Source organism: Wolffia australiana, chromosome 12, assembly GCF_029677425.1.
Source record: "Wolffia australiana isolate 7733 chromosome 12, ASM2967742v1".
Lineage (NCBI taxonomy): Eukaryota > Viridiplantae > Streptophyta > Magnoliopsida > Alismatales > Araceae > Wolffia > Wolffia australiana.
The window spans coordinates 13,974,967-14,119,145 of NC_135846.1; the positions used below are offsets into that span (position 1 = coordinate 13,974,967).

The 144,179-nt window shown below is 42.3% G+C and overlaps 2 pseudogenes; both read left to right on the plus strand.

Annotated features, from left to right (window-relative positions):
• Positions 1-7,941: 7,941 nt before the first annotated feature.
• On the plus strand, positions 7,942-88,642 carry LOC144710327 (very-long-chain aldehyde decarbonylase GL1-3-like; annotated as a pseudogene).
• A 43,099-nt stretch (positions 88,643-131,741) lies between these two features.
• Positions 131,742-134,908, plus strand: LOC144710366 (very-long-chain aldehyde decarbonylase GL1-1-like; annotated as a pseudogene).
• Positions 134,909-144,179: the final 9,271 nt, after the last annotated feature.

Sequence of the window (144,179 nt, forward strand, 5' to 3'; positions counted from 1 at the left end):
TCTCTCTCTCTCTCGTTTCCTCTCTCTCTCTCTCGTTTCTTCTCTCTCTCTCTCTCTCGTTTCTTCTCGCTCTCTCTCTCTCTCTCGTTTCTTCTCGCTTTCTCTCTCTCTCTCGTTTCTTCTCGCTTTCTCTCTCTCTCTCGTTTCTTCTCTCTCTCTCTCTCTTGTTTCTTCTCTCTCTCTCTCTCTCGTTTCTTCTCTCTCTCTCTCTCTCTTCATTTCTTCTCTCTCTCTCTCTCGTTTCCTCTCTCTCTCTCTCGTTTCTTATCTCTCTCTCTTTTCTTTTCTCTCTCTCTCTCTCTCATTTCTTCTCTCTCTCTCTCTCGCGAGCGTTTCTTATCTCTCTCTCTCTCATTTCTTCTCTCTCTCTCTCTCTCGCGCGCGCGCGTTTCTTCTCTCTCTCTCTTTCTCGTTTCTTCTCTCTCCTTTCTTGTCTCTCTCTCTTTCTCGCTTCTTGTCTCTCTCTTGTTTCTTCTCTCTCTCTCTCTCTCCCACTCTCGCTTTTCTTCTCTCTCTCGCTCGTTTCTTCTCTCTCTCTCTCTCTCATTTCTTGTCTCTTCCTCTCACTCATATCTTGTCTCTTCCTCTCTCGCGTTTCTTCCTCTCTCTCTCTCGCTCTCTCGTTTCTTGTCTCTCCCTCTCGCGTTTCTTCTCTCTCTCTCTCTATCTCTCTCTCGTTTCTTCTCTCTCTCTCTCTCTCGCGTTTATTGTCTCTCTCTCTTTCTCGTTTATTTTCTCTCGTTTATTGTCTCTCTCTCTAGTTTATTATCTCTCGTTTCTCGTGCGAATTTCCACACGAATTCGCACCGCACATCTCACAGAGCCTGTCGTTGCGATCTAACATTAGTACGGGTGGTGCGAAAATTCGCACTGGGTTTTGGGTTTTGGGAACAACTCTCACTTGTTACTTTGATATGTAACACAGTATAAACACAGAAAATGGAATGTAAAGAGCCCCCTTTTTATTTTCAAATTAGGGACCTATATATAGGGACTTATGTTCCGATCTACATAGTGGCCGACATATGAGTATTTAGAAAAGTCAACATTACTAACATATCTTCTCTAATGTTGACTGTTTGAGTCCTAGAGGATCTCTAAATTTCTCAAATCATCCTTGAGCCAACGCCTTGATGAACCCATCTGCAACTTGATCAAGAGATGAACAATGTTGCATAATAATCGCTCTGGCATTGACTTGTTCTCTAATACAATGATGATTGTTCTCAATGTGTTTGGTTCTTCCGTGAAATACTCCATTCGTTGCCATAGCGATTGTAGACATGTTATCACATAACAAAATAAAAGCTTTTTTATTGATCTACACCAAGATCCTTCAAAATCATTGTGAGCCATATTTCATGTTGACTTGAACTTGCTGCAGCTATGTACTCATCTTCTGAAGGGGATAATGCCACTGTCTCTTGCTTATTTGAACTCCATGAAACAGCTCTTGAGCCGATGAAAACATATCCACTTGTGCTCTTTCTTTCATCTCTATCTGCTGCCCAATCACTATCCACATATCCTCTCAACTGAAGATTAGATAATTGATTATAAAATAATGCATACTATTTGGTTCCACATATATATCTCATAATTCTTTTAAATGCTCCAAAATGATAAGTATTAGGATAGCTCAAATATCTTGTCACGAAACTCAGAGATATCATAATATCTGGTCTTCTATTTGTCAAATACATTAACCTCCCCACCATGCTTCTGTAAAATTGCTCATCCACCAACGTCATACCATCATTAAAAGTCCACTTTTATTTGAACTCACGGGAGTGGTACATGGCTTGCATGATATCATATTATATTTTTTATCATTTTTGTCGCATATTTTTCTTGAGAAATAAATATTCCCTTTTCATCTTGAACTATTTGAATACCGAGAAAAATATGAACTAAACTAAGATTTATCATCTCAAATTCAGACATTATTAGGTTCTTGAGTTCTTGAGTAAGAGAACCACATGATTCCATATAAATCATATTATCAACGCAAATACTCACAATCATAACATCACCTTTACCCCTCTTGATGTATAAGGTATGTTCATTTTCACTTCTTAAAAAACCATACTTATCAAAAAGAATGTAACCTTCCATACCATGCTCTTGGTGCTTGTTGTAGACCATATAAAGCTTTCTTCAACTTATAAACTTTATCCTCTTACCTTTAACTACAAATCCTTCAGGTTGCATAACATAAACTTCTTCATTCAAGATAACATTCAAGAAAGCAGATTTAACATTAAACTGATATACCTTCCATGCTTTTTGAGCCTGCAGCATAGAATTGACTTGAACGCGACAACATAACCTCATCTTCTTTTTTCGACAAATCAATATTTGCCTTAAATGATTCTTCAAATGATTTTTCCTTTGACCTGTTCATTGTATATTCATGAGCAATCAAAGAACTCATTAAATCGTCATGATTATATACGCAAAAATGTTTTGATTCTTTAATTGCAATAACAACATGATCAACCTTAACAGGCAATTTTTGTAGGATCTTCTCCACTATTATCCTTTCTAAAATATCTTCTCCTTATATGCTCATTTTATTCACAATTAATAAAACTATAGTAAACTAGTATTCAACAGATTCTTCAACCTTCATAGAAAAATATTCAAACTCTCTTCTCAATGTTTGTAATTTTACCATTGCTACTTTATCACCTCCATGAAAATCTTTCTTCAGAATATACTAAGCATCATGTGCTGTAGTAGCCTCAAAAATCTTTGTAAACGCCTAGTCAGTAACAGATTGTTGTGTGATAAACAAAGCCTTTGCATCTTTTATATTCAAGTCGCTAAATTCAACCTTCTTTGTTTCATCTCGTATAAAACCATTTCCAGTAATATCCCCTAAATCTTGACTTCTAGATAGGGACTTCACCCTGTAACTTCGGATAGAATATTTCTCTCCATTAAAAGGAATTTCAGTAATGATAGACCCTTCCCAGAGTGCTTTCCCCGCCATTTAAAAGGAAAACAACATCGAAGCAAAAAAAACTAAATTCAACTTTAGCTTATTGTTGTAGTAAATTAGTATCCTGAACTCTTGGAGCTTAGCTTTTACTTCTCTTCCACAATCCTTATGGAAACACCAGCTCTGATACCAATCTGCTGGGTCCTGGAAAAAACTCTCACTTCTCCCTTGGATATGCAACACATCTTCAACATAGAAAATGGAATGTAAGAAAGCCCTTTTTATTTTCAAACTAGGTACATGTATATAGGGACTTATGTTCCAACCGAGATAGTAACAAACATATGAGTACTTAGAAAAGTCAACATTACTAAAAGGGTGCACATCCTCATCTGCGCTCTATGTGGCCTTATCCACACCCTATCGTGTTCCTTAGCCAACGTGCTCTTCCCCACGCGCAACATGCACATGGTTATTTTACGAGTAAATGATAATTGCCGACCATATCTAATATTGGGAAAGTGATAGACACCTGAAAATAAGACTAAGGTGAACCTAGATTGTTTGGAAACATTATATAATTGAAGGTTTTTTGTCCTTACCCACAAGTAACAACACATCTGCTTAACTGGAGAATGCTCAACGTGACTCGAGCAGCAACTTGTTTAGATCCCTTTAGTATATCTTCTTAACATGCTATTGGAAAAGACAGAAGCAGTCAGTCCTAAGAAGCATGGAACCTCCTCTCTCCTCCTATCCATGGGAAAACATTGGATTCTACAAGGTGCCTCTCGTGTCTTATGTCTGTAAATCAAATGTTTAAAGCTCTACGTGTCTATCCATCTAAGTCTAATTTTTCCTCCCTCGTTGTATTGTCCTGCTTTGCTTTGGTTTCCTTAGTACGCTCTTTATGAACCACTGTTGGCAAAGGCTCTCGGTACGAGTCCATGGAAGAGTGCGATGCCCAGCTGGTGGGTGCACACCCCCCTCCTATGGCCTCATCCACGCCTCATTCTTTAGCATTATGCTTTTCCTCATGCGCAACCACCGCATCATAACAGATGGGGCTGACTTCAAGCAAATCCACAATGAATGGCACTAGTACAGCTCACTATCTCTTTTCCTATGTTAGTTGGGAAATCTCTGGTTCTATCTCTGTATTTTTTTAACCGATTGATATACCACAAGTCATGCTTGAAAATAAACCTTATTTAAGGGTCTATGAAGTCATATAATGAAATGAAGATGCATTTTTATGTTAAATTCCATTTTCATGCAATTATTAATTCATTGTGTAAAAGGTCATATTTTAAAGGAATTTTTGCATGACTAACAAATATTATGTAACTTGATGATTAAATAGAAGGAAATAATACTAATAATATATAAAAAATAATATTACATAAATAAAAAAAGAGTCGAGCCCCCAATGACCACAGCCAAGGACGTGACTGCAAGCATAGCCCGTAGCCAGGGCTGCAAGCCCAGGCGACACACCACAGCCACTTTCCAAGCCGTGGCCACTTAGAGAGTCCCGAGAAGAGCATAAGCCCGCTCTCAATGTAAGTCCATGCATGTTATTTTAATTCGTATGGGTATCCATTTCAGATTTTATATATCGTTTCTGTTTTCTAAAGAAAGTGATATGGGATTAATAAACACTGCTTTTCAGAGAGGATTGGGTTGGGCCAGGTCAGGCCTTATAAGCCTTCACTGGGTAGGCGGGGTGACGTACACACATATTACCAGTAAAAAAACTCATGGGCTTCGCACGACTCGGGCCTTAGCCCACGTGGTCACGGGCTTTTCTTAAAAACCACGACATAATGTTGACTGCCGATCTTCTTTTTGAAAATTGAAAGGTCAAGATCAGTTTCTAATTTTCTTCTTTTATTTTCTATTCTCTTCAAATGACAGCTCTGCTAGGAACGCAGACGTCAATGAATAACGCGTCGACATGTGGCGGGTCGAGCTGACGAGGATGTTGTTGACGAGAAGACCTTCAAACTTAGAGGGATCAATGACTATGATTTAATCGTAGTCGTTGAATCCTTAACCCTCAGGTCTAATAGTCCAAGGGCATCATCAACATTTTCCTCCTCCTGCAGGAGTCTCCATCAGGGGAGCTGCTATTCAAAGCGATGAGAAGAGGTATTTATGCCAATTCCTTGCCGGAGAGGGCGCGGAATGGTCCCATACTGGTCAGGAAAGTCATTGGACCGTTCTTGACGTAGAAAACTGCTTTAAATTGCCAGAAAAGGCATCTTAACAACCACATTTGAAATTGAACGACTGAAATAAAATTTTGGGGGAAGATCCTCATGTTCTTCCCTTTTTCTCGTGATTCTCTCTGCCAAACAGGTGTGACATGCCCTGGACTGAAGGGAGAAATCAGTGATAGAGTGGGATAAGCATAGAGAAATCAAGAGGAAGGATCAAATGCGTACTGAAAGAAGGCGCCGCCGGATGAGGATCTGAAGCCGTCGGTGATAACTTGCTAATTAACATGATTAATTAATGAATTTTACATTATATTTATTTTTTTTAATGACTATATTTGCATGTTATCACATTAAAATAAAGATAAATCACTTACACTTTCATTTAACTATTATTTCTGATTTTTACATGGAATTTAACCTCATTTCACTGAAGAAATATTTTTTACAAGGTTTTAAATACTTGGCTGAAGGTTGGTAAGGGTTTTTTTAATTTTTCTGGAAATTTTCCATATTTGTATATAATTTTTTGACCATTATATTGCCAAGAAATGATTTGTATATATTTAAATAATACATATTTAATTTATTTGGCATTTTATAATGTATTTATATATATATTAAAGGGCATCCACGTCATTCACCCGAAATTCAGGCGAATGAGTGGATAATTATTATTAAATAATAAGAGAGAGAGTGAAATTTGTTTACGGCCACCAACATGCACGTGCGCAGCGTGCATGCGGCGTCGAGTTGCCACATGCATTAATGTACGCGGCAACCGACATGCACTTGCATTTAAGCAGCGTGCATGCGGCATCGAGTTGCCGCGTGCATTAATGCACGCGTCAATCGACATTCCTTTTTGGAATCGACGGCATAAAATAATAGGAAGTAAATAAAAAAAAATGGTAAGCTCACTGCCCTTTTTTTTATTGTAAGACAGGTCAAACATTAGACAGGACGACGTGGCATTCTCTCAACCATCCAAAAAGGGGCATTATGTGCCAATGATTGTGCGCTGACGACGCGGACAATCATGTGTCAGGATGCGATCCAAGACAGCGAAAAACAAGAAAGAATAATGCCGGCCAATCAGAAAATGCTGATTTTTGAGATATTTTGAAGAGAGAAAAGATCCAACGGTCCAGATTTATCCTCACTAAAACCTTGATATCTTAAGATCTAGATGTCTGATTGGGTTGAAATTTTGAGGGTAGGTTCGTCTTTTCCCCCTCTACAACACAGACGGTTGGATCTTTAGATGGAGGTCTGGAAATAGGCAAAAATTACTTTTGGAGGCTCTCCCCAAGAATTTGGCCAGGAAGGACACAGGAGGGGTTCTTGAAGTCGACAGATCTTGCTTCTGCACTCAAATTTGTAAGTTTGTGATTTGTATTTCAATCATCTTCTTGAACAATTCTAAAACGCCAAGGCATGGGTGAAACGTACATGCCCTAGAAGTTTGTTTTGAATGAAATTAGCACTTCATTTTGACTCTGATTCACGATCTAATTTTTTATTCTTAATTCTACTTCAATTTAGAACATTTCTGCATCATTAGATTTTTAATTTAGGGTCGGATTTCATCTTTTCCCCAAATTCTTCACTCCCTGTTTCTAGGTTAATTTTTCTAGTTTCACTCTCTAGATTTCGATTTTTATTGTTTAGGAATTTAATTCAATATAAAAAAAACTAAAAATAAAATTTGATTCGAAAACTCATCCATCTTGAAGTCCAATTTAAAAATCCCTTTCTTGATTATTTAATTCCCAATTTTAATTCATAAAAAAATGTTTTAAAATTTTATAATAATGGGAAAATCAATAATCTGAATTAATCTGATCTCAGAATTTAAATATTTCTATCTTGAGTTTTCTGACCGAAATATTTTAAATCAAAACTAAGTCTTACTTGATTTTGATTAATTAAAAACATTATTAAGCATAATTAAGATTTATTAATTGCAAAATTAATTCATCTTTGAATTAATTCATTGAAATTGGATAAAAATTCTTATTTGTTGCGTCCCTGTGGTTCGACCCCTTGCTGGCTTTATATTCCATATTTAGTGATTAAGGGAAATTATCAATTTTATTGTTTAAGTCTAAACGCCAAATCAACGACATATTTACGTGCGTTTTTAGGTTTATCAGTCGTGACCCCCAAACGACAAAGAATTCTTGAAAGTGATCAAAATTTCAGTATCTTTATGTGAGATACTATCAAAAATCAAATAAATACTGAGAAATCATCTCCTTAATCCACCTCCTCAAAATGGAATGAACTCGATTTCGAGCAAAAGATAGAGTTCAAAAAACATATCCATTTTGGCATTTCTTCAAACACTTGATGTGTTTGTCTTCTAACTGACTTTTACACAACCATTTTAAATATTTTTGAACCTATTAAAAGTTTATAAGAATATACTGTAAAAGCTAGGAAGTTATACTTTATATCTTGTATAATTCCTATACATAAATAATTAAAAAACCAATTTATTTTCTTTTAAAAATACCCTATAAATCCATTTATTTTCCTAGACATTCTATCAAGCACCTTTCCTTCACAATTTGTCTCTGAAAATTCTCGTATTAATTGACTACTAAAAATTCTGCAGAAATTTTCTAAAACCACTAATGCATATCCACAACCTATCTACAATATCTGATATCTGAATAAAATCCCTAGAAGGAACTTCCATTGTAAAATCACTTATAAATTCTTTCTTTTTTCTATCCTAAAAATTACAACAAACGCCCTCCACCGACTATTTCACACAATTTCCTATTTAGTGGCTATCCCTCCCTCCACCACTTTGTCCCTGTTCCCCAATCTCAAACATGTGAATAATACTCTACTACAATTGTTATTTTGAACCTCTCTTTATCCATTTTATACTTTTGCTAACTTCTTGGTTCTCACTCGCAGTTATGTCTCTCTTCATCTCTCTTTTTAAAGGTGTCCATCCGATGGTGAAGCTATACTGGCAACCCCAATGGAGCATCTGGTGCTAAGCGCAGTCATGGGGATGCCCCTTTTGTGTAGCTTCTTGTTGGGCCATGGCTGCATTGCCCTAGTTTACGGGTACGTCCTGGGTTTCGACTTTCTTAGATCCATGCTTCACAACAATGTGGAGGTCTTCCCCAGCTGGCTCTTTTAGCACTTCCCCTTCCTGAGATACCTTATCGTGACCCCTACATAAGTGTTCTCATTACCTTGCAATAAAGTATTATTGATGATGATGATGATGGTTACTCTAATGTCAATAACACTTGGGTTTAGGTACCACACACTTCATCTCAAGGAGCACAATAGTAACCTTTGCCTTTTCATGCGGATATTCAACTTGTTGGGAAGCCCCCTCAACCCAAAATCCTGGGACGAACATGAGCAGATCTTCAAAGCTACGCGATATTTACTCGAGTATTAATTCGATTATTTTTGGTATGAAACGTATAAAATCTCAAACAATAAAATCCCTGTTGTGACCACGGTAAGGAATGAGAATGCACCCGGATTTGTGTTTATGCTGCACACCGTGGACATGGTTTCGTTGATGCACTGTCTCTTCTACTTCCGGAGCTACACCTCTCATGCCTATGTCATGAACCTGCTATAGCTTCCCCTCTGGCCCGTCACCTTTGCCATCATGATATCTAAGTGGGTCTTTTCCAAGACTTCCCTTTTTCTTCTTCTATAAACTTTGCCGCCAGCTACACCAGCTCTGGGTTGTTCCGCGCTTCGGCTTCCAGGTACAGTCACACATAACCGAGTTCTAGTTTTATCCCATTAGTGATTTAAAATATTTTTTTAACAAAAAGCTTTCTAGATAGATTTCAGAATTATCTCTAATTATTTAGATTTCAGCGTCCATAGTTGAGTAATATTTTTCTCTAGTACTTTGTTCTGTGGGCTAAAGATGGGATAACCTCAAAAATTGAGTGGACTATTTTAAGGGCAGATCGGCTGGGAATAAAGGTCTTAAGCCTTGCTGCATTGAATAAGGTAGATTCCATCTCTCCCTTTTGATATATCGATAATCCAATTTTTTCTATTTACCGTTAAGTGGGATATAAGATGCAAGAGTGGATAAGATACTGACAACTGTGCAGAATGAGTCATTCAATGGTGGAGGGACTTTCTACGTGAAAATGTACCTGGAGCTGAGAGTAAGAGTTGTGCATGGTAACGCGTTTACCGCCGCCATCATCATCAACAAGATACCGATTGATGTTACCAAAGTTTTCCTCACTAGCGGAAAGATTACCAAGGGATAACGATTTAATGAATTTGTTAGAGTTTTTTTTTTAGGAATATCATGGACCGTTCGGTCAAGAATAGTAATTGCAAACCACTCAAAAGAGATAAAGTTATTTTAACTCCGATTGGGCACATGGAGCCACGAGTACTTGTTTGTTTTCTTTGTAACATATATTTGGGCTTATAAAGGCCGGGGAACTGTTTGATTTTATGTGAATGTGAGTAAATCAGAAAGTCTACCTACATTTGTTCATTTTCTTGTTTCTACTTCTTCATATTCTGAATCTCTTCTCTTCGTGACTGATTTTAGCATCTTCCATAGAACTCTAGCTGACTCTTCTTGAAGCCAACAAGTGGTATCAGAGCATTCTGATATCAAAGGCCTGAGAAGATGACAAGAAGAGGAGAGTCAATGGTTGCTCCAAAGAAGCAAGCTGCTATTGAAGCTGACATGCCAAATATCTCATCAGGTAGTTACATGCACTGATTTTGTCTAATACCAATTATAGACAATAGGCTATGAGGATGGAAATGCACCTTGAAGCCTGTGATTTTTGGGAAATTATTAGTGGGGAGGAAGAAATAGAAAGAAAGGTCGCCAAGCTCTTTCCATCATTCTCTCATCTGTTTCAGATGATGCAATGGATCAGTTAGATGCCAAGAAGACAGCTAAAGAGAACTGGGAAATACTTCGAGTAGCTAATCTTGAAGTGGAAAGGGTAATTCAATCCCGAGTACAATGATTGAGGAGAATGTTTGAAAATCTCTCAATCAAGATGGAGGAAAGTGTGCCAGAATTTTCCCTCAGATTTTAAAAGGTTTTAGGAGAATTGAGGAGTCTTGGAGAAAGACTTCCTGAAAGAGATTTTAATTCAATGACCATGGAAGAGGTTATTGGGTCTCTAAAAGTTCATAAGATAAGACTCAATGAACGCGAATAAAGAGAGGATGAGAAAGCTCTTTCGATGCAGGCTAAGGCTAGGACAAAGAAAGGAGACCCTCGGCAATCAACAGGAAGAGGAACAAGAGGCTGCCGATGCTCTAGAAGATGAAGAAGAAGAGGAGCAGGAAGAGGTCAAGGCAGACATTCTTCTGATTCTTTCAATGAAGATGTCAAAAAGCCATTTGATAAGTCAAAGATCAAGTGCTACAATTGTTAGAAATTTGGTCATTTCAAATCGGAGTGCCTTAAAGGCAAGAAGAAGGAATGAAATGAAGAAAAAGATGAATCTAGCAAAAGAAGAGGAATAGGATTCAGTTCTCCTCATGGCCATCTCAGATGAAGCTGAATATGTCCTTGAAGGACTATGTAGCAAACATTCAGCTTCAGATTTATGGTACCTTGATACAAGGGCCACATCTCACATGACAGGTAATAAATTGTTTTTTGCTTACCTTGATTCAAACATAAGTGGCATAGTGAAATTTGGAGATGGTTCAGTAATTGGTTATGAATGAAGGGAAAGAATTAAAGTGGAATGTACAAATGGAGATACACTGAAGTTGGAGAATGTGTTGTATCCTCCGACAATAAAGGTGAATATACTCAATGTTGGTCAGTTTAATGAAAATGGGTGAGAAGTGAGCATGAAGGATGGTACACTACTCATTCACAATGCCTCAGGAATACTGCTTGGTAAGGTAAAAAAATCAGTAGGGAAGCTTTATATGATTAAGTTGAATGTTGTTGAATCATGCTATTTTACTACTGAATCGGACAAGTTATCATGGCTATGGCATATACGCTTTTGTCATCAGAGTTTCATACTCTGAATTTGATGTCTAAAGATAAAATGGTAGATGGATTATCTGTTATCTATATTTCTGAAAAATCTTGCAAAAGTTGCATCATGGGAAAACAGGTCAGAAAATCATTTCCAACCGCACGCAATACCATCACAAGGAAGCCTATGGAGCTCGTCTATGCAGATATATGTGGGCCAATATCTCCAACATCTCTCGGAGGTAACAAGCTTTTTATGCTAATAGTTGATGATTTTTCAAAGCTCATGTGGGTTTCCATGTTGAAAGCCAAATCAGATGTTTTTTATGTTTTCAAGAAATTTCAAGCATTAGTAGAAAATCAGAAAGGTCTGAAGATAAAATGTCTCAGAATAGACAGAGGAGGAGAATTCTTATCACAAGAATTCAAGCATTTTGTGACACATGTGGAATCAAGAGGCCGTTAACTGCTCCATATACTTCTCATCACAATAGAGTAGTAGAAAGGAGAAATCATACGATTATGTCATTGGTGAGAAGCATGATCAGAGAGAAGGATTTGCCTTTGAAGTTATGGGCAGAATCTGTAAGTACGTGTATATGTATTAAACATATCATCTTCTTAAAACTTAGAGAATATGACTCTATACGAAAGGTGGACAGGAAGAATGCCCAATATAGAGCACCTGAGAGTGTTCGGAGCACTTACATATGTGAAGAATGTAAGCGGTCATCTAAGGAAGCTAGATGACAGAAGTCAGCCCATGGTTTTTATAGGTTATGAAATTGGAAGCAAAGCTTACAGATGTTATGATCCGATCACAAGGAAAATAATCATAAGCAGAGATGTGATATTTGAAGAATAAAGTATTTTGAGCTGCAAAAATGAAGAAAGTTTAAGAAGAAGTGATGAGTTATTGCTGCCAAACTCATCAGAGCAGGTTGTCTTTAGAGGTATCATAAGACACCAGAAAATTCTGAAAATTCTGCCAATACAGATGCTGCAGGATGCTTCAGAGGTTATTTGCAACAAACCTGAAAGAATGAGGTCTCTTGAAGAAAGTTATGCTAGAACAACTCATAGATTAGCTCCAGTTAAAGATTGTTTTATGGTCTGCAAAGAACCTACCACTTACAATGAAGCCACAAGAGAAATAGTATCAGTAAATGCTATGAAAGAGGAAATGGCTGCAATTATGAGAAACGGTACATTGGAGTGTGTCTCACTAAAAAATGCAAACCTATTGGTTTGGATTGGGTTTTCAGAGTAAAAAGAAATAGCAGTGAGGTATCATAAGACATAAAACTCGATTGGTGGTAAAAGGTTATTCTCAAAAACCTGGCATTGATTATGATTCACTCCACTTGCTCGACTTGGAACTATCGGATTATTGATTCCTCTAGCTGCTGAAGAAAACTGGGTTATACATCATCTTGATGTAAAATCTGCCTTCTTGAATGAAGAGATTAAGGAGGAGATCTACATAAAGCAACCTGAAGTTTTGTCGCACAAACAAAGGAAGAATATGTTCTGAAGCTAAATAAGGCTATCTATGGACTCAACAGGGACCTCGAGACTAGTATTTCAGGTTAGAAAAATTAGAGCCCACAGTATGTCAAAAGCATGAAGAGAAATTCTATTTACTTGTGGTTGTATATGTGAATGATTTGATCATTATAGGGTCAAGTCAAAATGAGATAAGTTTTTTCAAGCAGCAAATGATGAAATAATTTGAAATGTGTGATTTGGGATTACTGTCATCTTATCTTGGCATTGAAGTGAATCAAGAACACCTGCGGATTACTTTGAAGCAAAGAAGGTATGCTTTAAAAATTCTTGAACTCTTCAATATGCAGGATTGTAATTCCTCAAAGATGCCAGTGGAAGCTCGTTTGACCTTCAAGAATGATCAAGGATCAGAAGAGAATGACACTACATTCAGAAGAATGATTGGAAGTTTGAGGTATTTAACTCACACTCGTCCTGATTTGATGTACAGTGTGGGATATCTTAGCAGATTCATGAAGAAGCCGACTACAAGTCACATGATGGCAATAAAAAGCATCTTTTGGTATGTGAAAGGTACTATGCATTATGAACATGATTATGTTAAAAGACAAAAGTTAGCAAAACTAGTTGGTTATAGTGATACTCATTTTACCGAAGACATGAATGATTGAGAACACACATCAGGACAGATTTTCTTTCTGGGTTTAAAAGCCATTATGGGGCGAAGCAGTAAACAAAAAGTTATAGCATTGTCCTCTTGTGAAGCTTAGTACGTTGTTCTTACTTCAGCTACATGTCAAGGAATATGGCTAAGTAGATTGTTGGGAGAACTCAGAGGAGAATGATCCAAGTTAGTGGATATTTGAGTTGATAATAAATCAGTAATTGAGCTAAGCAAGAATGCCGCTTATCACAATTGCACAAAACATATTGACACAAGATATCACTTTATTCGAGAATGTTTGGAAGAAGGGAGCATAGTACTAAAGCATGTGAGAACTAAGAAACAGATAGCTGACATTTTCACAAATGCTCTTGGAAGACAGAAATTGCTTGAGTTCTTAAAACAGATAGATGGGTCTTAAAAATTTAGATACAAATGTTCGCGATCAATTAAGAGACTGAGGACAATATTGATGCTGATTGCTAGAAGCGGGAAAGATTGCCGAGGAATAACAAACTTAACCAATTTTTTTGTGTTCATTTTTTAGGAATAATGTGGACCGTTCGATCAAGATTAATGGTTGTGAATTTCTCAACAGAGACAGAGTTATTTGAACTTTCACTGGGCCACGTGGAGCTACGTGTACTTAATTGTTTTCTTTGTAACAGATATTTGGGGTTATAAATGCCCGAGAACTGTTTGATTTTATGTGAATGTGAGTAAGTCAATCTCTCTTCAATTTTCAATCTCTCTTCTCTTCCTGAGTGATATTAGCATCTTCCATAGAACTCTCTTTGACTCTTCTTGAAGCCAATATACACAGCATAAATATTACCTACATCCTTTTTGCACCTTCAATCCCTCTTTATCCATGGGCATAACAGGAATGCTTTTTGGACTTTCAGATGGTGACGTCCTCGGCGGAAAGGTTTGAGAGAATCCAGAAGGAAGCAGCGTTGGAGTTGCAACATTATTTTGTGTAAGTCGCCAAGTAACAGGTAGCACAAAACTGCAAGGTAGTTCGACATGCTCTTTAGATCCTTTTAAATAATTGTCTTCTCTATTTATGCAAGAAGACAGCGTAATTCTTGTCTGGTTTGGAACAAACATAAATCTTGGGCAAGTAGCTAAGCTACAAGGACCAACAGTGGGCGCCGACTAGTACCCACTTCCACCAGTTTGTGGTGCCTCCTGTTTTTGAGTTCCGCAAGGATTGCACCTACGGCAAGCTCACTGACGTGAGGCTCCCCGAAGACTTCCAGGGGCAGGTGTGAGGTAATTTTCCAGTCACTAAGATTTGGGAGAACTGACAAATCTTTGGATGGTGAAAAAGTAACAAACTTGTGTACATATTTTGTTGCAGTACAAACTGGATAGAGGTGTCATTCATGCTTGCCATGTCGGAGGTGTGGTCCACTTTCTTGAGGGATGGACACACCGCGAAGTTGATGCCATCGACGTTGACCAGATTGATGTTCTTTGGAAAGCGGTGCTGAGGCATAGACTTCGACCTTCATAGAAATTTAGCATCAAGAACAAGGGAGGAGGCTCGTTAAAATAGCTCACTAGTCTTCGTTGAGAAGAATATTGTTACCATTTATTCAAACCCCAACCAATGTATTTAAATATAGAACATACCAAATTATTCATTAGCTTTTTATTGATCTTGAGCTGCACTTGTATCTGTAGTATTGCATCATTTGCGATTCAATGGATGATATTGTTTTTTCCAACTATTTTGGGACGTGCTTCTTTCTCTTTCAACTCCCCAAACATGTATGGAGAGTGAGACAATTGAAAAGCATAATAAAATTTCCATTGGATGTTGTCTCATCCAAATATCTCAGTACCCACCCCTCTTCCTGTTTATATTGAACTTCTCACAGAAAACTGTGTTCTTGAAGAATGACAATTAGAAATAATATTTAATCCATGTAGTCCCGCTTCCATTTCGTAATGTATACCTGTGAAGCCATTTGCGTGGGAGGGTGCCACATCGACCAACTGCACCAATAGCTCCTTTCACATCTCCTCGGCCATATTGTTAGCTTTTGAAGAGTCAACTAGAGTGTTGGCATGGTTCTGAGACCACCCAAACAGAGAGATAAGTAGTGAGATCAAACAATAAATGAACAAAAGAAAAAATCCCCGGTGAACATTTCAACGTCTTCTCGTACATTTCATTAAAACAGCTAAGTAAATGTATAATCCCAAAAGTTTGTTACAAAGAAAACAAACTTACAGTCATCTTTCCACGTTCTCCGACTAGAGTGAACATAGCTATATCCATCAGCCGGTTCACAAACGTTCACGTTGGTCAAACAATCCATTTTATTCCTGAGAGAACAAACTAAAAAGCAAAGTGATTAAGTTCAGTATTTCCAGTAATCTTTCTGCTGATTCATCTGCCGATCATCAGGATCAACACTGCCTTCAATCTCCTCCTTGAGCCTGATCTTTTGGGTTTAGATTTGTTGGACCCATCTTCTCACAACACTTGATGCTTTTTTGCCTTTCAAGGCTTGTGCAAAAACATCGGCTATCGGTTTACTGTTATCAGATCTTTAAGTATTACGCTGCATTCTTTTAAACAATCTCGAATGGAGTGGTATCTTGTGTCAGTATGTTTTGGGCTGATTGTGGTAGACTGTGTTCTTGCTTAACTCAATTGCTGATTTATTATCAGCACATATATCAACTGGCATGGGAAATTCTCCTCCGAGTTCGCTGTTCAACCTGCTGAGCCGAATTCGTGGACAAGTAGCTGAAGTAAGAGCAATGGATTCAGCCTCACAAAAGGACAATGCTACTACCTTTTGTTATCAACTTCTCCATCTAATAGCCTTTAAACCCATTGTTTTACCGATGACGTTACGATTCTGTTCAAGTCTTCCTCTGCATATTGTTTTAAGTTGTTCGTGTAAGTCAAGCCCCATAGAACTCAAGAATTACGCCATAGGTCATAAAATAGGCCTCTAAGGATACGTGTCAGGCCCCTAACCAGGCACCTGATAACTTGCAAATTATAATGTTAAATTGATGTATATTACATTACATTTATGTGTTTTAATGGTCATACTTGCATGTTATCATATATAAATGGAGACAGATGACGTACACTTTGATTTTCTTATTGTTTCTAATTTTTAGTATTTTTTACATGATATATTACCTCTTTGCATTGAATAAATATTTTTTACAGGGTTTAAAATACTTGGCTGAAGGTTGGTTTGGATTTTACTAATTTTTTTCAAATTTTTACATATTTCATTATAATTTTCTGACCATTATTCAGCTATGAAATAAATTTTATAATTGTAATTTTTTTTAATGATTTATTTAGTATTTAAAATTTTTGTGGCATCGATGTCATTTGGCCAGAAATTTGGGCGAATGATTGGATGCGTCGATCTAGCGCGTTATCGGCTCATTATGGCATCACAGTGCGTGATGCCATAATGAGCAAATCATTTGGCAGAATTGATTACCTGGCACATGCAACGAAGGAAAAGGTATGCATTTTTTTATTGATTCTTTTTGTGCAATAAATGTACGTGGAGAATTTATTAAACTAAAAGATACCTCATGCGCAGTTGGCTAGCAGCGTGCATTGATTGCACGCAGCAACCGACACACTTGCACTTAAAAAGAAAAAAAAACAATTTGTGTTGTATTTATTACACGCGTAATGGATTCGCCGTGTGCATTAAATGCACGTGGCAGTCAAAAAATGTGTGTAATAATTTCTAATGAAAAGGTACTTTCGTCTTTTATATTTTTTTAAAATAAGGCGACGTGGCGTTTTCTTAACCATTCAAACACAACAATCATTTCGCGATGATTGCGACCTTTGAAAGCGCACAAAAATGTGGTAGCGCAAGATCCAAGGGCAGAGAAAACACGGAAAAAGGCCTTGAAGAATTAGAAAATGCCATCTTTATCTTCTTGGAGGAGAGATAAAATTAATCCAACAGCTTGGATTAATCCCCAGTAAAAGGACGATATCTTGAAATCTAGCCATCTGATTGAGCTGAAATTTTGAGGGCATGATTGGCTTTTCCCCCTCCGTCCATACGGTTGTATTTTTAAATAGAGGTCAGGAAGAAGGTGAAGTTAAGTTTTGGAAGCTCTCCCCAAGGATTTGGCCAGGAAGGACACATGAGTTGCTTTGGAAGTCGACAGATCCTGATTCATCATTGAAATTTGTAAGTTTCTAATTTTTATTTTGAACTTCTTCTTGAAAGATTCTAAAAGGCCATGGCATGAGCAAATGTACATGCCCATGAAGTTGGTTTGAAATGAAATTAGCAGTACATTTTTGTTTGATTAAAGATGTGATTTTTAATCTTTAGTTCTACATTGATTTGGATCCATTCTGCATTTTTAGATCTTTAGATTAGGGTCAAATTTCGCTTTTTCCCCAAGTTCTTCTACTTTCTCTCTCTAGGTTAGATCTCCTATTTTAATTCTCTAGATTTCAAAATTGATTGTTTAGAAATTCAATTAAACATCGAAAATAGCTAAATCTATAATTTCATATAAAAAATCGTCCATCTTCAAGTTCAATTTGAAAAATCCCTTTTGTGCTTATTAATTCCTAAATTTTAATGAGTAAAAAGTGTTTTGATAAATCATCTTGATTTGAAGATTGGAAATCAGAATTGATCTAATAAAATAATCAATATTATCCATCCAAAGTGTCTTGGCTGAAAATATTGAAATCAAAAATAAATTTCTACTTAATTTTGATTAATTATAAACATAATTAAACATAACCAAAGTCTATTAAATGCAAAATTAATTTATTCCAGTATTAATTGATTTGAAATTGGATAAAAATTATTGCTTAGTGGCACCTTGCTTTATATATATATATTATTTAGTGATTAAGGGTTATTTTAATTTTATTGCATAAGTCCAAAAGCCCAAACAACAACGTAATTACACATCAGTTTTAGGCTCATTAGTGCCATTCCCTGCCCAGAGGCTTTCGTGATTATTGGGAGGGCGTGTTCGTGAGAGACTCACGATCCGTAACGGCAAAATCCAATTAGTGTTACGATACACTAATGGTGGTGACGTCCAACCTGATCTTTTAGGCCATCACCCCTGTATGTGGTAATACTTTTGCGGACGGTGCGCGTGTCCAATCACGCCTAGGCGGAACAGATCAAGTGAGGTCTGCGCGTGCTAGGCGCGCGGGCTGACAGGCGCGAGCGCACGGGCGAAAATCATCGTGCGCCAGCACCAAGCGCCACGCGCGGGTGCCAATGCTTCACGCAAGCGCCAAGCACTACGTGCGGGCGCCAACGCTTTGTGCGAGGGCCAAGCGATGCATGTGGGTATGGGACGCGCAGGCCGAGCGGCATGGCACTCGTGCAGCGTGCGTAGTTGTGCGGGATGCTGCATAACGGCTGTGTGGGCATCTCGCACATTGCGTGTGCAAGGCCTAGGGCGGGCGACATCCCACTAGGAGACCAAGGCAGTGTTGCACAGTGAGCGCCCAGGCAGCATGGGGGCGTGGGTCATTCCCGCGGTAGTGCTGGGCGCAAAGCGCGCAACTTGAGGCGCCGAATGCGGCGGTGTCGCACAGTGTGTGCGCGATAGGTGTCAGTGCAGGTGTCGGTGGCGTGTGCTCTCGTCAAGGCAGGGGTGGCCTGTGTGATCGCTAGGCCCATGGGCGCGCGACGCCCAGCCCGGGGGCACATGTGTAGCGGCGGGGCTGGTGGGCGCGGGCGTAGAGCGGTGGGCTGAGAGGCGGTGAGGTGACACTACCCTGGCGTGATGCGCCTTGTCTCATTACTATGTATCATCCCTGGTCTTCCCCCATGTAACGTTCATGACTACGATGTAACCTCTTTTGATATTGATGCAATGACCCTATTCCTCGATGGGGCTACATCCCCACGCTCTCCTCGAACCCCTTCTATGCGATCTTAAACAATTCCAAAGATTTCCACTGCAAGAGATCAAGGATGCTCAGTGTTCTGCTCCAAGCACTGAGGCCGGCATGCACCAAATTCGAGCGATTGACATAGCTCCAGATTTGTCTGCATGACGTTTGGTATTAGAGCTAGGTGGGGCTTCATCTGCATGTGTTCCAAAACCAAGTTAGAGGAGAGATGGACCTTACAAATATGTCCAAGCTACAAAGGGGCAAACTCCAATGGCAGAGGCTTTGCTGCACGGAGAAGAACATCCTGGTTTTGAAGGCCCAAGTTGACAATAGGCACGATGAAAATAAAGCAAACTTCAACGATCTGAGGGAAGAAACCTGTAAGAAACATGATTACCTTGAAGAGACAATATGTGAACTTACAGAGATGGTGATAACTTTGAAGCTTCAATTATTTGAATGAGGGGATGAGAGTCCCAAGAGCCGCCCCAACAACGGTGGAGGGGAGGAGATAATGATGCTCACCTCGAGATTCAACGGAGCAACAGATATTTCGTGCAATGAGGCAGAAGTGGCCGACTTCATGTATGACTCCAACAGATATTTTGAAGTCAATGAGTTCACAGAGGAGAAGAAGATCCTTCAGGCCAGCTACTTCCTTAGGGACGATGCCAAACTATGGTGGCGCCAATGATCAAAATGTGGAAATTGGTTGCCGCCCACCTATGAATATTTTGTACGAAAGATAAAGGACAATTTCAATCCCTACAATATGGCATGGATTGCGAGGGGAGAGCTCGACAATCTAAGATGACATGTACTCCCAGGGAATATGTGAGACAATTTGTATCCATAATCCAGAGGATTGCCGACATGTCTGAGGCCGACAAGCTCTATCATTTCACTAAGGGACTCGCCCGCTAACTCAAGACAGACCTGGAGAGACGGTAGTGCAGAGACCTCATGATGGCGAGGACGCCAACATCTCATCGGGAGTCAAGCAAAGTCAACTAGAGTCAACTGAAGTCAACCCACCACGGTCAACTGGAGTCAACCCTAAAGCTGACACGCCACAACCGGTAACTTGCACGTCTCCACCCGCGCACGCCTCTACGCGTGTCATGACACGACGCCAAAGGCAAATCTTCAACTGCCCTTTGGCGTGATGCGGCGCACGTCTTTATTTTCTCCTCTTTACTTTCTCGTCAATTTCTCTTTCCTCCAAGGCCTATATAAAGGCCATTTTTTTCAAGAAACTCTTAGGCAGTGATTGATTCATGAATTGAGTTTTGTTAACTCTTCTTGGAGGACTGCCCGGCCTCCCATATCCTTCTTAACCCTAGCCGTCGTCGCCGCTACCGCCGCAACTACTGCCGCCGCCGCTGCCGCGCCACTGCCGCCGCCGCCGCCGCCGCCACCGCCGCTGTCGCCGCCACCGCCGCCTCATGACGTCGGCCTCACATCTCTATTCTCTCTCTTTCTCTCTCTTGTCTGCCAGCCTTGGCCGCCCAAGCAGCCCTGCCAGGGCTGCTCAGGCAGCCCCGACCAGGCCGCCCAAGTAGCCCCAACCAGGCCGCCAAGGCAGCCCCGACCCGGTCGCGTAGGCAACCCCGACCCGGTCGCGCAGGCAGCCCCGACCTGCTCACGCAGGCAGCCCCGACCAGGCCGCCCAGACCGCCCAGCCAGAGTCACCCAGGCAGCCCCGCCAAGGCCGCCCAGGCAGCCCCGGCCAGGCCGCCCAGCTAGAGCCGCCCAGGCAGCCCCGCCAAGACCGCTCAGGCAGCCCTGACCAGGCCGCGCAGGCAGCCCCGCCCAGGCCGTCCAGGCGGCCCAGCTAGAGCCACCCAGGCAGCCCCGCTAAGGCCGCCCAGGCAGCCCCGCTAAGGCCGCCCAAGCAGCCCCGCCAAGGCCGCCCAGGCAGCCCCGACCAGGCCGCCCAGCCAGAGCCGCCTAGGCAGCCCCGCTAAGGCCGCCCAGGCAGCCCCGACTAGGCCGCCCAGGCAGCCCCGACTAGGCCGCCCAGGCAGCCCCGACCAGGCCGCCCAGGCCGCCCTGACCAGGCCGCTCTAGGCAACCCTCGCTAGGGCTGCCCAAGAGTGCCCAAGACTGCCCAAACCAGGCCGCCCAAGGCCGCGCTCAGGAGACCCCTGTCCGGGCGCCGTCCGCACTTTGAGCCGCGTCAGGTGCGCTCCGCCACACTCTGCGCACTCCGCGTGCGCGCCGGCGCTCCGCGCGCTTCACATGCTCAGCGCCCGCGCGCGCTGCTCCGTGCACTCCTTGTGCTCCGCGCACCCTTCACGCGCTTCGCGCGCGCGGGTGTTTGCCCGCGCTTGACTCTGTGCCCACGACAACTACACTCAACCAGGGCCGTTCAACGCCCGGAACCTCCAGCCTCGTCCTCGTCTAATGGGCCGCTTAACGCCCGGATTCGCCCAGCATTGTCACGATCAGAATTGCCCGCGACCTCTTCACGCACTACAGTGCCAAGGTATTCATAAACGCTTTGGTGTCGACGTGTTCTCCGTTCAGTGTCTTCTCGAGAAGTTTCCACCGCCGTCAGATTTAGATTTGGTTTGGATCTTCTACTCATCCTCCCTCATTCTTGAGAGTTTCCTTGCAACGCGAATTAGGGTATTGATTTCTGTGCTTAGGCATCGTCGCGGTGGGGGAAGACAGTATTCCCGCCCTCGAAAGGGTCGGAGCTGCACCACCAGATTTTCATCGGTTCTAAATCCCAATCCGGCCGTGAATTTCTGTGGATTGTTTTATCCCTCACACATCCATCCTACCCTTAGTCCATTTATCCTATCGTCCTGCACTTCCTCGCCTTCCCCATAGTCGTCCTACGTCACCTCAACTGTGCATATCAAGTGGAGGGGTCAAAGCTCTGCCACAACAAAGTAACAAAGCCAGAGAAGAAGTCTGGACAATGAGGAAAGCTATGCCAGGAGCGTACCAAAGTGTCAGTACCCAGAATGGTCCAGGCCTAAAGAGAAAGTGGAAACGAGGCTATGGCAGGAGCCGGGATAAGGGCAAGAGCCCAAGACTGGTAAAGGCGACTCGAGGTGGTGGGGGCAACAAGCTAACTTGTTTCGTGTGTGGAGGCCCCCACTTCATGAGGGGTTGCCCGAGGGGTAGCAGGACAGCCACCAACGTAAACATAATGGTCGCGCCCCCTCCCCATCTAGATGTTCCCAGGGGGTAGCAGTTCGGTGACCCTAAACCTCCTCCAGTGCTTGGCGGCACTATAGGGGGGTGCCCTAGTCCAGTATCAGGGTTTGAACCTCTTGTACATCCCGGTACTGATCAACGGCAAACCCTCCACAGTCATGGTCAACATGGGGGCGACGCACAAAATGTCCTCGCTGAGAAGGAGGCCAAAAAGCTTGGTTAGAAACTCACCCTAAGTACGGGGAAGATGAAGGCTGTTAACTCGGAAGCGCAAGACATCGTCGGCGTGGCCAAAGGGGTGTTGCTGAAAGTGGGATCATGGGAGGGCCAGACCAACTTCGTGGTGTCCCCCATGGATGACTTTGCAGTTGTCCTGAGTCTCAACCTCTCGATGGAATCACGTGTAGTTGCGTTTCCCCAATACCACGGTGTACTGTTCCCATAGGGATCTCACCCATTTTTGTGAGGGACCAAGGGGTTCAGAAACCACAGAAAACTGCTCTACTATCTGCCATGAAAATCCAGGATGGCTGAGGAAAGGGGAAGAGACCTTCCTCATCACCATGCGAGGGCCGCCACCCCGGAAAAAGTGTGGAAGGCAAAGGTGTGTGCCAGCTTGTTTGGCTACACTCAGTTGGGGTGATGACGATGACAACAACCAAGGTGCAGCCACGGTTGAACTACTAGGACCAATTGCAGACGTGCTGTGGGAGTTTGCTTGGGTGATGTCTGCGCAACTCCCTGCAAATCTGCCACCCAGGAGGGATGTGGACCACGAGATAGAACTACTCTTTGGTACCCATCCTCCTATGCGGGCACCCTACAAGATGCCGCCCGTCTACATAGAGGAACTGAGGAAACAGCTGCAAGAGCTATTGGAGCAAGCTAATTTGGCCGTTTAAGGCTCCCTTCGGTGCCCTAGTCCTCTTCCACCAGAAGGATGGGTTGCTACAACTTTGTGTGGATTAGTAGGCACTGAATAAGGTAACACTGATAAATAAATATCTTGTACCCAACGCTAAAGAATTATTTGACAAGCTCGGGGACGCTCATTACTTCTCGCGGATGGACTAGAAGATCGGGTACCACCAAGTGTAGATCAAGGAGGGGGTGAACCGAAGACTCCGTGCGTAACACGCTATGGATCTTTTGAATTTTGCGTGATGCCTTTTGGGCTCACGAACGCTCTTGCTACTTTTTTTTGTCTTATGAACCACATGAACACTTTTGTTTTGGACTATATCCATGATTTTGTTGTTGTGTACTTGGATGACATTCTCTTATACAACCGGAGCTTGGATGACCAAGTGAGGCACCTGAGGAAGATGATGGCCAAGCTAAAAGAGCATGAGCTCTACCTCAACCCGAAGAAGTCTTGAGTTTGCCTTGTAGGAGATTGAATTTTTCAGGCACCTACTCAGAAGGGAAGTGTGCGCATGGATCCCTCAAAGGTGAAGGCCATCCGAAATTGGACAACGTCAAAGGGAGTGCCATAGTTGAGATCTTTCCTTGGTCTCACAAATTACTACCGGAAGTTTATCAAAGGCTCCTCCTGATTAGCCTACAGACTTGTTGAAGAAAGATGTCAAGTGACAGTGGACAGATCGGTGTCAAAGAGTATTTGACAAGTTAAAGAGTGCAGTCTCTAGTGAACCGGTGCTTCGATTGCCCAAAATCGAGAGCCCATGTGAGGTACACACTGATGCTTTTGAGTTTGCACCTGAAGGTGTCTTGATGTAGGATGGGCATCTTGTGGCTTATGAGAGGTGCAAGTAGAACGACGCAGAGTGAAGATATTCGGTGCACGAGAAGGAGATGACAGTAGTGGTACATTGCATGAGAGTCTAGGGCCACTATATCCTTGGAGGAAAATTTGTGGTCTACATCGACAATATGTCCACTAGTTGATTCGAGTCCTAGAAGAAGCTGACCTTGAAGCAAGCAAGATGGCTGGATTTATTGGCGGAATTTGACTTCATCGTGAAATACAAGCCGGGGTGGGCTAATCAAGTGGATGATGCCTTGAGTCAAAAGGAACCAAAAGTTTTGTGGCTGCGCTTTCAGTAGTATGAGGAAGCATTCTTGATGAAATCAAGTCGGCGCTGAAAGATGATCTAGAAGCCATCACCTTATGAAGCGCATTGCTGTAGATGAGACGAGGAGATTCTAGACCGAGGATGGCATAATCTATGCAAATGGGAACAAGACGTGTGTGCCACGTGCAGGGTGGGTTGCGCTGGAAGCTCTTATATGAAGCACATGACGCACACCACAGCGGACACCTAGGACAAGCACAAACGCTTGCATTTCTGTTCAACAGCTATCACTAGCCAAGAATGGAAGAGATGTGGAGGCTTATGTTCGTTCGTGCCTGGTGTGTCAACAAGACAACATGGAGAAGGCAAAGGTTCCAAGAACGCTGGAACCTCTCCCAAGGGCAAGCCGACCATGGGAGTCCATTTCAATGGATTTTATCACTTGCCTTCTATGCGTGGGTGTGCACGATGCCATCTTGGTGGTCGTAGATTGTTTCTCTAAGTATGTGACATTCATCCCCACCACGCCAAAGGTGCACAAAGATGGTGTGGCTCGTTTGTTCATGTTTAATGTGGAGAAGTACTGAGGGCTTCCACTGGACATCACTATCGACCGCGATACCAGATTTAGTGGTCATTTATGGGAGTCGTTGTTCAAGTACATGGGCTCCAAGCTCAAATTTTCTACGAACTTCCACCCCTAGACACATGGTTAGACAAAACGCGTGAATGCGACGCTTGAAGAGTATGTGTGGCCCTACATTTTGGTCAACCAGAGAATTGGGTGGAGCTGGTGGATGTAGTGCAATTTGCACACAACATTAACCAAAGCTCGGCTACGGGCCATTTGCCGTTTGAGATTGCTACGGGAAGGCAGCCGCTAACTCCTTGGAAAGTAGTAAAGAGAAAGGGGAACATACATTTCCCTGCGGCCTTTCGCTTTGCGAGCGATTATCATGCCTGCATCGAGGAAACCTGCGAGGCACCGGAACGTTCTACTCAGAGGATGAAGAAATATGCCGATCAACACAAAAGGGATGTGCAGTTCCAAGTTGACGACCTGGTCTTGCTGAAGACTAATGCGTAGATGCTGAAGACAGAGCAGACAGAGCAAACAGAGCAACGACACAAGGGTCTAGCACCTCGCTACGATGGGCCTTTTGAGGTGGTAGTTAAGATCAGACGAGTTGCCTATTGGCTCAACATACCCCATTGGCTGGTGGTCCATCCGATCTTTCATGTGTTGGGTCTGAAGAAATATATATCAGACCCCGAAGACGCGATGAGGTTCCCGCCGTAGCGAGCGTTGCCGAATGTGCGGGTGCATTTCAACCGGGAGGGAGGGGCGATCCTAGAGAAGAGGGAAATTGACCGGGGAGGACGTCACGGTTGCTATCACAATATTGAGCATCTCATCAAGTGGAAGAACAGAACTGCTGAATCAGAGTTATGGAAATTTGAGGACCTGCTGCGCATATGGAGTGGAGCAGCTGGCATCGACGAGGGCGTGGACAAGTTCAGGCGATGGGGGTGTGTGAGGCCCCTAACTAGGCGACATTCCCTGGTCAAAGGCTTGCGTGCTTATTGGGAGGGCATGTTTGGAAGAGACTAACGCTCTGTAAAGACTGAGTCCAATTAGTGTTACAATACACTAAGGGTGGTGATGCCCAACCTGATCTTTCAGGCCATCATCCCTGTATGAGCTGATACACTACGGATGGTGCACGTGCCTGTTCGCACCTAGGTGCAACGGATCAGGTGAAGTCCGCGCGTGCTAGGCGCACAGGCAGACAAGCATGAGCACGCGGGCGCTAGGCGCCACGCGCGGGCACAACCGCTTTGCGCGAGCGCCAAGTGCTGCGCGGGAGGGCCAAGCGCCGCATGCGGGCACGGGACGTGCAGGCCTAGCGGCATGGTGCAGGTGCAGCGCACGGAGTTGTTGATAAGCCTAAAAATGCACGTAAAGATGTCGTTGATTTTGGATTTAGACTTATACAAATAAAATATATAATTTCCCTTAATCACTAAATATGGAATATGGAGCAAGTAAGGGGTCGAACCACAGAGAGGCAACAAATGAGAACTTTTATCCAATTTCAATGAATTAATTCAAAGATGAATTAATTTTGCAATTAATAAATCTTAATTATCCTTATAATCTTCTTTAATTAATCAAAATTAAGTAAGACTTAATTTGATTTTTTATATTTCGGTCAGAAAATTCAACATATGAATATTTTAATTTTAAGCTCAGATTAATTCAGATTATTAATTTCCCAATTATTATAAAATTTAAAACAATTTTTATGAATTAAAATTGGGAATTAAATAATAGAGAAAGGGATTTTTAAATTGGACTTCAAGATAGATGAATATTTGAATCAAATTTTATTTTTAGGTTTTTTATATATTGAATTAAATTCCTAAACAATAAAAATCAAAATCTAGATAGAGAAACTAGAAAATTTAACCTAGAGACAGAGAGTGAAGAATTTGGGGAAAAGATGAAATCCGACCCTAAATTAAAAATCTAGTGATGCAGAATTGTTCTGAATTGATTTAGAATTAAGGATAAAAAACCAGATCTTGAATCAAAATCAAAACGAAGTGCTAATTTCATTCAAAACAAACTTCTAGGGCATGTACATTTCACCCATGCCTCGGCGTTTTAGAATCGTTGAAGAAGATGATTGAAATACAAATCAGAAACTTACAATTTTGAGTGCAGAAGGAAGATCTGTCGACTTCAAGAACCCCTCTTGTGTCCTTCCTGGCCAATTGCTTGGGGAGAGCCTCCAAAAGTCATTTTTGCCCATTTCCAGACTCCATTTTAAGATCCAACTGTCTGGATTTTAGAGGGAGAAAAGACGAACATGTCCTCAAAATTTCAGCCCAATCTTACGGTTAGATCTCAAGATATTGCAGTTTTATTGAGGATTAATCCTAGCCGTTGGATTAATTTATCTCTCCTCCAATGAGTTCGGAAATGGCGCTTCGTGATTGGCTGCCATATTTTAACCTCGTTTTCCCCCTTCTTGGATCACGATCTGACACATTGTTGTCCGCGTCGGCCGCTTGCAATGATTGGAGATCGAAGCTCCATTTGAATGGCTGAGAAGACACCACGTTACCTGATATAATAAAAAAAAACAAAAAGGGCAAAAGGTTCCTTTTTTATGTAATAATTTTTTAATTCTTCCCGCCGCAATTTTTGACCGCATCTCTCTAAAAAAAATAATAAAAAAATATGGAGGTAAGCTTACCGGCGCCGAAAAGTTTTTAATAGTCCAATTATTTCTGGTCATCAAGTGAATACATTTAATTTGAAGCGTTGGCGAGGTGACGTTGGCGCAGCAAGACAAGGGAGTGATGTTGTGATGGCGGGACGGTGGTTCGATACAATAGAGGCATGGCCAGGCACGATGTGGCATGTGGATGCTACGGTGGGACGACACAGAGAACAGTAATGTGGCAGATGGCGTAGAGGTGCAGTAGAGGTACTTGGCGAGATGATGTGTTAGCGGTGTGTTAGTGGGGAAGGAGGTTGTGAGCGTGGTCTGCACTAGCTTGCAACCACATGCGGCTGCTATCAGTCTTTGTAGGCTGGCCACTAGCGAAGGCGGCCATTGGTGGCGTTGGCTGGCAACAAGCGCATAGGTGAAAGTGTAGACAGCATTAGTTAGCCAACAGTGGGGTGACTGATGATGGTGGATGACGTTGGCTAGCTGCGAGCAAACCCAACCACTACAATTCTGGCTGGCAGTTGCGGCGGCGCTGGCTGGCACCTATGACGACATGGATGGTAACCACTGGCAGCACGGTAAGCGGTGATAACACCCTAAAATTGTTGTTTAATTCAAGTAATTAGCAGAATTTTTTCAATTTGAAGAGTTTAAAATAAGGTTGTTATCATGTATTTACATGTTAATTACTATTCCAAGTGATTTCTGATTTTAGCCTATTTTTCTGTTAATTTATGAAATTTATGCAATTTAGTTAAGCTTGAAATAACTCTATTGAAATGGAAATGGCAGGGGATGAATTGCTAACTTTTTAGATTTTTCTAGCATTTTATTGAATTTTATGACAATTTATTCAAGGAAGAAAAGATTTTTAAAATATAAAATGGATAGAATTATAAGGAAAATAGCAGTATAAATGAATTTGTCAATTCAGAGGGACTCCATTTAAATTTTGATTACGAAAATATCTTTAAAACAGCTCTCCGTCGCGCATTGCAGGCGCAAATATCCAATAAAAATATTTGTAAGGTCTGATTGAACTTATATGGGTTTTTCTATGGTTGTGAAGGGAAATATGGAGGAGAGAGAAGCGGAGGGGTAATGGGCAATTTGTTTTGCGCAGAATCGGTTAGTGCATCCGAATAAAAGTAGGGACAGTGCCACGTGGACAAATCTGTCCGTAGGAAGGGAATCCGACGGCTTAAATGCGGTTGGTAGAGGCATTTCTTGAGGGCGGTAAGTGCACCGCCCATGGTATGCATACTAAATGCACTCAGGGGATGTGACATGGTGATGTCTCATTGGGTGACGGTGATAAAAGACGTACATGTAAGTACTTTTCGTTATGTAGTCTTATTGTTTTATTCTCTTATTTTCAGTCGGAGTGTACATGGCATGCCAAGGGAAAACGAGCCAAACTGTCTACAAATTTCACCAGCCAGTCAGAAATAGACACGCATTGCAGTTTTTGAAATTTGAATCAAATAAATGAAATATTGATCGAACAGCTAGTATTGGTCAATATTCATTTATTAATTTTTCTTAGTCGTAAAGTCCAATTGAGCTCTAGAAGGCCCATATTTGGGATCCACTTCCCCAAGTCTTGACATACGGCATGGGCCTGAATAGGGAGGCCTGAAAGACTAATTATTGATCGAACACAACTGAATCATGAGCAAAATCTAACTGTGATTGGAGTACAAAGTATGATCATAGTGTATTTATCATTAAAATATAAGTAACTAGAGTAAAATTTCTTATCAGATAGTTATACTAATTATAAGTTGATTGCTGATTTTCTTCGTCAGCCACTTACTTACTCGCCGAGTATATAGTCATAAAGTAAATGCCAATGCTAGCTGCAGTTTTTATGTGTCTATTATTTACTCTTCTCCCATCTGTTTAGGAAGTGCGTGGAAGATAACATAGATTGTGAGTGATAGGAGAGAGAAACTTAGAAACCTATTAAAATTTAAACATGCCGATGTTTCGTAGTTAAATTTGTTTTCGTTTGTAAATTTTATATTGTTTTTTCGAGGTTGATTTCTATGCTTTTTTTATTTAGCTTGAACTTGCACATTTACTCATTGTCAACATAACTGGCCTCTCGCCATTCTTTCCGTGAGGATGGCCTGAGGCATTCATAAGGGCCAACAGGGAGTTGGAAATCCATTGTACACTTCAGTTTCACTTTCGTGAACTAGTATATGTTTACTGTTATCGATAGGCGGCACATGGGCTAGGTTTATATTTTTGATTTGTTTATTGAAACTTACAACGGTACTGACATCCATCCGATTTCCTATATCAGGACATGCATCAGAAGGCTCACACTATCAACATTATTCATTTTAGACATGACATTATGCATTTAAAGATGATACTTTATAACTTTATCTGATATATCTATGCATTAAGTACCAGGGCCTTCATAAGTTTTACATAGTTTTTTGCCTACTTAGAATGAGGCATCCCTATTTTCAAGCCCATGGTTTGAACCACTTAGGTTCAATAAGGCACTGTTTCTGGTCACTAGTCCACCCCTTTACCTTCAAGTAAGTCCCATCAAATTGTGTCGGATGACAACTTCTTATCTGATCAAATAACCAATGGAGTTGTTAGCCTACCATGATGGGCATGATCGTAGACACTTGATTATAATGGGCTTCTTCAAATCTTTGAGGGCTGAAGAAAGGGATGGTAGATGAAGTTGATGCCCTTAGTATTAGTGTAAAATTGAAACCTGAAGTATATGTGAAGAATAAACTATGGATTCTGAGAAAAAATAAGCAAATGTGAAAGGAGAAAAAATGCTTGCCATGTCAAATGGTCAAACCATAACATATGTCGAATTTACTTTGAAGGAAAACTGTACTGCAGTAAAAATTTTACTGAATAGTTGTATTTGATCTAGGGTGTTTTTGTATTCATATCTGACGTTGACCACCACTTGGAATCATGAATTTGAAATGGGCCATAAGAATTATAGTTCATAATTTTAACTAGTGAATCTAAGTATCACGTGTCCCGGTCTAACATAGTGCATTGACAAATTGTAGCCTGCTAAGAACAAGGTATCTCTATTTTGAACTTCATGGTATGGGTCACTATTTCAAAATATAAATTTCTCCGCTAATCCAGCTATCCACTGATTTGTTCTCAAGTCGTACAAAAAAGTAATGAATATCAAGTTTTCAATTAAAAATCTCGGTCAAAAAATAATATAACTGGTTCTCCTAGTACAGTAAACCGATCATAGATACTTGATTATTATAAACTTGTTGAACACTATCACTATAGAAGAATGTTGAGGCCCTCACAGGAGTACTGTGAATTTGAATCAGAAGTAAAAAGAAAACAAAAATTATCGAAGTTGACTAAAATTGAAAAAAATTGGAAGGACGAAATGTGTGCCAATTCAAATGGTCAAACACCGAATGCTATTTTTTAAATGAAACCTAGAAACAACGTACGAATATCCAGTCACATTCAACTGCAGTTTAAAATTTCTCTCCATAGCTGTATCTAATGAAATTAATACCCGAAAAGGTTTTAATAGTCCAATTATTTCCGGTCATCAAGTGAATACATTTAATTTGACTTAGGGTGTTTCGAGCGTTGAGGCTTTGCAGCCGCCATAGCTGCCGCCTCCACCAACGCTTGGCTCTGCCGACAAGGCTGAGCTTGCAGCTTTGCCTCTACCAACGTTTGGACCGTCGCCGCCTCCTCTATCGCCACTAACGCCTCCTCTGTGCGTGGGGACTATGCTTGTGCAGCTAAGCCCAACTAGGCCCGGGGCTGAGTGTGTGGCTCTCCTGGCCGCGGGGATGAGCGCGAGGCTTGGCCCGGGGCTGAGCGCGTGGCTCTGCCCGCCTGCGGGGTTGAGCTCGCAGCTCCGTCTGCCCTCAGGACTGAGTTCACAGTTCCGCCCACCCGCGGGGCTGAGCTCACAGCTCCGCCCGCCCGTGGGGCTGAGCGCGCGGCTCTGCCCGCCTTGCTGAGAGCAGGCTTCTGCCCACGGGGCTGAGCGCGCAGCTCTGTTTGCTGGGCTGAGAGTGCGGTTCTGCCTGCTGGGCTGATCGTGCGGCTCTGCTCGCAGGGCTGAGCGCGCAGCTCTGTTTGGTGGGGTGAGACCACGGTTCTGCCCGCTGGGCTGAGCACGTGGTTTAACCCACGGGGCTGAGCTTCTATCAATGGTGTTCTTCTATTGGAGCCCTCCATAGTGTCTTTCCTTGCATGGTGCCATCTCGAGCAAAGTCATACTACTTAGGCACTCTAGTATTGAAATGTTCTCAAGCTTGACATAAAATGGTGTCTCGCTCAACTTAACCTGCTCCTTGCAATCATTAAACTCCATGAACAATGATTAATCCACAAAGGTTTGACCTTGAGAACGGTCAAAACTTTAAATCACATCATATTAATGATAAATTCACAAAAATAAGTAAACATGTGATGAAATGGAATGAATGCTAAAATAATGAAAATGTTGGATAACGTGCATCCATTTCGTACAAATAAGGTGTTAATATTGGTTAGAAATGGAATTAATGCATATCATGATAGCACGTTATTAGCAGGCTACCATGCGCTTGGCAGGCGCAGGCCGTCGTGCGCGCGAGGGGCAGGTCGGCCATGAACGCGACGAGCGTGGGCAGCCGTATGCGTGACATTCATGCATGCATGTGCCCGCGATGAGCGCGGGTGGTTGTGCACGCAGTGGGCGGGGCAGGCGTGCGCGTTGTGGGCAGGCAGCCCTATGCGCGATGGGCGCGGGGGACGTTGCGCACGAGTGGAGGCAACAACGTGCGGGCAATGAAACAGATAGGGAGTCCTCCTATCAATGGCGGCAACAGTGGCAAGAGGCGGGGGTGGCGGCAGTCTGAGGCTGGGGCAAAGTTCTCTTCGAAGAAGAAATTTTTAATTCCAAAAGAAAATCACCTAATAGTCCATCACAGCATTGGCCTATGTATAGTTCTTGGAAGAAAGAGAAAACTTAAGATAAGTGTAAAATTCAAATCTAATTTAAATGATGCATGGATCCTGATTTTGAAGTTGACATTGGCAACGTGTCATGACACAGGACGTCTCATCTGGTAGTGGTGTCACGTTCGGTGATAGTGTGTGGTTGTGTGCGCCATCAATTCCCCCAGGGTTAGAAGAACTTGACTTCGACGCGTTGGCATTAGGGAGCTCAAGTGGGATCAGCAAATCTGGGCGAAGGTGTGCCAAGTCCTCTTCTGTGATCCACTAATCGTCCATTGATAGTTTGCCCTGCTAACGTACAAGAAACTTCCGCACCATTCCACCCTTCGTGAAAGTCATTACTTCATCCATTATGTCCTCGATGTTTTCATGCTAGTCGGAAGGTAATGCGGTGGCAATGGACAAGTCATATTCGCTCACCAAAAAGGCCATGGGTAGGGACAGGTCATTAGATGAGAGAGGTGACGCTTTGTACTCAACCGAATCAGAAACATTGAAAGTGGAGCTTATCCCCCATGTAGAGGGTATACCAACGATATAGGCTTTTCCCATACTTGTTTGAGGATTGGGAATGGCCTGGCAAGTCGAGCATGAAGCTTTGTAGCCCGCCTAGGAGAAAATGTCTCTGGCCTTACCCTCACCATCACCATATCACCTTCATTAAATTCTTGAAAATGGCGATGCAAATCTGCAGTCTGTTTACATGATGCATTGCTACTCGTGATGCGATGATGAATGTCCTCACGCAGACTTTTAATATGACTTGCAAATGACTCACCATCATCTGAGACTCTAGCGTGCGGTGACATGGGGATCAAATCCATAGGTTTACGTGGAGAATGACCATGTACAATTTCAAAAGGACTCATGTTGGTGGTACAATTGATAGATGCACAAACTCAGCGCGCGGAATGATAGTGTCCCAAGATTTGAGGTTATCCCAACCAAAGATCGTAAAAGATTGCCTAGATTCCTATTAATAACCTCAGTTTGACTGTCGATTTGAGGATAGAAAGCACTGGAAAACTTTAGTTTAGTCCCTAAAAGATGCCAAAGAGTTTCCCAAAAAAACTAGAGAAGCGTACATCTCTATCAGATACTATACTCTTTGGAAGACCATGGAGACGGACAACTTCGTTAAAATGGTGTTGGGCAACACGAGAAGTGTCAGAAATTTTGGAACATGGAATGAAATGTTCCATTTTAGAAAAACAATCAACAACAACCATGATGGAATCATGATGCTTAAGAGTGCGGGCAAGCCCCGAAAAAAAATCGATGCTCACGTCATCCCATGGTCTATGAGGGATAGTGAGAGGAGTGTAGAGACCCATATTATGATTCTTGATTCTTGTTTTATGTTTTAGGACAAAGGTATATGACTGGATGTACCCAACCCACCAACTATGCTTAGGATTTAACTTTTGTTGTGAATGAAGATACTTCAATGCCTCATAATCAGAATAAAAAACGAATTTCTTCGAAAGCAAATAGTAGTGCCAATGGCGTAGGGACTGAACAGACATAAGATTCTTTATCATACCTAGAGTATTGGAGCTTTGCATCATTTAACTTATCACTAAAATATGCAATGAGATGATTTTCTTAACTCAAAACTCCTCCAATTCCCTATCCTAATGCATCACATGCGAACTCAAATAATTTACTAAAATATGGTAAACAGAGGATGGGTGCTCGGGTCATCTTAATATTTATCTTCTCAAAGGGTTTCTCTGTTAATGTAATCCACTCAAAATGGTTACCCATTAAGCACTCAGTCATGGGTGCCATAATGGTACTAAATTTTAGAATGAAGCGACGATAGAAGGTAGCTAAATCATGGAAACTACGAATATCATGGACACTTCTAGAAGTAGGCCATTGGGTTATGGCGTCTATTTTATCAGGGTAAATTGAAACACCTTGTGTAGATAAGATAAATCTAAGGAATTAGACATGATCAACGAGGAATGAACATTTCTTAGGATAAGCATATAACTGTTTGGCTTTTAAAACTTCACATACTAGGCATAGGTGATGAACATTATCATTCCTAGATTTGGTATAAATGAGTATATCATCAAAGTAAACCACAACGAAATCCCCAATGAATGGTCTAAGGACACGTTCATCAATCGTTAAAAAGTACTGGAAGCATTCAATAATCTAAAAGGCATGACCTTCCACTCACAAAAGCCATCCTTAATTTGAAAAGCAGCTTTCCATTCATTTCTAGGATGGATTCTGACTTGATGATAACCACTCTTTAGATCAATTTTTGAGAAAATCACTGAACCAGCCATCATATCAAACATATCATCAATGGGAGGAATTGGAAATATGTACTTAACAGGGATCTTATTAATAGCTCTTTCATCAATACACATGCGTCAACTCCCATCCTTTTTAGGAGCCAAAAGTTGAGGGACTCCGCATGGACTAAGGCTTTCCTGAATGAATCCCTTGTCCGACAGTTCTTGAACTGTCCAATGAAGCTTCTTATATTGTGTAGGATCCATACGATAGTGAGGAAAATTTGGCAAGGATGAGCCGGGAATAAAATCAATGGCAGGCTGAATATCGCGCATAGGTGGAAGGGAGTTGGGTAGATCCTCAGGGAAAACACACCCAAATTCAGCTAGTAATTCAGAAATCTCATGTGGTGGTGTAGTGGAATTTTTTGTACAATGATCAGGAATCATGGCCAGAGAGATAGACAACTCACTATCTAACTCTTTTCGAAATTGATCCTTGTTGAGAAGACATAAACCTAAGGATGTGGATTTTGGTGTAGGAATCTTAGGAGTTTGGGTATAAGGATGCCATGTAAGCTTCTTTCCATTATAAATGAATGAGCAAGTGTTACTCCTACCATAAAAATGCACATCGTTATCAGAAAGCCACGGATAACTTAAGATAATTCTCCCGGCCTTCATAGGTAACACATCACACAAAACCGTTTCCTCGTATGTTTGTACCTTGAGGGGAACGAGACACTGGTTCTTCACAGGGATCGAAGTAGAATTGATCCATGAGACATAATAGGGGTGAGGATGATCAATCAGAGGTAATCCCAAAGGTGACGTCATGGCATCTGAAATAGCATTGATACAACTACCAATATCAATAATCGTATTGCACATCTTATCACCAATTTTAACGTAAGTATACAATAGAGATGTCCATCAACGCAGATTCATCAATAGAAGGTTGGGTAAGGGTGTAACGAACGATTCCCCTAACAGAAGTAGATGGATCACGTCGAGGAAGAGATGGGGGCAATCATTGATACCAATCAAACTCACTAAACCATCCTCATTGACAAATTTATGTACTACATAACTTTCTACCCTATAGTATTCCTCATCAATAGGTTGATCCTCGATGGTAGGTTCAAGTTCAGAATATTCATTTCTAATGTGCAATATTCTAGATGGACACTGGGATGCTCTATGACCGCGTCCTTGGCACTTGAAGCATGCCATGCCGGATGCGCCAACCTGCGTTGGGGTGGGATGAGTGGGGGTCCTTGCAGGAGAGTCGATAGATGGTTAGCTACGACCGTTAGTAGGTATAGGGGTCGATGATTGAGGTGTAGGAGCAAGAACACGTTCATCCGCAGAGGAACAATTCGGTGTGGGTACAGGTGTTGGAAGAGCTAGAGTTATATTGTGGGAAGATGATCTGTTAGGATAAGAGGGATATGCGTGATCACATAGAGAGGGATGACCGCTAATGACAAGGTTGTTGTAAGGGGGTTGGCAAAGTTGTAGATCTTCGTCTATTTGATGGGCTTGCTCAAGTGTAGCAGCCTTCCAAACAAGAAATTCTGTTTCAAGATAGGGATTAATGCCGTTTCAAAAATGGGAGATAACCACGCAAGAATTTTCTTCTACCCTACACCTCATGTAAAATTCCTCAAATTGTGTGATATATTCGGACACTGAGCGTCTGCCTTGTTGTAATTTGTGCCACTAATCTAGAAAATTATCCAAAGAGGCAAGAAGCACATATTTCTCACAAAGATCATCCTTCATTTGTGGCCACATCTCAATAGGTGCATCTCGCCGGTTATAAATTGAAAATTCAAGATTTTCCCAAACAATTTTCGCTTGACCACCTCATCTCATCTCAGCGTATTGGACCTTTTGCTACTCAAGCATATCACACCATTTGAAATAACTATTTAATGTTTACTCCCAATCAAGGCACTACTTGGGGTCTCTAGATCGGTCACAATATGGAATATTGACCTTGACACTCTTTTGGAGATGTTGCCATCAGCTGTAATGATCTAGCCAATGATGAGCTTGAATTTGTATCCTATCGTTGGGGGGGATCGGGATCGTCTTGTTCAAGATGATTCCCACTCCAATTTTGGCATCTATCCTCAGGTAGGTAGGTGTCATTCTAAGGTGGAGGGTTTCTATCACGACTTAGAGGTCTATCCTCATGTGGATAGGGATTGTCATGAAGAGGACGATTCCTATCATGACCAGGTGTTCTATCATCAGGCGGATAGAGATCGTCACGAAGAGGATGATTCCTATCACCACCAGGGGTTCTATTCTCAGGAGGATAGGGGTCATCACGAGGAGGACAATTCCTTTCACGACCTTGACTTCTATCCTCGGTTAGATGCAAATTGTTGCGCTTAGGACGATTCCGATCACGACCTCCGCATCCACTATCTGGCAGATATAGATCATCATAATCAAGATGTTTCCTATCGCGCCCTTGAGGTCTAAACTCAGGTGGATAAGGATCGTCACGGTCATGACGATTTCTATCACGACCATGAGTTTCTAATTGATGAGTTCGTCCACATCAAGAAATCCATTTTTGACAGGCTCTAACATACAATCTAAATCTCCACGTGATGAGTAAGGTGGAGCAGTGGTGACGACTCTTGGATAGGACTAGAAGCCTCACAGTTATCTAGGGAAGGATTAGTCATGGCGACAACACATTTGCCTAAATGTAGATGCATGCAATATGAAATGACAATGGATGATGTCTAAGAATGCAGGGATTGTCTTACAACCACCGTAGTGAAAAAAAAGCTCCATATCCAACATCTGGAACACTCGATCTCGAGAACATTGAAAGCTATTCAACTAAGTGCGACAGCGTTGGAAAAACATAAGAGAAAAACTGGATGAGTAACACCGACACCAAAGAGGGAAGAATGGATCATTGGCACAAGAGTAGTGCATAGAGGCGATGTAAGTAATTCTTGACGCGTCGTTGGTAGGGGCAAGTGATGTGCACTTCAACAAGGTGTCATGGATCCAATTGTACTTTGTCGATGAGGTACTTCGTTCCTTTTGCTCATTAGTTAAATTAGGTCTTTCAGTATATTTTTGGCTCCCCTCCATCGCGCTCAGGTTAGTTTAGGTGAGAGTTTATCTATCAAAACTACATCTCGAGTGAAATCCCGTGCGTTACGTGCGAGGGCCAATCGAAATATTCCGTTCGGCGCCATAGTCACCGTCGTTGCTCCGAAAATGGTCAGAATGTCACCGTCATCGTCACCGTCATCGGGGCCTGGATGTACTTCCACATAGGAGACATCATTAGGTAGTTACATTCGCTATAGGGAATTATTCGTCGGATGATGTCACTAATGACGTTTGACATCACCTAGGTATCTGAGTATCATCTCTGTAGCGACCATACAATACCTCGATGACATCCAGCATCGAATTGGTATTAGAGGAGGCTGTGGGGGCTCACAACATGTCTTCGTACCCGCATCATTGCATCTGCATTTCATCATTTGGAAAACAATTTTGGTACCTTTCGAGGAACTAGCCATGGCCATCGAGATGCAATCGAGCAAAAGAATGCAACATGGGGGGTCAACCTCTGTGCAACAAGCAGATTCATCGCTGATCGAGAAAGGCATCCCTACGCACCTCTCCGGACACTGTCCTCCGACACGTGAAGGTGGCGCATCACCACCTCCTTTGGAGCCTTGATCAATCGCACCCACCGATAGGGATGCCGACGGATCGTCCGGTTCATGCAGGCACACCAGTGCCTGCCATGGATGTGCACGATCCCACCATAGTTCATCAAGTTCACTAGGTGCCTCATCTTCTAGTGACAGCGCGGAGAGAGTGACGATGAGTTGTCGCCCCCATGGGATGAATCCCGTGGATGAGCCCGCACCCTAGGTTCCCTTTGCACATGGCCAAGGAGCTGGATGTGCCAGAGGGAGACTGCACCAACAGCACCGACCCCGAGAGGAGTCGCCCGAAGAGCTAGGAGTGTATCTCAGCAATCTGACCACCGTCGCTGAACGCGTGGAGTAGTTGCTCACACGCCACGCGATACCTCTGGTACACGCCGCCGCACCCATGTCCATGGCTCTAGAGCAAGCCTGCGGTCTGCCTCGGGGAGTCCAGCACCGAGAGTGTCCAAAGAGCCCATATGACAAAGACAAGTATGTGGATTACGACAAATGGCAAGACGCGGAGCGTAGAGATCAATGCCCTGACCGATTCCTTGCACACGTCCCATTAGAGGTCCGTGCCTGAGGTAGACAATACCCACGAGACGACTATGAACCTGGGTACAAGAACAACTTGTGCGTTGAATCTGTAGAGACAAAATTTCGCTGACAAGCCAATATTTTTTAGGAGAACAAGCGAGTCATAGCCGAGCGACGGGGATCGCCCATCACATTATGGACCAAGATGGCACAAAAGCTGAGGAGCAAGTACGTGCAAATGACATTATTTCTCATGTGGTTTGACCTATAACAAGGTCGACAATCTGTGATAGAATACATCGAGGCCTTCAATGAGTGCCAGATCTGGTGCCGATTTGTGGAGGACCCACGGATCGTCATCGCCTTGTTTGCCCACAGGCTTTGACTGATGCTACACAGTGAGGTGCTTAAGTGAAACTCTGCCGAGGTCAACGAGGCCTAAAACATAGTGGAGCACATGGAGCGTCCAAGTGAGAAGGTCGACGCTCACACTATCCTAGCTGCCCCTTGAGCTACACCCGCTCCAATTACCCCATCTGTGACCACACGGATCTCCCAAATCGTTGGAGAGCAAGGGAATGCCCCGAAAACTTCAGTGGGCACTACCACACCAGCTTGGGCTGTCACTACAAACACCACGGCCTGCAGCACGATGGTGAACCAAGCATATATCATGTGCTTCAAGTGCCAAGTGAAAGGGCATCGAGCTAGTTAGTGTCCATCTATGGCCCTCCTAATCGATACGGTATAAGCCAAGCAAGACCAGTTTGGAGTGATGGAGCCACTACACGACAAAAATTACCATGTAGATAAGGAGTCCGCGAACGAAAGAAATCACCCGACACTCGAGTTGGGTATATTCATATCATGGACACTCATGCGATCTCGACACTAGCTCCATGCCCTACTGGCTGATGACTTGCCAGCATAGCGGTTGACCCCCCCAACACTAATGGGATGCTAGTCCCACACCAAGAGACGTCACAAGTTAACCCTGTGCATGTCACACACAGGACAGACCCAATGGCCGACACGTCTCTCCAGACCATGATCTCCTACACCTATGTCAAGATGAACGACAAAGTGTGTAAATTGATTGTGGACAGCAGAAGCTGTATCAACGTTATCTTCGACATGATGGTCGGCCAACTAAGATTGGTCGCCATACCTCATCCGATTCCCTATAATGTGTCATCGATTGACACTTTGTCGTTGTCGGTGAAGCATTAGTGCCATGATTTGTTAAAGGTGAGCACATATGATGAGACCATCCTTTGTGACGTCCTTCTTATGAAAGTTAGAAGTATCATTTTAGGTGGACCTTGGATTTACGACCATGATGTCACCATAGCCAGCAAGACAAACACGTGTATGTTCATGTATCAGGGATGACGAGCTACATGGTACCCTTATACCATGAAGCTAGCGACGAAGAGGACCTCGACCAACCCAGTTGGGTTAGTGGTCATTAGTCACCCCTTGACTCCTCGAGTTAGGGGACATGATAGAGATGAGACCCCGTTACACCCAACCGACCGCACCGTTTGCTCGACCGGCCACGCCATCTGCCAGGCCACCAGGGCCGCACAACGCGCTGCCCGCTCAGCTACCAATACCGCCCGCGCCACTTGCCCAGCCACTCGTGCCGCCCACTCGACCCCCTGTGCCGTTCACCTGGAGCAAACACGTGTTGTTCCGACAAGTCTCATCGAGATGACCCTTCATCCTTGAGATGGATGACAAGCAGTGCACTCGTTGCGACCACAATGCCACTTACGAGCATAACGGCCAAGTGTCGTTGCTCCATTTTGCGCGCCTAGTACATGAGTAACTCCCAAGAGGCTCGCACCAGCAGGTTGAGTCCATCTGAGATTGCCTATGACCATGATCCTCGTCGCCCCTCCCCTTAGCACCCGTAGATCATCACTGTCTTGCATAGGCCAGCATGTTTTGCCTGTGTATCAACACCGTCATGCTAGAACCATAAATCTACATGCACTGTACAAGCAGGCTACGATCTTGCATCGCCGTTCCCGAGGGCTCGACATGGGAGACCGTGTGATGGTGACACTTAGAAGAGAAATATATTCTCCTGGGTCGGCTATACCGCTACATGTTCATAGCGCCGGCCCGTTTTGGATCCTCCCACAAGTGGGTGATCACGCCTACGTGGTCGACATCCCTCCTTCATGGGGGATCAGCTCCACGTTTAACATTACAGACAAAGCTCTGTACTGAGCCCCTTCTCTCTCCTCTGATCCTGCCTTTCTAGACCTCTTCAATGTGAGCCAGTTTGCCGTGACCACTCCCCCATTATTTTTACCCAATTGGTACGAGTCAATCAAGTATATCCTACAAGAGGTAATTAACTATGCAGGGAAAAAGTATCACAAAGGTTTTGGTGCGTTGGCCAGGCCGTATAGATGCGGATGGCTCGTGGATCATAGAGGATAAGTTACGACACCTATGGCCAGGTCGTCTTCAGCTGCAACCACTAGCTACCCCAACTCGTTGGAGCCGAGTTCTTCAGACCCTAGGAGGATTGATAGAGCACACCAGCTTGCTCCATCGGAGACGTCAATGGAGCCATCATCATCTTCATCGACAGCCTGCTAGTTCACATCCAGCAGACCAACACGCCAACGCGTCAATGAAGATACCCGGAGCCGAGTATCTCGGGTGAATTCACGTCCGTATCTTTATCGCGTTTTGATTTATTTTTGCCTTCTTCATTTAGTCGGTATTTGTCGTGTCATATACATGTTCATATTGTTGCCTGTTGTGTCCTCCTGTATCGTCAATGTACGCGTCAAACATATGTCCTTTTTATTTTGTTATAAATGGGGATCCTATGTATAAGAACCCCCCCTTAGGAAGGGCACTTAGGCCTTTACTAAGGGCACCCCTGCCCTTAGTAAGGCCATCGTACCCCCATATAAGGGACATGATGTAGCGCTAGCCGCTTAGACAAGGAATTTATCATTTGGAAGATTTTGTGTTCTTTCTTGGTCTCGTAAAAGGAGAGAAAGAGGTGGAGAGAGGGATAAAGAAGAAGGAAGAGCATATGGAAGCTAAGGACAAGCATCCTGCCTCAAGACTTGTCACTTGTCCTTGCCATCAAACTCACTACAGCAGCGCTACGCAGCATCTACGCATTGTCATTCCAGTCGCTCGATTGACCCCCCGTAGGCGGCGACTGCGTTACCACATTGTCAAATGACGTGCAGCTGAATCAACCCGATGAACTTGAACTTGTCGATCGCGATTGCCACGTTGATACTTTTGGCTGGTCCACGGTGATTAGCGCCTGCTGTGGGCAAGCATCCATAGATTCTCATAAGCCCTGCTCCCGCTAGTCGTTAGTTGGAATCCAGGCAACACTACCCAAGATGTGGACTATTCGAATGGCTCACCATAGCTCTAAGTTTCCGTCCCACCAACGAGACTGTGATGTCGGGAAAACTCACCTTGTGCCATATCTGATGTCTCACAGCCTTGCATAAACGACGCGTGACCGGTAGTTGCACCCACCCCCATGCCTGCTGACCTAGCACTGGGACCTGATGGACTCTTCTACTGACAACATCGCTAGTGGCATTTCCGCCCTCACCATGGCCACCTGAGTGCCATCTCTTGGTAGCTCAACGCAAGGGGATGCTCATAGAAATTCCAACCCTGCAACTGTGACTGCTACCCGTCTTAGCCGGCACCACTGGTTTTCCACGACGTTACGCTGAACGGGCAGAGTGCCCATGACGCGCGCCATTTGCTCAGATGTTTGCCGCTCTAAGACTTAGTGCCCGCAGCGCCGCTCAGTCAACACATCGCATTGCTACCGTCTAGCCATTACCCATGCTCGCGCTCATCTATGTGCTGCTCATCGCCGCTCACATCCGCTAGTTGATTCCGCTCGGGCCGACCATTACTAGGTCGCTCTACTGGACTCAGTTGATCGCTTGAGCCACTCTAACACCAGATGTCTCTTCCACTAGCCCCCACCTCTCCTCCGATGCTATGCTCCATCACAAACTTGCATCATCTATTGAGCTACGCCATGCCCGTCTCTGACTCCCCTCCACCACACCTGCCCGTACCGGCTCGCACTAACAAAGACATTGACGACTAGCGATGTCACCAACGAGGTACTTTGTTCCCCTTGCTTATTCGTTAAATTACGCCTTTCAGTATATATTTGGCTGCACTTCACCGCACTCAGGTTATATTAGGTGAGAGTTTATTTATCAAAAACTACTCCTCGAGTGAATTCCCTGGTATGGGTCCAGCATGTCCGTTACGTGCGAGCGCCAAAGGAAATATTTCATTTTCTGCCGTAGTCACCGTCGTCGCTCTGACGAGGTTCAGAAAGTTACCATTGGTGTAAAATGATGATCGCCAGGATCGATCTCGTCATATTACAACACAATTGACATTAAACATCGTAAGCAATATTAGATGATATGTTAGTGTGAGAAATCAATCAGAAGTAATCAACAAGGCTGTGGAGTTCGAGGGGTCATTTAAAATTCCAGAGTTTGACCAGTCAAAGTCAGAATCCCAATCATCCCAGCTGGATCAACTAGATGACTAGATAGTGACAGGTACTAAGTACCCTTGGAAGTCCATGTCCCCTACTGTTTGGATTAGTCCTATCACAATAAAATCCTACCTCACAACGATAATGGCTATTCCTATTGCAATAATTCGTTCCTAGGAAGAGGAACACATATGAAAAACAAAACTGAAAGAAAAAATCAGACTGCAAGTAAGGGGGGAGGAATGATGGAACCTGAGTGGGTTGAAGTCCACGGTGATGTCATTCGTGGGCATGTGCACTTGAAGTTGCATGGGGCGAGTGTGCACGAGGGAGAAACTGGACTGGCTAAGCAGACGAACATGCAGAGTAAAGCAGTGCGTAGGGGGATCTAGTGCAGTGCACTCTACGCGGGCGGGCACAGTTGAACTCGGTGCGCGCAAGCTGGAACGGGCGCACAGGGGGGTATTTGATAAATCCAAAATGATAGTAAAATATATGTGCAATTCTAGCCAATTTATCTACTTCTTTATCTTTATGTGGATATATTATAAATATTTATGTTAAGTTGTGAAACATCATGAAATAAAATCACCTTTTTATAATTTGGAGTTAATTATTGTCATTTGTGGCCTAACCCCACTTAACTCAATGAGTTAAGTGGAATGAATCTCACTCTCTTCTTAGTTTATGTGGAAGATGCAGGAATCAGGTGAAAATTTCATGAATAAGGGGGATAATTAAATGAAGGAGAAGCTATTTGGCCCAAAGGAGCAGGCCCAACCACAACCCTGGGCTAAGAAAGGAGGCCCAAATCAAGACAGCTGGCTCTAGTCTAAAGGCCCACAAAGGAAGCTCCACTAAGCCCACTGTGAAAGGCATCTTGGGCCAAAGAAAGGAGGGCAAAGGGAATGTCCAGTCATGATTATTTGTGAACATTTTAGGTGCTTGGATGCTGATTGGAGGACAACCTTGGACGTGGATCCAAGCCAGAGAAGAAGATCCAGCCATTCAATCCATAAAACATCCAAGGGTGGAGACTTAAAGATAGCACCTTTAATACTAATTAAGGAAAGAAGTCTTGAACATCCCTAGGGTATTTAAAAGGTATTAATGCTGATTGGAGGACCATAATGGACATGGATCATGACCTAGAAAGAAGAGCTGGCCATCCATTGTATTAAAAATCCAATGGCTCTCATTTGTTCTCTCTCCCTATATAAACCCCTCCACTCTATTGTAATATTCATCTTGTGTTTCAATCCAAAGTAATGTTTGGTGGTCTAAGTGAAATTGAGTCATAGATCCATTCACCTCAGTGAGTGCCAGGCTGAGCAGGAAGCATCCAAGGCTGAAGAATCCGGTGGAAAGGAGAAGAAGAAGTCCCGTGGACCTTTGAGGGTGTGACAAAGAGGTTACCTTCTTATTTCTCCTTTTTCACTCTTAGCTGTTCGTCTTTTGTCTTTGGGTAGTCGGATCAGCTAGCCAATATCTAGAACGGTTCCAACGCATCCAACCACGCTCAAAAATTCATTCTAGACCTCATTCCAGAGTGAAGTTAGTGCAGGCCATTTTTTTCTCTCTCCTCCACCAGGCCACTTTCCCCATTTGGCATCCGGACTTAGCCAAATTTTGACCAAGTCCAGAGCGCCAGCCTGATTCATTTCCTATTTTAGTTTGGCTTTAAATATTCCTCAAAAATCCTAACAAAGTCATTTTCTGCTTTCTAATATTATTACAAATCTTTTAATTATATTTTAAATATCTTTGTTTATATTTTTATTAGTTATTTATCTTTGTAGGTAGTAAACCCACTTCTAAAATTCATAAAAAATCATAACTAAAGCAGAAATTCATTAGGAAAAAACCCATGCTCCCTGTGGATCGACCCTTACTCTCCTATGCTAGTAAGGTTATTATAAATTTTTGTTGTTATAATTCGGATAAATCAACGACAGTAATTTGTGAAGTTAGCTCGTCACTAATTACCCATGAAATCTGAATTATCAACTGGTGCCATTGCCGGGGAGCACGGTGATTTTTTTTAGTGAATTTGTATTTTTTCCTCTTTTGCCGAAGTTGAGGACAGCTAACCCTCAATAAACGGTACTTCTAACTACTTTTTTTTGAGATTTATGGTCGTAAAAAGGTCTAAGGTGGGACTAATGCTGAGGAAGATGTAGACACTCAATATCCTTCCCTTCCAGCAACACTTACAGCTCAGGATAAAGAAGAAGTTGGTATGGCGGAGGACGGTCAGCCACAACGAGGGAGGAGAATGACGATGCTGGACACATCTACTTTGTCAGGAAGTCTAAGGCAAACTGGCATCAACATCAATGTAGGTAAGGGGGTTATGTTTAGGTATGACAATGCCCTACTTAACTCTCTCCCTGAATTTACTGGTCATTCTTCTCAAAATCCCTTAGAATTTCTTAATGATTTTCACATTCGATGTTCCTCGAAAAATATTCCTGGTTTAACTACTGAAGCATTAAAAATGAAATATTTTTCACTTACTTTAAAAGATAGGGCTTTTGCATCGTACAGAAATTTAGGCATAATATTTAACTCATGGGAAGAAAAGCAAAATAAATTTCTCAATAAATATTATCCACTTTCCAAACTAACTTCTATAAAAAAGAAATTCAGAAATTTTATCCCCATGATCATGAAGCATTTAGTGAAGTAGGGGAACAGTTCAATGAATTAATCTGAAAATGTCCTCACAATGAAATAGAAAAGTGTCAGCTAGCTGAAATATTGTATGAAACACTTCCTGATAATTTTAAAAGCAAAGTGAATGATGCAGGACAACTATGGAGAACGGCGACTAGAGCGACGGAGAAATGATAAGGACGGATGGAAGACAATGGATGGATTGGGTAAGGGAGGGATAAAACAGACCACAGAAATCCACACGGTCGAATTTGTAGTTTAAAACCGATGAAATACTGGTGGTGCAGCTCCGATCCTTGTCGAGGGTGGGAGTACTGCCTTCACCCACTGCGACGATGCCGGAGCACCAAAATCAATACCTGAATTCACGTCACGAAAGAAACTCTCGAAGAGAATTGTAGGAAAATCCAAATCAAATCAAATCTGACGGCTGTGGAGACTTATCGTGGAATACTGGACGGAGAACACTTCGACACCAAAGAGTTCAAGCGTACCTCGGCACCGTAGTGCGTGAAGAGGCTATGGGGAATTCTAATCGTGACGAAGCTGGGTGAATCTGGGCGTTGAGAGGCCCACTAGACGAGAAAGTCTAGGCGTTTCGGGCATTGAACCCTGGCAGAGGGCGAGACCGACGAGTGCAGACACATGCAAGACGGGCGCGCACAGACAGACAAGGCACGGGCCGTTCTGGGAGCAGCCCTGGGGTGGCCCTGGGCAGACGGCCTAGGGCAGCCCTCGCTAGGTGACCTGGGCGGCCTTTGGGTGCCCTGGGCGGGCAGCCTGGGGCGGCCCTTGGGCGGCCTTAGGCAAGCGGCCTGGGGAGGCCTAGGGGCAGCCTTGGCAGCCTTGGTTAGGGCAGCTTGGGCGGCCTTTGGGTGACCCCAAGTGGGCAGCCTAGGGGCGGCCCCAGTAGGGGCGGCTTGGGTGGCCCTTGGGCGACCCTTGCCGGGCAGCCTGGGCGGCCCTTGGGCGGCCCTGGGCAGGCGGCCTGGGGTGGCCTGGGGTGGCCTGGGGGCGGCCTTGGCAGCCCTGGTTGGGGCGGCCTAGGCGGCTTTTGGGCGGCCCTGAGTGGGCAGCCTAGGGGCGGCCTGGGCGGCCTGGGGGCTGTCTTGGGCGGCCTTGGTAGGGGAAGCCTAGGGGTCCTAGGGCAATCTTGAGAGGGCGATGGAGAGAGAGAGAGAGAGATAGAGAGAGAGAGAGAGAGAGAGAGAGAGAGAGAGAGAGAGAGAGGGAGAGAAAGAGAGAGAGAGAGAGAGAGAGAGAGAGAGAGAGAGAGAGAGAGAGAGAGAGAGAGAGAGAGAGAGAGAGAGAGAGAGAGAGAGAGAGAGAGAGAGAGAGAGAGAGAGAGAGAGAGAGAGAGAGAGAGAGAGAGAGAGAGAGGGGGGAGAGAGAGAGAGAGAGAGAGAGAGAGAGAGAGAGAGAGAGAGAGAGAGAGAGAGAATGGGAAGAGAATGGGAAGAGAAGGGGGAAGGCCGGCGGCGCAATGCGGTGGTCGCGGCAACGGCGGTGGCGGCGCTAGGGTAGAAGGAGGGATAGGGAGGCTGGGCAGTCCTCCAAGAAGAGTTAAACAAAACTCGATTCTTGAATAATGACTGCCTAACTCTTTCTCGAAACAATGGCCTATACATATAGGCCTTGGAGGAAAGAGAAAACACAACGTAATGACATAAAATGAAAGACGAGGAATTAAAGACGAGGGCATGCTTCGTGTCATGCCAAGGCATAGTTGTTGATCTCCCGTTGGCGACGTGTCATGATGCGCGAAGGAGCGTGCGTGCGTGGAGACGTGCGTAACGCCGATATATTGAATTTGTCCGGTGACAGTTGCGGCGTGTCCCTGGAGGGGGTGTTGACTTCGGTTGACTATGGTGGTCTGTCTATAGCAGAGACGTTGTGATGGCGCGTCGCCACCCGTCGTCATCGAGCCAGCAGCAGAGGAGCAGCAGGACATCACCGACCCAGCACACGAGGAGCCGTCACCATCCAGCCCGACACCGATACGAGTCCAACCACCTCGACGAGCCGCCGCAGCAACACGGGATCCCGAATTCTGTTATTCGGCATGACGCGGACGCCGACCATTGGAGCATACCGACGCTTTCAGTTCCCTTTCTATGTTTATCGTGTTTCCCTTTCTATTCCGTCATTTCCCTTTCTATGTCATCATGTTGTCATGTAGCGGGGAAGGGCCCATATGAGGAACTCTTCCCCCCCCCCCTTTCTATGTTGGGCCTAACAAGCCCATTTTATACTCCTTTGCTTATTTTCCTTTTTCATGTTGTGTTTTGAACGTTAAGGGCCCACCCTCACCCATATATAAGGGGAAGGGGTGGGCGCTCTCCCGGACTCTTGACCAAAATTTGGAAGTTATACTTGGAAGTTGAAGAGTCAGGTCGTGGAGGAGAGGAGAAGGAAGAAGAAGAAGAAAGAAGAAGAAGAAGAAGAAGAAGAAGAAGAAGAAGGAGAAGGAGAAGAAGGAGGAGAAAGGAGAGGGAAGAGAAGGAAGAAGGAGGCCCTGCCCGACCGGCCGCCGCCGGATCCACCCTCATCACCGCCGGACCCGCCATCGTCGCCCGCCAGGAGCCCTGTTGAGATCCCGCCTGTCGCCGCCGGTGGATCCGCCATCATCGTCCGGACCCGCCATCGCCGCTCGCCTGGCCTTGGCCAATGGCCATCCGCTCGCTGCCGCCGTGATGGCACCCGCCGACGCCAGAACCACCGCTCCGCTGACCCGCTGCCACCGCCCAGATCCGCCGCCACTCGCCTGGCCTCGGCCGCCGACGGCCCGCTCGCCATCGCCGCAGACAGCATACCCGCCGACGACGCCCGACTTCGCCGCCGACGCTGCCTACCGCTGGCACGACGCCGCAGCCACCTCTGACCAGCGCGGCTGAGTCCCCTGCGCTTAGCGAGCCCGGACGACTGCGTCAGTCAGTGCTACACCGTCCACGCCGTCCGCTGCGTGAGGCCGACGCCACTCTGCCTGCACCCGTGGACACCGTGCGGCCTCACCCCGACCGTTAGTGCCGCCCCCGGTCGTCACCTCTGGCCGCGCCCGCCGTGACGCGCCCTTCCGTACCTCGTTGGCGCTACGCCCGCTTGCTCTCCCTGCCCGGTGCTCTAGAGATTGGACATACAGCAGCACCGTCGACTCCTTCCGTGGATACTCCAATTTGAGTTACCCTTCGCCGCGCGACGAAGGTACCCCGCTACCCTAGCTCCTTTACGTCTTTTATCTCTTTCAGTACTCTTCGTATTGCCTCCACCGCACTCGGGTTAGGTAGGTGAGCGCGAGACAGGCCGAGAGAATGACAAATTTTACGAGAGTCTGTCCTATCCGGTACGAGTCGGGACGTCCCGACGCGTGTGAGCAATCTTGTGGGAAGTCTTCCCATTCGACGGCGTGCTCGCCCTCGACCCACCTCAGACGAGTCCGGAGGCCGGACCGACTTCCTTGGCGACCCCGACTTTCTCTGGCGCGGCATTGTTGCTAGTCGGCACTCAGCACGTACCACAGTAGGAACCCATCTCATTCAGCGTCATGTTCGCCTGGTTTCTGCATATTCGTCGGTTGACGTCGTAGGCGTGGACCGACTAGTTAGTGATTCGATACCGAGATCATACCCTCGGTGACGGTCGGACGCCGTCGAGACGACGTCCGGCATCACGTTGACTTCGGTTGATGGTGGCGGCGCGTCTGGTGTCGATGCGTTGACGTCCACGCCACCAATTCCCCCGGGGTGCGAAGAACTCGACTCTGCCGAGCAAGCGTCTGAAAACTCCATTGGGGTCACCAAGTTGGGTCGTAGGTGAGCCAGGTCTTCCTCCATAATCCACGTGTCGTCGGTCGATGCTTTGCCCTTCCAACGAACAAGAAACTTCCGCACTGTCCCACCTTTGGTGAAGGTGATTACCAACGAACAAGAAACCTCGGTGTTCTCTTGCCAGTCAGAAGGTAGTGAAGGAGGAGTGGACAAGTCAAATTCACTCACCGAGAAGTCCGAGGGTAGTGGAGTATCGTTAGATGAAAGAGGTGGGGCTTTGAATCTGACTAAATCTGAGATATTGAAAGTTGTGCTTAGACCCCACGTGGAGGGTATGTCCAGGGCATAGGCATTTTCTCCTACTCGTTTGAGGATTTGAAACGGCCCGACACTACGAGCATGAAGCTTACTAGCCCGCTTGGAAGAGAATCTCTCCGGCCTAGCCCGCACCATCACCATGTCACCTTCTTTAAATTCGCAAAAATGCCGGTGTAAATCTGCGGTCTGTTTATATGAGGTATTGCTATTTATGATGCGTGGATGAATTTCCTCAGGCAGACGTCTAATATGACTGGCAAACTCCTGACCATCATCTGAGACTCTAGTATGCGGTAACATAGGTATAAGGTCAGTGGGCGTACGAGGTGAATGACCATGCACAATCTCAAATGGACTCATGCCAGTGGTGCGGTTGACCGATGCGTTGTAGGCAAATTCGGCACACGGAATGACAGAATCCTAAGATTTAAGGTTGTCCCCAACCAATGATCGTAATAGATTGCCAAGGCTTCTATTAACGACCTCAGTTTGACCATCCGTTTGGGGGTGAAAAGCCATAGAAAACTTGAGCTTTGTCCCCAAGAGAGGCCAAAGAGTCTTCCAAAAGTAGCTAGTGAATCGGACATCTCTGTCTGATTCTATGCTTTTGGGAAGTCCATGGAGACGGACAACTGTATTGAAATACAGTTGAGCGACATGAGAGGCATCAGAAGTTTTAAAGCAAGGAATGAAATGGGCCATTTTTGAAAAATGATCCAGAACCACCATGATGGAATCATAGGTTTTGTTCGTCCTCAGAGGCCCTAACACAAGGTCGATGCTCACATCCTCCCAAAGTTTCTACGGAACTGGTTGGCGAGAGCACACACACGACATTGGGAAACTATATTGGCTACGTCTCGCTTGAGGGATGGCCAAAAGAACTTATGCTCGACCATAGCGATGGTTTTATCTCTCCCAAACTGACCACTAAGGCCTCCGGCATGCGTCTCCCACACAAGAAAATCCCTAAGAGAGGACTGTGGGATGCACAGGCGACGATCATAAAAAAAAATCCGTTTTCTAAGATCTAATCTTGGTTTTGAGGATTCGAGTAATTGCCTAAAGTCTATAGAATGGGAGAAAAGTCCAGGCAATCAGGATATAGGTCCTTCATCTGATCAAATCCAATAACCTCGACTTTCATAACATTCAGTAAGTGGACTCGTCTACTCAAGGCATCGGTGACCCTATTTTCGACACATGTCTTATGTTTGAGCACGAAAGTATAAGATTGGATGTACTCGACCCATCTATCATGTCTAGGGTTAAGTTTCTGTTGGGAGTGAAGATATTTTAGATCTTCATGGTCAGAGCAGAGAAAAAACTCCTTAGACAATAAATAATGACGCCAATGACGTAAAGATTGGATAATATCATAGAATTCCTTATCATAGGTGGAGTACTTTAGTTTGGCATCGTTTAATTTCTCACTGAAGAATGCGGATGGGGTGATTCTCCTGACTCAATACTTCACCAATCCCTAATCCCGACGCATCACAAGCGACCTCGAATACCTTATCAAAATCAGGTAGCTACAGGATGGGGGCTCGAGTCATTCTCATCTTAATATCGTCAAAGATTTATGGGCCGCGGTAGTCCACTCAAAATGATTCTCTTTAAGACATTCTGTTATCGGGGCCTTGATGGTACTAAAATTGGAAATGAATCATCTATAAAAGGTGGCTAATCCGTGGAAGCTACAAACATCATGGGTATTCCTGGGAGTTGGTCATTGGATAATTGCGGTAATTTTGGCCGGGTCAGCGGATACACCTTGGTCAGATAAGATAAAACCTAAGAACGAGACACGACTAACAAGAAAGCAATATTTTTTTTGGGTGAGCATATAACTGCTTGGTTTTCAATACTTCGCAAACTAAACGTAGGTGATGGAGATGATCGGGTGTGGACTTGCTATAAATAAGAATATCGTCAAAGTAAACAACAACAAAGTTTCCTATGAATGGTCTAAGTATATGATTCGTCAATCGCTGAAAAGTGCTAGGTACATTTGATAAACCAAAGGGCATGACTTTCCACTCATATAATCCATCCTTGATCTTAAAGGCAGTTTTCCACTCGTCTCCCGAACGGATACGGACTTGGTGATAACTGCTCTTAAGATCAATTTTGGAGAAAATTTTTGAACCTGCCATCATATCAAACATGTCGTCGATGCGAGGAATGGGAAACCTATACTTGACCGTAATCTTATTTATAGCTCTATTGTCTATGCACATGCACCAACTCCCATCCTTTTTGGGAGCCAACAGTGCGGGTACAGCACACGGGCCGAGGCTCTCTCAGATGAATCCCTTGTCCAAGAGTTTTTGGACTTGACGCTGTAGCTCCTTGTACTGCGTGGGATCCATCTGATAATGAGGGAGGTTGGGTAAAGATGACCTCGGAATGAGATCGATGGTGTGCTGAATGTCACGCATCGGGGGTAGATCATCGGGTAGATTGTTAGGGAAGACACTTGCAAATTCTTTGAGTAGCTGAGAAACCTCAGGGGGGTGGGGTGGTAGAATCCTCGGAGGAGTGATCAGGGATCATAGCTAAGTACATAGTCATTTCACTATCTAGCTCCTTCTGAAATTGGTGACCGATAAGTATACACAAGCCTAAGGATGGAGATCTTGGCGAAGGCTTTTGTGGACTTTGGGTATAAGGATGCAACGTAATCTTCTTTCCCTGATGGATGAATGAACAAGTGTTGCTCCTACCAAAATGATGTACATTGTTATCATACAGCCAAGGGCGGCCGAGGATAACGCTGCCCACCTTCATGGGTAGCACATCGCACAATACGTCTTCCTCTTTACGTGAATCAAGGTAGCATCAATCCAAGATACATAATACGGGTTAGGATGGTCGATTAAAGGTAATCCCAAGCATGACGTCATGACATCGGATATGGCGTTAATACAACTCCCGCTGTCTACAACCATTTTACACATCTTTTCACGAATCTTGAAATATGTATAGAATATGGACGTCCTCAAAGCAGAATTATCGGTCCAAGGCTGGGTAAGGGTACATCGGACAACTCCCCTAACAGAAGTAGAAGGATCCCAACGAGGAAGAGTTGGTGGGAAGATGGTAATACCAATGAAGCCCACTAAATCTTCCTCGTGCACGAATTCATCTTTGACGTAGCTATCTACTCTATATTCTTCCTCATCGATAGTCTGCTCGTCTATGGTAGGGTCACTATTGAAAGGCTCCTGTCCTATGTGTAAGGCTCGTGATGGGCATTGGGAAGCTCTATGACCACGTCCCTGGCATTTAAAATAAGTCAAGCTAGAAGGACCGAGTTGTGTGGGATTGGGTTGAGAAGGGGCTCTAGCGGTGGACTCGAGGGAAGGTGATGTACGAGTATTTAGCGTAGTACAGGATGGAGTCGGGGCTGGAGGTCGGTGCTCGGGGGTAGTGCGAGTGGGAGTGGGAATACAAGGTGCTGGGAGAGCTAACAGAGGATTGCGTTGGACTGCACGGTTGGAATGAGAGGGATTGGATAAGTGTAACCGATCGGTAAGAGCAGGGTGATTGTACACGGGAGCATGGTATAGGTTCTGACAAAGTTCTAGGTCCTCTACAATCTGATAGGCCTGTTCGAGAGTCGTGGCCTTACGAACAAGCAATTCTGTCTCCAAATAAGGGTTAAGACTAGTCCTAAAATGAGAAATAATGACTCGAGGGTTCTCTTCAACTTGGCACCTCATATAGAATTCCTCAAATTGCGTGATATATTCAGAGATGGGACGTTTACCCTGCTCTAGTTTGTGCCATTGGTCAAGAAGATTATCTAAATAAGCAAGTGGAACGTATTTCTCACGCAGTTTGTCCTTCATTTGGGCCCAAGTGTCAATGGGTGCCTCACGACACTTATAGATCGAAAATTCAAGATTTTCCCAAAAGATTTTCGCTTGGCCTCCTAATCTCATCTCGGCGTATTGGACTTTCTGCCACTCTAGCATATTGTACCATTTGAAATAACTATTCAATTTGGATTCCCAATCAAGATACTCTTTAGGGTCCCTAGATCCCTCGTAGTATGGAACATCGACTTTGATGCTACGCTAAATTTGCTGCCACTTGTTGTCGTGATTCGCACGGCGGTGATCGCGAGGGGGAACCACATCCTTGGGTGGAAAAGGATCATTCCTGTCTGGACGATTCCCATTCCATCCATGATGTTTGTCATCAAGCGGATAAGGATCATTCCGAGGGGGATGATTCCTATCACGCTCTGGTATCCTCTCCTCCGGTGGATGGTAATCGTCCCTTGGTGGACGATTTCCATCATGTACCGGGGTACTATCCACAGGTGGATAGGGATCATTCGACGGAGGATGATTCCTATCCTGGCCTGGGGTCCTAGGCTCAGGCGGATAGTAATCCTCTCGATGATTACTATCACGGACCGGAGTGCGAATCTCTAGAGGAATCAGATCGTCTCGTTCGGGACGATTCTGATTTTGGCTTCTGGATCTATCCTCGCGTCGTATAGGATCATCAAGGTCACGATGATTCCTATCACAATCTCGAGATCTAGGATCAGGTGGTTAATGGTCTTCGCGATCACGGCGATGTTGGTCCAGACCTCTATTCTCGAGTTGGTAAGTCTGTTCACTAACTGCATAGATTGAACTGGTTAGATGGTTGTCCATGTTGGTAATTAGTGTATTCACATCACAAAAACTATTCTGGACAGCGTCTAACACACGATCCATGTCCCCTCAAGAGGAGGTCGGTGGGACGGACGAGGACAACTCATGGACGGGGACGGACACATCGTGACCATCTTGGGGTTGGTCTACCATTGGAGCGGAGACTCGTTTGCCTGAACGCAAATGCATGCAAGGGAACTGATGAAATGATGACGTCTAGGATGACAAAAATGACAGGGCAGACACAGGTTAAGCTCTGATACCAAGTTGATGCAGGACACCTATGGAGAAGGGTGACTAGAGGGACGGAGAAATGATAAGGACGGATGGAAGGCAATGGATGGATTGGGTAAGGGAGGGATAAAACAGACCACAGAAATCCACACGATCGAATTTGGAGTTTAAAACTGATGAAATACTGGTGGTGCAGCTCTGATCCTCATCGAGGGTGGGAGTACTATCTTCACCCACCGCATTGATGCCGAAGCACCAAACTCAATACCTGAATTCACGTCACGAAAGAAACTCTCAAAGAGAATTGTAGGAAAATCCAAATCAAATCAAATCTGACGGCGGTGGAGACTTCTCGTGGAATACTGGACGGAGAACACTTCGACACCAAAGAGTTCAAGCATACCTAGGCACCGTAGTGCGTGAAGAGGCTTTGGGGAATTCTAATCGTGACGAAGCTTGACGAATCCCAGCGTTGAGAGGCCCACTAGACGAAAAATTCTAGGCGTTTCGGCCATTGAACGACCCTGGCAGAGGGCGAGACCAACGAGTGCAGATACGGGCAAGACGGGCGCGCATAGACAGACAGGGCACGGGTCGTTCCGGGAGCAGCGCTGGGGTGGCCTTGGGCAGACGGCCTACGGTGGCCTAGGGCGGCCTTGGGCAGCCCTCGCTGGGCGACCTGGGTGGCCTTTGGGCACCCTGGGCGGGCAGCCTGGGGGCAGCCTTGGCAGCCCTGGTTGGGGCGGCTTGGGCGGCCTTTGGGCATCCCCAAGCGGGCAGCGTGGGGGCGGCCCTGGGAGGGGCGGCCTGGGTGGCCCATGGGCGACCCTTGGCGGGCAGCCTGGGCGGCCCTTGGGTGGCCCAGGGCAGGCGGCCCTAGGCAGGTGGCCTAGGGTGGCCTGGAGGTGGCCTTGGCAGCCCTGGTTTGGGTGGCCTAGGCGGCCTTTGGGCGACCCCAAGCAGGCAGCCTAGGGGCGGCCTCGGGCAACCCTAGTAGGGGTGGCCTGGGTGGCCCTTGGGTGACCCTTAGAGGGCCGCCTAGGCGGCCTGGGGGCGACCCTTAGCAGGCAGCCTGGGTGGCTTGGGGGTGGTCTTGGACGGCATCGGTAGGGGCGACCTAGAGGTCCTAGGGTAGTCCTGAGAGAGAGAGCGAGAGAGAGAGAGAGAGAGCGAGAGAGAGAGAGAGAGACACAGAGAGAGAGAGAGAGAGAGAGAGGGAGAGAGAGAGAGAGCGAGGGAGAGAGAGAGAGAGAGAGAGAGAGAGAGAGAGAGAGAGGGAGAGAGAGAGAGAGAGGGAGAGAGAGAGAGAGAGAGAGAGAGGGAGAGAGAGAGAGAGAGAGAGAGAGAGAGAGAGAGAGAGAGAGAGAGAGAGAGAGAGAGAGAGAGAGAGAGAGAGAGAGAGAGAGAGAGAGAGAGAGAGAGAGAGAGAGAGAGAGAGAGAGAGAGAGAGAGAGAGAGAGAGAGAGAGAGAGAGAGAGAGAGAGAGAAAGAGAGAGAGAGAGAGAGAGAGAGAGAGAGAGAGAGAGAGAGAGAGAGAGAGAGAGAGAGAATGGGAAGAGTGATGGAGATATATGTGGCCGGCAAGCCAATCACACATTCCACATCTGGTTCCATATTCATTAATAGAACATATTCATTATAGTGCACGTGTGATGCGTATAACGAAGTCCATGAATACATGATCGGACTTAGTGAATTATGATGAGATCATAATACGGAGATCACTCGTCTTTAAGCATGTGTTCTAAACATCCCTATTCAAAGGATACACGAGAAGGACATCGAAGTATCCGGATAGAATAGCACTATCTAGCCTCACTCATATGATGAGTATGGCCGGTCCCGTAGCCATTAGTGTGGCGACACTAAGGATAGATAGTGGGTGCTCTTTAGTGAAAGAGTTCACTGAATTGATCCGTACGAATCCCTGAATGGTATTATACCAAACTGTCAATCAGGTAGATTCACGTCACGGTTGTGTAAGTGGTCCTTAGACCTGAGACACCAAAGATGTCTTGTGGACGGATGGTTGTACTTTGGCTATGGCCAACGAGTCTCTAATCATGGGATTCTAAACAGTCTTAGTTCGGGTGCATCAAGAAGTACACGAAGACGATTGAGTGGTCAAGATGGGATCGTCAGCCCTCGGTATAAGAGGTGACAGCTCAAGGAAGACGATGCAACGAAGTCCTTGGCCACGGTAGTGAAATATCAGAGAAGAGTTCTCCGATGATTTCCGAATGCATCAGTACTAACGCGAATGACCGATTAGGGTTTGAAAGTTGACCATACCCCAAGTCGTCCAAGGAACATCAAGTAGATGAGAGATTATACATACACGATAACCGATGATGAACAGGTTCCATGAGTGAGTCGATACACACTCCTTTGTATGTTCTAGGACACGAGGTGTAGCTTGGGACCCCACATGTCGGAGTCTCGACCTATCGATTGGGTTAAATCGATCCGATGTTAATTAATCTATATGATGATATAGTTAATTAAGTTGGAAGGCCGATAAAGGTTATTGGGCTTTTGGAGTCGTTAACTAGGCTGATACATGGGCCTAGAGGGTCACACGCAAATGGTCTTTTGGACGTTGGAAGATATACTTAAGTTTTGGGGGTTTTTATGAAACATACCCACTTAGTATAAATAGGGGAAGGCCCTGAACAAAATTCACCCAGGCCAGAATTGTTCAGGGGCCTTTCCCCTTCTTCTCCACTCTCCCCACACCCCCTCTCCATCCCTGATGTGATCGGGACGACGTAACGACACCGATGGAGAAAGAACGGGCCTCGTCAACCAAAAGGAGGAGATCTGACGCGCCGAAGACCGCGTGGATACGTTTAGAGACTGCACACTTGAGCAGCTTGACTCATCTCGCTGCGGGATCAAAGAAATCACGAATGAGAATTGTGCAAAGGTATCTCGTTTCAATGTTTTTGTTGATGTCGTTCGATTCGCAAAAGACTTCCGCTGCGCATCATTTTAGATTTATTCATCCAAGTCAAGGCTTCTAGAACCCAACAAAGAGAAGGGGGAAGGCCGGCGGCATAATGTGGTGGTGGCGGCAATGGCGGCGGCGGCGCTAGGGTAGTAGGGATAGGAGGTTGGGCAGTCCTCCAAGAAGAGTTAAACAAAACTCGATTCGTGAATAATGAATGCCTAACTGTTTCTTGAAAAAATGGCCTATACATATAGGCCTTGGAGGAAAGAGAAAACACAACTTAATGATGAAAAATTAAAGATGAGAAATTAAAGACGAGGGCGTGCTTCGTGTCACACCAAGGGGCAGTTGTGGTTCTGCCGTTGGCGACGTGTCATGATGCGCGAAGGAGCGTGCGTGTGTGGAGATGTGCGTAACGCCGGTATATTGAATTTGTCTGATGAAGATTGTGGCATGTCCGTGGCGGGTTGTTGACTTTGGTTGACTGTGGTGGTGTGTCCTTAGCAGAGACGTTGACTTAGGTTGATGGTGGCGGCGCGTGTGGTGTCGATGCATTGGCGTCCACGCCACCAGTGAATCAAATAGCTGGTGGCTCATTCTATATGGCTTATGAGGATGAAGTTGTTGATATTTTGGAAAGGGTGGCTGAAACTGACCTGCAAGAAATAGGAGGAAGTCAAAATCGAAGAAACGCCAACCCAAAACGAGGAGGAGTGCTGCAAGTAACTTCAAAGGAAGCTGATCTTCTTGCAGGGATAAGAGAAACCAACAAGAAACTTAAAGAATTGACTTCCACTCTAAAGAATGCTTTTCTCCCTAACTCACCCCTTGTGAAAAGCAAAGATTTGTTCTCAATGTTCTAGCAGAGATCATGACGATGGAGCATGCCAACTTGGAGAGGAGGAGGTCCATGTGTTGAACCACAACAACAGCCTTGGGGAGGACCAAAGAGGTCCATCTACAACAACCAAGGAATCTACTCCCAAGGTACCAAGGCACCTTTCCAACCATGAGTCCAATTCCAGACCCCACCACAACAGCTCCCAAAACCAGGTACAAGATTTGTCTACTCTAACACATGTGATCTCTCACATGATAGAGCAGCAGAATCGAAGGCTAAGGAAAGAAATGGAGATGTGCATCCAAGCCATGATGGAAACACATACAAAGATGATGATGGACGCTCAATAGTAGACAAGACAACTTTTGGAGAGCTGGAAGCAAAGGACACTTGACCATGGAGGTAAGGGAGTTGAATCCAACTCCCTCTTAGGTCGATTTCCCACTCAACCTTCCATTAATCCAAAAAATTTATCCCATTTACAAGAGGAAAGCCTATATTATGACAATGAGGAAGATCTTGAAGAAATTCAAGCCATTTTAAAATTGAGAAATGGCAAGGAACTTCAAGATCCTTACCTAGGCAAGGAAAAAACAAAATTGGAGGAAAATAACCTAAGAGAAGGAGAGACTCCAACACCTAGTATAGAACCCCTAGCTTCAACCTACACCCCTTATATTCCTTATCCTTCGGCCTTAAAACCCCTTAAGTCTTCTCCTGATTATGAGTATAGACTCGTAGAAAATTTTAAGAAAGCCCCTATGTCAACAGCCGTAGAGGATATGATTAAATGTGCACCTTCTTTAAAGAAACATTTAAAGGATTCATGCACATCTAGGAAAACCAAGGAAGTAGTTAAACTTTCTGAAAATGCCTCTAGTATCTTAAACTCTGTTCCCATTAAAAAGAGAGATCCAGGAGCTCCTTTTATTACATGTGAAATTGGTGGAAAGACTTTTTCTAGAGTATTATTAGATACAAGAGCTAGTATTAGTATTATTCCAAAAGTTTTATATGAGGAATACGGTTTTGGGGAATTAGAGGAAATCTTCATGGATCTATTACTAGCTGATGGAACAATTAGACAACCAGAGGGTAGATTGTCTGATGTGATTATAACGTTGAAAATTGTGGGATCCCTGTCGATTTTATTGTAACTGAGGTCAAGGTGAAAGGGTATCTAAGTTTAGCACCTATCATTCTAGGAAGACCCTTCTTGGTGATTGCTAGAACAATCATGGATTGGGAAAAAGGGACTGTTCAATTTAACGTTGGAGAGGAAAGAGTGAAATTAGACACATCCAAGATGATGAAATATCCTAAAGGGAGTAACGAAGAGTTAAGATTTTGTGATGAAGAGGAGGATGATGTTGAGGTTATTCGAGGATTTCTATTGAGAATAGATGACACCAACCAGGAAAAAGCAGAACCTGATCCTCCTACCCTCTCCCTAGATTTGAACTTAGAGCTTAAACCTCTCCCATCATCTTTGAAATATGCGTTCATAGATTGTAAAAATTCCCTACCTGTGATTATTTCCTCGTCCCTTAATCCTTCTCAAGAAAAAGATCTGCTTAAGGTATTGAGAGAGCATAAACAGGCATTAGGATGGACATTTGAGGATATTAGAGGAATCCCTTCATCAATTTGTGAACACAGAATATTTTTGGAAGAGGATTCTAAACCTTCCAGGGAGCACCAACGTAGGCTGAACCCTCATATGAGAGAAATATTAGATAAGGAAATATTGAAATGGCTAGATGCAGGTATTATTTATGCCTTTTCTGATAGTCAATGGGTCAGCCCTGTTCACATGGTGCCAAAGAAATCTGGAGTTACGGTAGAGATCAATGAGAAAGGAGAAGAAATCTAGGAAAGGGTGATAACTAGATGGAGGGTATGTATTGACTATAGAAAATTAAATAAAGCTACAAAGAAAGACCATTATCCCCTTCCTTTCACTGGACAAATTTTAGAAAAACTATCAGGACAGAATTTCTTTTGTTTTCTTGATAGTTATTTAGGATATAATTAAGTTAACATTCATCCTGATGATCAAGAGAAAACAACTTTTACTAGCCCTGTAGGTATATATGCCTTTAGGCACATGCCTTTTGGCCTATGTAATGCTCTAGCCACCTTCCAAAGATGCACGAACTCTTTATTCTCTGATTTAGTAGGTGATTGTTTAGAAATATTTATGGATGATTATTCTGTATTTGGAGGTTCCTTTGAAAATTACCTTCCAAATCTCACTAAAGTTCTTCAAAGATGCATTGAAAGTGAACTCGTGCTAAGTTGGGAAAAATCTCATTTTATGGTACATGAGGGAGTGGTATTGGGGCACAAGGTCAGCAATCGTGGACTGGAAGTGGGCAAGGTCAAAATAGAAGTCATCTAGGGCCTTCCACTTCCCACAAATCTAAAAACCCTTAGAGGGTTCCTCGGCCATGCAGGTTTCTATGGGAGGTTCATTCAAAACTTTGCTAAATTTTCCAAACCTCTTACAAATTTCCTTTATAGTAAAACTAATTAAATCATTTTGGATAAAAGTGCTATTTTTTCTTTTGAAGAGCTGAAGAAGGCCCTCACACATGCACCTATTTTGCAAGCTCCAGATTGGAGCTTGCCATTTGAAATCATGTGTGATGCCTCAGATTTTGCTGTAGGGGAAGTCTTAGGACAGAGGAAAGAGAAGAAACCTGTGGCCATATTTTATGCTAGCGGGACTTTAATTGATGCACAAATCAATTACTCTACCACAAAAAAAAGAACTGCTAGCTGTAATTTTTCCTTTAGAAAAAATTCGACCTTATTTGCTTTGTAGTAAAGTAATAGTTTATACTAATCATGTGGCATTATAATATCTTTTGTCTAAAAAAGAAGCTAAACCTAGGCTCATCAGATGGATTTTATCATTACAGGAATTTGACATAGAAATTAAAGATAAAAAAGGTCGTGAAAATTATGTTGCTGATCATCTTTATAAGGTCAAAGTAAATGATTCCTCACTTATTCATGAAGCATATCCGGATGAGCAAATTGTGGCCATCTAGACAGGAAATGTTCCATGGTTTGCAAACATTGTCAATTTTTTGGTGACAGGAAGGGTCCCTTCAGGATGGAGCTACAATGAGATAAAGAAGTTCTTCAAGGACATGCTAGATTACTTTTGGGAAGAACCAGAGCTATACCATCAAGGAGCTGATCAAATTCTTAGAAGATGCATACCCGAAGAAGAACATAACAGCATCCTTATATTCTGCCATTCCAACCAAGGAGGAGGTCACTATTCGGCTAAGGTAACAGCCCATAAGGTAATGGAAAGTGGGTTTTATTGGCCAACTTTATTAAAAAATGCACATGACTTTTATTTGAAATGTTTAGCATGTCAATCATCCATAAATATTGATAGAAAAATTACATGCCTCTAAAACCCGTCATAGAAGTAAAAATATTTGATTTATGGAGCATTGATTTCATGGGACCATTTCCTAATTCTAATGGATATGAGTAGATTTTAATGGCTGTAGACTATGTCTCAAAGTGGGCAGAAGCCATAGCCACTAGGACCAATACCATTCAAGTTGTCACTGATTTTGTGGAGACTTACATCTTTTGCAGATATGGATGTCCTAGGGCTATAGTTAGTGATGGGCGGTCACATTTTGTAAATTTTAATTTTAGACATCTTTTGAAAAAATATGGTGTACTACATAGAGTAACCACCCCATATCACCCGCAAGCTAATGGGCAGGTTGAAATATGTAACCAAGAAATTTAGAAAATCCTTCATAAAATTCTGAAGCCTGATGGGAAAGATTGGCCATACAAACTAAATGAAGCATTGTGGGCCTATAGAACAGCCTACAGAACACCCTTAGGAATGTTCCCCTTCAGGTTGATATTTGGAAAACCATGCCATCTACCATTGGATTTGGAACACAAAGCTTCATGGCCATTAAAAAGTTAAATATTTCTTTAGATGTAGCAGGAAAATATTTCTTCAGTTGGTTGATATTTACAATTCAAGATTAAATTCTTTCCTGGTAAGCTAAAAAGTAGCTAGAATGGACCTCATTTGGTAGTAGAATCATATGAAAATAGGGCCATTTTAATTTTGAATCCTAGAACCCAGAAAAAATTCACAGTAAATGGGCAAAGGCTGAAGCCTTACCTACATGATGATCCTCATCTACCCCTTAGCATGATCTTGGAAAAACATGCACGTTAGTAACATCTATAGAGCCGCATTAAAGCTTTTATTTCTATTTGTTACCTTTCTTGTTTTCTTTTGTTTCTTTTGATTTTTTTATTTTATTTTCTTTGGTTTCAGAAAATGCCAACCACCAATACATGAAATGGACGTGAAGGAGCCTGCATGAAAGAGCTCAACCAACTGTTTGCGCCCTCTAAACTCCTTTTTATATTTTCCTATTCATTTAGGACTATGCAATCACTATGTGGGGGGGGAGATTCAGTCCCCCTTAAAAGTTTCTCTATATTTTTTATGATTTCTCAATGTTTTTTTAATAAGTTGGGGGGTATAAAAAATTATTGAATTCAACATCATCCCATATCCAAACTTTGGACAGCCCCGCTTATCGTTTTGCCCTAGAAGAAAATGTTGGGAAACTAGGCTCAGTGAGCGCATCATGATCATATTATAGGAGCATCAATGTTGATTCTTAGGTAGTACATGATCTTATCCCCAAATGCCAAGAGCACATGGTAGGGTGAAGGAGAGATCTGAAAATCAAAAGGTGTATACCCCATAGATAGGGATTTGAGTTTTTAGTGAAAGTGTGACACCCCCACTACACCCATATTTTGAATTAACCGAACCTATCTATGTGTATGACTACCTATCAGCCTAATCATATGCTGGATAGTGAGATGCATTTCTTCAAGTCTTGAGCACATGACCCCTCCATCTCATACCCTTTATGAAAAATTTTCATCCCACAATTCTTCATTTGCCATCTTCATCCATCTATATTTACTTACTTTTTGCGACCTTTACCCCGCCGTACCTATATAGGACACCTCCTCCACCTCATTGCTTATGAAATGCCTAACTCCCAAGTCGTTCTATCTCGCTTATCTTTAAAAACAATATCACACTGATATTTGTCATCTGATTTTAAATATTTTCCATTAATATTCACTCTACATCTTCTCAATCTATTTCTTCTTTTTGATCCTCAAAGTTGATAAAAAAAAAAACCTCGATGAGGGTAGAGTGATTGCATGACATCTGTGATTGACTTTCATTCAAGAAAAATTATCTGATTAATGTAGTTCATAAATCCTTTCTTATTCTCTTCTTCTATTTTGCCCACCCCCCCACCCAAAAAAATAACAAAAAGAAAAAACAGAAACAGAAAAATAGAGAAAAAAATTTACTGTGAAGAATACATTTTACAAAATTATGAAAAAGAGAAGAAAAATTACTATGGGGCTTGTTTCTTCTTCTTCTTATTTGTTTCCTATGAACTGCCTAACTATATCATTCCAGAATAAGTGCATTCTCTACCTAGAAGAATAACTTATGAGGATCATCTCGACCTTCTTCTACCTTTCACATTTCTTGAATATTGGGAGTAGGCTATGTAAGTAATATTAAATCTTCCTCTGACTTTCTTAATTCAGACTTTGCCCATTCTCCTTAAACCATCCTTCTCATCTCTCTTGAACCTTAGAGTAGATAGGAAGCCAGTTCTCAACACACCTTGTTACCTTGTGTTCATACTAAGAGGAGAAGAGTGCACATTCTATATTTCAGGTCTGATAAAGCTTGTAGGGACATCACCACTTAGGTAGCCCTTTCTCTTGTGAGAGAGTGAACCAAGAGGGGTGAGGCCCAAGAGGGATAAAATTTCTTTTTATGGCGTTGAACCTATAGAGAAGTAAGCAGCCCTATTATCACCACCAGCTTTGCTCAGACCATGAGAAAAAAAGTTCATGTATTCCTGCAAAGGTTTTGACCTAGATTGTCGAAGGAAAATGCTCATCTAGATATGTGATTGATAAACTTAATGCTTCATGCAGATACCTTCTTGGTGCAAAGGCAAAAGGGGAAGTCCAAAGAAAATCTAAGGGCATTGATAAGGGACTAGCAATAATCTAAGTTGGGGGGTATTTGATAAATCCAAAATGATAGTAAAATATATGTGCAATTCTAGCCAATTTATCTACTTATTTATCTTTATCTGGATATATTATAAATATTTATGTTAAGTTGTGAAACATCATGAAATAAAATCACCTTTTTATAATTTGGAGTTAATTATTGTTATTTGTGGGCCTAACCCCACTTAACTCATTGAGTCTAACTCTCTTCTTAGTTTATGTGGAAGATGCAGGAATCAGGTGAAAATTTCATGAATAAGGGGGATAATTAAATGAAGGAGAAGCTATTTGGCCCAAAGGAGCAGGCCCAACCACAACCCTGGGCTAAGAAAGGAGGCCCAAATCAAGACAGCTGGCTCTAGTCTAAAGGCCCACAAAGGAAGCTCCACTAAGCCCACTGTGAAAGGCATCTTGGGCCAAAGAAAGGAGGGCAAAGGGAATGTCCAGTCATGATTATTTGTGAACATTTTAGGTGCTTGGATGCTGATTGGAGGACACCCTTGGACGTGGATCTAAGCCAGAGAAGAAGATTCAGCCATTCAATCCATAAAACATCCAAGGGTGGAGACTTAAAGATAGCACCTTTAATACTAATTAAGGAAAGATGTCTTGAACATCCCTAGGGTATTTAAAAGGTCTTAATGCTGATTGGAGGACCATAATGGACGTGGATCATGACCTAGAAAGAAGAGCTGGCCATCCATTGTATTAAAAATCCAATGGCTCTCATTTGTTCTCTCTCCCTATATAAACCCCTCCACTCTATTGTAATATTCATCTTGTGTTTCAATCCAAAGTAATGTTTGGTGGTCTAAGTGAAATTGAGTCATAGATCCATTCACCTCAGTGAGTGCCAGGCTGAGGAGGAAGCATCCAAGGCTGAAGAATCCGGTGGAAAGGAGAAGAAGAAGTCCCGTGGACCTTTGAGGGTGTGACAAAGAGGTTACCTTCTTATTTCTCCTTTTTCACTCTTACCTGTTCGTCTTTTGTCTTTGGTTAGTTGGATCAGCTAGCCAATATCTAGAACGGTTCCAACGCATCCAACCACGCTCAAAAATTCATTCTAGACCTCATTCTAGAGTGAAGTTAGTGCAGGCCATTTTTTTCTCTCTCCTCCACCAGGCCACTTTCCCCATTTGGCATCCGGACTTAGCCAAATTTTGACTAACTCCAGAGCGCCAGCCTGATTCATTTCCTATTTTAGTTTGGCTTTAAATATTCCTAAAAAATCCCAACAAAGTCATTTTCTGCTTTCTAATATTATTACAAATCTTTTAATTATATTTTAAATATCTTTGTTTATATTTTTATTAGTTATTTATCTTTGTAGGTAGTAAACCCACTTCTAAAATTCATAAAAAATCATAACTAAAGCAGAAATTCATTAGGAAAAAACCCATGCTCCCTGTGGATCGACCCTTACTCTCCTATGCTAGTAAGGTTATTATAAATTTTTGTTGTTATAATTCGGATAAATCAACGACATTAATTAGTGAAGTTAGCTCATCACTAATTACCCATGAAATCTTAATTCTTAGGCAGACTTGCACATGAGTGTGCTGGTGGGTGGCGAGCAAACGCACCCAAGGCCATGCAGAAAATGTTGGGTCCTTAGTGTGCTGACAGATGCATGCGTGCTTGCACTTGCGCGGGCAGGCATGGGCATGATCGGGTGCACAATGGATGCAGGCTCACATAGTTGGGTTGACGAAGTGTTGGCCAAGACGTCCCGGAAAGGGGTTTCTTGGGTGATCTTTCAACAACTCGTTTCTTGAATGGTCGATGATGCAAACAAGGTCTGTGAACGGGCAGCAGGACGATGGTGTATAGGACTAAGAGTCCAGGGAGGGGTCGTTCTAGCAAGTTGGTGGTGCAGGAATGAGCGTTCTTGAAATGGATTCAAGAAAGCGTGACACGACGAAGTCCCAAGATTGGGAGAAGACGGCAATGACGATTGGCCTCCATGGAATGACAACGTCTTGGAGGGAAGCGGTGTTAACGCGTGACTCTTTCCCATGATTAGGGTTTGCCCGTCCCGATATCCAGACTAAAGAGGGACGGTATAGGATCTCAGATATCGGATATCGGCCGATATCCGTCCCTCAGGTGGTGGACGGATATCAATATCGGCTATCAAAGGGGTAGGGACGTGGCAGATCTCGGATACCGGATATCGGTTTTCGATATCCGGATATCGGTTTTCGATATCCGGATATCGAAAATCGATATCCGGCGAATTGTTTGTACAGTTTTTGCTATCCCATACCGGAAAATTTTAAATTCCGAGAGAGTATAAGTACGGGCGGCCCACTTTTTAATTGAAACGCATTTGAGTCGCCCCGTGGCCCATTAATAACGATGTTAACATTTCAAAATGACCTTAAGGAGTGTGGTTGTAATTAATAGAAATAATAATAATATTGTATTAATTGAATCAGAAAGTAAATACAATTTTCATTTACGTGAACAAACTCACGTGTTGTAGTTAGTGTATTTGGCAGTGTAGATGTAGATAACAAAAATATTTATAAACGTGTTGTACTGAACAGAAAGAGTAAAAAATATTAATAAAATTTTTTAATTGAATTAAGAAGTGAAAAAAAAAATTATTATAAGTGAACAGAATTACGTGATGTACTTAATAAAAATATTGATAAATATTTGTTAATTGAATTAAGAAGTAAAAAAAAAAATTATTTTAAGCTAACAGAATTACGGGTTGCAGTTAATAAAAATACTAAGAATTTTAATGTTATCTTGGGAAAATTCATGGCATTTGATATTTAGTTAGTGGAATTAATAAATTAATGGAGTTTTCACTTTAAGAGAAGTAAGTCACGTGTTGTAGTTAGTGTATTAAGGAGTGTGGATGTAGTTAACAGAAATATTTATTAACGTGTTGTACTGAACAGAAACAGTGAAAAATATTATTAAATTGTTTTAATTGAATTAAGAAGTAAGAACAATTTTTTTTTAAGTAAACAGAATTACGTGATGTACTTAATAAAAATATTGATAAATATTTGTTAATTGAATTAAGAAGAAATTTTTTTTTTATTATTTTAAGCTAACAGAATTAAGGGTTGCAGTTAATAAAAATACTAAGAATTTTAATGTTATCTTGGGAAAATTCATGGCATTTGATATTTAGTTAGTGGAATTAATTAGTTAATGGAGTTTTCACTTTAGGAGAAGTAAGTCACGTGTTGTAGTTAGTGTATTAAGGAGTGTGGATGTAGTTAACAGAAATATTTATTAACGTGTTGTACTGAACAGAAACAGTAAAAAATATTATTAAATTGTTTTAATTGAATTAAGAAGTAAGAACAATTTTTATTTAAAGTAAACAGAATTACGTGATGTACTTAATAAAAATATTGATAAATATTTGTTAATTGAATTAAGAAGTAAAAATAATTTTTATTTTAAGCTAACAGAATTACGGGTTGTAGTTAATAAAAATAATAATAAATTTGTGTTAACTGAATTAAAGAGTAAATACAAATTTCATTTACGTGAACAAAGTCCCGTGTTGTAGTTTGTGTATTTGGGAGCATAGATGTAGGTAAAAAAAAAATTAACTAACGTGTTGTAGTTATCAGAAACAGTAAAAAATAGTAATAAATAATTCTTAATTGAATTAAGAAGTGAAAACAATTTTTATTTTAAGCTAACAGAATTACGTGATGTATTTCATAAAAATAATAATAAATTTCCGTTAACTGAATTAAAGAGTAAATACAAATTTCATTTATGTGAACAAAGTCCCGTGTTGTAGTTAGTGTTTTTGGGAGCGTAGTCAGTGTATTTGGGAGCGTAGAAGTCACGTGTTGTAGTTAGTGTATTGAGGAGTGCAGATTTAGTTATTAAGAGTAACGAACATATTAAGTTAATTGAGTTTATGGTGTTTCATACATAGTTAATTGAATTAAGAACTGGAAACGATTTTCATTTCAAGCGAACATACTCACGGGTTGTAGTTAATTTTCATTTATGGCGTTTGGTAGTTAGTGAATGGGATGAACAAATTAATGGCAAGTGCATTCAACTGTATTGTCGTAGTAAATTCGGGATATTTAATTAAATGACTGGCCGGTGCATTAAAACTCTACTAATACAAAAGACACCATACAGTAGTGTTCACCGGTATCCGGTTTTTCGATATTCGGTCAAAAAATTTACGGGTAGGCTATGAATGCAGCCATGTCAAAAAAACATAAGCCCAACGTCTCTGTCAAAGATTTCTGCTTACCTGATCGTCACCTGCGTTGCATAAGAGAAGTGATAAGTAGTGATAAATATGTATAAATAACATTTGGTTGAGTTATGTGACGTGTACCTCGAGAACAGCTAACCCCACCATCTTCATCGTCCTCAATATCCTCGCCTAGCTCGACGTCATTGTACCAACGTTTGTTGTCCGCGACGAGCCAACACTTCACGGTGATGAGTGTTTCAATGCTTATCGCGAGACGGGAATGCTTGTACGTGACAATAGCGCGTTAACTGAGAACATGCGCTCGGCGGGCGCTGCCGCACATACGGATAATAAGTCCTCGCGACGGCTGCAAGCAAGGGAAACGCCGCTCGCTGCTGCCCACCACGACAGTGGAGTGTAGACACCCTCGTTCAGCATAGTCTCCGCAAGGAACTGGTCGAACTCATCCCAGGCCGATTGCATTGTCAACGGTGCCGGTTCCACGTGTCGCATAGTGGTGCTAAGCCACCCAACCAACTCTGCACCTCCTCGCCGCCCCCTCTAAGCGGCCATTCTCGAAACACGGCTCGACCTGTCACCGGGCAACAACGACTGTACGTACGCGATAGTCGCCTCTCGAACCCCCGTGCGGAGAATTGACCCTTTGTGGATTGGGTCCATCAACGCTGCGGCAGTGATCGCCTCATTCGCCCACAATATCTCTGCGTACTGTTTAAGTTTGGAAAGCATCGCTCTACACGCCTGTGCCATATTTGACCGATCTCCTTCGTGCAAACGTCGAACAGATGTAAAGAATGTGCTGTCTTCAATTTGCTCTACCACTTCCTCCATGTGAACCCTCAGGCCGTCAATGAGATGTAGGACATCGTAGATCGCTAGCGTCACGGACTTGCAAACATGGTCTGTGGATACGGCAAAACGGCCAAGGATGCGACAGAACTGTCCGAACAATTCCCACTCGTCCTTCGACAGCTTCGAGGACGTCGCCTTTTGGCCGAAAGCCATCGAGACTTTGTCCAGCACATCACGCTTATCATATCGGCCGCCAGCATACAGTCTAGGACAACCATGTTGGTGTCCTCAACTTCGGGGTCGTCTTCACATGCTTGGGTGTACAGTTCTCGTCGTTGCGTCGAGCTTCGAATACTCCGCACTAAGTTGCTTACCTTCGCAACTGCGTCACCCAGACATAATGGCTTGCACGGCCCGTCAACCTCATCGGATACTGAGTAGACATCTACGAGTTCATTGTCCTGGTCGCTGTCATACTGCTCTGCGATCATCATCACATCGCCTTCTTCAGGTTCCATGCTCTGGGCCGAAGGAATGTTGAAGCTTCTCAACGCCGCTTGCACGACAATGTTTAAAATATGTGCGACACAAGGGACGTGCCTCCTGGCAGTTAACGTCGGGTTCACGCTCCTGACCTTCCGCGCCAACAAAGCCAACATCTTCTTGTTCACCGTCGCATTGTCCGTAGTAATAGCATAGACCTGCATAATTACGTTAGACAAGAAAACTAGCAAGCTCTACTAATAGAACGATCAACACGCTGAGTTCTGACCTTCGTCCGCAAACAGAACTCATCTAGTGCTTGGAGAACAATGGACGCCATGTTCCCCCCGTCGTGCTTGCCGACAATTTCACAGATGGCAAGAACCCGCTCTCTATACGTCCACGTGTCGTCCACCTAGTGGACGGTGATGCCTATTAACCTGGTCCCGTTGTCCGCAGTCCACGCGTCTACAGTCAGTGATACTTGGGCCACGGTCTCCCAAAGCTTCCTCACACCAATCTTCATTTGGCCGTGCATTTGGATGGTCGACCTCTTTATGACCTTCGCACTTGGAGGATCCAGGTCTATAAGCGTAGCATACCGCCACATATCCTTGAATGCGACGTTGTCAACGAGGCTCCATGGAGAATCTGTTAGGCATACAAACTGAGCAATGAAGTTCTTCGTCTCGTCTGGGGTGTGCCCCCTGATCGGCCCCAGTCGGCTTGGCTCTCCCTATTGCCTGCTCTGCATTATGTCGGTGATGCGTGTCTGACCACGTTCTTCGGGGACTTCGCCCTTCAGTTCAGCATGATGATCTGGATGGCATGATTTGAAGTGGCGCCAAAACACATTTGTGCTTCTGTCCGCCTGCCTCTTAATGGGTCTCCTCTTACTGTGCGGGTTCAACTCCCGGCACAGTAAGCATATATAGTACCCATCTTCCGTCGGCTCGAAGTAGTCGATGATGAGGGAACGATTCGTACGAGGCCGTCTCTGTACGACACGGGAAATTCCCTCCTCTGTACGTTCGGGACGTACGACTCCTGACCCAGCTCTTTCTTGGGCTGGGTCACCGCCTCCAATTGGATTCATCTTTCTGCACAATTTCAAGTTAACCTACATGTTTTGGACCAATTAAATTCAAATCTAGATACATTAATAATCAATCAAAACAGTGGAAGTACAGAAAACTTGGCATAATTAAAATCATGACCTCCATCTTCATCATCGTAATTAACATATTGCCCACAATTTTGACGTTTGTTTTCAGAATCGTGAAGTGATAAAATATGCACGAAAAGTAGATCTAAGTTAACCATAAAAATCACATTGCCTAGACTGACACCTAAACACCAAATCAACAATAAAATCCATAGTGTAATAAAGGACTTTAGGTGAAGAAATACCGTTGAAGAGCTCTTCTTCAGTTGTAATAATGCCCATATGTGGGTCTTCTACTCTGCCGGTCCTCAATCAGACAAGTTCGTCTTCAATTAAGAGAGGGAGAAGAAAAAATCGAGTTATGAAATTGAGAGAAGGGGAAGAAAAATAGAGATTTCAAATTGCGGGAGGGAGAAGAAAAATGGAGTTATGAAATTGAGGGAGGGAGAAGAAAAATGGAGGTATGAAATTAATAGATGGAGAAGTAAAATGGAGATATGAATTTGAGAGAGGGAGAAGAGAAATAGAGTTATGAAATTGAGAGAGGGAGAAGAGAAATAGAGATATAAAACTGAGAGAGAGAGAAGATAAATAGAGTTATGAAATTAAGAGATGGAGAAGTAAAATGGTGATATGAAATTGAGAGAGGGAGAAGTAAACTAGAGATCTGAATTTTAGAGAGGGAGAAGTAAACTAGAGATATGAATTTGAGAGAGGGAGAAGAGAAATAGAGATATGAAATTGAGAGAGGGAGAGCAGTAATAGAGTTATGAAATTAAGAGATGGGGGAAAAAATAGTGATATGATATTGAAAGAGAAAGAAGTAAAATAGAAATATGAAATTGAGAGAGGGAGAAGGAAAATGTAGTAATAAAATTAAAAGATGGAGACGTTAAATGGAGAGATGAGTTTCAGAGAGGGAGAAGAGAAATAGAGATATGAAATTGAGAGAGGGAGAAGTAAAATAGAGATATGTAACTGAAAGAGAGAGAAGAGAAATAGAGTTATGAAATTAAAAGATGGAGAAGTAAAATGGTGATATGAAATTGAGAGAGGAAGAAGTAAACTAGAGATATGAATTTGAGAGAGGGAGAAGTAAACTAGAGATATGAATTTGAGAGAGGGAGAAGACAAATAGAGATATGCAATTGAGGGAGGGAGAGCAGTAATAGAGTTAGGAAATTAAGAGATGGGGAAAAAATAGTGATATGATATTGAAAGAGGAAGAAGTAAAATAGAGATATGAAATTGAGAGAGGGAGAGGAGAAATGGAGTTATAAAATTGAGGGAGGGAGAACAAAAATGGAGTTATGAAATTAGTAGATGGAGAAGTTAAATGGAGATATACATTTGAGAGAGGGAGAAGAAAAATATAGATATGAATCTGAGAGAGGGAGAGGAGTAATAGAGTTATGAAATAAAGAGATGGGGGAAAAAAATAGTGATATGACATTGAAAAAGGGAGAAGTAAAATAGAGATATGAAATTCAGAGAGGGAGAAGAGAAATGGAGTTATAAAATTGAGAGAGGGAGAAGGAAAATGTAGTTATGAAATTAATAGATGGAGAAGTTAAAAAGAGATATGAATTTGAGAGAGGGAGAAGAGAAATAGAGATACGAAATTGAGAGAGGGAGAGCAGTAATAGAGTTATGAAATTAAGAGATGGGGAAAAAAATAGTGATATGATATTGAAAGAGGAAGATGTAAAATAGAGATATGAAATTGAGAGAGGGAGAAGAGAAATGGAATTATGAGATTAATCGATGGAGAAGTAAAATGGAGATATGAATTTGAGAGATGGAGAAGTTAAATGGAGAGATGAATTTGAGAGAAGGAGAAGAGAAATAGAGATATGAAATTGAGAGAGGGAGACGAGTAATAGAGTTATGAAATTAAGAGATGGGGGAAAAAATAGTGAGATGATATTGAAAGAGGGAGAAGAGAAATAAAGATATGAAATTGAGAGAGGGAGAAGAGAAATGGAGTTATAAAATTGAGGGAGGGAGGAGAAAAATGTAGTTATGAAATTAATAGATGGAGAAGTTAAATGGAGATATGAATTTGAGAGCGGGAGAAGAGAAATAGAGATATGAAATTGAGAGAGGGAGAGCAGTAATAGAATTATGAAATTAACAGATGGGGAAAAAAATAATGATATGATATTGAAAGAGGAAGATGTAAAATAGAGATATGAAATTGAGAGAGGGAGAAGAGAAATGGAGTTATGAAACTAATCGATGGAGAAGTAAAATGGAGACATGAATTTGAGAGATGGAGAAGTAAACTAGAGATATGAATTTCAGAGAGGGAGAAGAGAAATAGAGATATGAAATTGAGAGAGGGAGAGCAGTAATAGAGTTATGAAATTAAGAGATGGGGAAAAAATAGTGATATGATATTGAAAGAGGAAGATGTAAAATAGAGATATGAAATTGAGAGAGGGAGAAGAGAAATGGAGTTATGAAATTAATCGATGGAGAAGTAAAATGAAGATATGAATTTGAGAGATGGGGAAGTTAAATGGAGATATGAATTTGAGAGAGAGAGAAGAGAAATAGAGATATGAAATTGAGAGAGGGAGAGGAGTAATAGAGTTATGAAACTAAGAGATGGGGGAAAAAATAGTGAGATGATATTGTAAGAGGGAGAAGAGAAATAGAGATATGAAATTGAGAGAGGGAGAAGAGAAATGGAGTTATAAAATTGAGGGAGGGAGAAGGAAAATGTAGTTATGAAATTATTAGATGGAGAAGTTAAATGGGGATATGAATTTGAGAGAGGGAGAAGAGAAATAGAGATATGAAATTGAGAGAGGGAGAAGAGAAATAGAGATATGAAACTGAGAGAGAGAGAAGAGAAATAGAGTTATGAAATTAAGAGATGGAGAAGTAAAATGGTCATATGAAATTGAGAGAGGAAGAAGTAAACTAGAGATATGAATTTGAGATAGGGAGAAGAGAAATAGATATATGAAATTGAGAGAGAGAGAGGAGTAATAGAGTTATGAAATTAAGAGATGGGGAAAAAAATAGTGACATGATATTGAAAGAGGAAGATGTAAAATATAGATATGAAATTGAGAGAGGGAGAAGAGAAATGGAGTTATGAAATTAATAGATGGAGAAGTAAAATGGAGATATGAATTGGAGAGATGGAGAAGTAAAATGGAGATATGAAATTGAGAGAGGGAGAAGTAAAATAGTGATATGAAATTGAGAGAGGGAGAAGTAAAATAGAGATAGGAAATTGACAGAGATATGAAATTGAGAGAGGGAGAAAAAAAATAGAGATATAAAATTGAGAGAGGGAGAAGAAAAATAGATCTACGAAATTGAGAAAGGGAGAAGTAAAATAGAGATATGAAAGTGAGGGAGGGAGAAGAAAAATGGAGTTATGAAATTGATGGAGGGAGAAGTAAAATAGGGATATGAAATTTAGAGAGGGAGAAGAAAAATAGAGATAGGAAATTGACAGAGATATGAAATTGAGAGAGGGAGAACAAAAATAGAGATATGAAATTGAGAGAGGGAGAAGAAAAATAGAGCTGCGAAATTGAGAAAGGGAGAAGTAAAATAGAGATATGAAAGTGAGAGAGGGAGAGGACAAACAGAGATAGGAAATTGAGAGAGGACGAAGATAACGGGAGAGAAAAGATAGAGAAAAAGAGGAAGCTGAGAGGAAAGATAGAGAGAGAGCTGAAAATCGACTTACCCCTGTTGCCTTCTGCCAACGTTGCCCGCCGCCACCATTGCCCGCCGCCACCATTGCCCGCCGTTGCTCGCCATTGCCCGCCAGTGCTCGCCGATGCCCGCTCTCGCTGTTGCCAGAAAACAAGGTTCAAAACTTTAAAAATTCGAAATACGTAACTTATATGAAATTTCATAAAAGAACTAACTTATATGAAATGTTTATGAAATTTGATGCGGATATCGAAAACTGATATCCGCATCCGATATCCGATACCATCATCTGTCCCCCTGAGACGGGAGACGGATCATGGTATCGGACGGATATCGGTATCGGATATCGGCACTGTAGCAACCGATATCCGATACCGATATCCGGTATCTGGATATCGGAAAAAACCAGTACCGGAAGTTTCCGGTACCGGCATCCGTCCAGCATCCGTCCCGATACCGGTATCCGGTACCGGCATCGGGACGGGCGAACACTACCCATGATCAATGCTAGGAAAATGGTAACTCTCAACGGGGAGGAGGCGGGAGCCCAGATGAACAAGACTTTTCAAATTCCAAATGAACTCCCAATGCCTCCTTGGGCATACATCCCTTTATATAGGACAGGGAGGATGCCTTAGTGGGCCGAAACGTATGAAAGGCCATCGTGTGAGGAGAATTCCCCTTAACGTACATTACGCACATAATGAAAATAAAACGGCTGAGGCCAAAACACAATGGCCCAATCCAGAATGCTTCAGAAACTAATGTGACATCAAATAACACCGAACCTGTTGACCATTGCTAGGCCGAGTACTTGAAGTCATAGTTGCGGACATCCGCTCGGGCTGCTCGGTGAGGTTGTTGACGTCCCTTTCTGCCGGTGGCAAGATGGTCCCCATCAATCATCATCATCACCGGTCACCCACCCCAAAGTTTGGAACTCGGCGAATCCCCACGAGTCCGAGACTGGACGTACTTCCACGTAGGACACGTCATAAACGTACTTACATTCCCCATCGGGACTTATCTGTCAGACAATGTCACTAATGGCATCCGACATAATTTAGGTATCCGAGTATCATCTCGGTAACGACTGGACAACCTCTTGACGATGTATGACATCAACCTTGTCTTATCCCATCTGTCGCATGCGTTATCGTGTAAACCCATTTCCCTCTAATTGGTTTAATTGAAGATGTAAACCCCACAAGCTCCAATGTGTCATTTTATCAATACATTTAATTTCATCTACCATTCCATTCTTACATTCTTTCTTGGTTTTAGTTTTTTCGAAACATACTCGTTCATCATGTGACAAAAGTGCAAAAATACTTGTCTCACATAACTCTTTTACTGACCTCGTCTTTCTTTGTGGTGATGGGGATTCATCTCTAATTACTCTTGATCCATAATCTCTGTCTGAATGAGAGGTATACACATACTCTATTCATTTCATTATTTCTATTTCTGCATTCATCTCGTTTATATTTAGGCTTTTTGATCCAATCCCAAACGTTCTCCATGTCAAAAATAACATCTCTTCTTATAATCACCTTTTTTGGTAAAGGATTATACAATCCAAAACCTTTGCTTTCATTAGTATATCCAACAAAAAATGCATTTCTCACTCTTATTGTCTAACTTGACCTGTTAACTTTAATCAATTAAAGCATAAGCAATGCATGCAAATACTCTTAAATGACTAACAATTGGCTTCTTCTCATACTAGGCTTCAAAAGTTTCATATCACTCATGGCTTTTTCTAGGAGAAATATTTTGAATATAAGCTGCAACAGCTACAGCTTCAGCCCAAATTTCAGTAGGCAAATGTTTTTCATGGATCATGCTCGTAGCACCTTCAACAAGTGTCCTATTCTTCCTCTCATCAACTCCATTTTGTTGAGGAGTCTTCCTCACAGTTAGTTGTCCCCGAATTCTAACTTTTTTATAGTTATCCTCAAATGGCTTTGAAAGAAATTCTCCTCCTCTATCTGTATCTAGCATTTTCAAAACATGTTCACACATATTTTTAGACATAACTTTACATTCAATAAATTTATGAAATACCTCTGATTTCTCTTTAAAAATATAAACCAAGCACATTCTTGAGTAGTCACCAAAAAATAGTGAGAAATACTTACTTCCACCTAAAGATGAGGTTTTCATAGGACCATGTACATCTACATGAACTAATTCCAAGGGTGCTCTTAATCTACATGGATGTTCATTTGAAACTTTATCTTCTTCTGCTTGCCATAGACACAGCCCTCAAAAATATATTTTTCTTCATAAATAAAATGTAAGCCATATCTATGCTTTCGTTTACTCAAAAACTTTAATGCCTTGAAATTCGAGTGACCGCACCTTTTATGCCATATCCATGTATCATTTATCTTTTCTGAAACCATTGCATGATGGAGAAACTCCTCTATTTTCACAGGGAAGATCCTCTTACCAATGCGTTTAATATACATGAATGTCATTTTTTCCTCTGGTTTTTAACAATAAATGCATTGTGCTCTAAGTGAGATTTCATACCTTTCTCCATCAGTTGTCCCGAACTCAAAAAGTTATGATGAAAATTTGGAACAAAATACACATCTTCCAGCCTCTTCTTTCCTCTTAAAGTCACAACTTCAATTGTCCCTTTTGCTTCAATCTTTAATTTCTTCCCATCACCCACTTTAATCTCTCCTCTTGGTGTGTCGTCAAATTTAACAAACATATCTTTGTTGAAAAGCATTTGACTGCTGCAAGCTGAATCAAGAAACCATAAATCTTCCAAATCAGAATAAGATGTAATATTTGACATTAATGTGTTATGTTCGTCAACTTCCCCGTAGTAGGCTTGTTAATAGTTTTGAATAGCAGTATGCTTCAATATGCCCATATCTCTTGGAATAGTTACACTGAAATCTTCTTCTTCATTCTGAAATTTCATTATCCTCTGTTCTATTCTATAGATATCTTCCTCGACCTTGACAACCTCCTCGGCTTAACTCTCTGCCTCTAAAACTTCTTTCATATCATTCTCCAAATCCACTTGTTTGACTGAAATAGTCTCCTTGCTGATTGTATTGTCTGCCTCCTATTGTCAATCTGCCTCCACCACTTTCGCTATAGAATTAACTTCAGCGCGACAACATAACTTGATCTTCTTTTTTGGACAAATCAATATTTTCCTTAAATTTGTCTTCAATTGATTTTTCCTTTGATCTGCTCATTAGATCTTCGTGAGCAATCAAAGTACTCATTAAATCATCAGTAGTATATATATATCTAAATCTTTTGATTCTTCAATTGCAACAACAACATGATCAACCTTTAAGGCGAATTTCGTAGGATCTTCTCCACTATTTTCCTTTCTAAAATATATTCTCCATATGTGCTCATTTTATTCAAATTAAGAAAACTCTAGTAAACTAGTATTATACATAGTCTTCAACATTCATAGATAAAGATTCAAACTCTCTCCTCAATGTTTGTAATTTTACCACTTCTACTTTATCACCTCCATGAAAATCCATCTTCAAAATACTAAGCATCATGTGCTGTAGTAGGCTCAGAAATCATTGTAAACACCTTGTCATTAAAATATTGTTGAATAATAAACAAAACACTTGGATCTTTTATATTCAAGTTGCTAAATTCAGTTTTCCGTTTTTCATGTGGTAAAAAACCGTTTCCAACAATATCCCATAAGTATTGACTTCTAAATACGGACTTCATCTCGTAACTCCACATAGTATATTTTTTCTCCATTAAAAGGAGTTGTAGTAATGATAGGCCCTTTCCAGGTTGATTTCCACGCCATTTAAAAGGAAGACAATGCCATAGAAAAAAAAAGGAAATTCAACTTTAGCTTCTTGTTTAAGTAAATCAGTATCCTTAACACTTGGAGCTTGGCTTTTACTTCTGTTCCACAATCCTTATGGAAACACCAGCTCTGATGCCAATCTGCTAGGTCTTGAGAAAAACTCTCACTTCTCACTTGGATATGCAACACAACATAAACACAGAAAAGGGAATGTAAAAAAGCCCTTTTTATTTTCAAACTATGTACATGTATATAGGAACTTATGCCCCAACCGAGATAGTACCAGACATATGAGTACTTAGAAAAGTCGAAAGATAAAATAGTAGATGTGAAAAATCTTGCAAAAGTTGCATCATGGAAAAACAGGTCAGTAAATCATTTCCAACTGCATACAATACCATCACAAGGAATTCTTTGGAGCTCATCTATGCAGATATATGTGGGCCAATATCTCCAACATCTCTCAGAGGTAACAAGTTTTTTCTGCTAATAGTTGATGATTTTTCAGAGCTCACGTGGGTTTCCATGTTAAAAGCCAAGTCAGATGCTTTTAATGCTTTCAAGAAATTTCAAGCGTTAGCAGAAAATCAGAAAGGTCTGAAGATAAAATGTCTCAGAATAGACAGAGGAGGAGAATTCTTATCCAAAGAATTCAAGCATTTTGTGACACATGTGGAATCAAGAGGCCGCTAACTGCTCCATATACTTCTCAACACAATGGAGTAGTAGAAAGGAGAAATCATACGTTTATGTCATTGGTGAGAAGCATGATCAGAGAGAAGGATTTGACTTTGAAGTTATGGTCAGCATCTATAAGTACATGTGCATATGTACCAAACATATCATCTTCTTGAAGCTTGGAGAATATGACTCGATAAGAAACGCGGACAGAAAGAAAGCCCAACATAGAGCATTTGAGAATGTTTGGAGCATTTATATATGTGAAGAATGTAAGCAGTCATCTAAAGAAGCTGGATGACAGAAGTCAGCCCATGGTTTTTATAGGTTATGAAATTGGAAGCAAAGCTTATAGATGTTATGATCCGAACACAAGGAAAATAATTGTGAGCAGAGATGTAATATTTGAAGAATAAAGTATTTGGAGCTGGAAAAATGAAGAAGCTTTAAGAAGTGATGAGCTATTGCTGCCAAACTCATTAGAGCAGGTTGTCTTCAGAGAACAATCTGAAATTTCAGAGACCCCTGAAGCTTTATCAGAAAATTCTGCAAATACAGATCCTGATCAGGATTCTTCAGAGTTTATTTGCAACAGACCTGGAAGAATGAGATCTCTTCAATAAATTTATGATAGAACAGCTCCTGTATTAGCTCAAGTTAAAGATTGTTTTATGGTGTGTGAAGAACCTACCACTTACAATGAAGCCAGACGAGTAGTAGTATGTTTAAATGCTATGAAAGAGGAAATGGCTGTGGATAAGTGAAAAAATGCATGTTTATATGTCAATATTTAAGGGTTTTCTAAACTTAATCGATAAAATTTATTTATCCCTTAGCACTCAAGTAAGGGGTCGAACCCTAGGGAGGTGATAGGGAAATTGAAGTTTTGACAGATTAGGGATTAGCACTCTAGTTTTGACACATATAAAATGTTTACTCAGCTTTAACTGATTTATGATTAGTTAGCACTTATTGATAAGAATTTGATGGAGGACCATCCAGCAGATGACGGTTCGGCGACGACGACGCCACACGAGGATGCCACGATGACGCGCCATCAGCAACGCCGAGCCGCTCGAGTCGACGTCCGTCATCCGGGGTTTAAGTACTCCGGGTAAGCAAGACTTTACCATTTTATTATTTTCATCATTATGTTGTATTTCTTTCCGAATTATGGATTGGGCCATTACCGTAGGGCCCGTCCTCATCTTTGATTTTATATTTTAGAATTGTATTTGAATTTGTAAGGAGAGACCGAACCACGTTTCACGACGGTTTGATCTCTCCCCACGTTCTCTTGGCACCCCTCCTCCCTATATAAGGGGAGGGCATGCCCAAGGAACATTTGGAAGTTTTTGAATGAACTGAATTTTTTCAAAGAGCTTCCCTTATCGTAGTCTTAGCGTAGGGGGTGTGGCTGGCCCCAACCATGTCGAGGTCACTCCGTGGTTAGAGCTCACGATCCGCTCGTCGAGATCACTCCGGACGGGTCGTGCTAATCGTGCCGTCGAGATTACTCCGGTACGTTTAAAGATTCAAGAAGTCGGCATCGCCTTGCGCGGACAGAAGCCTGCATCGAGATTACTCTGGAGGGCTCTGGACACACGAGACGCCGTCGATCTGCGCTGCATCGGGAGACTTGTCTTCATCAAGGAGACCCGCCCGCGACGATCAAGAACTTCTGTCGCCAAGGTTCTTGATTCCCTCCTCCACCTACACCCTTCTCATCCATTCGCCCCGACCATCTTCTACCCGGTTTCTTGATTCCCCCGCCTCGCCCCCGCCATCTCTTGATACTACCTGCATTCCCTCCCACACCGTTTCTTGAACCCTCGCCATTTCTTGATCTTACACCATCCTGCCTTCGTTCTTGAACCCCTCGCCCTGTTCCCTGCTTTCTTGATCCCTACCATCATCGCCCCCCCCATCTTCTTGACTCCTCCCTCCCCTCTACTCTTCTTGATCGTTCTTGCCTACCCGTCTTCGCACCCCTTGTTCTTGACCCCGTCTTCTTGATTATCCGACGCACCTCTCATCCTTTTCCTCTTATCTCCCGCGATTCTTGAATCCTAGCGCCATCCCGTCATCCCGCCCGAGCCTACGCTCCTCCTTGTCTCGCTTCGCGTCCCGACACCTTTGCCCGTCGCTCCCGTGGTCATCGTCACTCCCGGGATCACGACCCCGACGCAGCCGCCCTCGCATCGCGGTCCGGCACCGGCAGCGCCGCTCAACCCGCGTGACGGCCTTGCGCCCAGTCCGTAGGCCTCTATCGCGCGGCAGGCCTGGTCTCGCGCGGCAGGCCTGGTCTCGCGCTCGGTGATTCTGCGCCGCCGTCACGATCCTGCGCCCTCGCCGCGCCTCGTAGGGCACCGGGCCCTTGCACCCTCTGCCCTGCCGCTCTCCTCTCAGGCCGTTGATCGACACCTACGCCACCTCAACACGATTCGCTACACGGAGTTGTGCTCACGCCGCCGTTGACCCTCGCGCCCTCGGCTATCTCCTCTACGACCTTGACGCAACTCCTCGACATCCCGGTCGTCGACTAAACTTCTTCAGCCTCGGCCAGCCTTCGCCTGCCCGTTCTCTGACCGGCGTGGACTAAGTGCCTTCAGGTCAGTCTCGTCTCCCCTCCATCCATATCCAGTATCATCACCGCTTGCAGTGCCGTCTTCCGCTATTGCATCCTCTGTCACGACTATACGGGCAACGCCAGAATAGGACGAGCCACCGTTGACGAGAATAGGAACTTTCTTGAGGTAAACGGACTGTCCTCTGACCACTTAAATTCCGAACTAGACAGGGCCGTCAGACGCCCCTCGCGTCGTAGACGTCTAGTTATCCCGAGGGTCATTGGGAGTTTGATCTACGGATCACTCTCCCTTGGTGTCCGTCATAATCCTCGTTCTTATCCCCTGAATCTTAGCTGCTTGTTCATTTACATATCATTTCTTACTCTGGTCCACGCCATATCATCATTTTGTCCTGTGACGTGAAACGCGCCGCTCGATCCCGGCCGACGGCGTTTCGCATCAGAATTACAAACTAATCCCCTAACTATATTGTTTAATTTTTCAACTGATCTTAGAATTTTAGGATGCTAGTGTGATTAAAATCTAGAACAAAAGTTTCTCATTAATCATGCTTTACTTATTCATTTAACCTAAATTCTTCATCCAGCTTGACTAATTTTTATTTTGAATTTTTTAGTGATTAAGAAATGATTTGGAGAATAAAATTGATCTCAATTGCTATTACCAATCTCTTTATAAGGATTTATCCAAATTTCCTATGGACTAGAAACCCTAACATAATATATTCTAGTGTTTTGCATTTTTATTTGATTTATGTCTCACGGATTTAGAATGTTAATAAGATTTTTTATTATATACTTATTTTATCTTTATTAATTTGAAATGGCAAAGATGTCCTCAATTAGCAAATTGTGAATACGATTTGCTAATTTGAGAAATCAGAGACTAAAATGAGTGCATTGACGGTCAAATAGCATTCAAAAAATGGTCAATCTAAACTAAAATGAAACTAATTAAATTGGAAAAAATGTTTATTTTAACACTAAGGGGATTAAAATCTGAATTTAATCGAAAATGGCGAGCATGGACAAAACTGAAAATTTGCTAAAATCGAATGTAAAATCAAGGGTAAAATCAAAGCAAAAATAACCTAGAAGTGCCAGGGATACTCGAAGAATCAATCCGGCTGATTCTGCGCAACAAACGCCCCATTTCCCACAGATTTTAGCTTGAATTTGGGGAAAAAATGCGGCAACGGATCTACAAAATTCCTGTCCAAATTGAGCTCCAAATTGCTCCTAGATGATTCTTGAGTCTTCGAGGAGGCTAGGTGTTTTTTCCTTGAGCTTCAAATGAAGAACAGTCCAATTTTGATTTTCCCCCTTTTATTGCCGCAGAATCGGAAGAACTCGCTCATCTGATCCTGTTATTGACTTTGTTTTTTTTCTTTTCACGTAGGGCGTACGGAGCAAGATGGTTGGTCCACGTCGTACAGTGAAGTGTCAGGCTTCGTGCACACAACGGTGCATGCGTGTGCAACTCATGGAATGCACTTCAAAAGCTTCATTTCAATCTGTTTTTCTATCACTCCACGTCGCGCGTTGCACGCGACGGAGTTATGTCAATGGTGATTGGTCCACGTTGCGCAGCGTGTGCTGCGCGTCGTGCTTGACCTGGTGCGTGACATGCATGAGTTTGTGCGTGTGTGTCACGCACCAAAGCCAGGCTTTGGCTTCTAAGAGGTCCATGCGCCACTCGGTGCGTTTCCCTGCACATTTAACAAACAGTAAACACTTTAACCGGCCCAATAAAAGCCGGTTTCAATTAAAAAGGAGTTAAAAAAAAAACACTTAAAAGGAGTTTCAATAAAAAAGGAGTTGTAAACATTATTTCTTAATGCATAAAACTAATTTTTTCATTTCTAAAATATGTTTTATTGTTTACGTTATTTTTATTTATTCAAAAAGGTCAATTAAACATTTAATTTCTTTTAACATTCATTTTACAAAAAGTTTAAAATGTATATATTGAAATAATTATTTATCAAACGTATTATTTAACTTCAAATTTAAGGAAATTCTTCTTTTAACCTAAAATCATTATTTCATGCATTAAAATTCAATGTTTTTAAGCATTAAAAGCCCAAAAATATGATGAAATTAGCACTTATTTAGCTCCTATTTGCATGTTATCAGCTGCAATTATGAGAAATGATACATGGGAGTGTGTCATCTTACTAAAAACTGCATACCAATTGGTTTGGATTGGGTTTTCAGAGTAAAAAGCAATAGCAGTGGAGGTATGATAAGATATAAAGCTCGATTGGTGGTAAAAGGTTATTCTCAAAAACCTGGCATTGATTATGATTCATTTTGCTTGCTCGACTTGGAACTATCAGATTACTGATTGTTCTAGCTGCTAATGAAAATTGGGGTATACGTCATCTTGATGTAAAATCTGTCTTCTTGAATGAAGAGATTAAGGAGGAGATCTACATAATGCAACCTGAAGTTTTGTCACACAAAGAAAGGAAGCATATGTTCTGAAGCTAAATAAGGCTATCTATGGACTCAACAGGTACCTCGAGCCAGGTATTTCAGGTTAGAAAAATTAGAGCCCATAGTATCTCAAAAGCATGAAGAGAAATTCTGTTTCCTTGTGGTTGTATATGTGAATGATTTGATCACTATAGGGTGAAGTCAAAATGAGATAAGTTTTTTCAAGCAGCAAATGATGAAATAGTTTGAAATTAGTGATTTGGGATTACTGTCATCTTATCTTGGCATTGAAGTGAATCAAGAACACCTGCGGATTACTTTGAAGCAAAGAAGGTATGCTTTAAAAATTCTTGAACTCTTCAATATGCAGGATCGTAATTCCTCAAAGATGCCAGTGGAAGCTTGTTTGACCTTCAAGAATGATCAAGGATTAAAAGAGAATGCCACTACATTCAGAAGAATGATTGGAAGTTTGAGGTATTTAACTCACACTCGTCCTGATTTGATGTACAGTGTGGGATATGTTAGCAGATTCATGAAGAAGCCGACTACAAGTCACATGATGGCAATAAGAACAATCTTTAGGTGTGTGAAAGGTACTATGCATTATGAGCATGATTATGTTAAAAGACAAAGGTCAGCAAAACTAGTTGGTTATAGTGACAGTGATTTCGCTGGAGACGAATGATAAAAAAAGAACGTCTTGACAGATTTTCTTACTGGGTTCAAAAGCCACTGGGTGGGGAAGCAATAAACAAAAAGTTATAGCATTGTCCTCTTGTGAAGCTGAGTACATTGCTCTTACTTTACCTACATGTCAATGAATATGGCTAAGTAGATTGTTGGGAGAACTCAGAGGAGAACGACCCAAGTCAGTAGATATTTGTGTTGATAATAAATCAGCATTTGAGCTAAGTAAGAATGCGGTTTATCACAATCACAGAAAACATATTGACACAAGATATCACTTTATTCGAGATTGTTCGAAAAAAGGAAGCATAGTACTGAAGCATGTGAGAACTGAGAAACAGATAGCTGATATTTTCACAAAAGCTCTTGGAAGAAATAAATTTCTTGAGTTATTAAAACAAATAGATGGGTCTTCAAAATTTAGATACAAACGTTCGCTATCAACTATCAGATTGAGGACAATGTTGATCCTAATTACTAGCAGCGGGAAAGATTGCCGGGTGATGACTCTAAAATATGTCATCAAATAATCAAGTTCTCAAGTTTAAATTCATTACAATTATCTTGTGAATTTATGCTAAGTTCATGCATATGTATTGTTTTATGAAATCACTAACCCCACTTGATTCTTTGAATGAAGTGGAATATATTTAACGTTTTATGGCTAGTGAACATTCAGAAACAGGTTAAGAAGATCAAGGAAGAGAGGAGGATCAACAGAAGTGGGCAAAAATTTGAAGTGGCAAAAATTACGAAAATGCCCCTGGGCATGACTTAAGAGAAAACCTATAAATACTCTCTTGAGAGAGGAGTTTGGGTGTTCAGAATTTTCTCTAAGGAAACTAGGGCTTGGAGAAGAGGATTTCTGCACCCTCCAGGAGCTGATGAGCTTTTGGAGTTGGAGAGGAAGAACAGACTGAAGATAGCTTGGATTGAAGAACCACGCCTTGCCGCAAGGACGTGACACCCGACGTGGGGAAATCTCAAGCTTCAGCCCTGTAATCCCTCTCTTCTCAGACAATTTTGGTTGGGTTGGAAGAATCACAAGATCTTCCAATGTTTTCCAACTGAGGATTGTTTCATTTTAGATTTGATTTCAGTTGAATTTTGTTTCTTTCTTGTTCTGATCATCCTCCCCAAACTTCCCCAAAAAAATCCCTTTGACGCAGCAGCACCGCCGCGCGCAGCAACGCCGCCGCACGCAGCAGCGCCGCGCGCAGCCACGCCGCGCGCGACAGCGCCGCAAGACGCAACAGCGCTGCGCAGCCACGCCGCGACAGCGCTGCTGCACGCAGCAGCGCCGCGCGCAGCAGCGTCGCGCGCAGCCACACCGCACGCAACAGCGCTGCTGCACGCAGCAACGCCGCGCGCAGCCATGCCCCGCGCGACAGCGCCGCTGCACGCAAACACCTTGCGCGCAGGTACCCTGCACGCAAGGTGTTCGATCCCTTGCCCCCAAGGGCAAGGGTACTGTCTACAGAGAACTCCTCTGTAGACAGCCTCTATTAAGTTAAATCTTTAACTTAATCAGAGCAATAGCAGTTAAATCTTTCGACTAAACTGGGAATTAAAGAGGAATTCTGTGATTTTCCTGAGGATCATTTAACAGAGTTTAATATTTATTTTAAATTGATAAGTGACGTATCTATTGAATAAAGAAGGAAATTTCTACTGTTTTCTCCTGCTCCCTGTGGATCGACCCTCACTCGCCTTACGCCGTGAGGTTTATAAATGTGTTGCATAAGCTCTGAACCTCACACGTCTGAACTGCTAAATAACCAGTAAAAAACGCCCTAAAATTGAGCTTATCACCGGGGAATAACGAAATTAACAAATTTCATTGTGTTCATTTTTAAGAAATAATGTGGACCGTTTGATCAAGATTAATGGTTGCAAAATGCTAAAAAGAGATAGAGTTATTTTAACTTTCATTAGGCCACGTGGAGATAAATGTACTTGTTTGTATTCTTTGTAACATATATTTGGGGCTATAAATGCGTGAGAACTGTTTGATTTTATGTGAATGTGAGTAAGTCAATCTCTCTTCAATTCTCAATCTCTCTTCTCTTCTTGAGTGATATTAGCATCTTCCATAGAACTCACATTGACTCTTCCTAAATCCAATATAAACAGCTTAAATATTACCTACACCCTTTTTATCCATAGGCATAACATGAATGCTTTTTGGACTTTCAGATGTTGACATCCTCGGTGGAAAGCTTCAAGAGAATCCATAAGGAAGCAGCGTCGGAGTTGCAACATTATTTCGTGCAAGTCGGAAAGTAACAGGCAGCGCAAAATTGCAAGGTAGTTCGACATGCTCTTTAAATCCTCATAAATAAATGTCTTCTTTATTTATGCAAGAAGAGAGCCTAATTCTTGGCTGGGTTGGGGCAGACATGGATCCTGGGCAAGTGGCTAATCTACAAGGACCAAGAGTGGCCGCCGGCTGGTACCCACTTCCACCAGTTTGTAGTACCTCCTGATTTTGAGTTCCGCAAGGATTGCACATACGACAAGCTCGCTGCCGTGAGGCTTCCCGAAGACATGCAGGGTCTGGGCATGTGTGAGGTAATTTTCTGGCCACTAAGATTTGGGAGAACTTACAAATCTTTATGGGGCGAAAAAGTGACAACTTGTGTACATATTTTGTTGCAGTACAAACTGGATAGAGGAGTTATTCAAGCTTGCCATGCCGGAGGTCTGGTCCACTTTCTTGAGGAATGGACACACCACGAAGTTGGTGCCATCGACGTTGACCAGATTGATGTTCTTTGGAAAGCGGTGCTGAGGCATCGACTTCGACCTTCATAGAAATTTAGCATCAAGAACAAGGGAGGAGGCTCATTAAAATAGCTCACTGGCCTTCGTTGAGAAGAATATTGTTACCATTTATTCAACCCCCAACCAATGTATTTAAATATAGAACATACGAATTCCGTCATAAGCTTTTTATTGATCTTGATGTGCATTTGTATTTGTAGTATTGCAAAATATCTTAGTACTGACCCCTCTTCCCGTTTATAATGAATTTCTCACAGAAAACTGTGTTCTTGAAGAATGATAAACAAAAAAATTTAATCCATGTGGTGCCGCTTCCATTCCCAAATGTATACCAGTGAAGCCATTTGCGTGGGAGGAGTGCCACCTCGACCAACTGCAGCAATAGCTCCTTTCACATCACCTAGGCCATATTGTTAGCTTTTGAAGAGTCAACTAGAGTGTTGGTATGGTTCTGAGACCACACAAACAAAGAGTGTAGTGAGATCAAAGAATGAATGAACAAAATAAAAAATCCACAGTGAACATTTCGACATTCTCTCGAACATTTCATTAAAACAGTTAAGTACACGTATAATCCCAAAAGTTTCTTACAAAGAAAAAAAACTTACAGTCGTCTTTCCATGTTGTACGATTAGAGTGAGCATATATATATCCATCAGGTGGTTCACAAGCATTCACGTTGGTTGAACAATCCATTTTATTCTTGAGAGAACAAACTAAAACGCAAAGTCATGAAGTTCAGTATTTCCAGCAATCTTTCCCCTGATTCATCTACCGATCATCGAGATTAAAACAGCCTTTAATCTCCCCCTTGAGCCTGATCATTAGGATCAAAGCGCCATTCCCTTCGTAGAGGCCTGCGTGCTTATTGGGAGGGCGTGTTCGCAAGAGACTCGCGATCTGTAACGGCTGAGTCCAACTAGTGTTACGATACACTAAGGGTGGTGACGCCCAACCTGATATTTCAGGCCATCTCCCTTGTATGTGGAAATACACTGCGGACGGTGTGCGTGCCCAATCACGCCTAGGCACGCTGTACGCTGTATGTGGGTGCACAATCCCTTGTACGTGAAGTCCGCGTGTGCTAGGCATGATGGCCAACAGGCGTGAGCGTGCGGGCGGAAAGCACCGCGTGCTAGCACCAAAAGCCATGCGCAGGTGCCAACGCTTCGCACAACTGCCAAGCGCCGCGCGCTAGTGCTGAGCGCCACGTGCAGGCGGTAACGCTTCCTGCAATTCCCAAGTGCCGCGTAGGAATGCCGAGAGCCAGGCACAGGCTGGGGATGCACAGGCCAGGCGGCATGGTATGAGTGCAGTGCATAGAGTTGTGTAGGATGTCGCACAGCAGCCACATGGGCAGCACATTGCGTGTGCGTTGTGTGGGGCAGGTGACATCCTGTTAGGAGACTAAGACAGTGCCGCATAGTGAGCGCAGACGTGGCATAGGGGCGCAGGACATTCTCACAGGTAGTGATGGTTGCACAATGCCTGGACTGAGGTGCCGAATGCGGCAGCATCGTGCAGTTTGCGCGCGATTGGTGTCACCGCGGGTGTCAGTGGATGTTGTCTCACCCAAATATCTCAGTACCCACCCCTCTTCCTGTTTATATTGAACTTCTCATAGAAAACTGTGTTCTTGAAGAATGATTAAAAAAATAATAATCAATGTAGTCACGCTTTCATTCCCTAAAGTATACATGTGAAGCCATTTGAGTGGGAAGAGGGCCACCTCAACCAACTGCACCCATAGCTCCCTTCACATCACCTGGGCCATATTTTAGCTTTTGAAGACTCAACTAGACTGTTGGTATGGTTCTGAGACCACCCAAACAGAGAAAGAAGTAGAGAGATCAAAGACTGAATGAAACAATATAAAATTTCCACGGTGAGCTTTTCGACTTTCTCTCATACATTTCATTAAACAGTTAAGTACATGTATACTCCCAAAAGTTTGTTACAAAGAAAACAAACTTATAATCGTCTTTCAACGTTGTCTGATTAGAATGAACATACCTATATCCATCAGGTGGGTCACAAGCGTTCACGTTGGTCGAACAATCCATTTTATTCTTGAGTGAACAAACTAAACCACAAAGTCATGAAGTTCAGTATTTCCAGCAATTTTTCCGCTGATTCATCTGTCGATCATCGGTATAAAAACAGCCTTTGATCTCCTCCTTGAGTCTGATCATTTGGGTGTAGATCTGTTAGACCCATCTTCTCTCATCACTCAATAATTTTTTGCCTTTCACCGCTTTTGCAAAAACATGCTATATGGTTTGCTGTTCTCAGATATTTCAATATTATGCTGCATTCTACCAAAAAATCTCCTATGGAGTGGTATCTTGTGTCATTATGTTTTGTGTGATTACGATAGTTTCTGTTCTTGTTTAACTCAATTGCTAATTTATTATCACCACATATATCATCTGGCATGGGAAACTTTCCTCTGAGTTTCACTCAGCAACCTGCTCGGCCATATTCCTGGACAAGTAGCTGAAGTAAGAGCAATTGATTCAGCCTCACAAAAGGGCAATGCTACTACCTTCTGTTTACAACTTCCCCATCTAATAGCCTTCTAACCCATTGTAGTACCGATGTCGTTACGATTCTGCTCAAGTCTTCCCCTGTATATTTTTTTGAGTTTTTCATACAAGTCAAGCCCCTTAGAACTCAAGAATTACAACATAGGTCATAGAAAAGTCCTCTAAGGACACACGATAGCATGAAAGCCAAAATATGTCCATAAGTGGATTCCTATTTTCATGTCTGCTAATAGAATCTGATCATTAGCTAACTTCCTTCTTCAATTAAGACAATGACTAGTATATTTTACCCCAGTCAAAGCGATTTAGAAGAACACAAATCAGGATAAACGAAAAAAGAAACTAAAACTTATGTATAATACCAAGATAAAATTTAATCCAATGAGGTCTCTCCTCTGACTAGATATTACAGTCGAGAATCCAATAACGAATAAAAAGCAAAAATTAGGAATTGATACCCGGGGTAAACGGGTGAAAAATTCCACTTTTGCCCCTAAGTATTCCTTAATTTTTTGTCTTTAGCCTCCTCTTGTTGATCCATCGATAGGGATTGAAAGAAGATTCCATGAAGAACTAACCCTCAAGATTCGAGCTGAATACGATGGTTAGATCTTAAGATATTAATGCTTGAATCTAGAGCAATCGAAGGCATTTGTTCCTTTTGGCCCTCTCTTTCTCTCCGCAAATTTTGCAGAAAAACCTCTTCTCTTATGATCTATATTATTTGGACGCCGCCCAAAAAATATGAAGATATATGGCTCTAGGCCGCCCTGAAAAATTGTAAAAGACCCCTCTATTCTTCCAAAACAAGTTACAATACTAAAAAATTCAACAAAAAAAGAGAATTACGCCTGCAAAAACCACCCAGAGCAGTTTTACAGCCCTTTCCTTCATGTTCACCATTAAAATAATAAGACGACACAAAAAGTATAGTTGGGAGTGTACTGCCGGGTCTAGAGGTGCCTTGGTTGTGATAGTAGTGAGGGAGATCTATCGCAGGTTCCATTGTCGTTGGCCAGGTAGCATTGGTGCACCAAGGCAAGGGAATGATGTTGTGATGGTGTGACGATGGTGCGATACAATGGAGGCATGGCCAGTCACGATGTGGCACTACGATGCTACGACATGACAACACAGAGAACAGTAGTGTGGCCGATGGCGTAGAGGCGCGGTAGAGATACTTGGCAAGGTAATGCATCAGCGGTGTGTTAGCAGGGAAGAAGGTGCGTGTGAGCGTGGTCTGTGCTAGCTGGAAACCACAGGCGGGCGCTAACAGATTTTGTAGGCTCACCACTAGCGAAGGCGGCCATTGATGGCGTTGGCTTGCAACAGGCATGTAGGTGACAGACGTAGACATCGTTGGTTAGCCAAGGGTGGGGTGACTAATGATGGCGGACAACATTGGCTGGCTGTGGGCAAAGGCCACCGCTGCGATTTTGGCTAGCAGTTGCAGCGTTGTTGGCTGAAAACTACGATAGCATGGCAGGTATCCAATGCAAGCACATTAAGCAGTGATAACACCCTAAATTTGTTGGTTTAATTCATGTAATGAGAACAATTTTATCCAATTGAAGAGTTAAAAATAAGGTTGTTATCATATATTTACATGTTAATCACTATTCCAAGTGTTTCCTGATTTTAGCCTAATTTTCTGTTAATTTATTAAATTTATAGAATTTATTTAAGCTTCAAATAGTTCTTTTGAAATGGAAATGGCTGGGGATGAATCGCAGATTTTTCAAGATCTTCCTAGCATTTAAGTAATTTTTTTAGGAATTTATTCAAGGAATAAAATATTTTTTGATATAAAATGATTATAATTATAAGGAAAATAGGAGTTTAAAGTAATATCTGAATTCAGAAGGACTCTTTTTAAATTTTGGTTACAAATATATCCTTGAAGCAGCTCTCCGTTGCTCATTGCAGGCGTAAATATCCAATAAAAATATTTGTAAGGTCTGATTGAACTAATATGAATTTTTCTATGGTTGTTTAAGGGAAATATGGAGGAGAGAAAAGTGGAAGGGTAAATGGGCAATTACTTTTGGGCGGCCTCGGTTTGTGCATGCGAATAAAAGCAGTGATTTGTGCACAAAAAGTCAATAAAAGGAGGTAGCGGTGCCACGTGGAAAAATCTGGCCATAGGAAGGGAATCAGACGGCTTAAATGCAGTAGGTAGAGGCATTTCTTGAGGGCGGTAAGTGCACTGCCCATGTTGTGCATACAAAGATGCACTCAGGGAATGTGACGTGGTGATCTTTGATTGGGTGACAGTGATAAAAGACATATTACTTATCAATAGCCGTTGGACCAAAATGTCTACAAATTTCAACAGCCAGTCAGAAGTGGACATGCATTGCAAGTTTTTAAAATTTGAATCAAATAAATTGTATATTGATCCAACGGCTAGGATTGGTCTATATTCATTTATTAATTTCTCTTAATCCTAAAGTCAGATTGAGCTCTACAATGCCCACATTTGGGATCCACTTCCCCAAGTCCTGACATACGGCATTGGCCCGAACAGGGAGGCCTGCAAGACTAATTATTGATTGACCACAACTGAGTCATGAGCATTCAGTAAATACTAGTTATTGATCGACCACAACTGAATCATGAGCAATATCTGACAGCGATTGGAGTATAAAGTATGAACATAGTGTATTTATCATGAAAAATATAAGTAACTAGAGTAAAATTTCATATCAGATAGTTCAACTAATTATAAGTTGGCTACTGATTTTCTTCATTAGCCACTTATTTACTATCCGAGTATATAGTCATAAAGTAAATGCCAATGTTAGATGCATTTTTTATGTGTCTATTATTTACTCCTCTCCCCTTTGATTAAGAAGTGCGTGGATGATAACACAAATAATGAGTGATAGGAGAGAGAAACTTAGTCAGCTATTAAAATTTAAACATGTCGATGTTTAGTGTTTAAATTTGTTTTGGTTTGTACATTTTATTTTGTTTTTTTGGAGGTTTATTTAGCTTGAACTTGCACATTTACTTATCATCAACAAAACTGGCCTCTTGCTATTCTTTGAGTGAGGATGGCATGAGGTGTTCATAAGGGCCAATAGGGAGTCGAAAATCCATTGTACACTTCAGTACATTTTTGTGAACTAGTATATGTTTACTGTTATCGATGGGGGGCACATGGGCTAGGTTCATATTTTTTATTCGTTTATTGAAACTGGAACATGCCAATGTCGAGATGATGGTAATATCGAATCCGTCAATGAAAACTTACAACGGACTGACATCCATCCAATTTCCCATATCAGGACGCACATCAGAAGGCTCGCACTCTTAAGATTATTCATTTTAGACAGGACATTATGCATTTTAATGATGATAATTTATAATTTTATGTGATATATCTAAGTATTAAGTGTCAGGGCCCACATAAGTTTTACATAGTTTTTTGCCCACTTAAAATGAGGAATCCCAATTTTCAAGCCGATGGTTTGAACTACTTAGGTTCAATAAGGCACTCTGTCAGGCCAGTTGTCCACCCCTTTACCTTCAAGTAAGTCCCATCAAATTGTGACGGATGGCAACTTCTTAACTGATCAAATAACCAATGGAATCGTTAACCTACCATGAGGGGCATGATCGTAGACACTTGATTATAATGTTTATTGAAATCTTTGAGGGTTGAAGAAAGGGATGGTAAATGAAGTCGATGCCCTTAGTACTACTGTAAAATTGAAATTTGAAGTATATGTGAAGAGTAAACTATCGATTCTGAGAAAAAATGAGTGAATGTGAAAGGAGAAAAAATGCTTGCCATTATAAATTGTCAAACGACAAGGTATGTCGAATTTACTTGGAAGTAAAACTCTACTGCAGTAAAAATTATACTGAATAGTTGTATTTGATATAGGGTGTTTTTTATTCATATATGACGTTGACAATCACTTGGAATCATGAATTGGAAATGGGCCATAAGAATTATAGTTCATAATTTTAACTAGTGAATCTAAGTATCACATGTCCCGGTGTAACATAGTGCATTGATACTTTGTAGCTGCTAAGAAAAAGGTATCTCTATTTTGAACTTGGTGGTATGGGTCACTATTTCCAAATATAAATTTCTGTGCTAATCCACCTATCCACTACTTTGTTTTCAAGTCGTACAAAAAAGTAATGAATATCAACTTTTCAATTAAAAATCTCGGTCAAAAAATAATATAACTGATTCTCCTAGGACAGTAAACCGATCATAGACACTTGATTATGATAAACTTGTTGAACACTTTGACGATAGAAGAATGTTAAGGCCCTCACATGAGTACGGTGAATTTGAATCTGAAGTAACAATAAAACAAATGTTATCCAAGTTGACTAAAATTGAAAAATCTCGAAGGACGAAATGTGTGCCATTTCAAAAGTCAAAAACGGAATGCTATTTTTTAAAATGAAACCTAGAAACAACGTACGAACATCCAGTCACATTCAACTGCAGTTTAAAATTTCTCTCCATAGCTGTATCTAATGAAATTAATACCCGAAAAGGTTTTAATAGTCCAATTATTTCCGGTCATCAAGTGAATACATTTAATTTGACTTAGGGTGTTTTATTACTACTTTATTTTCTAATAGACACATCCTACAAACAGACAAATTGGTCATTATTCTCATATCAAATCGTTTCAGTGAATGCGGATATCGAATTCAAAAATGATATGTCGCAAGAAAATAATAAAATTATTATTTATTGATCACCAGTCTCATTTGATTCGCTATATCTTTTTTATGATGCCCTTGTCGCATTTGTTCCTCGCTCAAGGATAGCACGTCAACTTAGTTTGCCGCCAAATCAATGCCCGTCACCGTATCTACTTTCCCAAATGACGAAGACATGAGGAACGGTAGACACCGTATCTATTTTCCCAACTTACAAAAATTCGTGAATGGGTTCCCATTTTGCGATTTTGAGCCAAACGTCACGAAAACTCGCATATGATTCAAGAGGTCCAATAAACTCAGCCGATCGCCACCGTTTTTCCGTTTTTTAAATGAACAAGTTGAGAAATTCTACTACCAAGCGCTGAAGTGGTGTTGAAAGATGTGACTCGGTAAGTTCAATTTCGAAAAAGAATTCTCAGTTTAATTCAACTAATTTTATTTTTTAGAGACCGTTGACCTGATAAAAGTCGCATATTGATCGAAGGTAACAAGGAACTCGTGACTGACCTCCTCTTTTTCCAGTCCCCCTGACACTAAGAGCGAGTCAAAATCTCACCAGATCCGTTAGCTGCGAAAGCCATCGGCTTTGTAGGGGGGAAGTCACTCAGTCTTGGCGAATATATATAATGGGAAGACACTTGGATTCAAGAAATTCCTAATTTTCCCGATATAGAACTTAAGACTATCATAGCGTATCACCATTGGCGGCGCCAAGAAGCTGGATGCCATTCTTACCGTCAAATAAAATAAAAAAAGTTGATGTCAGAAACGTGATCATTCTTAAAGCCTTCCCGCCAGTCTCTAACCAAGTGAACACAGTTTGCACCGCGAAAGGCCCAACCATCCGCAGTTCAATTTAACTCAACGTTCTCTGGAAAAAGCTTTGGTCAGTTGAAGTCACTTATCGGTTTGGACGGTTGGGTAAGTGTATGTCCGAATCAAATAAATATCAACTATCCCATTAGACCTGACAAGGTCCAACGCATTCTTCGGGATAAATTTTAAGAACTCGTCGGTTACTATCAAGCGAGAACACGGTCACATCACAATGTTACATAGCTTCAGGAAGATGGGCACAATAAGATCGTGTTTATGCGTCACAGTCGGAGGTCTAATATAACCACTCGATAATCGGAAAATAAAGTACTGTATCAACTGATACCTGGTCGCGACGTCCTGTGAATACAGCAATAGCGACTAAAGTATCATCTAAAAGGTTTACTTTGGTTGGTCAATTGTGACAAGGAGCTTCTTAAAGCAGACAGACAGTTTGTATTGCAAAAAAATAATTTTTTTGGTGATGCAAGGAGATATATTTTCATCGTTTACCTGTATAGGGAGATATATTTTCTTCATTCAACAGGGCATCTTTAGAGAATTCTTCGTCAATTAGTCCTCTGAGCTGTGCCGTCGAATAAACAACTCATATGATGATGTACGATCACAACGGATCCGCAAAAGCTAGCTTGCATTGTTCTCTCTGACACATGCGGCTGACAGTGCAAGCCGACAGCATGATCCGCGCAGATGATAAAATTTTCTAACCGACAATAGAACGAGGAATGACTCGTTACCCTGGTCGTCTTCTTTGTAATATACGCCCACTGAGTATATCCGATGCCTTGTAAAAATGTGCTTTGTCCGACAGCATTGAATCTCCACGCTGGCGTAGTTAATATGAGATAAAGAGTCCGTCTAACAAACAATTGGTGCCATTCTTTTTCAGTACCTGGTAGACCCCTTACTGAAGGCAACGATCTAAATAAAGGCCTTCAAACTTATAGCAAAGATATCGTCATTCTGTTGATTATAACGTCTCTCGCAGTGTAGTCGGAAGGCCGTCTACATATTGTCCTTTTTTTGTGAATATTCCGTGGACAGTGAAGTCACATAAATAAATAATTTCGTGAATATCGTCATTCTTTGTAGATAACACGTGGTTATTTCACGGGGCCATGGAAGAGTGCGAGCCCAGCAGGTGGGTGCACATTCTCGTCTGCGCTCTACGTGGCCTCATCCACACCCTATAGTGCTTCTTCGCTAACGTGCTCTTTCCCAAGTGTAGGGAAGGTCCAAATGTGAGAGCGACATTTTTTGTGCGTTTGTGCGGTGCGGTGCTAGTTTCGCACATCCTCGTTTCTTCTCGCTCTCTCTCTCTCATTTCTTCTCTCTCGCCCTCATTTCTTTTCTCTCTCTCGTTTCTTCTTTCTCTCTCTCGCGTTTCTTCTCTCTCTCTCTCTCGTTTCCTGTCGCTCTCTCTCGCGTTTCTTGTCTCTCTTTCTCGTTTCTTCTCTTTCGTTTCTTGTCTCGCTCTCTCGCGTTTCTTCTCTCTCTATATCTCTCTCTCGCTTCTTCTCTCTCTCTCTATATCTCTCTCGTTTCTTCTCTCTCTCTCTCGCGTTTATTGTGAAGAGGAGTTTTACTCGCTTCGCAGTCCGCCGAGTGAAAGTCATAAAAGCAGCTCGGCGTAACAAGAAGTCATACACCGCACCGATCAACGGCTGTGATCGGTGCACCCTGGACGTTATAACGGTCAGGATTAAGTAGAATTCAAATTTATATCTCCGTTGTAGTTCGTTACAACGGAACTGTACGTTACCTGATTTACTATTTTTAGTAAATATATGCAATATAAATACACATAAATGTTAATGATAATCTTGTGGGAAATACAACGATTTAATCCATTCTTCTGAGCCTTCTCTTCTTCCTCTTTCTTCTTTCTCCATTCTTCCGTCTTCCATTTCTTGTGCAACGGCCAAGAAATTTCGACATGGTATCAGAGCTATTCTGCGTCAAGCCTGAAGAAACGATCGTCTCAGCTACGACTCCAGTGTCTGAAGTTCTCATGAGGAATGCTGCCACCGCAGGACAAGTCCCGGTGAACATCCCACCAGGAGCCACCGTGCTAGTGAAGCTCAATGATGAGAATTATCAAACTTGGAAGAGTTCAATACTTCCAGTACTCAACGGGTACGAATTTATGTTTTTTGTTCAACATGATCCGCCACCGATTTCTGCTCAAGATTCGCAAGGAAATGCTGTCGAGAATACAGATTTTTGGTAATGGTGGAAGAACGACCAGAAAGTTCTGGGGTTCCTTTACACGACACTGTCAGAATCTGTTATTCTGCGCATCAGTGGTACCAAGACTACAAAAGAGGCCTGGAATTTGCTTGAAAGCACGTTTTCTAGCAGAAACAGGGCAAGAGTGATGGACCTTCACCGCCAATTTCATACCATCACCAAAGGTACCTTGACTATCGATGAGTATGTTAGAAGTTTTCGATTTGTTATTGAATCCTTGGAAGCTGCTCGATCTGTGATTGATGATGACACACGGAATTACACATTTCTACGGGGACTAGGTACAGAATATAGCCAATTTGTGTTAGTTATGAATGCTAATCTTCATACTATGAAGTTTGAGGATATAGTATCTAACCTCACATCGCAAGAGATTTACATTTCATATCAGCAAAAGGCAAACGCCAGCAAGTTTTGTTCTGTGGCTAACAACAGTCAGGTTGTAAGCAACCAATTCAAGTCAGGTTCTACAGAAAAATTACTATCCCTCAAGAGGATCAAACCAGAATCGTGGAAGAGGAAGAGGAAGACCCGACAGGTTTCTTCCGAGATGCCAACTCTGCCTCCAATTTGGTCACCAAGCAAGGGAGTGCCAAGAATTCACAAGAAGCCAGCAGAGTTCAGGACCAAACAGACAAAATTGGCAAACAAATCCGCAGGCATATATCATTCAAACTTCCGAAATGGAGCATGGTTCCCAGATAGCGGAACAACACATCACGTCACAGCAGATCCAAACCTGATCAATAATGCTACACATTTTCAAGGAAACGAGCAACTTCAAATCGGTAACGGCACAGGTTTGAAAATCTTATCTTTGGGATCATCAAAGATTTCTACTAATGAAAAGAATTTATTTCTCAAAAATATACTTCGTGTGCGAGAAATTAAAAATAATCTATTATCAGTACATAAGTTGACTGTAGATAATGATGTTTTTGTGGAGTTTCACACTTCTTATTGTTTTGTTAAGGATCATAAAACCAGCAACATCCTGCTATGAGGAACAATTAAAGAAGGACGTTACTGCCTGGAAACGTCAACCAAGCCAGTAGCATTTGTTGGATAGAAAACATCAGCTGAGATGTGGCATTCTAGATTGGGTCATCCGCAATTACGTACTTTACAATCTGTCATTAACAAATTTGGACTTCCATTTTCACATCTTTCAAAACAATTCGTTTGTGATGCATGTAGAGTTTCAAAAACACACAAGCTACCATTTACCCTCACTCATCATCATTCTAAACAACCATTAGAAATCATTCATTCTGATTTGTGGGGACCATCACCTATTCTCTCAAACATTGGTTTTTCATACTATATTGTTTTCATTGACGACTTTAGCAAATATGCATGGTTATATCTTCTTAAAAGGAAGAGTGAAGTGCCATCTAAATTTATCGAGTTTCAACAAAGAGTGGAAGAACAATTTTCTAACAAATTTAAGTATTTTCAATCTGATTGGGGAGGAGAGTATCAGTCTCTCAGCTCCATTTTGAAATCTCAAGGGATTGTTCATCGGGTATCATGTCCTCATACCCCCTGAACAAAACAGAACTGCAGAAAGAAAACATAGGCATATCATAGAAACAGCTTTAGCACTACTTAATCATGCTTCCATGCCAAAGATATTTTGGGATGAGGCAGTAGTTACCGCTACTTACCTCATAAATAGAATGCCAACCATGGTCATTGAAAAGAAGTCGCCTTTTGAAGTTCTATTTTAGGAAAAACCAGATTATTCTGTTTTGAAAATATTTGGTTGTCTTTGCTATCTGTATCTAAGGTTTTATGCGCAGCACAAGTTCGATCAACGTTCAGAAAAATGCATTTTTCTTGGATACAGTTCCATGCACAACGGATACAGGTGTATGTCCCTTCTAACAGGTAAAATTTATATTTCACGACATGTGGTGTTTGACCAAAAAGTCTTTCCGTTTGCATCTAATTCTAACTAATTTAATGGAATACTCGGATGTTGTCCAAACATGGCATCCAATATTCCAATTGTGGATAAAACCAGTGAGTCTTTATCATCAATCATTGAAAATAAATCAACAGTTGATGATAATACAATATCCAGTCAAAATCTAGCACAAGATGAGCAAGATGAAAATCATTTGTCAAATCCAGTGCTAAATGAATTATCAGACAGAGTGAATATAGAATCAATTGATTCTAATGTTCAAGATATATATAGTACTCTCGATCCTACACCAAAGTCGGGAGAAACCATAAAGGTAAGAAAACTAAGTGATATCTATGATCATGAGAAACGTCACTTAGCTCTCTCAGTAAGCAAACATCCTGTCCCAATGTGCCTATTGTCTTGTCTAGAAATCAATGAACCTTCAACTTACATTGAAGCATCCAAAGATAATTATTGGATGCAAGCAATGAAAGCTGAATACAATGCGCTTATTCAGAACCGAACTTGGACCTTAGTTCGAAGAGATAAAACTTTCATGTCATTGGGTGTAAATGGATTTACAAATTAAAATACAAACCAGATGGGCGTATAGATCGTTTTAAGGCTAGACTAGTGGCTAAGGGATTTACTCAGCAGGAAGGATTTGATTTTACAGAAACAATTAGTCCTGTAATCAAACATACTACTATAAGGTTACTGTTATCTTTAGCCATTAGTAAGAATTGGAGAGTTCATCAGCTAGACATGTCTAATGCATTTTTACATGGGGAGTTGGAGGAAAAGATCTATATGGAACAACCCCAAGGTTTCAAGGATTTTTCAAATTCTGATTCTGTTTGTTTACTTAAAAAATCAATTTACGGCTTAAAACAGTCACCTAGAGCCTGGTTTCATAAATTGTCTTCGTCACTTCAAACTTTTGGCTTCATTGGGTCAAAAACAGATACTTCATTGTTTTATAAAATTGATGGAAGTCTCATTTTTATATTAATATATGTCGATGATATTTTGATTATGTCTCCGGAGATTATCGATATAAATGATATTGTTAATAAACTACACAAAGAATTTGCGATACGTGATTTGGGTCCAGCAAAATATTTTCTTGGAATAGGATTAATTCAACATCAGAAAGGTTTTCTACTAACTCAGTCAAGATATCTTTTATCTATCCTTTAGAAATCTAATATGGAAAATTCCAAGCCATTACCTACACCTATTTCTCTAGCTTCAACTACGGAAGACACAGACAAACTAAGGGATCCCGCATCTGATACTTTATATAGACAAATTGTTGGAGGCCTCTAGTATCTTACTTTTACAAGGCCTGACATAACTTTTTCTGTAAACAAAGCTTGTCAAAAAATGCATCAACTTGATTCCAATGACTGGGGTGCTCTTAAGCACTTATTTCGATATCTCAAAGGAAGTATTCTCTATGGACTACTTATTCATAGAATTCAAATTCGAACATCAATACTTTTAGTGATTCTGATTGGGCAGGTGATAGAGAAGATCGAAGATCCACCGGAGGCTATCTGATTTACATTGGGAAGAACCTGGTTTCGTGGAGTTCTAAGAAACAGCATACGGTGGCTAGATCAAGCACCGAGGCAGAGTACAAAGCAGTTGCAAATGCAACTGCTGAAATGCTATGGATTCAGTCACTTTTAAAAGAAATCAAAATAAATTCTGAATCCATACCAACATTGTGGTGCGACAATGTTGGTGCAACATATTTGACTGTCAATCCTGCGTTTCATTCTAGAATGAAACACATAGAAATTGACTATCACTTTGTTCATGAACAAGTGGCAGCCAAGTTATTAAAAGTTCAGTTTCTCAACAGCAATAATCAGTTCGCTGACTCACTAACCAAACCCCTTGCAAAGAACCATTTTCTTTTTCTCAGGAACAAGCTCAACGTCATCTGCGACGTCGATGATCTTGCGAGGGGGTGTGAAGAGGAGTTTTACTCACTTCGTAGTCGGCCGAGTCAAAGTGATAGAAGCAGCTCGGCGTAAGAAGAAGTCATCTCAGCGATCAAAGATAGTTAAAATAGGATGAAATATAAGTTCAAAGAAAGTATAAAATTAAATCTAGAATAGGATCAAATATAGACGGTTAGGATTAAACGATAATGAGTTATAACGGTCAGGATTAGATCTCCCATCCAAATGAGATCACCGCACCGATTGACGGCTATGATCGGTGCACCCGGGACGTTATATCGGTCAGGATCAGATTTGTTAGTCGTTATAACAGATGGGTACACCGCACCGATCAACGGCTGTGATCGGTGCACCCAGGACGTTATAATGGTCGGGATTAAGTAGAATTCAAATTTATATTTCCCTTGTAGTTCGTTACGACGTAACTATACGTTACCTGATTTACTATTTTTAGTAAATATATTCAATATAAATACACATAAATGTTAATGATAATCTTGTGGGAAATACAACGATTTAATCCATTCTTCTGAGCCTTCTCTTCTTCCTCTTTCTTCTCTCTTCTTTCTCCATTCTTCCTCCTTCCATTTCTTGTGCAACGGCCAAGGAATTTCAACATTTATTGTCTCTCTCTCTTTCTCGTTTCTTTTATCTAGTTTCTTATCTCTCTCTATCGTCTCTTGTCTCTCTTGTATCTCGTGCAAATTTCCACACAAATTCGCACCGCAAATTTTAGCACGGATCCTTTTCATGCGATAAAAAAATCGCACGGGTGGTGCGAAAATTTGCACTGCACTGCACGACGTTGTCTACCCATGTGCAACATGTTGGGTTTTGGGAACAACTCTCACTTCTTACTTGGATATGTACCACAGTATAAACACATACAATGGAATGTAAAGAGCCCCCTTTTTAATTTCAAACTAGGTACATTTGTCCAGGGACTTATGTTCCAATAGACATAGTAACCGACATATGAGTATTTAGAAATTTCAACATTAGTAACATATCCTCTCTAATGTTGACTCTTTGACTCCTAGATGATCTCTAAATTTCTCAAAGTCTTGGTGAACCCATCTGCAACTTGATCAAGAGATGAACAATGTTGCATAATAATCGCTCCGACATTGACTTATTCTCTAATACAATGATGCTTGTTCCCAATGTGTTTGGTTCTTCCGTGAAATACTCTATTCTTTGCCATAGAGATTGTAGACATGTTATCACATAACAAAATAAAAGCTATTTTCATGATCTACACCAAGATCCTTCAAAATCATTGTGAGCCATATTTCATGTTGACTTGAACTTGCTGCAGCTATGTACTCATCTTCTGAAGGAGACAATGCCACTGTCTCTTGCTTATTTGAACTCCATGAAACAGCTCTTGAGCCGATGAGAAAAACATATCCACTTGTTCTCTTTATTTCATCTCAATATGCTGCCCAATCACTATCCACATATCCTCCTCAACTGAAGATTAGATGATCGATCATAAACTAATCCATACTATTTGGTACCACATATATATCTCATAATTCTTTTCAATGCTGCAAAATGATGAGTATTACGATAGCTCAAAATTCTTGTCACCAAACTCACAGATAGCATAATATCTGGTATTTTATTTGTCAAATACATTAACCTCCCCACCATGCTTCTGCAAAATTGCTCATCCACCTATGTCATACCATCATTCAAAGTTCACTTTTTATTTGAATTCATGGGAGTGGTACATGGCTTGCATGATATCATATTGTATTTTTTTAACATTTCTGTCGCATACTTTTCTTGAGAAATAAATATTCCCTTTTCATCTTGAAATATCTGAATACCAAGAAAAATATGAACCAAACTAATATCTATCATTTCAAATTCAGACATTATTAAGTTCTTGAGTTCTTGAATAAGAGAACCACATGATCTCACATAAATAATATTATCAACATCAACAGTCACAATCATAACATCACGGTTACCCCTCTTGATTTATAAGGTATGTTCATTTTCACTTCTTAAAAAGCCATACTTATTAAAAAAGAATGTAACCTTCCATACCATGCTCTTGGTGATTATTTTAGACCGTATAAAGCTTTCTTCAACTTGTAAACTTTATCCTCTTTTCCTTTAGCTACAAATCCTTCAGGTTGCATAACATAAACTTCTTAATTCAAGATACCATTCAAGCAAGTCGATTTAACATTAAACTGATATACCTTCCATCCTTTTTGAGCTTCCGGTATAGAATTGACTTGAGTACAACAACATAACCTTATGTTATTTTTTAGACAAATCAATAATCGCCTTAAATGCTTCTTCAATTGATTTTTCCTTTGACCTGTTTAGTATATCTTCATAAGCAACAAAGGAATTCATTAAATCATCATGATAATATTTATGAAAATATTTTGATTCTTTAATTGCAATACCAACATGATCAACCTTAGTAGGCAAACTTCGTAGGATCTTCTCCGCTATTATCTTTTCTAAAATATCTGCTCCGTATCTGCTCATTTTATTCACAATTAAGAAAACTATAGTAAACTAGTATTGGACAGATTATTCAACCTTCATAGATACAGATTCAAACTCTCTTCTCAATGTTTGTAATTTTACCATTGCTACTTTATCACCTCCATGAAAATCTTTCTTCATAATATATTAAGCATCATGTGTTGTAGTAGTCTCAGAAATCTTTGTAAACACCTTGTCAGTAACAGATTATTGAGTAATAAACAAAGCATTTGCATCTTTTATCTTCAAGTTGTTAAATTCAACCTTCTTTGTTTAATCTGGTATAAAACCATTTCCAACAATATCCCATAAATCTTGACTTATAAATCGGGACTTCATCCTGTAACTCCGCATCGAATACTTTCTCCATTAAAAGGAGTTGCAGTAATGATAGACCCTTTCCAGAGTGCATTCCCAGAAATTTAAAAGTAAAACAACACCAAAGAGAAAAAAACTAAATTAACTTTACTTTATTGTTGTATCAAATCAGTATCCTGAACTCTTGGAGCTTGGCTTTTACTTCACTTGCACAATCCTTATGGAAATGCCAGCTCTGCTACCAATCTGCTGGTTCTTGGGAAAAACTCTCCCTTCTCACTTGGATATGAAACACATCATAAACACAGAAAATGCAATGTAAGAAAGCCCTTTTTTTTCAAACTAGTTACATGCATATAGGGACTTATGTTCAAACCGAGATAGTAACAAGCATATGAGTGCTTAGAAAATTCAACATTACTAAAAGGATGCATATCCTCCTCTACGCTTTATGTGGCCTCTCCACACCCTATCGTGTTCCTTAGCCAACGTGCTCTTCCCCGCGCGCAACATGCACATGGTTATTTTATGAGTAAATGATAATTGCCAACCATAGCTAATACTCGGAAAGTGGCAGGCACCTGAAAGTAAGACTAATGTTATCCTAGATTGTTCGGAAACACTATATAATTGAAGGTCCTTTGTCCTTAGCTCACAAGTAACAACAAATCTGCTTAACTGGAGAATGCTATGAGGGACTTGAGAAGCAACTCGTTTAGATCCCTTTAGTCTATCTGCTTAACATGCCATCGGAAAAGAGAGAAGCAGTCGGTTCTAAGAAACATGGAAGCTCCTCTCTCCTCCTATCCATGGGAAAACATTGGATTCTACAAGGTGCCTCTTATGTCTCATTACTATAAATCAAAGGTTGAAAGCTCTACATGTCTATCCATCTAAGTCTAACTTTTCCTCCCTCATTGTTTTGTCCTGCTTTGATTGGGCTTCCTTAATAGGCTCTTTATGAACCAATGTTGGCAAATGCTCTCGGTACAAATCCATGGAAGAGTGTGATGCTCAGCTGGTGGGTGCACACCCCCCTCCTATGCATTATCTCATCCACACCTCATCCTTTGGCATTATGCTTTTCCTCATTCGCAACCACCTCATCACAACGGATGGCGCTGACTTCAAGGAAATCGACAAGGAGTGGCACTAGTACAGCTCATTATCTTTTTTCCTATGTTAATCGGAAAATCTCTAGTTCTATCTCTATATTTTTTTAACCTATTGATGTACCACAAGTCATGCTTGCAAATCGGAAAATCGGAAAACCTTATTTAAGGGTGTGTGAATTCATATAATAAAATAAAGATGCATTTTTATGTTAATTTACATTTTCATGGAATTATTAATTCATTATGTAAAAGGTCCTATTTTTATTGAATTTTTGCATGACTAACAAATATTATGTAACTCGATGATTAAGTAGTAGGAAAATAAAAAGAAAATAATAATAATATTTTAAAAATAATATTACTTAAATAAATAAAAAGAGTCAAGCCCCCAAGGACCACACTTAAGACCGTGACTGCAAGCGCAGCCCGTAGCCAAGGCTGCAAGTCCAAGTGACACACTACAGCCACATCCAAGCCATGGCAGCTTAGAGTCTCCCAACAAGAGCAAAAGCCGTGCTCAATGTAAGTCCATGCATGCTATTTTAATTCATATCGTTATCAATTTCAGAATTTATATATCACGTACATTGTCTAAAGAAAGCAACATGGGATCAATAAATACTCCTTTTTAGAGCTGATGGGGTCGGGACAGGTCAGGATTGATCGTCCTTCACTGGGTAGGCAGGCTGACGTACACATATATTACTAGTAAAAAAACTCTTGGGCTTCGCATGGCCCGTGCCTAAGCCCACGTGGTCACGGGCTTTTCTTAAAAGCAATGACATAATATTGACTGTCGATCTTCTTCTTGAAAATCGAAAAGTAAGATCAGGTTCTAATTTTCTTCTTTTATTTTCTCTTCTTTTCTGATTACGGCTCTGCTAGGAACACAAACATGGATGAATAACGCATCAACATGTGGCATTAAAAGATACCCTATAAATCCATTTATTTTCCTAGACATTCTATCAAACAACTTTCCTTCACGATTTGACTCTAAAAAATATCCTATCAATTGACTACTAAAAATTCTGCTGAAAATTTCTAAAATCACAAATATATATCCATTGCCTATGTATAATATATGATATCTGAGGAAAATCCCTAGAAGGAAATTCATTTCTAAAATCACTTATCAATTCTTTCTTTTTTCTATCCTAAAAATTACAATAAATGCCCTCTACCAACTATTTCACACTATTTCCTATTTAGTGGCTATCACTCCCTCCACAACTTTGTCCCTGTTCCCCAATCTCAATCATGTGAATGATACTCTACTACAATTGTTATTTTGAACCTCTCTTTATCCATTTTATACTTTTGCTAACTTCTTGGTTCTCTATCACAGTTATGTCTCTCTTCATCTCTCTTTTTAAAGGTGTCCATCCCATGGTGAAGCTATATTGGCGATCCCAATGGAGCAGCTGGTGCTAAGCGGAGTCATGGGGATGCCCCTTTCATGTAGCTTCTTGTTGGGCCATGGCTCCATTGCCCTAGTTTTCGGGTACCTCTTGGGTTTTGAGTTTCTTAGATCCATACTTCACAACAATGTGGAGGTCTTCCCCAGCTGGCTCTTTTAGCACTTCCCCTTACTAAGATACCTTATCGCGACCCCTGCATAAGCGTTCTCATTACCCTGCAATAAATTATTATTTATGAGGATAATGATTACTCTAATGACAATAACACATGCGTTTAGGTACCACACGCTTCATCACAAGGAGCACGATAGTGACCTTTGCCTTTTAATGCGGATATTCCACTTGTTGGGCAGCACCCTCAACCCAATATCTTGGGAAGAACACAAGTGAATCTTTGAAGTTGCAAAATTATTTCGTGCAGGTTGGCGGCAAGTAACAGGCAGCGCAAAATTGCAAGGTAGTTCGACATGCTCTTTAAATCCTCATCAATAAATGTCTTCTCTATTTATGCAAGAAGAGAGCCTAATTCGTGTCTGGGTAGGGGCAGACATGGATCCTGGGCAACTAGCTAAGCTATAAGGACCAATAGTGGGCGCCGGCTGGTACCCACTTCCACCAGTTTGTGGTGTCTCCTATTTTTGAGTTCTATAGGGATTGCACATATGGCAAGCTCGCTATCGTGAGGCTTCCTAAAGACGTTCAAGGTCTGGGCATGTGTGAGGTAATTTTCTGGGAAATAAGATTTGGGAGAATTTACAAATCCTTAAGGGGCGAAAAAGTGACAACTTGTGTATATATTTTGTTGCAGTACAAACTGGATAGAGGAGTCATTCACGCTTGCCATGCCAGAGGTGTGGTCCACTTTCTTAAAGGATGGACACATTGCGAAGTTGGTGCCATCAACGTTGACCAGATTGATGTTCTTTGGAAAGCGGTGCTGAGGGATCGACTTCGACCTTCATAGAAATTTAGCATCAAGAACAAGGTAGGAGGCTTGTTAAAATAGCTCACTGGTCTTCGTTCAGAAGAATATTGTTACCATTTATTCAAACCCCAACCAATGTATTTAAATATAGAACATACCAAGTCCTTCATAAGCTTTTTAGTGATTTTGACCTGCATTTGTATCTGTAGTATTGCATCATCTGCGATTCAATGGATGATTTTGTTTTTTTTAACTATTTTGGGACGTGCTTCTGTCTCTTTCAACTCCCCTGACATGCGTGGAGAGTGAGACAATTGAAAAGCATAATAAAATTTCCGTTGGATGTTGTCTCACCAAAATATCTCACTACCCACCCCTCTTCCCGTTTATAATGAACTTCTCACAGAAAACTGTCTTCTTGAAGAATGATGATAAACATATTTAATCCATGTAGTCCCGCTTCCATTCCCTAGCATATACCATTGAAGCCGTTTGCGTGGGAGGAGTGCCACCTCAACCAACTGCACCAATAGCTCCTTTCACATCACCTAGGCCATATTATTAGCTTTTGAAGAGTCAACTAGAGTGTTGGTATGGTTCTGAGACCACCCAAATAGAGAGAGTAGTGAGATCAAAGAATGAGTGAACAAAATAAAAAATCCACAGTGAACTTTTCAACGTTCCCTCGTTCATTTCATTAAAACAGTTAACTACAGGTATAATCCCAAACGTTTGTTACAAATAAAACAAACTTACAGTTGTCTTTCCACGTTGTCGGATTAGAGTGAACATAGCTATATCCATCAGGCAGTTTACAACCATTCATGTTGGTCGAACAATCCATTTTGTTCCTGAGAGAACAAACTAAAAAGCAAAGTCATTAAGTTCAGTATTTCCAGTAATCTTTATGCTGATTCAACAACTGATCCAGAGGATCAAAACTGCCTTCAATCTCCTCCTCGAGTCTGATCATTCGGGTCTAGATTTGTTAGACCCATCTTCTCACAACACTTCATAATTTTTTGCCTTTCAAAGCTTTTACGCAAACATTGGCTATGGGGTTTGCTGTTCTCAGATATTTTAGTATTACGCTGCGTTCTTCCATACAATCTCCTATGGAGTGGTATCTTGTGTCAGTATGTTTTGTGCGATTGTGATAGACTGTGTTCTTGCTTAACTCAGTTGCTGATTTATTATCAACACATATATCAACTAGCGTGGGGAATTCTTCTTCTCCTCCACCGATGCCGTTACGATTCTGTTCAAGTCTTCCTCTACTTATTGTTTTGAGTGGTTCATGCAAGTCAAGCCTTGTAGAACTCAAGAATTACAATATAGGTCAGAGAAAAGTCCTCTAAGGATACGTGTTAGGCCCCTAACTAGGTGCCATTTCTCTGCCAGAGGCCTGCGCGCTTATTGGGAAGGTGTGTTCACGAGAGACTCACGATCTGTAACGGTTGAGTCTAATTAGTGTTACGATACACTAAGGGTGGTGAGGCCCGACCTGATCTTTTAGGCCATCGCCCATGTATGTGGTGATACATTATGAATGGTGCGCATGCCCATGCATGCCTAGGCAGAACGGATCGGGTGAAGTCAACATGTGCTAGGTGCGCGGGCCAACATACATGAGTGCGTGGGCGCCAAGTGCAGCACGCTAGCACCAACCGCCATACGCGGGTGCCAACGCTTAGCACAAGCACCAAGTGCCGCGTGCTAGCGCCAAGCGCTACGCACGGGCGCCAATGCTTCGCACGAGTGCCAAGCGCTATGGGTGGGTGCCAAGCACCACGTGTAGGTGCGGGATGTGCAGGTTGAGCAGCATGGCATGGGTGCAGCACGCGCAGTTGTGCAGGATGCCGCGCAACAGGCGCGTCGACAGCGCGCACCAGTTAGGAGACTAAGGCAGTGGCGCACAGTGAGCACACATGCAGCATGGGGGCACAGGGCATTCCTGCAGGTAGTGTTGGGCGGACAACACCCAACTTGAGGCGGCAAATGTGGCGACGTCGCGCAGTTTGTGCGCGATAGGTGTCAGCGCAAATGCCGGTGGTGTGTGTGATCGTCAAGGCAGGAGTAGAGTGTGTGATCGCTTGGCCCGCAGGCGCACTGCGCTCAGCCTGGGGGCACATGTTTATCACCAGGCTTAGAGGCGATGAGGTGACACTACCCTGGCGGGATGTGCCTCGTCTCGTTACTATGTATTATCCCTGGTCTTGCCCTATGTAATGATCATGACTACGATATAACCTCTTCTGTGATTAATGCAATGATCCTATTTCTCGACAGGGCTGTGTCCCTACACTCTCCTCTAACACCTTCTATGCGATTTTAAGCAATTGCAAAGACTTCCGCTACAAGAGATCAAGGCGGCTCAGTGTTCTGCTCTAAAGACTAAGGCTGACACATGCCAAATTCAAATGATGAACATAGCTTTGGATTTGACCGCGTGACAACAGGTATTAGAGCTAGGTTGGGCTTCATCTGCATGTGTTCCTGAACCAAGTTAGAGGAGAGATGGACCTTACGAACATGTCTAAGTTACAAAGGGACAAGCGCGGAGAAGAACATCTTGGGTTTGAAGACTCAAGTTGACAATAACCACAACGAGAATAAAGCATACGTTGAAGATCTGAGGGAAGAAACCTGGCAGAGACATGATTACCTTGGAGAGACGGTACGTGAACTTATAGAGATGGTGATGACCCTAAAGCTTCAATTATCTGAACCATGGGATGAGAGTCCCAAGAGCCGCCCCAACAATGGCAAAGGGGGCAGTGTAATGATGCTCACCCTGAGAGTCAACGAAGCCTGCAATGAGGCAGAATTGGCCGACTTCATGTACGACTACGATAGATATTTGAAGTCAATGAGTTCATGGACAAGAAGAAGATCTTCTAGGCTAGATACTTCCTTGTGGATGACGCCAAACTATGGTGGCGCCAACGATCAGAATGTTGAAATTAGTCGCCACGCACCTATGAAGATTTTGTACGGGAGATAAAGGATAATTTCATTCCCTACAACACGACGTGGATGGCTAGGGGAGAGCTTGACAATCAGAAGATGACAGGTACTCCAAGGGAATATGTGAGACAGTTTGTATCCATAATCCGGAGGCTTAGCAACATGTCCGAGGTTGACAAGCTCTGTTGTTTCACTAAGGGACTCTCCCTCGAGCTCCAAACGGAGCTGAAGACATGGTGGTGCACAGACCCCAACTCTACATAACAAGTGGTGGAGGGGACAGAACTCCGCCACAGTAGAGTAACAAAGATGGAGGAGAAGTCCAGACAATGGGGCAAGCCACGCCAAGAGGGCGCCGAAGTGCCAGCAACCAAGAATGGTGTAGGATTGAAGAGAAAGTGGGAACCAGGCTACGATAGGAGTCGGGACAAGGGCAAGAGCCCAAGAGTGGGAAAGGCGACTCCAGGCGGTGGGGGCAACAAGCTAACTTGTTTTGCGTGTGGAGGCCTCCACTTCATGAGGGATTGCCCGAGGGGTAGCCGGGCGACCACTAGCGTAAACACAATGGTCGCGCCCCCTCCCTAGCTGGATGTTGCCGAGGGGTAGCAGTTCCGTGACCCTGAACCCCCTCTAGTGCTTGGTGGCACTATAGGGGGGTGCCCTAGTTCAGTATTAGGGTTTGAACCTCTTGTACATCTTGGTACTGATCAGCGACAAACCCTGCACGACCATGGTTGACACGAGGACGACGCACAACGCCCTCGTTGAGAAGGAGGCCAAAAAGCTTAGCCTTAAACTCGCTCCAAGTGCGAGGAAGATTAAGGCTCTTAACTCGAAAGAGTGAGACATCATCGGCGTGGCCAAAGAGGTGTTGCTACAGGTGGGAACATGGGTGGGCCAAACCAACTTAGTGGTGTCCCCCATGGATCTCCACCTCTTGATGGGATCACGCACAGTTGTGTTTCCCCAGTACTGCAGTGTACTGTTCCCAGAGGGATCTCACCCCTTTTCGTGAGGGACCAAGGGGTCCAGAAACTGCAGAACATGGCTCTACTATCTGCCATGCGAATCCGGGATGGCTTAGGAAAGGGGAAGCCACCTTCCTCGTCACCATATGAGCGCCGACACCCCAGAAAAAGGGTGGAAGGTAAGGGTGTCCGCTAGCCCATTTGGCGGCACTCAGTTGGGGTGAGGACGACAACAACAACCTTGCTGCAGCCGCGAGTGGACTATCGAGGCCAATTGCAGACATACTGCGGGAGTTTTCCGGGGTGATGCCTGTGCAACTCCCCGCAAAGTTGTCGCCTAGGAGAGATGGGGACCATAAGATAGAACTACTCCTTGGTACTCGTCCTCCTACACGGACACCCTACAAGATGTCACCCACCTACCTAGAGGAGCTGAGGAAAGAGCTGCAAGAGCTGCTAGAGAGCAAACTAATCCGCCCGTCCAAGGCTTCCTTTGGCGCCCCAGTCCTCTTTTACAAGAAGGATGGGACGCTTTGACTTTGTGTGGATTACCGAGCACTGAATAAGGCAATAGTGAAAAATAGATAGCTATTACCCAACGCTAATGAATTGTTTGACAGGCTCAAGGACGCCCATTACTTCTCACGGATGCATTTGAAGATCGGGTACCACCAAGTGCGAATCAAGGAGGGGGATGAACCGAAGATGGCGTGCGTGACACGCTATGGATCTTTCGAATTTTGTGTGATACCTTTTGGGCTCACGAATGCTCCTGCTACTTTTTTGTCGCATGAACACTATCTTTCTTGACTATATCCATGATTTTATTGTTGTGTACTTGGATGACATTCTCGTATACAACTCGCGCTTGGCTGACCATGTGAGACACTCGATGAAGATGATGGCCAAGCTGAAGGAGCACGAGTTCTACCTCAACTCGAAGAAGTGTTGAGATTACCTTTTAGGAGTTAAAATTTCTCGAGCACCTAATTAGGAAGGAAAGCGTGCGCATGGATCCCTTGAAGGTGAAGGCCATTCGGAATTGGACAGCGCCAAAGGGAGTGCCACAGTTGAGATCTTTCCTTGGTCTGGCAAATTACTAATGGAAGTTTATCAAAGGCTTCTCCTGATTAGCTGCGTCATTGACAGACTTGTTGAAGTAAGATGTCAAGTGGTAGTGGACAGATTGGTGTCAAAAGCATTTGATGAGTTAAAGAGTGCAGTCTCTTGTGAATCGGTGCTCTCATTGCCCAAATTCGAGAGGCTATATGAGACACACTAATGTTTCTAACTTTGCACTTGGTAGTTTCTTGATGCAGGATGGACATCTCGTGTCTTATGAGAGCTGCAAGTTGAACGACCCCGAGAAAAGATACTCAGTGCATAAGAAGGAGATGACAACAGTGGTACATTGCTTGAGACTCTAGTGCCACTATATCCTTGGAGAAAACGTTGTGGTCTACACTGACAATGTGGCCACAAGTTACTTCGAGTCCCAAAAGAAGCTGACCCTGAAGCAAGCAAGATGGCAGGATTCCTTGGCGGAATTTGACTTCATATTGAAATACAAGCTGGGGTGGGTTAATCAAGTGGCCGACGCGTTGAGCTACAAGGGACCAAAAGTTTTGTGGCCACACTTTCAACAGTCCGAGGAAGCATTCTTGATGAAATCAAGTCGGCCCTAAAAGATGATCAAGAGGCCGTTCGCCTTATGAAGCGCATTGCAAAAGGCGAGATGAGGAGATTCTAGATAAAGGATGGCATAATCTGTGCACATGGGAACAGGACGTATGTGCTGCGTGTGGGTGGGCTGCGCCGCAAGCTCTTATCTGAAGCACAAGATGCACCCCACGCCGAACACCCAGGACAAGCACAGACGCTTGCACTCTTGTCCAACAGCTATCACTGACCATGAATGCAATGAGATGTGGAGGCTTATGTTCATTCATACTTGGTGTGTCAACAAGACAAGACAAAGAAGGCAAAGGCTGCAGGAATGCTGGAACCTCTCCCAAAGGCGAGCCGATCGTTGGAGTCCATTTCAATGGAATTTATCACTTGCCTTCCGCGCGTGGGTGGGCACGATGCCATCTTGGTGGTTGTGGATCGTTCGTCTAAGTATGCGGCGTTCACCCCCACCACGACAAAGGTGCATGCAAATGGAATGGCTCATTTGTTCATGTCCAATGTGGCAAAGTACTAGAGGCTTCCAGTGGACATCATTAGCGACCACGATACAAGATTCATGGGTCGTTTATGAGAGTCGTTGTTCAAGTACATGGGCTCGAAGCTGAAATTTTCTAGGAGCTTCCACCCCAGACAGATGGTCAGATGGAATGCATGAACGCGATGCTTGGAGAGTATCTGCAGCACTACATTTCGGTCAACCAAGGGAATTGGGAGGAGCTACTGGATGTAGTGCAATTGGCACACAACATCCACCAGAGTTTGGCTACGGGCCATTCGTTGTTTGAGATTGCTACGAGAAGGCCGCCGCTAACTCCTCCGAAAGTAGTAAAGAGAAAGGGGAATGGACATTTCCTTACAGCCTTCCACTTTGCGTGCGATTATCATGCCCGCATTGAGGAAACCCATGAGGCACTAGAATCTGCTGCTTAGAGGATGAAGAAATATGCCGATAAACACAGACAGGACGTGGAGTTCCAAGTCGGTGACCTGGTCTTGTTGAAGACTAATGTGCAGATGGTGAAGACAAAGCATGCAAAGCAATGGCATAAGGGTCTGGTACCTTGATATGATGGACCTTTTGAGGTGGTAGCTAAGGTCGGATGAGTTGCCAACCAGCTCAACATAGCCCATCGGTTGGCGGTCCATCCGATCTTTCACGTGTCGGTTCTGAAGAAATATAAACCAGATCCCGAAGACACGATGAGGATCCACCCGTAGCGAGCATTGTTGAATGTGCCGGGCATTTCGACCAGGAGGCACAGGCAGTCCTAGTGAAGAGGGAATTTCACCAGGGAGGACGGCAAGGTTGCTATCGCAAGATTGAGTATCTCATCAAGTGGAAGAACAGACCTGCCGAATCAACAACATGGGAGCGCCAGTCACATTCATGTCAATTTGAGGACTTGTTACGCATCTGAAGTGGAGCAGTTGGCGTCGAAGAGGGCAAGGACAAGTTAAAGCGATGGGTCTTGTGCGATCCCTAACTAGGCGGCATTCCCTGCTTATAGGCCTGCATGCTTATTGGGAGGGCATGTTCGCGAGAGACTCATAATATGTAACGATTGAGTCCAATTAGGATGGTGACGCTCAACCTGATCTTTCAGGCCATTGCCTCCCTATGGGGTGATACACTACAGACGGTGCACATTCCCGTTAGCACCTAGGCAGAATGGATTAGGTGAAGTCTGTGTGTGCTCGGCGCACGAGCCGACAGGTATTAGCGCACGGGCACCATGCACCCCGCGCGAGCACCAAGTGCCAAGCGCAGGCGCCAACGCTTTGCGTGAGTCCCAAGTGCTGCGCGGGAGTGTCAAGCGCTATGCACAGGCGCGGGACGCACAGGTGCAGCGCACAGAGTTGTGAGGGATGCCGCACAACGGCCACGTCGGAAGCGCGCGCATTTCGTGTGCAGGGCGACATCTCGCCAAGAGACTAGGCATTGTCGTACAGTGAGTGGCGAGGTGCCGAGGGGGCACTTGACAGTCTTGTAAGCAGTGCTGGGTGCAAAGCACCCGGCTTGAGGCGGCAAATGCGTCAGCGTCGCGCAGTTGTAGCGGCAAATGCGGGTGTGGATGGCGTTTATGATCGTCAAGGCAGGGATGACCTGTGTGATTGCCAGGTTGACGGGTGCACAGTGCCCAGCCTAGGGGCATATGTGTAGGGGAAGGGCTGCAGGCCGGGCGCACGCAGAGCAGCGGGCCTCGAGGTGGTGAGGCGACATTACCCTAGCGCGATGCTCCTCGTCTCGTTACTATGTATAATCCCTTGTCTTCTCCCATGTCACGATCATGACTACAATGTGATGGAGGCCCATCCAGTTGACTGTGCCCCGACCCGTCGCCAGCCCCGTCGCAAAACCCAAGCTGACGTGAAGAACCCACAATTCCACTATCAGGTTTGACAAGCGGCATCATCCTCTCGCTACGAGCCAAATGTTTTGATGTAAATTTCCTGTTTTATGTTTTCATCATTTTTGGACTGTCGGGAGGCCCCTCATGCGCGAGTACCAGCCTCCTGTATGTTTTTGTTTATGTAAATTCTGGTTAAGTGTCTCTTTAGGGGAAGAAAACCTTGATGGGTTTCTCCTCTCCTAAAGAGTTCTCTTAAGGGAAGCCCAATAGGCCCCCCTTAAGAGGGGGCCCAATAGGCCCCCCCCCCCCCCAACAACTGCCTCTTCCCCATTATAAGAAGGGGAAGAGTGGATGTGGAGAAAAAAAGAAGTCATTGTGTTGAAAAAAAATCCAGATCTATTGTTAGTAGCAGTTACATTCTTTTTTTGGTCGTGTTGTTCTAGAGTTCCTTCCATGGTGTTATCTCCTCTTCATTATTGAACTGTATCTGGAATTTTCAGGACTCCTCTGGCAGAGCCAACCCTTCCATCGCAAGATAATCCGATTGCAGATTTATTGACTGATGCATCGCCCTTCCTGGTCGATTGATCCCATGTAAAGGCGGGTTATCCTTTGGCGGTGTTGTGAGCTCTACGGTTCTGACATGGTGTTAACGTTGTCGCTATTCTACATTTCATTTATTTGTTGGCTGAATCATCCACAAGGATTAGACAGCCCAACAGAGATTTCAACAGTTGAAAAATTGGTGAAGGCTGCCTTGCTAAAGCCCTTGATGTCCCGCTGGCTCTTACGATCAGGGTCGATAGGTGGTCTGTCCTCTCTGGTTCTACCCACCGAGGATCGCCACTATCCAAGGTCGAGTGCAGATATCCAATCGACGATGGCCGACCTGTGCAGCGATAGTGCTGGAAATTTGTTGTTATTAAATGCAAACCGGTCGCGAACCTTCCTCGCCAATTAACACTACGGATTTCGCCATCGTGCCCGTTACGAAGACTTATTTTCTGGATTATTCGTTGGTCTGAGGATCACTCAACCTGATGGTTAACCCACCCGGACCCTTCTCATGACTTTGTCACTTGCTCCTGCTCTCGACGACTTGCTTCCAGTCCCGCTAGCCAGCTACTCAGAGAAGCCTTGCTCCAAAATTCTTCCCTACTGTGGCGACACCACCTTTACGAACCAGCTATCAGCCCGAAGGTTCACTGTTGCTCTCCCGCCGGGTGCCAACCTCTTATTTTTGCTCACCGTCACATTGGGAATCACTCTTCCCTCCGTTGCATACGACATCCTTCGTGGCAATAGTGACCAGCTCTTGTTGTCTGATCTAGATCTCAAAGCCACCGATTATTGACATCAACTTCTTGAGCTCGTGTATCGGGATTTCTGTTGGATTTGCTATGCTGAATTACGGGCTATAGGCACCCAAAAGCCAAGGCACAGGTCAACTTTTTTCCTCTCCTTAAATGACAGCCTTGATTACGTCTTTTAGAACCGATTTTTTCTAAATTGCTCACCCCCGCGAACGAATCTTTAGGCATGATTATAGGGTTAGCCACCGTATTCGAAATAGGACTTTTCTTTGCCAATAATGGGACTATTCGATAACGTTGATGGTGAGGATGCTCTTGGACAAGAACATCCCTCAATCGTCGTCGTTCGAACTGTTCATATCGATCATTCGGAACTTGATTAAGACGAAACCCGTCACGTGATGAATAACTGATCTATGTCTCAGGTCATTTGACGATCATCGTATTTTCTCGTTATTATTTTCTCAAGTCAGAAACATCTTTTCACGTCATTTTATCATAATTATAGTCCATCTATCCGAGCATAACACGTCGTGTCAACTCCAACCGTCGTATTACATCACAATGTAACCTCTTATGATAGTAATGCAATGACCCTATTCCTCGATGGGGCTGCGTTCCCACACTCTCCTCTAACCCCTTCTATGCGATTTTAAGCAATTGCAAAAACTTCCGCTGCAAGAGATCAAGCCTGATCAGTGTTCTGCTCAAAGCATTGAGGGCGGCACATGCCAAATTCGAGCGATTCACATAGCTCTTGATTTGACCGCGCGACAATACGCCATAGCATGAAAGCCAAAATATGTCAAAATGTGGAATCCTACTTTTATGTCTGATAATACAATCTACTCATTGGCTAACTTCCTTGTATAATAAAAAAAAAACACAAATCGATTTTGAAGAGCGCAAATCAGAATAAATGAAGTAAGAAAGTAAAACTCAAATATAATACCAAAATAAAAGTTAATCCAATGAGGTCTCCCCTCTGACTAGAGATTATGGTTGAGAATCCAATAATGAATAAAAAGAGAAAAAGTTAGGGATTTTTACCCGGGATAATGGGGTCAGGAAATTCCACTTTTGCCCTTAAGTATTCCTTAATTTTATTTTTATATGGGCCTCCTCTTAGGGATCCATCCATATGGATTGAACGAAGATTCCGTGTAGAACTAGCCCTTAATATTTGAGCTCAATACGATGGTTAGATTGATGTTTTAATTTGGAGCAATCGAAGGCGTTTGTTCCTTCTGGCCTTCTCTCTCTCCACGAAATTTCCAGAAAAACCCCTTTGCTTTTGAGACATTTTATTTGGACGCCACCCTAAAAATACTTGGATATGGCTCTCTGCTCCAGTTTCACAAAGAAAATTGCCAAAACCCCCTATATTCTTTCAAAACAACTTAGAATACCAAAAATTTAATAAAGCAAGGTATATATGTCCTTAACAACCACGAAGAGCAGTTTTAGAGCCCTTTTCTTCATGTTCACCATTAAAAGAATAAGACGACACTAAAAGGATAGTTGGGAGTGTACTGCCGGGGTGTGGAGGTTGCTTGGTTGTGATAGTAGCGAGGAGGACCTATCACAGGCCCCATCATTGTTGGCGAGGTGGAGTTGGTGCAGCAAGGCAAGGGAGTGATTTTATGATGGCGCAAAGGTGGTACGATACAATGGAGGCATGGCCAGGCACGATGTGGCACAGGGATGCTACGGCAGGATGACATAGAGAATAGTAGTGTGGCAGATGGCATAGAGGTGCGGTAGAGGTACTTGGCAAGGTGATGTGTTAGCGGTGTGTTAGTGGGGAAGAAGGTGGGTGTGAGTGTGGTCTACACTAGCTGGCAACCGCAGGGTGATGGAAAACGATGTTGGCTGGCTGCGGGCAAAGGCCACCGCTATAATTCAAGCTCGTAGTTGCAGCGATGCTGGCTGGCAACTACGACCGCGTGGCTGGTAGCCCCTAGGAGCACGATAAGCGGTGATAACACCCTAAATCTGTTATTTAATTCAAGTAATTAGCACAATTTTATCCATTTGAAGAGTTTGAAATACAGCTGTTATCATATATTTACGAGTTAATTACTACTCCAAGTGATTTCTGATTTTAGCCTATTTTTCTGTTAATTTATGAATTTATGGAATTTATTTAAGCTTAAAATAACTCTATTGAAATGGAAATCACAGGGGATGAATTACTGACTTTCTAGATTTTTATAGCATTTTATTGAATTGAATGAGAATTTATTCAAGAAATAAATGATTTTTAAACTATAAAATGGATATAATTATAAGGGTAATAACAATTTAAAGTAATTTCTGAATTCGGAGGGACTCTATTTAAATTTTGGTTACAACTATATCCTTAAAACAGCTCTCTATCGCGCATTGCTGGCATGAATATCCAATAAAAATATTTGTACGATCCGATTGAACTAATATGGATTTTTCTATGGTTGTTTAAGGGATATATGGAGGAGAGAGAAGCGGAAGGGTATATGGGCAATTACTTTTGGGCGGTCTCACTTTGTGCATGCGAATAAAAGTAAGGACTTGTGGGCAAAAAGTTACTTAACTGAGGTAGTAGTGCGACGTGGCAAAATCTAGCTGTAGGAAGCGAATCCGACGGCTTAAATGTGGTTGGTAGAGGCATTTCTTGAGGGTGGTAAGTGCACCACCCATGCTGTGCATACAAAGATGCACTAAGGGGATGTGACGTGGTGATGTTTGATTGGGTGACAATGATAAAAGACGTACAAGTAAATACTTATCGATATGTAGTCTTATTGTTTTATTTTATTCTCTTATTTTCAGTCAGGGTGTACATGGCATGCCAATGGAAAACCCGCCAAAATTTCTACAAATTTCACCAGCCCGTCAGAAGTGGACGCGCATAGCAGGTTTTTAAAATTTGAATCAAATAAATTGGATATTGATCCAACGGCTAGGATTGGTCTATTCATTTATTAATTTCTCTTAATCCTAAAGTCAGATTGAGCTCGACAATGCCCACATTTGGGATCCACTTCCCCAAGTCTTGACATACGACATAGGCCCGAACAAGGAGGCCTGCAAGACTAATTATTGATTGACCATAACTGAGTCATGAGCATTCAATAAATACTAGTTATTGATTGACCACAACTGAATCATGAGCAAAATCTAATGGGGATTGGAGTATAAAGTATGATCATAGTGTATTTATCATTAAAAATATACGTAACCAGAGTAAAATTTCTTATCAGATAGTTCAACTAATTATAAGTTGACTGCTGATTATCTTCATCGGCCACTTATTTACTCTCAGAGTATATAGTCTTAAAGTAAATGCCAATGCTATATGCAGTTTTTATGTGTCTATTATTTACTATTCTCCCCTCTGATTGGAAAGTGCATGAACGATAACATAAATTGTGAGTGATATGAGAGAGAAACTTAGTAAGCTATTAAAATCTAAACATGCCGATGTTTAGTAGTTAACTTTGTTTCATTTGTACATTTTATTTGGTTTTTTGGAGGTTGTTTTTATTTAGCTTGAACTTGCACATTTACTCATCGCCAACACTGGCCTCTCGCCATTCTTTCCGTGAGGATGGCATGAGGCATTCATAAGGGCCAACAGGGAGTTGGAAATCCATTGTACACTTCAGTTTCATTTTCCAGAACTAGTATATGTTTACTGTTATCGATAGGGGGCACATGGGCCAGGTTTATATTTTTGATTTGTTTATTGAAAACTGGCACGTGCCAATGTCAAGATGGTTGTAATATCAAATCCATCAATGAAAACTTACAATGGTACTGACATGCATCCGATTTCCTGTATCAGGACTCACATCAGAAGTCTCGAACTATCAAGATTATTCATTTTAGACAGGACATTATGCATTTTAAGGATGATACTTTATATTTTTGTGTGATATATATATGTATTAAGTGTCAGTGCCTCCACAAGTTTTACATAGTTTTTTGCCTACTTAGAATGAGGCATCCCTATTTTTAAGCCCATGGTTTGAACCACTTAGGTTCAATGAGGCACTCTGTTAGGCGATTTGTGCACCCCTTTACCTTCAAGTAAAAGAGGGAAGATCACCCAAGATCGAAAAGAACTAATTTTTTTAAGGAATTATAGGATCAGTCCTTTGATATTACAGGACCCAAACTCGAGGCATCATGGTACCACAGTATGGGATACATCCATGGTATTTGTCAAATTCCTGGTAATTTTGTGGCTCTATTCACTCAATTATTTTCACTTCATGATCCTTCTGTTCTTGAAATTTCTTTTTGGTTGTGACTTCTGTTCCTGTCCCATCTAACTATAATTTCTCATTTAATCTTCCAAGTCAAGTAAAAGTGATGCTTTGTCCATGAGACTTATGCAAATAGATAATTTTAGCTTTGAAAAATGATGCAATCTCCAAACCCTTACCAGGGGTATTTTCATCATTATTCCAAAAGGTTCTATCATATGGTAAAACTTGAAGGGTCTTTTTACCCCAAAGTTGAACTAGGAGAGGATTTAACAAAAAGAACATTAACAGTTCAATTTTGTTGAGTAAAATATCAAAGAATTGGAGAGATACTGGAGGCCCGATGTTCATAAGTGAAATTGGAGGGATGAACCTCACTCGGTTAATGTTAGGCTTAGGAGCAATTGTGAATATCATTAAAAAAAATTTTAGGATGCAAGTCCTCCAATCATGTATATTTAGGCACCAAATCATTCTATTCAGGAAAAAAATCGAAGAAAAGGTCCATTTTCCCAGTCCAGAGTGAAGGGAAAACGAGTCGTCGAGCTTGGAGCTGGCTGTGGACTTGCCCGCTTTGGTCTGCCATGTAACTTACCAGAAAATTTGATAATTTAATTAAAGAATTATAACATTTGATTTTTCGTGTTATTATTTACAGGTATGACATTGTTGGGATGTGATGTCATTGCCACAGACCAAGCCGAGGTATTACCTTTATTGACAAGAAATGTGGAGCGTAATATGTCCATAATCATGCAGGCAAACCCTGGCTCTGGTATTAACCGAAATATCACTCCCAATATATTTCTTTATCTATTCTGATCAAATAACCAATGGAGTCGTTAGCATACCATGATGGGCATGATCATAGACACTTGATTATACTGCGCTTATTGAAATCTTTGAGGGTTGAAGAAAGGGATAGTAGATGAAGTTGATGCCCTTAGTACTAGTGTAAAATTGAAACCTGAAGTATATGTGAAGAATAAATTATGGATTTCGAGAAATATTGAGCAAATGTGAAAGGAGAAAAAATGGTTGCCATGTCAAATGGTAAAACCATAACGCATGTCGAATTTACTTTGAAGTAAAACTGTACTTCAGTAAAAATTATGCTGAATAGTTGTATTTGATATAGGGTGTTTTTTATTCATATCTGACGTTGACCGCCACTTGGAATCATGAATTTGAAATGGGGCTTAAGAATTATGATTCATAATTTTAACTAGTAAATCTAAGTATCACGTGTCCCGGTCTAACGTAGTACATTGGTAATTTGTAGCCTGCTAAGAACAAGGTATCTCTATTTTGAACTTCATGGTATGGGTCACTATTTCAAAATATAAATTTCTCTGCTAATCCACCTATCCACTGCTTTGTTTTGAAGTCGAACAAAAAAGTAATGAATCTCAACTTTTCTATTGATAATCTCTGTCAAAAAATAATATAACTGGTTCTCCTAGTACAGTAAACCGATCATAGATACTTGATTATGATAAACTTGTTGAACAGTATCACGATAGAAGAATGTTGAGGCCCTCACAGGAGTACTGTGAATTTGAATCAGAAGTAACAATAAAACAAAAATTATCCAAGTTGACTAAAATTGAAAAACTCTGGAAGGACGAAATGTGTGCCATTTCAAATGGTCAAACACCGAATGTTATTTTTGAAATGAAACCAAGAAACAAGGTTCGAACATCCAGTCACATTCTACTGCAGTTTAGAATTTTACTTCAGAGCCGTATTTAATGAAATTAATACCCGAAAATGTTTTAATACTGCAATTATTTGCGGTCATCAAGTGAATACATTTAATTTGACTTACGGTGTTTTATTACTACTTTATTTTTTTATTTGTTTTATTACTACTGTATTTATTTGTTCATCAAGTGAATACATTACAAACAGACAAATTGTTCATTATTCTCGTATCAAATCGTTTCAGTGAATGCCGATAGAGAATTCAAAAATGATATGACGCAAGAAAGTAGTGAAATTATTATTTATTGATCACCAGTCTCATTTGGTTCGCTATATCTTTTTTATGATGCCCTTGTCGCATTAGTTCCTTGCTCAAGGATAGCACGTCTATTTGGTTTGCCGCCTAATCAATGCCCGTCACTGTATCTATTTTCCCAGATGACGAAGACATGAGGAACGCTAGACACCTTTCTACCGGCGCTGCGCTCATCGTGCACAAAAATCTGTCGGTACGTAGGATTGGCAGAGCGCCTCTCCGTTGTATTAAAGAGAACTAGGGAGTTGAAATGAATGTAAGGTCGGCCGTCAAGATATCTAGATACGATAGCACTTTTATGATCATGTCTCTAATCAATGAACAGGAAAATCAAAATAAATAGACGAGGAATCGACCTTTCTTTTTCCTCGATCTAGAATTCAATGGCGGTCTGAAAACTCTCTTTCTAACAAGGACGAAGGTAGACACTATTATAATATGCATAATATGAAAGTTAACTTTCCTATGTTATTTCAAAATTCCATGGATTCCTAACTCTATTGAATATGAACATATCAAATAAATAATAATGTCCAGACGTGGATCATCAAAATGTTGCAGAGTTCTCTTATGATAAATGAAATCTTATTTCCTTAAAAAGCCCATGACGTAAAATATCCCCTCAAATAAAGGAAATTTCGGAAATGACCAAGGATTACATTGCTGCAGCGACATATTACGCAGGAAGCTACTCTAAGGTAACAAGACTCGAGGGATATACTGATTGAATATAAGGTACCATTTATGACAGTCTCATACAGTTTAATATCAAAGCAACACTGTGCTACAGTATTGAATGATTCTTAGTATTAATATATATGATATATATTAAACGACAGCGAAAATTCAGGTATTATTTATCTACAGTTTCAATATCCTAATGGAACGACTCTGTAGTCCATGGCCCTCCAAACACAGTAAAATTGCCTTTTGGTTGGGTAATAACTTCGATTTCCTACGTTGAGGTTTTACGTGGAGTTCAATTAAACTTCCCGCGAAGGATATTATGAAGGAGGTAATCTAGAAGGAATCTGTTACAAGAACAGTTTGTTTTTGTTGTTGTTTCTGTTTCAAGATAGGTTTTCTGTTTCTGAATGGATGGCTGAGATAATCACAGGTATGTGACTCTAACTGAATGGTAGTTAAGTGTCCTACCAAGGTGGTAGCCCCAGGAGTTGTATAACTACCTGTGTGGACCAAAGATAAATCACAGCAACAAGTGTTTTCCTTTCTATTTCTGTGTGAGTGAGAAGGGGCTCTTGTGTTGTCATCTGGAGTTCTATCCAACATATTAATACACTCGATTTCCTCTCCAACTTACAAAAATTCGTGAATAGGTTCCCAGTTTTCGATTTTGGGCCTAACGTCACGAAAACGTGCATGTGATTCAAGACGTCGCGTAAACTCAGCCGATCGCATCCTTTTTTTCCGTTTTTTAAATGTACAAGTTGAGAAATTTTACTGCCAAGCGCTTAAGGGGTGTTGAAAGATGTGAATTGGTAATTACAATTTTGAAAAATAATTCTCATTTTAATTCAACGAATTTTCTTTTCTCCGAAAACGTTGACCTGATAAAAGTCACATTCATCGACGGTAACAAGGAACTCGTGACTGACCTCCTCCTTTTCCAGTTCCCCTGACACTAAGAGCGAGTCAAAATCTCAGCAGATTCGTTAGCCGCAAAAGCCATCTGCTTCATAGGGGGTAAGTAACTCAGTCTTGGCAAATATATATAATGAGGAGTCACTCGGATTCAAGAAATTCCTAATTTTCCCGATCTAGAACTTAAGACTATCATAGCGTATTACCATTGGCAGTGCCAAGAATCTGGATGCCATTCTTACCGTCAAATAAAATAAAAAACGCTAATTTTAGAAACGTGATCATTCTTAAAGCCTTCCCGCCATTCTCTAACCAAGTGAACACTGTTTGCACCGCGAAAGGCCCGACCATCCTAAGTTCAATTTAACTCATCGTTCTCTGGAAAAAGCTTTGGTCAGTTGAAGTCATTTATCGGTTTGGACGGCTGGGTAAGTGTATCTCCGAATCAAATAAATATCAACTATCCCGTTAGACCGGACAAGGTCCAACGCATTCTTTGGGATAAATTTTAATAACTCGTCCGTTACTATCAAGTGAGAACACGGTCACATCAGAATGTTACATAGCTTAAGGGACATGGGCACAATAAGATCGTGTTTTGCGTCACAGGCAGAGGTCTGATATAGCCACTCGATAATTGGAAAATAAAATAATGTATCAACTGATACCTGGTCGCGACTTCTTGTGAATACTGCAATAGCGACTGAAACTTCAGATAAAAAGTTTACTTTGATTGGTCGATAGTGACGAGCTGCTAAAAGCAGACAGACAGTATTGCAAAAAAAGAAATTTCTTGGTGATGCAAGGAGATATATTTTCTTATTTTACCAGTATAGCATTAATATAAGGAGATATATTTTCTTCATTAAACAGGGTATCTCTAGAGAATTCTTCTTCAATTAGACCTCTGAGCTCTACCGGCAAATAAACAACTGATATGATACGAGATTACAACGGATTTGCAAAAGCTAGTTTGTCTTGTTCTCTCTGACTACATGTGGCTCAGTGCAAGCCACCAGCATGACCCTCGCAAATGATGAGACAATGTAACCGACAATAGAATGAGGCATAACTCGTGACCCTGGTCGTCTTCTATGTAGTATACGTCCACTTAATATGTCCGATGCCCTGTAAAAATGGGCGTTGTCCAACAGCATTGAAACTCCTCGTTGGCGTCGTTAATATGAGATTAAGAGTCCATCAAACAAACAAGTGATGCCATACATTGTCACTTGTAGAGAATGACAGCTGGTCACCTGGTAGAACCCCTACTGAAGGCAAAGATCTAAATGAAATCCTTCAAATTTATAGCAAAGATTTCGGCTTTCTGTTGATTATGACGTGGCTCGCTATGTAGTCGGATGGCTGTCTACATCTTTCCCTGTTCTGTGAATAGTTAGTTGACATTAAAGCGACGTAAATACATATATAACACACATGGACGGTGACAAAGAGAAGTGGAGGGCGTTTGCCGTGCACGTGATTATTTCACGAGGCCATGGAAGAGTGCGATGTTGGAATTCCTCCATTAAAGTGGTACAACCGTTGTTTTCTTAACGGTTGCAACCTTTGGTATACCGGCGGTTGCAAGCCCTTGATGGAGGGGCTTGCAACTGCCACCCTTTCGAATCCCATTGGGATTCTTTTTAAGGAGTTTTCGGGTCCCCTTGGTCCATCCATCGAGAGGAGTCCCCAAGGTGCCATCGTCCTCGAGGAAGAAGCTCCTCGGTGAAGGATTAAGAAGGACCCTCCACCCTCAAGAAAAAGTCAAAGGAGACTCAAATGGAAGGTACGTTTTTGTTTTTGATCTATCAAGTGGTATCAGAGCATGATAGGTTGACGAAAATCGATCACTCTGAGTGATGATCTTCATCGTTTTGGATCTCCATAATCCGTTTCCGCATTGAGTTTTTGCAGCTTTCGTTTCGTTTTTTTTTTTGGGAAGACGAAGGCTATTATGGTTTATAATATATTAAATATACCCATTTTCGTAAAATGATGGTGGCTGGGTTGGTTAAGGTGTTTGAGGGAATGGTGGGTTGGGGGAGGTCGTGGGTTCAAGCCCCCCCCTCCTGCATCGATTTTTCTTCTTTTTTTAAAGGAACTGAAAATATCGGCCATTAAGAAAGGTCCATCCGAATTGGGTTTCATGAAAGGGCATAAGGTCATCTTCAAAACCATCCCAAAACAGTTTTTTTTTTCTTTTCTTTGGAAATATATATGACATTATTTTTAATGCTCATATTGGCCTTATAATAGTGGCCCACTAGAGTTTATATCGGCATAGAAAAGGTTGAATGCAACATTGAAATATTTCCAAAATAATATTTTGTTTAAATTCTTTTATGTTAAAATGACATCCTTGTTATTTTTAAAGTTTTTTCTTTTTTTTAATTCATGCAAATATATCCTAACCCAAAGGAGAGGAAATATTTGGCAGAATTTATTGCACACTAGGTCACTAAAATTTGAAATGGATCTAGTATTTTCGCATGCAATGTGATGGCTATATCAACCTTAGTTATTTCTTAAAATACTAAGATAAAGAAATGATTTTGTTCATGCAAGCACTTATTGGCTTAAAGGAAAATGAGTGCTTGGCCGAATGTAAGCCATGTTCATGATAGAAAATTTAACGATCATTATGTGTAAATGATCAGGATAAGTCATCCCAAAGGAGATCTTACCAATGATTATTTATGATTGTTTGAATTTAACTATCTTACGAAGTGGATTGCTCGCAAGTTGATTATCATCCAAAGATGAAATTGATGTTGCATTTGATCGCTTGTGCCTAATTTCACTATTTGGTGTTGACGTAAATTTTGATTACGTTCTTATGTGAGTTTATTTATTCTTTGTATTTAGGCTCAAAATCTTCTGATATTTGCACGAATTTGAATTCCATTCCTATGTTAAATGGTGCAAACTTTAAGAAATGGAAGGAATTCTTATCATTGTACTTGGGTGCTTCGGATCTTGATTATGCCCTCCGGAACGCACAACCATCGGCCATAAAGGAATCTTCTTCTCCTGAAGAAAAGAAGGCCCATGAAACATGGGAAAGGTCCAATAGGATGTGCTTAATGGTAATCAAGTGCACCATTCCTGAATCCCTAAGGGACACCTTAGCGGAAGAGGCAACAGATGCCAAAATTCTCATTCAAGAAATTGAGAAACGGTATCATAAAGAAGATAGAGCTGAGATTAGTACTCTCATGAATCGCCTTACGAATATGAAGTATACAGGAAAAGGCAATATAGGAGAGTACATTATGGAAATGTCTCACATACGTTCCAAATTAAAGGGATTAAACTTGGAACTTCCGGAGGAATCCATTGTTTACATGGCTTTAAACTCTCTCCCACATCAATTCAGTCAATTCAAGGTGAGCTATAATTGTCAAAAGGATCCATGGTCCTTGAATGAGCTCATCTCGCATTGTGTGCAAGAGGAAGAGAGACTGAAGTCAGAACAATGTGAAAGTGCTCATCTTACAGTTGCTTCTTGTGACAAATCTAAGGATAAGGGAAAAAGGAAGGGCAAACAAATTTCTGGCGTTCCACCTAAAAAGAAGCTGCATAAGGAGATGCGTTGCTTCTTCTGCAAGAAAGGTGGACACATGAAGAAAGACTGTGCCAAGCGCATAGAATGGTTCAAGAAGAAAGGTATTTTTCTTTCTTATGTTTGTTCGGAAGTTAACTTAGCTTCTGTACCAAGGTACACATGGTGGGTAGATTCTGGAGCCACTACTCATGTGAGTGTATCCTTGCAGGGCTGCCTCAGCCATCGCAAACCGAATAACGGTGAAAAGTTCATCTATCAAGGTGACGGGAAAGCGAAGGAGGTTGAAGCCGTTGGAGTCTTTAAAGTCATTTTTAAAACTGGTTATCATTTGCTTTTAAATCAGACCTTTGTTGTGCCATCTTTTGGACGTAACTTAATATCCGTTTCAGTATTGGACAAATCTGGTTACAATTGTTCATTTGGGGATGGAAAATTTGGTCTTTATAAGGATTCTGTACTTCTAGGTACACGAAATTTAGGAGCTTATGATAATTTGTATTTGGTTGACACTAAAGTCTCTTCGGAATATTCCTTTCAATTAAGTACTGTTGGTACAAAGCGAAAGTTGGGTGATGAGATTTCATCATTTTTGTGGCACAAAAGGTTAGGCCACATTTCTCAAAAGAGAATTGAAAGGCTTGTGTCCGATGAGGATTTTGGCACCTGTGTCAAATGCATTAAGGGAAAATGGACAAATATTAGAAAATATGGTTCATATCGAGCTTCAGACATCTTGGAATTGATTCATACTGATATTTGTGTTCCATTTCCTATAGCCTCTTGGAATGGCCAACAGTATTTTATCACTTTCATTGATGATTATTCTCGATATGGTTACTTGTATCTCATTCATGAGAAATCTCAAGCCATTGACGTGTTCAAAAAACTTTAAGGTTGAAGTTGAAAATCAACTCAACAAAAGGATTAAGGCCATTAGATCTGACCGTGGTGGAGAATATTACGGCAGAAATGATGGATCGGGAGAACAACGTCTAGGACCTTTCGCTAAATATTTGGAAGAGTGTGGGATAGTCCCTCAATACACGATGCCAGGATCTCCTAGCATGAATGGTGTTGCCGAGAGACGAAATCGTACACTCAAGGATATGGTAAGAAGCATGATGAGCCAGACCTCTTTACCTGAACCATTATGGGGTGAAGCGCTAAAGTCAGCAGTGCACGTGATTATTTCACGAGGCCATGGAAGAGTGCGATGTTGGAATTCCTCCATTAAAGTGGGCTACAACCGTTGTTTTCTTAACGGTTGCAACCTTTCGTATACCGGCGGTTGCAGGCCCTTGATGGAGGGGCTTGCAACTGCCACCCTTTCGAATCCCATTGGGATTCTTTTTAAGGAGTTTTCGGGTCCCCTTGGTCCACCATCGAGAGGAGTCCCCAAGGTGCCATCGTCCTCGAGGAAGAAGCTCCTCGGTGAAGGATCAAGAAGGACGCTCCACCCTCAAGAAAAAGTCAAAGGAGAATCAAATGGAAGGTACGTTTTTGTTTTTGATCTATCATGCTACGCCCAGCAGGTGGGTGCACATCCTCCTCTGCTCTCTACATCGCCTCATCCACACCCTATTGTGTTCCTTAGACAACGTGCTCTTCCCCACGCGCAATATGCACCTGGTTATTTTATGAGTAAATGATAATTTGCCGACCATATTTGATATTGGAAAATCGACTGACGCCTGAGAATAAGACTGACGTGATCATCGATTGTTGGGAAACACTATATAGCTGAAGGTCCTTTGTCCTGAGCTCACAAGTAACAACGAATCTGCTTAACTGGAGAAGGCTCGAAGGGACTCGAGCGGCAACTCGTTTAGATCCCTTTAATTTCTCCGTTTAACACGCCGTAGTAAAAGAGAGAGCAGTCGATCCTGAGAAACATGGAAGCCCCTTTCTCCTCCTATCCGTGGGAAAACCTTGGATCGTACAAGGTACCTCTCGTGTCTCGTGTCTGTAAAGCAACGTTTTCAAAGCTCTACATGTCTATCCATCTAAGTCTCATTTTTCCTCCCTCGATGAACCTAACGTTCTATTGTCCCGCTCTGCTTTGGCTTGCTCAGTACGTTCTTTACGGACCGCTCTTGGCGAAGGCTCTCAGTACGAGTCCATGGAAGAGCGCATCGCCCAGCTGGTGGGTGCACATCCTCCTCTTATGCGCTCTACGTGGCCTCATGCACACCTTATGGTGTTCGTTTGGCAATATGCTTTTCCTCACGCGCAACCGCCGCATCATAAAGGATGGCGTTGACTTCAAGCAAATCGACAAGGAATGGCACTGGTACGGCTCGTTCTCTCTTTGCATATGTTAATTGAGAAATCTCTGGTTCTATCTCTGCATTTTTTTAACCGACGATTTTTATCTAACTGAGATTGGCGATTTTATAAAACATCGCAGGGACAACTTCATAATCCTGCAAGCATTTATCGGTGCGGGTTCATACTACCTCTTCCCGTCGGCCGACAGCCTTCCTCTGTGGAATGCCAAGGGTCTTCTCTACGCGCTTCTAGTCCACGTGACGGTCTCGGAGACGGTCTTTTATTTCTCCCACCGACTATTTCACACAAAATTCCTATTCAGTCGCTATCACTCCCTCCACCACTCCGTCCCTGTTCCCCAATCTCTGACAGGTAAATAATACTCTACTACAATTGTTATTTTCACCATTTATTTATTCATTTTATACTTTTACTATCTGCTTGGTTCTCTCTTCATCTCTCTTTTTAATGGTCTCCATCCCATGTTGCAGCTGGACTGGCGACCCCAATGGAGCATCTTGTGCTGAGCGGAGTCATGGGAATGCCCCTTTTGTGTAGCTTCTTGTTGGGCCATGGCTCCATTGCCCTAGTTTACGGGTACGTCCTGGGCTTCGACTTTCTTCGATCCATGCTTCACAGCAACGTGGAGGTCCTCCCCAGCTGGCTGTTTCAGCTCTTCCCCTTCCTAAGATACCTTATCGCGACCCCTACGTAAGCGTTCTCATTAACTCCCCAACCGAGTTTTATTTTGATGATGATATTGATGATTCTGACGACGATAACACATGGGTTCAGGTACCATACGCTTCATCACAAGGAGCATGACAGTAACTTTTGCCTTTTCATGCCGATATTCGACTTGCTGGGTAGCACCCTCTACCCAAAGTCCTGGGAACAACATGAGAGGATCTTCAAAGGTACTCGATATTTAATCGGTTATTAATTCGATCATTTTTGTGATGAAACGTACAAAAGTCTCAAACAATAGAATCCCCGTTGTGACCACAGTAAAGAACGAGGATGCGCCCGGATTCGTGTTTCTGCTGCACGCTGTGGACGTGATTTCGTCGATGCACTGCCCATTCTACTTCCGGAGCTACGCCTCCCATGCATATGTCACGAACCTGCTACTGCTTCCCCTCTGGCCCATCGCCTTTGCCATCATGATCTGCATGTTGGCCTTTTCCAAGACTTTCCTTTGCTCCTTCTACAAACTTCGCGGCCAGCTACACCAGATCTGGGTTGTTCCGCGCTTCGGCTTCCAGGTACAGTCGCACATAACCGGGTCTACTTCTAGCCCATCAGTGACTTAAAATCTTTTTTATAAAAAAAAACTTGGTGGAGATATTTCAGAAATATCTGTATTTTTTTTTTATTTCAATGTCCCTAGTTGAGTAATATTCTTCTCCAGTACTTCCTTCCGTGGGCCAAAGATGGGATCGACGCACAAATTGAGCAGGCTATTTTAAGGGCAGATCGGCTGGGAGTGAAGGTCCTAAGCCTTGCCGCATTGAATAAGGTAGATTCTATCTCTCATTTTGGATATATCGATAATCCAATTTTTTCTATTCACGGTTAAGTGGGATATAAGGCGTGAGGGCTGATAAGATATTGACAACTGTGCAGAATGAGTCTTTGAACGGTGGAGGGACTCTCTACGTGAAGAAGTACCCGGAGCTGCGAGTGAGAGTTGTGCATGGTAACACACTTACCGCCGCCGTCATCATCAACGAGATACCGAATGATATTACCGAAGTCTTCCTTACTGGCGCCACCTCCAAACTTGGCCGCGCCATTGCACTCTACCTCTGCCGCCGGAGAATCCGCGTCTTGGTAAACATTCTCTCTTTCTATCTCTCTCACCCTGTGGACATAGTGTAAAGATTACCTACATCCTTTTTGCCCCTTCAATCTTTCTTTATCCATGGGCATAACACGAATGCTTTTTGGACTTTCAGATGTTGACGTCCTCGGCGGAAAGGTTCGAGAGAATCCAGAAGGAAGCACCGTCGGAGTTGAAACATTATTTGGTGCGAGTCGCCAAGTATCAGGCAGCGCAAAACTGCAAGGTAGTTCGACATGCTCTTTAAATCCTCATAAATAAATGTCTTCTCTATTTATGCAAGAAGAGACCCTAATTCTTGTCCGGGTTGGGGCAGACATGGATCCTGGGCAAGTGGCTAAGCTACGAGGACCAACAATGGGCGCCGGCTGGTACCCACTTCCACTAGTTTGTGGTGTCTCCTGTTTTTGAGTTCCGCAAGGATTGCACCTACGGCAAGCTCGCTGCCGTGAGGCTCCCCAAAGACGTCCAGGGTCTGGGCATGTGTGAGGTAATTTTCCGGTCACTAAGATTTGGGAGAACAGACAAATCCTTGGACGGCGAAAAAGTGACAAACTTGTGTACATATTTTGTTGCAGTACAAACTGGATAGAGGAGTCATTCACGCTTGCCATGCCGGAGGTGTGGTTCACTTTATTGAGGGATGGACACACCACGAAGTTGGTGCCATCGACGTTGACCAGATTGATGTTGTTTGGAAAGCGGCGCTGAGGCATGGACTTCGACCTTCATAGAAATTTAGCATCAAGTACTGGGGAGGAGGCTCGCTGGTCTCCGTTGAGAAGAATATTGTTTCGATTTCTTTAAACCCCAACCAATGTATTTAAATATAGAACATACCAAACCCTTCATTAGCTTTTTATTGATCTTGATCTGCATTTGTATCTGTAGTATTGCATCATCTGCGATCCAATGAATGCTTTTCCTTTTTGCAACTATTGTGGGAGGCGCTTCTGTCTCTTTCAACTCCACTGACATGCGTTTCTGTCTCTTTTGACTGTTCGTCATCTCACGCAATTGTTTTATGTTCTTAATAACGTCCACGGAGTTGATGCTTATAGGGTTAATGTTGTGCACTGTGTTTACAAAGGACAAAAGGTGCATCATAAAATAAATCGACGGGCCTCTAACACCGAATTAAAGAACTTTAAGGGAGTTAAATGCGTGGAGAGTGAGACAATTGAAAAGCACAATAAAATTTCCGTCAAATGTTGTCTCACCGAAATATATCAGTACACACCCTCTTATATTGAACTTCTCACAGAAAACTTTCTTGAAGAATGACGATTAAAAATAATGTTTAATCCATGTAGTCTCCCGTCCATTCCCTAATGTATGCCTTTGAAGCCATTTGCGTAGCAAGAGTGCCACCTGGACCAACTGCACCACTAGCTCCTTTAACATCACTTGGGCCATATTGTTATTTTTGAAGAGTCAACGAGAGTGTTTGGTATGGTTCTGAGACCACCCAAACAGAATGAGAGGCAGAGAGATCAAAGAATGAACGAACAATAGAAAAACTCGTCAGTGAACTTTCCGGCGTTCCCTCATACAGTTCATCAAACAGTTAAGGGTACATATAAGCCCAAATTTCTTTTACAAAGAAAACAAAATAGTCGTCGCTACAACGTGGTCCCATCAGAGTGAACATAACTCTATCTGTCAGCCGGTTTACAACCCTTCACCTTGATCGAACGACCCATGCTATTCCTGAAAAAACCAACTAAAAAACAAAGTCGTTAAGTTCGGTATTTGAGGTGGTCTTTCCGCTGATTGATCTGCCTATCATCAGGATCAAAACCGCCTTCACATATATTGTGCAGGGACGCTGACGGGATGGTTTTTTTGTCCGGGGTTCGTCCCCTCCAAGGGTTTGTACGAAAAGCAGGATGAAAATTCTGTCAAGGAACCTCGCCCACGCGTCCAGTCCAACGATGACGCAACAGCTACTGACGTCACCGAAGCTTAGAGAAGCCTCTCCTCAACCAAATCTGCAACAGTCGATGAAGATATTTATCCCAGCTCACACGCCGCCAAGGAGGCGCCCTCGCGGAGTTCCAAGGCAAGGATAATGATTGTATAGTCCCTCATTACTTCGTCATTAACATGGCAACCGCCTTGAGATATCCTTGACCCTCTATAAGAAGGCAGACACTGTATCTCAACGAACAAGGAACTTGCAGTCCACTTGCAGTGCTCTTGCAGCATCTGGAGAACAAATTGACCAATGAACTATGGTTCGTGCACTTCTCCGAGGGTTAGGTACGCAGTACGCACCTGTTATCACCACCGTCCGAGCAGCAGCAGAGCCTATGTTATTAGGTATAGTCATCTCGCATCTTCGAGACCATGAAGCAATGCTCGCAAGACATCAACCCGCCAAGGAGTCAACCAATTTTCCACCAACCGTCAATCTCACGCACTCGAACTCAGAAAACCCTGGTCAAGGCAAAGGTAAACACGAAAACTCAAATCGTAACTGTGTTAGGGGTAACGGACGTGGAGCAGGACGTACAAACGGAAACACAAGATTCGCCCCAAAGTGCCAAATCTGTTCCACAACAAGTCATCGAGCATTGGAATGCTACGACCGATTCAATCGCTCGTACGTTCCACAAGACCTGCGAGCAAATCAAGTCGCCCCCCCAGATACGCAGGGAAACTACGCAAAGCGTCCGCCACACTACGAGTCCCACTTTCGTCCGCCACCGCAAGCCTATAGCACCTCGTCGTCAATCGCACCGTCGTCGCACTGGTACCTGGATAGCGGAGCTACGCACCATGTTGTAGCAGACCCGAACATGCTCATAGATCCACAGGTCTACTGCAGACAAGATAAAATCTACATTGGCGATGGATCAGGTTTGAAAATCCATCACTCAGGTCACACTACTATACCCGCACTTGATCGTAGCTTAACTCTCAAACATGTCCTGCACATTCCTAATATCACTCGCAATCTTCTTTCCGTACGCCAATTTGCCGAAGATAATCATGTGTTTTTCGAGTTTCACCCCGCGTATTGTCTTGTTAAAGACAGTTATACCGGACAGGTTCTACTCAAGGGTCGCACTGAAGATGGAATGTATCATCTCTCACCGAGTATTTTGCCGAAAGCTCTCGTCGGGGAACGCAGCTCCCACGGCACGTGGCATCATCGTTTTGGCCACCCCTCTCTCCGCATTCTCCAACAAACAATTCCACAGTTTGGTTTACCCTTTACCCATCTACCTAAACACTATGTCAGCCTGGCATGCGCCATCTCCAAGAGCCACAGGCTCCCCTATCTTTCTTCCCAAACTTGCTTCGTTAAACCTTTACAACTTTTTCATTCGGATTTATGGGGTCCCGCACCCGTTATATCGCATTTGCATTGTGCTTATTATGTAATCTTCATCGATAACTATAGTCAATACACTTGGTTTTTTCCGTTAAAATGCAAAAGTGATGTTTTCTTGACCTTTGTCAATTTTCAATCATTGGTTGAACGTCAATTTTCTTCGAAAATCATCGCATTCCAATCGGACTGGGGTGGCGAGTTTCAAGCTCTCCATTCCCACCTCAAACAGCATGGTATCCACCATCGTATCTCCTGCCCACACACCCCCCAACAAAACGAGACGGCGGAACAGAAGCATAGACACATCATCGAGACAGCCCTTACGCTGCTGAACCATGCCTCACTGCCTCCGCAGTTTTGGGATGAAGCTGCGGCAACCGCATCATACCTGATCAACCGGCTACCATCCCCGCTCCTCGCATATAAGTCTCCCTTTGAAATACTCCACAAGGAAAAACCTCAATATCATCTCCTAAAAACATTCGGCTGTCTTTGTTTTCCTCACTTACGTTTCTATGCAGACAATAAACTGTCACCATGGTCCGAGCGCTGCATCTTCTTGGGCTACAGCGCCAACCATCTGGGCTATCGATGCCTTTCTCTCCACTCTGGTAAAATCTACATCTCTCGTGACATCCGTTTTGATGAACATACCTTTCTGGGTCTTCCTCGTTCACCTGCCCCTACCCCTTTGTCATCACGTCGCCCACTCAGGTCCTCTTCCTATACCTCCTCCATCAGCTCCACTAACCTCACATCCTTCTCCACGGCCTGCCCGCGGCAATTCACCATCTCCGCCACCTACTCAACCTTCGCCTCCCGCCCTCTCTCCGGCCTCATCCGCTACCTCCAGCGATACTTGCGAACATGGACCTCATCGGTTTCTACGCGAAATCTACGACACTAACCAACCTCTAACTGGACCCACTGTCTCAACCTCCTCTCCTCAATGCCACACTCTTCATACCTCCACCTCCAAACCTACTTCGCATCTCGCCGCCGCCTCTCATCCCGCCTGGCGCCAAGCTATGCTATCTGAATACCACGCTCTAATTCACAACAATACCTGGACTCTCGTCCCCCCACCTCCCACAGCCCATGTTCTAGGATGTAAATGGATCTACCGCCTCATGCATCACCCCGACGGATCTATTGACCGTTATAAGGCACGGCTCGTCGCTCAGGGGTTTCGTCAAACCATCGGGGTTGATTTCGCTGAATCCTAGCAACGACTGTGTCTTGCGGCTGGTGCATCCACCAGCTGGATGTCTCCAACACATTTCTCCATGGAGACCTTCACCAAACTGTTTACATGCGTCAACCCCTCGGTTTTTCTCACCCTCGCTTTCCCTCACACGTTTGCCTTCTTCGTAAATCCATATACGGCCTTAAACAAGCTCCTCGAGCATGGTTTTCCAAACTGTCCAATTTTCTTCTTCGCATTGGGTTTTCTGGTTCTCGCACAGACTCTTCTTTGTTTTTTAAAATCACCTCTTTCTCTCGTATTTATCGCTCAATTTACGTTGATGACTTTTTGGTCCTGGGTTTGGATAGCAAGGGGGTGACTTCTCTTCTTCAATCCCTTCACACCGCTTTTGCCATCCGCGACCTCGATCCCGCTCGAACATTTCTTGGTATCCAACTCATTCCTCACCCCCTAGGCCTTGCACTTTCTGAGTCACACTATTTATCTAACATTCTTCGCCGGGCTAACATGAGCCAGTGCAATGCCACGGTTACCCCTGCTCCCGTCTCCTTAAGTAAGTCTACCAAAGGCACCTGTGACGCTGCTCTTTATCGTCAAATCGTGGGGGCCCTTCAGTATCTTACGCTCACGCGTCCGGATATCTGCTACGTAGTCAAGAAAGCATGCCAACATATGCACCAACCACGACCTGAACATTGGAAATCGGTTAAACACCTTCTTCGCTATCTCCGAGGCACCTCTAATCTTGGGTTACTATACTATAAAAATTCTAACCACTCCTTAAGCATGTTTAGTGATGCGGATTGGGCAGGCGACCTCGACGATCGATGATCCACCAACAGTTACCTCATCTACTTGGGGTCTAACCTGGTGTCATGGAGCTCTAAGAAACAACCTACCGTCTCCAAATCCAACACCAAAGCCAAGTATAAGTCCATGGCTAACGTCATCCCCGAATTTCTTTGGATCAATTCACTTTTGTAGGAACTACAGCTCCCAGTCACTGGGACTCCAACGCTCTGGTGTGACAATCTCGGGGCCACATACCTCGCACGAAATCCCGTCAGTTCCGGTCCACTTGTAGTGATCTTGCAGCATCTGGATAACAAATTGACCAACGAACTATGGTTCGTGCACTTCTCCGAGGGTTAGGTATGCAGTACGCACCTGTTATCACCACCGTCCGAGCAGCAGTAGAGCCTATGTCATTATGCACAGTCATCTCGCATCTTTGAGACCATGAAGCAATGCTCGCAAGACATCAACCTTGAAGCAACGATGACGCACGATAATGAGGGACGATACCATTATCCTTGCCTTGGAACTCCGCGAGGGCGCCTCCTTGGCGGCGTGTGAGCTGGGAGAAATATCTTCCTCGACTATTGCAGATTTGGTCGAGGAGAGGCTTCTCAAAGCTTCGGTGACGTCAGTAGCTATTGCGTCATTGTTCGACTGGACACGTGGGCGAGATTCCTTGACAAATCCATCCCAGGGATGACCGGACAGGATGGTTTTCATCCCCTGGGATGAAAAAACCGTCTGTCCGGAGGTCTCGGATGAAAGCAGCCGAATCTGGACAAAACAATGCCGGATTCACATCCGAGTGTTGAGATGTAGCCTCACGGCCTCACTAGCCACACAATCTCCAGCGATGAGGACGGGCGCGGCAAAAGTTGGGGAAGCGTATGCCGATGAAGAGGATGAGAGAGGTGGCACCGGAAGAGAAGGAAGTATAGCATCAGTAGGGGAAGCAAGGTGGCACCGAAGAGGGAAGAAAGTAGGAGCTAGGAGAGGTGGCGCCGTATGCCGACGACAAGGAGGGGAAGGGGCAGATAACCACTTAGCCACTGAACGGGAGAGATTTCTTCTTTCTATTGGTAGGTTGAGTCCTAAACGACTCAAAAAACAACATACCTTTAATTAACATAAAAAACTAAAACTCCTTTTTTACGCCCGGGATAAAGGATGGGAAAGTTTTTTTCACGGACGGGACAAAATATTGTCTCGGGAGGACTGGACGGGATGGTTTTCGTATTGTCGGATGAAAAATTGGTCCCGTCCTTTGTCCCTGCATTGCGTCGAAGCTTCATACAGGATGAAATTCATCCCATCCCATCCATCATCCACGTCCGGATGATCCGTAACTATAATCACATATTACCTTATCGCGTACCCCTAACGCCATCATCTGGGCCATACTACCCCATTACTGTCGAAACTTGCCCAAGCACCACTACCAGTATCATTAGTAATACATATCCTACCTGTATGAACTGTATCATAATCAATAGGGTTCTACACTTAGGACTGGGTACCGGTCGGGCAAGACCAAACTACGAATTCGGGTTCTCTATTCGGGCTGTATCCGGTCTAATGGTAAAACTTGGACGGAACCAGAAATTATTCAAAACGGATAATTTTTACTTTTTAACCTTTTAGTGGAAGTCAACTTTGTTTTTGATTTGTCATCCCCCTCGCCTTTCCCCCCAGTAAACCCTCTCACTCCTCATTCAGTTCCTTTGAAAAATGTGTTCTTACAAATAGACAAATGAGTAGTGGTATATTGCTTTTATGGTGAAAGTCAGACATAAATATTGTAATCTAAGGATGCAGCATAGAATAATAGTTTAATTTATTTTCCAAGATGGAATTAATAGATTATTTTTGGATTTTTTTATTCCTTCTATGAGTAATTCAAGTTTTTTTAAAACTTTTATATTTGACTTTGACATCGACTAGTCTAGAAGACTTGATCAAGACTAGCAGGACTAGTCCACACTAGACCAAACATTATGTAAACTTTAAATCTTTGATAAAGATTAAGACCGAACGTGGACCATTCAACCCTAATTACCAGCACCACCAACACTCTCCTAGCAGACTCAACATTTTTTAGACACAAAAATTCAAAATCATGAATTTGGAAGCAGATTTCCATTTGGATGACTTAATAAAATATGGCTCAAGGATGACTTTCAAGATACAACAACCTAGAGAATTGGGGGAATTAGATCTAACGGCCGAGAAATTTAGGCCACCTCTATTTAAACATCTCTTTCCCTTTCTATAGAGCATCCTAGGACTCAACTTAAGTACATTGTTGGTGGCAATAGGGCATCAGTTTTATTGGTTCCATTCTCTCTTAAGGCTCTTCACGAGATAGTAGTCATCCCAATCTACTGAGCTAGAATAAAAAGAAAGAAAACCAGTTTCTGGTTTTGTGAATCACTTTTTCTTCACTTGTTTCACTTGTATTTTTGCTATTGTATTATTTTCATAGATAGCATAGATCTCATATTTTCAATCCATCAAACCACACTAAATAAATACCTCTTGTGGCAAAGCGTATAACCTTGTGGCACCCCAACTCCAGCCCAATCAAATGTTCATCACTCACGGTCATCCCCAATGGCACCCGCTTAGTGTGCAGCTGGCCACGACCAGCTCCATACATGTGCATGTCAAGGTGAAACTTATTGTTTTAACTTGATTTTTTATCAGACTGTCAATTTGCGCTTAGTATGGAAATTATTATAGCTTTAAAGTGAAATTTTAATCCTCATGTATTATTCATCTGTATGATATCTCTATGTGCATTGAATAGCTAGTTGAGAAGACTAAATTGTGTTAATTTAGTCGGGAATTGTAGGTTCCTATAATTAGATATTTATCACTTTGCATTAATAGGTTGAAGAGATGCTAAATGCTCTGCTTCATAGAAGTGATTACTTCAAACAACTACATTTGAGAAGTTGTCACTAGACTTGAGTTATGTTTTTATTACTAATGTTGAGTTACATGATTTGAACATAAAATAAGTTAAAGGTAACTTTCTAAGTTTCTAATTCAATTCTTGAAGCTATGGCTCACACCAATAGAGATTGTTCTCCAAGACAAAAAAAAATTTCATCCTTTTTTTTGACATGATGTATATTAAATACAAATCACTTGGATGCTTTCATTCGGAATGATTTTTTCTTATGTATTTCCATGAAAGTATATGGTTTTCATTGTATCAGCCTCCTTGAATGTATCTAATCTTATGCCACAATCGAAGGATTCTATACTGACCATTCAGACATCTTTGAATACCTTTTGTTCAATGTAAGCTAAGACTGTTCAAACCCCATGATTAGGATCATTTTGGTCATAATCTAACAATCCACGTGATGGGGTTTGGTGTCTCATCTGTTAGGACAACTTAAACAAGTGTGCTATGAATCAAAAGCATTGAATTGATTTAAAATAGGCTCATGCAGACTTTTTCTAGCCTACCAGGGGAGATTTTATCAGGAGTTTTCAAGGACACCTAATTCACTATTCAACCATATCCATGATCTATACATTCATTCCCCACTCTATAAAAACACCTATATAGGAAATACGCTTACATTATAAAGTGAGTGGACTAGGTAATTTATGATCCATACATATTTGCATTAAAAAAAACCAAGAAGTTCAGGAAATCATCTTAAAGTAGAAAAACACATGATTAGGGTGGTAGATATGGATCCACAGTAAAAGCTTTAAGTATCCACGCTCATAGATTTTTTTAATAAACTTTTTTTAAATCACACCATCCTTGGAGTATAAATGACCGATGGTGTTTCCATACTAGGACAAGATGAAGCTATAGCAACAAGTCATTGTTTAAAGACAATGACAAGATGAAAACTCGAAGGCAGGTGGGATAAAACTTCACTCTTTCTTGCTCTCACTCTCCCTCTATCTCTCTCTTTTTCTATCTCTCCTTGTTACTCGCTCTCTTTCTGTCTCTCTGTCTCTGTCTCTGTCTCTCTCTCATGTCACTGCTCCTTCAGGGGAGGATTCTCTTTTTGGTGTTCCCTTTCTTGAGGGGTTCTCTCCAATTAAACTTCTACGGATTTCACAAATTTAAAGATGTCAAGAGTTCCCTTTCCTCGCATTGGCATATCTTTGATTCCTTCAGTTTTTCAACTCAATTTAGTCCACTTCATTCACCAAAAATAATTAAAAAAAGACTATTTTCATGCCCATGAGGTGGGTAACAGTGAGTGAACCCCTCACTTCCACCATTGGAAGAAACTGGCTAAGGTGTCGCATTCCTCTGAGGCGTTGATTGAGTATTTCACTATTTGAATTCCTTTTTATTGTTTTTCTTGAATGAAAAAAAATAAGAACAAATTCTGTTAAGTACAAGTGGGGCCCTTTTCCCCTTTAAGACTCATGGACTTCCAAATTACAAAAACTCTGTCTACGATTTTTGCATGAGTTACATAAGCAAATAAAAATATCAAATATGAAAGGGGCCCTCACATTTATCTGTTTTGTTTTAAAAAATATTCTCATACATTTGATGAAAAAATATAGAGTTTTCTTAAACAAAAGTAATTTACCCCCTCAATGCCCCCCACACACGGATACTATTTCAAAAGAAAGGGATACACTTTAACATTTTTTATTAACAAAACATTGTATTCAAAACCCTGGATATAGACTGACATATTCTAGATCCCTTTTGAAAGTTTTTGTTTTAAAAAAGAGCCTACTACATCTCAATAGAAAGAGAAACTACAAAACTGGCAATTCCATCAATCTTCTTTGTGATTGATATCTACATGTTTCCTACTCAAAATACCTTGACTCGAAGGATTCTAGAGGTGTAAGAAAATTGTCTAGTTCTTAGCTGGACC